Source organism: Narcine bancroftii, chromosome 6, assembly GCF_036971445.1.
Source record: "Narcine bancroftii isolate sNarBan1 chromosome 6, sNarBan1.hap1, whole genome shotgun sequence".
Taxonomy (NCBI): Eukaryota; Metazoa; Chordata; class Chondrichthyes; order Torpediniformes; family Narcinidae; genus Narcine; species Narcine bancroftii.
In genome coordinates, this window is record NC_091474.1 from 61,910,629 (window position 1) to 62,054,807 (window position 144,179).

Genomic DNA, 144,179 nt, shown 5'->3' on the forward strand with positions numbered 1-144,179 from the left:
TGTTTTGAATAGTAGTCAACCAAAAATGAGTTCAAATTTCATGAAAGTTATAAAACTCTTTCAATAATAGTAAACATGATAACCCATCACTTCAATAACATCAAAACAGACTGCTCAAAGAACTCAGCGGGTCAGACTGCATCTGTGGACGTCCAAGGTCTTAGTTGGTATTTTGGGTCAAGACTGCAACAGGACTGGGAGGGAATAGTATATAGAGTGGTGGGATAGAGAATGATAGGTGGAGCCAGAGGGAGGAGATGATGGGCCAACTTAGCCATGGAGGGAGGATTAAAGAAATGGAGAAGAAAATGAGGTGGGTAGATGAGTGTGTGGGAGGAGAGCACAGAAGGTTTGAGCACCTGAACGTGAAAGATTCAATATTCATACCAGTGAGTTAAAAACTACCCAAGTAAAATATGGGATATTATTTTTGCAATTTGTGTTTGGACTGTAATAATGGACAAGGCTGAGGATAAACTGATTTGCGTGGGGGTGGAAAGGTTAGATTGACATACAACCAAGTTGGAAGCTCAACGTGACTTTAATGTCTATCAACCAGTGGCATTCACATCAAGAAGTGATGAAGTTTTTTGAAAGGCTGGTGTTGAAGCATATCATCTCCACTCTGAGCGGCAACATGGATACGTTCCAGTTTGCCTATCGAGGCAACAAGACTATCGCGATTGCCATCTCACTGGCTCTACACAAAACCATGGAATTCCTGGACAGTAAAGATTAATTCATCAGGATGCTCTTTATTGACTACATTTTGGCATTTAAACCATCATTCCCCTTGGAACTGATCAGCAAACCCCAAGACGTGAAACTCAACACTCCATGCTGTGTAATTGGATCCTATATTCCTCACCTCCAGAACACAATCGATGAGAATTGGTAAGAACATCTGCATTAGTACTGGAGTACCAGAGGGCTGCGTTCTTAGCCCCCTCCCACTCTACACCTACATCGCTGTGGCTTGGTACGACAATAACACCATCTATGAATTTGCTGACAATACCATGGTAGTGATTGTATAAAGAAAGGTGATAAGTCAGCATACAGGAGGGAGATTAAAAATTTGGCTGAATGGTGCACCAATAACAACCTTTCACTCAATGTCACCGAAACTAAGGAGCTGATTGAATTGAGGAAGGGAAAGCCAGAGGTGCACAATCCAGGGATCACTGGGGGATCAGAGGTGGAGAGAGTGAGCAAGTTTAATTTCATGGGAGTCACTATCTTGGAGGATCCTTCCTCAACCCAACACACGAAAGGCATCATGAAGAAAACATGTCAGCCCCTCTACTTCCTCAGGAATTTGTGGAGGTTTGGTATAACACTAGAAACTGGCAAACTTACAGAGGTGTGATGGAAAGTGCTAACTGGCTGCATCACAGTCTCATACGGGGACACCAATACCCCTGATCATAAGGCCCTGAAAAAGGTAGTGGATACAGCCCAGGACATCAGAGGTAAAACCTCTCCATCGAGAACATCAACAGGGACCACTGCTATTGGAGAGCAGCAACAGTCATCAAGGATCCACACCACTCAGCACACAGTCTGTTTTTGAGGCTGCCATCAGGAAAGAGGTTTAGGTGCCACAATACTCACCACCAGGTTCAGGAACAGCTGCTATCCCTCCATCGTCAGACTCCTCAACAACAAACTCAATTAGGGACTCATTTAAGAACTGTGCACTTCTTTTGGAATAATTTATAATTTTCCTGACTTGGACTCAAAAGAGCTTTCAACAATATTGTCAGTGAGTATGATCAACACTGACTACAACATATCCAAATCCATACTATACAAATTCTTCTGTTGAGTCCAAATTTATCCCCTACCCTACACTCTCCCCACCCTCCCCCGGCTCCCATGACACATAACATTTAATGCTAAACTAATTTTTTTTAAAACACACGACAATAAAAACATACAACAAAGGAATAAATCATAGATCAGGGAGTTGTAGGTATGTTGTGGCATGGCAGCCCAGGTCCAGGCCGATTTCTTTTCCTGACTTTATCCAGCTGGAATGAGACAGGCCCTATTCTCCACACACCCCCCCCCAAAAAAACCTGATGAGGAAGCAGGGAAGGCAGAGCAGCGAAGCGCAGTAGTGCTCCCTATATCCGTGCTATAAAGTTTAGGTATGGTTGCCAAATCTTTTGGAAAGTGCCATACCTCCCCCCTCAAGTTATACATGATTTTCTCCAAGGGAACACGGCTTTGTATCTCCATGCTCCATTATCCCTAGGCCTGACTCCCATTTCTGCCTTGATTTACAAAGGCTTCGTTTAGGACCTTCTGCTTGGAGGAAGAAATACATTGCTGAAATGAATTTCCATGTGTTCCCCCTTCGAATCATGGTCTCTATGTCACTGCACTATGCCATGGTTAGACCTAATTTGTCCTGTAGAAAAGATTTTATCTGAAGGTAGCAGTGGAATGTCCTATTTGATCAATCATATTTCTGTCTAAGTTCAAATTACATTAGCTGCCCCTGCTTGTAACAGTCCTCTATACACATGATGCTGTTCCAGTGCCAGATATCCAGGATCTTGTTACCTACCATCAAAGGTATTAATCAATTTGGGTGTTTTGAGTTGGGTGTTTTTGGGGACAGCCCCACTTTTATTCCTAAATATTGGTTAATGTTATCCCAAATGTGAATAATTTGTTCCAATATGGGGCTGTCAGTTTTTCCGGATAGCAATTTGGCATCCGATTTATAAATTAAATCCTCTGTCACCTTCTTTCCCACCAAGTACAGACCACGATGGCACCTCCACTCCCTCGAAGAGTGAGGAGATGTGTCTTTACTGGGCTGCCCAATAATACTTTTTGAAGTCCAATATCCGTAAACCACCAAGATTATAATTCCAGGTCAATTTCTCCATAAAGAACCTAGCTACTTTTCTGTCCACTTGATCCTTATTTACTAGCTTTGGCAAATACTTTGCCAATCTATTTGCCAGGGCTTTGGCTATTATCTTATAGTCTGTGTTTAATAATGAAATTGGCCTATAAGAAGATGGCAACAATGGATCTTTGTCTTTTTTTAGGATTGTCGCAATAATTGCCATTGAAAAAGAATCCGGGAGCGTATGGGTCTCCATGGCCTGACCTACCACCTCCATATTAGAGGCATCAGTAAATCTTTAAATTCCTTATAGAACTCTGGTGGAAACCCATCCTCCCCTGGAGACTTGTTAGTTTGTAATGAGCTCAGTGCTTTTTCTATCTCGTCTTCTGTTAATGGACCATCTAGGTCTTCCTGCTCTTCAAATTTGGCAGCTCTATTTTGGACAAGAATTGTCCAATGTTGTCCATCCTCCCCACCAATTCTGATTTATATGAACCTTCATAATATTCTTAGAAAGTATCATTAATTTCCTTTGGTTTATAGGAAACCCTATCTTTTCCAGCTTGCACCATACTGATTGTTCTCGAGGGCTGCTCTGTCCTCAACTGCCATGCAAGGACTTTGTGGGCTCTCTCCCCCTATTCGTGATATTTATGTTTTGATTGCAGTTTGCCCTTTTCCATACCGTACATTTGAAGTGTGTTATATTTCAGCTTCATATTTGTAATAGCCCTGTATTGGTCTTCTGAGCCCAATATTTGGAAGTCCTTTTCCAAATGGGGAATTTTTTGTTCTAATTCATTCACCTCCTTCTTGTATTCTTTCCTTACTGTTCTAGTCTATCCAATTATTTGACCCCTCAAATACGCCTTGATGGTGTCCCATAGGAGGAATTTATCTGGAGTAGAGGTAGAGTTAACTTCACAGAACATATCTATTTGCACTCTTCTAAAACTACAAAATTCTGGTTTCCTTAACTGTAATGGATTAAGATGCCATCTATAAACTGTTTCCTGTTTAGCATTTCAACCATTATTTCCAAGGGTGAATGATCTAAGAGAAGTCTTGCCATCTACCTAGCCTCCATGATTCTACACCTTACATGGACTAAAGCCAAAAAAATTCTAGAGTCGCAGTCATGCTGCCTTGAGGAGAAGGAATAATCCCTCTTCCTTGGATGCTTCCACCTCCATATGTCAATCAAATTCAGCTCCTTTATACCCTCAATGGTTGTTCTTGCCACCTTTGTTTTTGTTATTTTCCTTGTTGACTAAACCAAGACAGAATCGAGACAAAAATTAAAGTCTCCCCCAGCTAAAATGTTCTCCCCTCTGCCAATCTCAGGAAAATATGCTGCATTCATTTTTCATCATCAAAGTTGGGAGCATCCAGGATTCTGAGTATATCTGGCAGTGCACCAATACAAACCTACCTTCTTTATCTGAAGTCACACCCTGCACTCTCACCAGAACACACTTCCCTACCAAGATTGCAACTCCCCTTGCCTTCAAACTGAATGAGGAGGCTATTACCTGGCCCACCCACACTCTAACTTTTGATGCTCTTGTTCAGTCGAGTAGGTTTCCTGGAGGAAGGCTAATACCCTTTTTCTCAACATTTCTATTTAAACCATTAACATTAAAGCTAGCAAACTTAATGCTTTCAGCCATCGCCCCTAGGGTAGTCATTTAGTAGTCCTTCCTCACCTTCATTGCATTTTCCTGTCCCAACCCACTGATCATCCTGGGGCACTTGCCTCTGTCCACCAGGCTCGCGACAAACCCTAGGAGAAAAAAAACGAGGACTCAAAAGTTCAACTAAAGAGAAACAAAAAGACACATCATCAATGAAAACTAATGAAACAACCAGTTAACCTCAAACAGTCCCCCCATCCCTCACCCTCCTTTCCCTCCTTTGGTGACCGTTACCCTTAATTTGTCACCAATCCTCTCAATATAATAGGTCATGCTCCCCGCACTCATACTCCTCCACTCCTCTCCCCACTGAGGATCCCAGATCTCTATTTTCCCCTCATCAATTTGTATATTTACTTTTTTCCCCCTTTCCTCAAATCCAATAATAACATGTAACTGCGCCCAAATACTATTACTATTTACAACAGCTTCTTTGTTTATTCCCCATTTTTGCTATTACCTTTCTTCCCACCCACTCCGGACCAGTAACTCCTCAGTGAATTGTCAAGCTTTTCCCAGCTCAGATAAAAACTCTATATGGCCTCCCCCCCCCCCCCCCCCCCCCACAACCAACCCCGGCATTACTATTTTGAGGCTGGCTGGGTACCACTACACACATTCATAACCTTTTTGCTTTACCAGCCTTTTGACCAGTTCAAACTCTTTCCTTGACTTTAAAAGTATTGGACTAATATCATGGTTAAAAAATTATCTTTACCTCCCCCCATCTCCATCAGACTCTCCCTCATTTTTGCACTGTTTGCAGCAACTGTCTTGGTAATGCAGCAACTTTACCAAGATTGAGCAGGGTCTCTGTCCAGGATTTGGTTTTGGAACGGGGGATCGGTGGGTCCTCTCTACCTATACTTTTTCACCCAGCACATCCCAGCCCAGTATTTCGGCGAACCAGGTCTGGAAAAAATTAACTGGATTTCTCCCTTCAATGTCCTCTTTTAACTCCACTATCTTTATATTGTTTCTATGGCTGAAGTTCTCCAGGATGTTTAACTTGGTCCTGATGTACTCCCTTTCTCTCATCATGACTTCCAATTTCTCCTCTATTCATTTTGTCTTCATTAACACCCACTCTGTCCTCAGCCTCATTCATTCTCCCCATTAGACCAGAGAGGGAATCTTGTACTTTATCTATCTTTTCTCCCAAAGCCTGGGATCTATTGTCCATTTCATTAGATAGCCTATCTTCCATGAAGCCCAATGCATCCATTACATCCTGCAGAGAGGGCTCCGCCCCCCCCCCTCCTGCTTTGTGTCCCAGGTGAGTCTCTTCCAGGCATTTTCCTTGGCTACTGTTGCTACTGCTGTCATCACCCTTCTCGACCTCGTCATTTGAGCTCCAAGCACACTCTGACCTGATGCCATGGTCCTCTGCTCATCAGGTCCCAACTTCACTTTTTAGCCATGCATCCCAGCCCCTTTACCTCATGACCACCACACCTGCCATCTGCAGCTTGAGAGTCGTGCCCAGGACAAACTCTCCCAGCCCAATGATCTTGTTCCTCCGTTTCCTGATCACTGCTCTTGTTGTCCATGGCTTAGGAGTCTCATGTGGTGTGAACTCTCCCAGCCTAGAAATCTCACTCCTCCACTCCACGACCGCTGTTCTTGCTGCCCATGGCCTGGGAGCCACGCACAGCATGAGCATCCTCAGCCTGGTGATCCCGCTCCTCCCCCATGCATCCAGGTGGCTCCGCTGCAGGAGCGGGGCCTCAAGTCACTCTTCCTCTGCAGAATCTCACCAGGCTCCCATCGACCAGAGGATTATTCAAGGCAGCACTGCTTCTTCGGCCATGGCTCTCATGTAGGGTGGGCTGCTCCAGCTGAGAGTTGGCTTCACTAGCAGGCCTTGGGCATTTTCATCGCCATGAGGCATCTTGACTTGCTATTTACCATTTCTGCCTGTAGATTTCATTTTTTTCATTATTATTGTTGATCCTGGTATTTTCCCACACGACTTGTGAGAATTTTGGCTATCTTTAAATTCTTGTTATACTTTATCTTCGCATAGATCTGGGATTTCGCTTCTGCCTACTCTCCCCACATCACGTGACCTTACTTGTGCACTTTTTTTAATTTTTTTAATTCTCTGTATTGCACAGTCAGTTTGCTTATATTTGTATCTGTTTGAAGTTTCTTATTTGTTTCCGAGATTACGCCTGTAACAAATGGAACAAATATTCCTTTCAAATGGGCATGGACAAAGGTCAATTTGATCTGTGACTGTGACATCAGGGCAATGAAGATAAAGCCAAACATCCATGCAAATCCTGTACAGCTCAAAGCCTACAATGGACAGTGCATTGACACGAAAGGTCATGTGGAGTAAAGGTGAAAGTTACAGAGCACCACCTCAGGTTCACAGTAGTCCCAGATGGACATGAATCACTGCTTGGTGACAAAGCATGTGAAAATTTAAGCCTAGTCAAGTGGGTGTACTGCATTAATAGCGCCAATCCACAGAACAACATAGAGGAAATACTGGATCAATTTCCAGACATTCTCAAGGGGTTTGGACTTCTACCATTCACCTATAAGATACAGTTGATGGAGGATGCACAGCCAGTAGGGAATGGCCCAAGGCAGGTTCCAGCACCTTTAAAAGAAAAGCTCAAGCAGGACATCACTAGGGGTCATAAAGAAAGTGGAGGAGCCCATAGAATGGGTGAATTCAATGATGTGTGTCAAGAAGAATGGCGACCTACACATGTGCATGGACCCAAAAGACTTGAATGCCAATATAAAGAGGGATCATTATCAGATTCCAACCAGGGATGAAATTACAAGTGAGAATGATGGTGCAAAGTTTTCACTAAATTGGATGGATCCTAGGGCTTCTGGCAAATAAAACTGCCTGAAGACAGTACAAAATTCTGTACATTTATTACACTGTTTGGCCGATACTCCTGTCTGAGGATTCCTTTTGGAATTTCCTCAGTTCAATAGGACAATGTAGTACATCATAGAAGGAATAAATGGGGTACATGTCTACATGGATGATATGACCCTATGGAGATCCACACAAAAACGACACGAGAGGCTCATCAAGTGATACAACACATCCAGAATTAGGGATTAAAGTTAAACAAAGGAAAATGTCAGTTTGGTGTGAAGGAAATCACCTTTCTGGGAGATAAACTGTCAGGCAGGTTGGAGCCAGATGAGCAAGGTGAAAGATGCCAATCCCACTGACAAAAAAGGCAATTTGAGAGTACTTGGAATGATCAATTTCATTGGTAAATTCATTCCAACCTGTCTTTCAAAACAATATACCTAAAGAAGTTGTTACAGGACAAATGTGAGTTCAAATGGGCAGACATCCATGAGGAAGAATGGGGATGACTGAAGACAATTCTATCTACTGAACCAATGCTTTTGACGTTCTTTGACACATCCAGAAAGACAAAAATATGGAAACTTCAAAAAATGGAATAGGTGCTATATTACTTCAGGCTGTGGGAGAAGATTGGAGGCCAGGAGCATACATATCAAGGACAATAACAACACCTGAATGTTGAAATGGACGGATTGAGAAAGGGTGTCTAGATCTGATCTCTGGTCTTGACAAATTTCAATTAGCTGTATGGTCTACCAACATTTGTGGCAGAGGTTACCACAAGCCATTAATAGCCATAATTGAGAAAAATCTCAGTGAAATGTTGCTGCAAATTCAAAGACTGATGATGAAGCTACAATGTTATGACTTTGAATTGGTGAGCACACCAGGGATAATTGTGTAATTTGATGAGTTATCCAGGACAACAATGCAGAGTGAAACACAATGAAAGTTCCACCGAGACAGTTGTGAATCTCCATATGAATCTGATCACTGAATCTCTTCCCGTATCTGACATGAAATCCTAGCAGATCGCAGCTAAAACAGAAAAGGACACAGTTCTACAGAAGGTCATCAAGAATCTGAATGAAGGATGGCCTAGAGGTAAAATCACTTAACAATCTAAGGGGGAAAACATGATACATTCGTTAAAATGTGGCAGCCATATCTATAAAACATGGGCATGTAGAAGACTAGCTCCCCCTCCCCATGAAATATGGATATTATAAAAACCTGTCTAACTAGGAAAAGGATTGGAGTTAATGAAACGGAACATGCCATAGGCAACATGCATGTCTTTAGCCCTTTTTTTTTAGTTTGTTCTATTTTATTTTTGTTTGTTTTTTTGTTTCTTACAGTTAGTTAGGTTGTTCTTTATTTAGGTTTTCAGTAGGGACTCTGAACCCCACTTATATTTGTATAATGTATAATTGGTATGGTTATGTTTTTGGGGGCAAGGGAGGGGGGAAGCACAGGCTCTATGTTCTATGAATGTTGTAAAAGATTGTATTGATTGTTGAAATTACTTTAAGACTGTAAAAAGTCAAAATAAAATATTCAAAAAAAAAGGATGGCCTAGAGGAGAATGTCAACCACACTACATCAGCGTTGAGCTGAGTGTTGTCAATGGGCTTCTACTCAGACAGAGCAGAATTTCATTCCTCAATCACTGCAATGAGAGATGCTGAAAAGGATGCACATGGGACACCTCAGGATGGAAAAATGCAAGGGGAGGGCCAGCACTGCTGTTTATTGACCAGGGATAAATACTGACATTGACAGAATGGTTTCAAGCTGTGAGAACTATTAGAAACAGCATGCAAAGCAGACAAACCCATGATTATAACTGACTTATCAGCAGAACCATGACAGAAAGTTGGGACTGATCTTTTCCACATGGGTGCAAAGAATTACTTGCTGGTTATTAATAATCTTTTCAATATTTTTATTATTTCATCATATACATGTTACAAGTACATGAGAATAAAATAGAATATTAACAAATCATATAGTAATGCAAATAGTCTTGTAACCTATGCTACATTAAAAGGAAGTAGGAAAAAACACTAAACTGCTGAGCTACTTATCGGGATCAAAGAGATTTAGCTGTTTCCTTTATGGCAAGAGAAGTTAGTGAGGTATTGAGTTTATTGCAAAGTGGTAAATCACCAAGGGAGGATGGTTTTCCACCTAAAGTGTTCAAGAAATTTAAGGTGTTAAAGCAAGCAGTGGAATCCCAGTCTTTACCAGAATCTTTTTCAAATACAATTATACAGTTATACCAAAGAAAGAGAGATCTGTTAAAGCCTTCATCTTATAGATCAATATCATATTGAATGCAGATTATAAAATTATTGCTAAAATTTTAGTGAATTGAGTAGCTAAATATTTACAAAATTTAATTAATATGGAAAAAAGAGGATTTGATTAAAAGTGACAATCTGCCAATAATGTTGCTAGATTGATTAGTTTAATTAATTTAGCTCAGAAAAGGGATGACTTTAACAGTGACAGTAGCTTTAGATGCAGCGAAGGGTTTAAGGTATTGTAAAAGTTTGGTTTTGGACCGACATTTATAAATTGAGTTAAAACTTTATATAAAAATTTGTCTGCAAAAATGTTGACTAATGGACAAATTTCTACCTCTTTTCAATTAACTAGATCAAGTAGATAGGGATGTCCCTCATCACCAGCTCTTAATTTTGGCAATAAAGCCTTTAGCGAAGTTAATGTCAAGATTTTAAGATTAAGGGTATAAAGTTTAATCAAGAAGAATATAAAATAAATTTGTTTGCTGATGATGTTTTTTTTGACAAACCCTATGAATTTGTTGTGTTAATTATATATAAGATTGGAAGAATATGGTGAAGTATCTGTGTATAAGATTAATTGGGACAAAAGTGAAATGTTGTCCTTAGTTAAGGATGACTATACTCAATGTAGAAAGGCCTCTCAATTTAGGTGGCCAGATGCTGGAATTAAATTTTTATGTATTAAGGTTAATAATGATTTGAATAATTTATATAAATTGAATTATTTTCCATTACTTAATAAAATTAAGGAGGATTTGAATAGGTCGAATAATTTACCTTCTAAATGAGTTTAAATTGCTAGAGATTAAAAATCAGAAGCCCATGGGTGTTAATCTAGATTATTACCAGAGCCATAAGAAAATTGGATAGGGTTACTAGAATCTGGGAGATTATGGCCCAAAAATTGGTGCAAAAGAAGTAGGTTTTACTTTGTGTGATATTGGCATCTGTGCTAAGGAGAGGGCTGTTCTGCTAGGCAGTTGGGAGTTGGAGTTACAGTGGATTGAATAATTCCAAAGGTAGTTTGAACTTCAGTAATGATGTAGAGAGGCTGAGAAACATACAATAAAGGTTAATGGTTCAATTATTGTCATGTAATACTACATTTCGAATGTAACATGCATTAAATTATTTAATTCTTGTCTACCGTAAGGCAGAGACAGAGTTTCCACTTTGCCCAGTGCCCCTCACAGAAATCTACAGCACCTGGTGTTCCTAGGCAGTCTCCCCTCCAAGTACTGACCAGGCCTGAGACAGCTTAGCTTCTGAGATCAGACAATCCTGGGCGTATTCAGGCTAGTAGGTACTGTCAATATTAAAGAGAAGAAAAGAACAAGGAAGAAGTGAAGAGAAATATTTGGGATAAGAAACCAACTTGCGTCAGTGAACCCCATATACCAGCAGCAATAGAAATACACCAAAACAATGGTTCCTTAAACAAAAGTGGTTTAATTCTCTTGAGTATAGAACAACAAGATCAACACTTATCAACACTAAGTTATTTACTCAATCCCTCTCCCACCCTAATCTAAGTACATGTGTAATGTGTTTTCAAGGAAGTCCTTTTTACTGGCCAATCTTCCACTGTCCACATTTCCAAGGCCACAGTTTCCAGTAATCTTCAATCCTGTCCACAGAATCAAACAGTCATTACATTCAAGCAAACTTCAATGCTTAGAATGACCAGGCTGGAACGTTGTGGAGGGTTACAGAGAGATGGTTGTTGCTTGTTGGACACCCCAAACAGGAGTGTCTTCCAGAAGAAACTTGTCTTCTTTCTAGGTTCTTCTCACAGAGTTCTTCTCCTCTTCGCCACACCAGAAAGACTAGCTACAGAAAGTACCACAGAGAATACCCTTAGGCTACCATATCAGAATTCTGCCCAGTCTTGAAAAAAAGGAAGTCTTTTCAGCAGACTTCTTCTGTCCAGCCTTTCTCAGAAGACTGCCTTCAGCTAGCTGCCTTCTCTCTCATTCTCTGACACCCCCACCCCCACCATGTTCCAGGCAGTTATTTGTTTAGTTTAAGCTTGCAAATGTTGCAATTTACAGGCTTTACAAAAAACACATGGCCCAAACTCTGCAAATGTTTGTTTCTGGGGGGGTACTTGCACATGTTGCTAAAGCCCAGAACCTTCTGTTTCCACCTGCCCTCCGACTTTGCATGCCATGTGTTTTGTCTGTAAAATGCATGCAACTTAACAGCTAACCCCATTCTAATCCCTTTTGTAAGCATATATTTAATTAACCCATTGCGTCACAGTTTTCAATGTAATATGATATGGGAATGTAGTGTGGCAGGCTGCACCAAAGGAAAACACAGGCACAATACTGTTTGGGGCAACACAGCTTTATTCTACTCACATGAATATCTAGTTGGCTGCTAGCTGTGCTTACGGTGAACCCGGGGGAGAGAGAGAGAGAGAGAAAACACGGTCAGGACCTCGGCTTTATACCATGGGCCCTCTGGGCCCATGTGGTGATTGGATGTCATTAGGCCAGGTGCTTTGTCTCTAGGCCACCTGCTGGCCGAGTGATGTACCGCAGTGTATCATCACATTCACCCCCTTTAAAAAAGTCCTGGTATTGGTCACCAATGGTTTCCATACCCTCTGGGACCTCCTAGGGAGGGTGCATGGTTTGGGCTAGGGGGGACGGTTGTTTGGCCGGGTGTTGAGGGTATACTGGGTGGGTTAGGGGTCCCCGGGGGGGGTGGCATTCGTCCTCCATGGTGTGGCTGGGGAGGTGTGGTGCTTGGAGGGGTGCCAACGGTACATTGATTGGGTTGGGCTGGGGTTCTTCTGGTTCTTCTTCTTCTTCCTCGGCTGGCGCCAGGTCCCTCATGGAGACTGAGTCCTCCCTCCTGTTGGGGATGTCATATGAGTAAGTAGACAGTTCGATCCTCCAATGTAGGATTTTATCATTCCTAACTTACCCCCTGTTCTTGTTGTCAAACATGAAAGCTACAGACTGTTGGTCTGTGAAAGTCATGGGCTGTACGCGAGGGAAACCGGTGCTGGGGGATGTTCCGGGGGGGGGGAAGGGGGAGGGGGAGGGGGAAAGGGGAGGGGAAGGGGGAGGGGGAAGGGGGAGGGGGAGGGGGAGGGGGGAGGGGGAGGAGAGAGGGGAAGGGGAAAGGGGGAGGAGAGAGGGGGAGGGGAAAGGGGGAGGAGAGAGAAGAGGGGGAAGAGGGGAGGGGAGAGAAGGAGGGGGAAGAGGGGAGGGGAGGGGGGAGGAAGGGGGGAGGGGGAAGAGGGGGAGGGGGAGAAGAGTGGGGAGGGGGAAGAGAGGGGAAGAGTGAGGGGGAGGGAAGGGGAGGGGGAACAGGAGCTGGGGGGAGTACATTGGGGGGGCGAACCGGAGCTGAGTGCAGGGGGGACCTGAAGCTGAGAGGGGAACTGGAGCTGGGGGTGTACGGGTGGGGGGGGGGGGGGCAGTGCTGGGAGGGTGTACGGGGGGGCAGTGCTGGGAGGGTGTACAAGGGGGGGCAATGCTGGGAGGGTGTACGTTGGTGGGGGGGCAGTGCTGGGAGGGTGTACGTTGGTGGGGGAACCAGAGCTGGGGGGAGGGAACTGATGCTGGGGGGTATACAGGAGGGGAACCAGAGCTGAGGGTGGCGGGGACCTGGAGCTGGGGGGTGATCCGGGGGGGGGGAACCAGTGCTGGGGGGGTGTACATTGGTGGGGTGAACCGGAGCTGGGGGGTGTACGTTGGGAGGGGGAACCGGTGCTGGGGGGTGTATGTGTGGGGGTTGAACCATCACTGGGTGGATGTACAGAATCAGAATTTATTGGCATGAACATGTCTCATTACATTTATTGTTTTGCTGCACCATTCTTGTGTATTGCAGATGTGAAATCACTAAAATTACATTTCCATAAATATGATATTAAGAGGGGAGTCACGTGATGGAGTAGTGTCCGGTCGGGGAACTCCAGCCCTCTCCAGAAAAGTTAAAAAAAAGATAGAGAAAAAGTAAAGGCACAAACTTAAAAACCAAAACAAAGTGAAAGTAAAAGTGTGAAGAAAATGGCAGCGAAGAAAGATAAACCAAAAACAACGGGAAGAAAAGAAGAAGGAAAGACGTCGGAAGAAGAAGGTGAAGGCCTTACCTGTCCGAAGAGGCCCGCCGCGGAGAGAGAGGCCCGCTCCCACAGGTCAGTGGAAGTCCCGGGCTCGGGACTACAAAAATGGCTCGCAGAGCCGAGTAAAAGTGCGCAACCGCGCATGAAAAAAACACACTGACGGGAGGGGGGAACAGCTGCGGAGTCGATCTCCACAGCTGAGAGAGACACCTGCAGCACAGCAGCAGGTGCAGAACACAGACAATAACGACAACAAGAAAGAAGAGGGTAAAAAGAAAACAAGGAAACAACAGATGGTCAACCCAGAGGAAGAAGAAGAAGAACAGAAAGAAGTGGAAGAAGAAGAGATAGGCAAGACAATGGATGTATCTTTTTTTAAAGAATATATGGAATCAGTGAAAGAATGGCAATTACAAGAATTTGATGAGATAAAAAGAAGAATTAAGAATGCAGAAGAAAGAATTAATAAAATGGAAGTGGCCATATCAGAATTGGCAAAAAGAGTGGAAAATATGGAAAAAAGAGAAATATTTGTAGATATGGAAGTAAAAGACTTAAAAGAGAAATTAGAAGAATCTAATAAAAAAGCTAAAGAAGCACAGGAGCTGTTAGCTCAGAAGATAGATATAATAGAAAACTATGAAGAAGAAACAATATAAAGATAGTGGGCCTTAAGGAAGATGAAGAAGGCAAGAATATGAGAGAATTTATAAAAGATTGGATCCCCAGGGTCCTGGGAAGACCAGAATTACAGGAAGAAATGGAAATCGAGAGGGCACATAGAACTTTAGCCCCGAAACCACAACCGCAGCAAAAACCAAGATCCATTTTAGTAAAATTCTTAAGATATACAACAAGAGAAAATATATTGGAGAAAGCAATGAAGAAAGTAAGAGAGGACAAAAAGCCACTGGAATACAAAGGTCAAAAAAATTTTTTCTATCCAGACATAAGTTTTGAACTCCTGAAGAAGAGGAAGGAGTTCAATACAGCGAAAACGATCTTATGGAAAAAAGGATATAAATTTATGTTAAGGTACCCAGCGGTACTTAAAATAATTATTCCAGGGCAACAAAACAGACTATTCTTGGATCCAGAGGAAGCAAGGAAATTTGCAGAACAACTACAAAACAACCAGAGAGATGAAGACATGTAATAAGAGTAAAAATGACCACGATCTATATGTATGTGTGTAAAGGGGTATATGTGTCTATATATATATAGTGTGCATACATGAATGTATCCGTATTTAGAGGAAAATATATAGAGTATAGACAAGAATTAATAAGGGAGGGAAATGGAATAGAGGGAATAAGGAGGGAATTAAAAGAGTGACCGTTGTTACATATGAAAATTGAAATCTTTTCTGAGGGGGGCTGGGTGGGGAGGAGTTACGGTCACTGCAAAATCAGCTGACGTTTGCGAGTGAATTCGCAAATCCAAATGGAGAGGGGAGATGTGGTTGTCCGACAAGGGATAAAGGACAACTCAGGAGGGGGAGGGGACAATGGGGTTAAAGAAGTTTTAAATAGGAGAATAGGGAAAATGTTTGATGTTTTAGAAATATTGTGTTCAAAACAAGAAAGCAGAAATGGATAAGAAGGAAAGGTAATGATGGAGAAACGGAAAGGGAAGATAAATAAAGTATAAAATGGCTACGCTGAACTACATGACTTTAAATATTAACGGAATACATAACCAAATTAAAAGGAAGAAACTGCTAAATTTACTGAAAAAAGAAAAAATTGATATAGCATTTGTGCAAGAAACACATTTAACTGAATTGGAGCACAAGAAATTAAAGAGAGATTGGGTAGGACACGTAACAGCAGCGTTGTATAATTCAAAAGCAAGAGGAGTAGCTATATTAATTAGTAAAAATGTGCCAATTAAAATAGAAGAGGAAATAATAGATCCAGCAGGGAGATATGTAATGATAAAATGTCAGATATATTCGGAGTTTTGGAATCTACTCAATGTATATTCACCTAACGAAGAAGATCAAAAGTTTTTTGATTTTTTTAAATTTTTTATTTTTCACACCATAAATCACAATAGCCATGATATACACTTTTTCTTTTTCACACATTTACAGTGACTTTTTCTCCCCCCAACCTCCCTCCTCCCAAGCCACCCCCCCACCCCCCCCCCTCTCATCCATTTTAGGTATACAATCTAGGTTGCATTAATTCAGTCAGACAATGTTGTCATTCAACAAAAATACACCAGAAATTCTACAGAGTCCATTCTTTTCTTTCCTTCTCCTTCCATCAACTTAGGTAATGTTTGTCCCCGGTAGGTTTTCGCTATTGTATTTAATGTAAGGCTCCCATACTTGTTCGAATATTTCAATATTATTTCTTAAACTATATGTTATTTTTTCTAATGGAATACATTTATTCATTTCTATATACCATTGTTGTATTTTCAAATTATCTTCCAATTTCCAGGTTGACATAATACATTTTTTTGCTACGGCTAGGGCTATCTTAACAAATCTTTTTTGTGCATCTTCCAAGTCAATTCCAAATTCTTTATTTTTTATGTTACTTAGGAGAAAGATCTCTGGATTCTTTGGTATATTGTTTTCTGTTATTTTATTTAATATCTGATTGAGATCATCCCAAAATTTTTCTACTCTCTCACATGTCCAGATTGCATGAATTGTTGTTCCCCTTTCTTTTTTACATCGAAAACATCTATCAGATACTGTTGGGTCCCATTTATTTGACTTTTGCGGTGTAATGTATAGTCTGTGTAACCAATTATATTGTATCATACGCAGCCTCTTATTTATTGTATTTCTCATCGTTCCAGAACATAATTTCTCCCATGTTTCCTTTTTTATCTTTATATTTAAATCTTGTTCCCATTTTTGTTTAGTTTTACCATTTGTTTCCTCATTCTCCTTTTCTTGCAGTTTAATATACATATTTGTTATAAATCTTTTGATTAACATTGTATCTGTAATCACATATTCAAGGTTACTTCCCTCTGGTAAACTCAAATTGCTTCCTAATTTATCTTTCAAGTAGGATCTCAGTTGGTAATATGCCAGCGCTGTATCTCCAGTTACATCCGGTACCGCACGGATGGCAGTCTCTTCAATCTGAGGCGCCTGCAAGCTCACACCAAGACACAAGAGAAACTTGTCCATGAACTACTCTTTGCAGACGATGCCGCTTTAAAAACTGCCAAAATGTTTGGCCTGGAAGTCAGCCTGAAGAAAACTGAGGTCCTCCATCAGCCAGCTCCCCACCATGATTACCAGCCCCCCCACATCTCCATCGGGCACACAAAACTCAAAACGGTCAACCAGTTTACCTATCTCGGCTGCACCATTTCATCAGATGCAAGGATCGACAATGAGATAAACAACAGACTCGCCAAGGCAAATAGCGCCTTTGGAAGACTACACAAAAGAGTCTGGAAAAACAACCAACTGAAAAACCTCACAAAGATAAGCGTATACAGAGCCGTTGTCATACCCACACTCCTGTTCGGCTCCGAATCATGGGTCCTCTACCGGCACCACCTACGGCTCCTAGAACGCTTCCACCAGCGTTGTCTCCGCTCCATCCTCAACATCCATTGGAGCGCTTACATCCCTAACGTCGAAGTACTCGAGATGGCAGAGGTCGACAGCATCGAGTCCACGCTGCTGAAGATCCAGCTGCGCTGGATGGGTCACGTCTCCAGAATGGAGGACCATCGCCTTCCCAAGATCGTGTTATATGGCGAGCTCTCCACTGGCCACCGTGACAGAGGTGCACCAAAGAAAAGGTACAAGGACTGCCTAAAGAAATCTCTTGGTGCCTGCCACATTGACCACCGCCAGTGGGCTGATAACGCCTCAAACCGTGCATCTTGGCGCCTCACAGTTTGGCGGGCAGCAACCTCCTTTGAAGAAGACCGCAGAGCCCACCTCACTGACAAAAGGCAAAGGAGGAAAAACCCAACACCCAACCCCAACCAACCAATTTTCCCCTGCAACCGCTGCAATCATGTCTGCCTGTCCCGCATCGGACTTGTCAGCCACAAACGAGCCTGCAGCTGACGTGGACTTTTTACCCCCTCCATAAATCTTCGTCCGCGAAGCCAAGCCAAAGAAGATCTCCAGTTATATTGTACTTATCTCTCATTTGTTCAAAGGATAAGAATCTACTTCCTGAAAAACAATTTTCTATTCTTTTAATCCCTTTTTTTTCCCATTTTCTAAAGGAAAGGTTGTCTATTGTAAAAGGGAGTAGCTTATTTTGCATCAATATTAGTTTTGGTAATTGATAATTTGTTTTATTTCTTTCTACATGAATCTTCTTCCATATATTGAGGAGATGGTGTAATACTGGAGAAGTTCTATGTTGTACCAATTTTTTGTCCCATTTATATAATATATGTTCAGGTATCTTTTCCCCTATTTTATCTAATTCTAATCTCGTCCAGTCTGGTTTTCCCCTTGTTTGATAAAAATCTGATAGGTACCTTAATTGTGCGGCTCTATAATAATTTTTGAAGTTTGGCAATTGTAAGCCTCCTTGTTTATACCATTCTGTTAATTTATCTAGTGCTATCCTCGGTTTCCCCCCTCTCCATAAAAATTTCCTTATTATTTTCTTTAACTCTTTGAAGAATTTTTCTGTCAGTTGTATTGGCAATCCCTGAAATAAGTATAGTATCCTTGGAAAAATGTTCATTTTAATACAGTTTATCCTTCCTATCAGTGTTAGTGGTAGCTCTTTCCAATGCTCTAAATCGTCCTGTAATTTTTTCATTAGTGGATTGTAATTGAGTTTATATAATTGGCCTAGATTTTTGTTTATTTGTACACCTAGGTATCTTATTGCCTGCATTTGCCATCTGACTGGGGATTCCTTCTTAAATTTTGAGAAATCCACGTTATTCATAGGCATTGCTTCATTTTTATTTACGTTTATCTTGTATCCCGACACTTCTCCATATTCCTTCAATTTCTTATATAGTTCTTTTATTGATAGTTCTGGTTCTGTTAAGTACACTATCACATCATCCGCAAATAGACTGATTTTATATTCCCTGTCTTTTATTTTTATTCCTTTTATATTATTATCTATTCTTATCGATTCTGCTAGTGGTTCTACAGCTAGCGCAAACAATAATGGTGATAGTGGGCATCCCTGCCGCGTTGACCTGCTTAAATTAAATTGCTTTGATACATGTCCATTTACTGTCACTTTCGCTAACAGTCCCTTATATAATGCTTTAATCCAATTAATATACTTCTCCGGTAAACTGAATTTTTGCAATACTTTCAACAAGTAATTCCATTCTACTCTGTCGAAGGCCTTCTCTGCGTCTAAAGCAACTGCTACTGCAGGTGCTTTATTTCCTTGTACTGCATGAATTAAGTTAATAAATTTACAAATATTGTCTGTTGTGCGTCTTTTTTTGATAAATCCAGTTTGGTCTAAATTTACCATTTTCGGTACCTGTTCTGCTAATCTGTTTGCTAATAGTTTAGCTATTATCTTATAATCTGTGTTTAGCAGAGATATTGGTCTATATGACGCTGGTGAGAGCGGATCTTTCCCTTGTTTTAGTATCACTGTAATTATTGCTGTTTTACATGAATCTGGTAAGTTTTGTGTCTCATCAATCTGGTTGATTACATCCAGGAGGGGCGGTATTAATAGATCTTTAAATGTTTTGTAGAATTCTATTGGGAGTCCATCCTCTCCTGGTGTCTTATTATTTGGTAATTTTTTTATTATCTCTTGTATTTCTACTGTTCCAAATGGTTCTGTTAATTTATTTTGTTCCTCTATTTGTAGTTTTGGTAGTTCAATTTTGGTCAAAAATTCATCTATTTTCCCTTCTTTCCCTTCGTTTTCAGTTCGGTATAATTGTTCATAGAATTCTCTGAAGTTTTCCTTAATTTCTTTTGGATTATATGTAATTTGGTTGTCTTTTTTCCTTGTTGCCAATACCATTTTCTTAGTTTGCTCTGTCTTAAGCTGCCATGCTAAGATTTTGTGTGTTTTTTCACCTAGTTCATAATATTTCTGTTTTGTCTTCATTATATTCTTCTCCATCTTATATGTTTGTAATGTTTCATATTTTGTTTTTTTATCCGCCAATTCTCTTCTTTTGGTTGTATCTTCCTTTATTGCTAATTTTTTTACTATGTTTACTATTTCCCTTTCCAACTGCTCTGTTTCCTGATTATAGTCCTTCTTCATCTTGGTTGCATAACTTATTATTTGTCCTCTAATGAATGCTTTCATTGCGTCCCATAGTATAAACTTATCTTCCACTGATTCCGTATTTACTTCAAAGTACATTTTTAATTGTTTTTCAATAAATTCTCTAAAATCCTGTCTTTTAAGTAGCATGGGGTTTAATCTCCATCTATACATTCTTGGAGGAATGTCCTCTAGCTTTACTGTCAGTATTAAAGGTGAATGGTCCGATAGCATTCTCGCTTTATATTCTGTTTTTCTTACTCTTTCCTGCATACTAGCTGATAACAAAAATAGGTCTATTCTTGAGTATGTTTTATGTCTAGTCGAGTAGTATGAGTATTCCTTTTCTTTTGGGTTTTGTTTCCTCCATATGTCCACAAGTTTCATTTCTTGCATTGATTTAATTATAAATTTGGTTACTTTGTTCTTCCTGTTAATTTTTTTCCCCGTTTTATCCATATTTGGATCCAAATTCAGATTGAAATCCCCTCCTATTAGTATGTTCCCTTGCGTATTAGCTACCTTCAAAAAGATATCTTGCATAAACTTTTGATCTTCTTCGTTAGGTGAATATATATTAAGTAGATTCCAAAGCTCCGAATATATCTGACATTTTATCATAACATATCTCCCTGCTGGATCTATTATTTCCTCTTCTATTTTAAATGGCACATTTTTGCTAATTAATATAGCCACTCCTCTTGCTTTTGAATTATACGATGCTGCTGTTACATGTCCTACCCAATCTCTCTTTAATTTCTTGTGCTCCAATTCAGTTAAGTGTGTTTCTTGGACAAATGCTATATCTATTTTTTCCTTTTTCAGTAAATTTAGTAGTTTCTTCCTTTTAATTTGGTTATGTATTCCATTAATATTTAAAGTCATATAGTTCAGCGTAGCCATTTTATATTTTGTTTATCTTCTCTTTCCGTTTTTCCATCATTACCTTTCCTCCTTTTCCATTTCTGTTTTCTTATTTTCAACTCTTTACCAGACAACATTCCCACAACATCCAACATTTTCCTTATTCTCCTATTTCTATCTTCTTTATCCCCAATCTCCCCTTCCCCTCCTGAGTTGTCCTTTATCCCTTGTCGGACAACCACATCTCCCCTCTCCATTTGGATTTGCGAATCCACTCGCAAGCGTCAACTGATTTTGCAGTGACCGCTCTTTTCCCCCACCCAGCCCCCCCCAGAAAAGATTTCACTTTTCATATGTCACAAAGGTCACTCTTTTAATTCCCTCCTTATTCTCTCTATTCCATTACCTTCCCTTATTAATTCTTGTCTATACTATCTATGTTTTCCTCTAATTACAGATACTTTCACGTATGCCCATTGTCTCTATTCACTCTTATACCTCTTTACCCGCATACATATCAATCGTGGTCATTTTTACCCTCATTACCCATCTTCATCCCTCAGTCTATTTTTGTCTTTACCCACATACATATCAATCGTGATCATATCAAACAGAACAGTCTGTTTTGTTGTCCTGGAATAAATATTTTCAATACCGCAGGATGCTTCAGTGTAAATTTATACCCTTTCTTCCATAAAATCGCCTTTGCTGTATTGAACTCTTTTCTCTTCTTTAGGAGTTCAAAACTTATATCTGGATAAATGAAGATTTTTTGCCCTTTATACTCCAGTGGTTTGTTGCCCTCTCTTACTTTTTCCATTGTCTTCTCCAGTACCTTTTCTCTTGTAGTATATCTTAGGAATTTTACTACAATAGATCTTGGTTTTTGTTGTGGTTGTGGTTTAGAGGCCAATGCTCTATGTGCCCTTTCTATTTCCATTTCTTGCTGTAGTTCTGGACATCCTAGGGTCTTAGGGATCCACTCTTTTATAAACTCCCTCATATTCTTGCCTTCTTCATCTTCCCTAAGGCCCACTATCTTTATGTTATTTCTTCTGTTATAATTTTCCATTATATCTATTTTTTGAGCTAGTAGTTCTTGTGTCTCTTTAGTTTTTTTATTAGATTCTTCCAATTTCTTTTCTACCTCCATTTCTGTTCTTCCATCTTGTCCATTTTTTTCCCCATTTCTGTTAAGGTCATATCTATTTTATTCACTTTCTCTTCTGTGTTGTTTATTCTTCTTCTTAAATCATTGAATTCCTGTGTTTGCCATTCTTTAAATGACTCCATGTATCCTCTAACAAGAGCAAGTATATCCTTTACCTTGCCTTTCCCTTTATCTATTTCACTGTATTCTTCCTCTTCTTCTTCCTCTGGGTTGGCCATCTGTTGTTTCTTTGTTGCCCTTTCCTTCTCTTCTTTCTTGTTTTCATTGTTTTCTGTGGTCTCTTCTTGCTGCAGGTGTTCTGCAGCTGTCGTTGCCGGCTGTGGAGATCGACTCCCCAGCTGGTCCCCCCTCCCGTCAGTGTGTTTTTTTTCATGCGCGGTTGCGCACTTTTACTCGGCTCTGTGAGCCATTGTTGTAGTTCTTTTTCTACCGACCTGAGGTAGTGGGCTCCTCTCTCCACAGCGGGCCTCTTCGGACAGGTAAGGCCTTCACCTTTTTCCTCCGTTGTCTTCTCTTCCTCTCTTCTTACCGTTGATTTTGATTTTTCTTCTTTTGTCTCCATCTTCTTTCCACCTTTATACTCACTTTTCTTTAACTTGTATTTCTGTGCCTTTGTATTTTCTCTTGTTTTTCCCGACTTTTCTGGAGAGGGCTGGAGTTCACCGTCCGGCCACTACTCCATCACGTGACTCCTCCAAGAAGATCAAAAGTTTATGCAAGATATTTTTTTGAAGATAGCAGATACGCAAGGGAACATATTAATAGGAGGGGATTTCAACCTGAATTTGGATTCAAATATGAACAAAACTGGGGAAAAAATTAACAGAAAGAACAAAGTAACCAAATATATAATTAAATCGATGGAAGAAATGCAACTTTTGGATATATGGAGGAAACAACACCCAAATGAAAAGGAATATTCATATTACTCGGCTAGACATAAAACATACTCAAGAATAGACCTATTTTTGTTATCAGCTCGTATGCAAGATAGAGTAAGAAAAACAGAATATAAAGCTAGAATATTATTGGACCATTCACCCTTAATATTGACAAAAAAGTTAGAGGACATCCCTCCAAGAATGTATAGATGGAGATTAAACTCCATGTTACTCAAAAGGCAGGATTTTAGAGAATTAATTGAAAGACAAATTAAAATGTATTTTGAAATAAATACAAAATCAGTGAAAGATAGGTTTATACTATGGGATGCAATGAAAGCGTTCATTAGAGGGCAAATAATAAGTTATGTAACCAAGATGAAGAAGGACTATAATCAGGAAACAGAGCAGTTGGAAAGGGAAATAGTAAATATAGAAAAAGAATTAGCAATGAAGGAAGATACAACTAAAAGAAGAGAATTGGCAGATAAAAAAAATAAAATATGAAACATTACAAACATATAAGGTGGAGAAGAATATAATGAAGACAAAACAGAAATATTATGAACTAGGGGAAAAAACGCACAAAATTCTAGCATGGCAGCTTAAGACAGAACAAGCTAAGAAAATGGTATTGGCATCAAGGAAAAAAGACAAACAAATCACATATAATCCAAAGGAGATCAAGGAAAACTTTAGAGAATTCTATGAACAATTATACCAAACTGAAAACGAAGGGAAAGAAGGGAAAATATATGAATTTCTAACTAAAATTGAACTACCAAAACTACAAATAGAGGAACAAAATAAATTAACAGAACCATTTGGAATAGTAGAAATACAAGAGATAATAAAAAAATTACCAAATAATAAAACACCAGGAGAGGATGGATTCCCAATAGAATTCTATAAAACATTTAAAGATTTATTAATTCCTCCCCTCCTGGAAGTAATCAACCAGATTGATAAAACACAAAGCTTACCAGATTCATGTAAAACAGTAATAATTACAGTAATACTAAAGCAAGGGAAAGATCCACTCGCACCAGCGTCATATAGAACAATATCTTTACTTAACACAGATTATAAGATAATACCCAAACTATTAGCAAACAGATTAGCAGAGTATGTACCGAAAATGGTAAATCTAGACCAAACTGGATTTATTAAAAAAAGATGCACAACAGACAATATTTGTAAATTTATTAACTTAATTCATGCAGTAGAAAGGAGTAAAGCGCCAACAGTAGCAGTTTCTTTAGACGGAGAGAAGGCCTTTGACAGAGTAGAATGGAATTATTTATTCAAAGTATTGCAAAAATTCAGTTTACCAGAGAAGGATATTAATTGGATTAAAGCATTATATAAGGGACCATTGGCGAAAGTGACAATAAATGGATATATATCAAAGTAATTTAACTTAAACAGGTCAACACGGCAGGGATGCCCACTATCACCTTTATTGTTCGTGTTAGCTATAGAACCACTAGCAGAATTGATAAGAACAGAAAATAATATAAAAGGGATAAAAATAAAAGACAAGGAATATAAAATCAGTTTATTTGCGGATGATGTTATAGTATACTTAACAGAACCAGAACTATCAATAAAAGAATTATATAAGAAATAAAGGAATATGGAGAAGTGTCGGGTTACAAGATTAACGTAAATAAAAGTGAAGCAATGCCTATGAATGATGCGGATTTCTCAAAATTTAAGAAGGAATCACTATTCAGATGGCAATGCAAGCAATAAGATACCTAGGTATACAAATAAATAAAAATCTCGGCCAACTATATAAACTCAATTATTATCCACTAATGAAAAAATTACAGGACGATTTAGAGCATTGGAAAGATTTACCACTAACACTAATAGGAAGGATAAACTGTATTAAAATGAACATTTTCCCAAAGATATTATATCTATTTCAGGCATTGCCAATACACCTGACAGAGAAATTCTTCAAGGAGTTAAAGAAAATAATAAGGAAATTTTTATGGAAAGGGGGGAAACCGAGGATAGCACTAGATAAATTAACAGAATGGTATAAACAAGGAGGCTTACAACTGCCAAACTTTAAAAATTATTATAGAGCCGCACAATTAAGATACCTATCAGATTTTTATCAAACAAGGGAAAAGCCAGATTGGACTAGATTAGAATTAGATAAAATAGGGGAAAAGATACCTGAACACATATTATATAAATGGGATGAAAAATTGGTACAACATAGAAGTTCTCCAGTATTACATCATCTCCTCAATATTTGGAAGAAGATTCATGTAGAAAGAAATAAAACAAATTATCAATTACCAAAACTAATATTGACGCAAAACAAGTTACTCCCTTTTACAATAGATAACCTTTCCTTTAGAGAATGGGAAAAAAAGGGATTAAAAGAATAGAAAATTGTTTTTCAGGAAATAGATTCTTATCCTTTGAACAAATGAAAGATATGTACAATATAACTCAAGATACAGCGCTGGCATATTATCAATTGAGATCCTACTTGAAGGATAAATTAGGAAGCAGCTTGAGTTTGCCAGAGGGAGGTAACCTTGAATATGTGATTACAGATACAATGATAATCAAAAGATTTATAACAAATATGTATATTAAACTGCAAGAAAAGGAGAATGAGGAAACAAATGGTAAAACTAAACAAAAATGGGAACAAGATTTAAATATAAAGATAAAAAAGGAAACATGGGAGAAGTTATGTTCTGGAACGATGAGAAATACAATAAATACGAGGTTACGTATGATACAATATAACTGGATACACAGGCTATACATTACACCTCAAAAGTTAAATAAATGGGACCCAACAGTATCGGATAGATATTTTCAATGTAAAAAAGAAATGGGAACAACAATTCATGCAATCTGGACATGTGAGAAAGTAGAAAAATTTTGGGAAGATCTAAACCAAATATTAAATAAAATTACAGAAAACAATATACCAAAGAATCCAGAGATCTTCCTCCTAAGTAACATAAAAAACAAAGAATTTGGAAATGATTTGGATGATGCACAAAAAAGATTTGTTAAGATAGCTCTAGCCGTAGCAAAAAAATGTATTATGTCAACCTGGAAATCGGAAGATAATTTGAAAATACAACAATGGTATGTAGAAATGAATAAATGTATTCCATTAGAAAAAATAACATATAGTTTAAGAAATAATATTGAAATATTTGAACAAATATGAGAGCCTTACATGAAACATAATAGCGAAAACCTACCGGGGACATTCACTACCTAAATTAACGAAAGGAGAAGGAAATGAAAAGAATTGACTCAGTGGAATTTCTTGTTTATTTTTATTGAATGACAACATTGTTTGACTGGTTTAATGTATCCTAGATTTTGTACTTTAAATGGACGGGAGGGGGGAGGTAGGGAGGGTGGGATGGGAGGAGGGAGGGGGGGGAGAAAATGGCACTGTATATATTTGAAAAGGAAAAAGTATGTATCATGGTTAATGTGGTTTATGGTGTGAAAAATAAAAAATTTAAAAATTTAAAAAAAGACAAGGAGAAGAAGAATGAGGATTTATGGTCAGGAACTTGTCACAAAATTTATTGTTTTGCAGCAGCATCGAAGTGCAAATTTTGCTACAAAATGACAATTAAAAATAAATTAATCCAAAAACAAAAAAAAAAATTAAAAAAAAATAATATATTAAAAATAAATTGGTGCAATTGCAGAGGAGCTAGTGGAGTTGTTCAAGTGAACTGGTACGGACTTAAAGGCCAACATGGCCTGTTTCCATGCTGTAAACGGTTATATGGTTATGGTGATCAGTGTAAAATGGCTGTCCACCAGCTAGTGCCTCCACTATGGCCTGGGCCTCTTTCTCCATTGCTGAGTGTATGGTTTCTCAGCCCTGCAGCATTCGAGAAAAGAAAACCACCGAGCATCCCTCCTGGTTGAGGGTGGCTGCTATGGCTACATCTGAGGTGTCAGTCTCCACCTGGAAGGGGAATGTTTCACCTACAGCCCTCATGGTGATGTGTGCCAAATAGTTGTGCAGGCTGTTAAATGCCTGGACTGTCTCACTGGGCAGAGGGAATTCTTTTGCTCTCATCAGTGGATGGGCTCTGTCTGCGTACGTGGTACCCATTGCTCGTTATTAGGCAAATAAGCCTAGTCATCTTTTAAGCAATTTGGGCATTGTGGGGATGGGTAGGTCCATCAGGGCCTGCATGCAAGCTGGATCTGGTCCCACCTCCCTGTTCTGTACTTCGTAACCCAACAAAACCAGCTTCCTAGCCCCAAACACACACTTGTCTTTGTTGTATGTCAGGTTACTTTCTTTAGCTGCCTGCAGGAATCTCTTTAGGTTTGTGTTGTGGTCACTCATCAAGTGCCTGCAGATGGTAATATTGTCCAGGTACGGGAAAACACTCTCCAAGCATTAGTCATCCACCAGTCGGTCCATTTGCCGCTGGAACAGTGATACCTTGTTAGTGACTCCGAACGGGAGTCAGAGAAACTGATAGAGTCGGCCATCAGCTTCAAACGCTGTATAGGGCCTGTCTCTCCTCCTGATGGACACCTGGTGGTTCACAGCCTTGAGGTCAATGGTGGAGAAGACCTTATACTGGGCTATCGTATTCACCATCTTGCTAATCTGGGGGAGAGGGTATACATCCAGCTGTGTGAGCTTATTAATGGTATGGCTGTAGTCGACCACTAAGCGTAGTTTCTCCCCCGTTTTTACTACGACTACCTGGGCTCGCCATGGGCTGTTGCTGGGTTCAATAATGCCCTCCTGCAGCAATCAGCGTGTCTCCATTTTAATAAAAGCTCTGTCTCAGGGGCCATACCTCCTGCTCTTTCTGGCTATGGGTTTACAATGTGGGGTGCGGTGGGTAAATAAGATGAGGGGGACTCGATATTAAGGACCGATAGCGCACAGCACTTTTGGCTCGTAAGAACTAGCGGGGGCTGTGGGCCGTTGTGGATGACCATGAGGCTCTCCAGCTGGCACTGGAAGTCTAATCCCAACAGCACCGGGGCACAGACCAGAAGTTGGAAGTCCTTATACTCCCTCCCTTTTATTTCTAGTGTCACCACACAGTACCCCCTTTTCTTCCACTGATTGGTTGTTGGACGCTAAGAGAATCTGCCTGTTGCTGGGGTATATGGGGAACCCGTGATTTCACTCTATGAAAGTCTCTGTGCTACTGCTATCCAACAGACATTTAAATTTCAACCTGTTCAACCTCACGGAGACCGTAGCCTCTGACAAATTGTATGGACTCGCCTGATTGATCCTGAGGGAAGTCAGCATGCACTCCTTGGTCTCCTCATGGTCTCCATAGTAGTGGCGCTCCTCCTCTGGATCCCAGGTCCAAGATGGCCGCTCCCTCTGGACGCATATGGCGTTCCTTCCTGGCTGACCTAGGGAAGGAGCAGAGCTATTCTGCTGCCCATTTACATGACAATGGGTCTTGGTGGTTGCCTCCGGGCTCCTGCAGACCCAAGCATAATGGCCTAGTTTTCTACATTTCGAGCAGTCTGCATCTCTTGCCGGGCAGTGTGCCTGGGGGTGAGGGTTTTGGCCACAGAACCAACATCTATGGGTCACATCCGACTGAGCCGCCGTTGCTGAAGCCATTGTCATCTCCACATTATCGGCCCGATGTCAGCGAGTCTAGCAGGGTTGGAGTTGGGGGGGGGGGGGCTTGACACTGTGATCAGGGAGGTATTCCTCAAAGTTGTTTCTAGCTGTCTCCATTACCTCTGCCACCCTCACAGCCTCTTCCAGGGATACTGTGCTTTGTTCTAACAGCTGCTGACGGATTTTGTTTGACTGGACCCCCGCCACCAGCGTGTCCCTCGTCGGGTCCTGTGCTATTTCCTGTGCGGTTCTAGTGCAGAAGTTGCATGCCGTGCTTGGGCTCTTACTGAGAGCTTGAAATCCTGGAAGGACTCCCCTGGTTGCTGTCTTCTGGTCAGGAGACGGTGTCTCGCGTATACTTCGCCTCCCCCTTGGAGATAATGGGACTGGAGCATGTCCATAGCCTCCCTGTATGAGGCGCAGTCCTGAACTAACACATATGGGAGGTCTCCCAGCTGGGCCAGTAGCAGCATGAAAAGGTCTTCTATGTGTGCAGTCGGCATCATTACGCAAGCGTAGTTCAAGAAACAATGTGTCCAGCAGCTGAAGTGCGTGCGTGTCCTGGGGGTCTAGTTCCAGGTGTTCTGGCTGTAGCATCGTTGAGAGGTGCTGCCGTTGATTCATTTCTCGGCATCCCGATTGTGCTGGGACTGGGGACTGTTGCCTCCACTGATGGACGTGGGGCTCTCTGGGGACCGGTGTTATCTGGTAGGCGTCCGTTGAGGGTCCGGCATCCTCACTGTCATTCCCGTGTCTAAGCCAGTCTCCACCAGGTTTGGGGGGGCTCGCACATGTCTCAACCATGAAGGATTTGTCCCCCTCCTCGTGCTTGGTTGGGATCGCCCAGGTCGGGGGAAATCTTTGTCCGCTGGCCATTTTATGTAAGTGGAATAAATTGTGGCAGACTACACCAAAGGAAAACACAGGCACAATACTGTTTGGGGCAACACAGCTTTATTCCACTCACATAAATATCTAGTTGGCTGCTAGCTTTGCTTACTGTGATCCCAGGGAGAAATAACACATGGTCAGGACCTTGGCTTTATACCATGGGCCCTCTGGGCCCACCTGTAGGTCAGATGACATCAGGCCGGGTGCCATGTCTCTAGGCCACTTGTTGGCTGAGTGATGTACCGCAGCGTATCATCACATGTAGAATAGGACTGCCCATAAGGTAGAGTTCCCATTAAGATGGAATGTGAAATAGTTCAACTTGAACTCATGTCTGAAAAGAAACCTTAGAAATCTGAGGAGAAAATTAGCTGTGATAGTTGGGGAGTTACATTTAAAAGGCATGTTGGGGAGAGGCAATAGCTGCCATTTTAAGAGCACACGCATGGACTGCAGCAGTTCCACATCGTTTACTGGACCAGAAAGATGTAAAAAGGCCAAAACTTTGCTTGCAAAAAAATGTTACAATCATAGGCATGCAAATCTGCCAAATAATGCAGGTCTAGGAATTGGGATCTATTTTATTTGGGAAAAAATAGACTAAAGAATATAAAGATGGACTGCAAAAGTATGTGAAAAGAAAGATTAGTAAAGACAAATGCAGATCCCTTATAGTCCCAAAAAGGGTGAATTCTAATGGGGAATAAATAGCAGAGTTATTCTGTTGTTACAGAAGGGATTAAAAAAAAGTTACAGAAATATTAGGAATCTTGAGTATTAAATGAAAAGAAAGAACTAAAATAACTATCCATTATTAGTTTTAAAAATAACAGAAATAGCATAGGAAGTTGATTAGTCCCAAGGATCTGATGATTTACAACATGGAATAATGGAAATTGGTGATGCATTGGTTGTCATCTTCCAAACTTCTGGTTTGGAGGGTAGCAAATGTAACCCTAAAAATTAGCAAGAAAATGGGAACGTATGCACTAGCCTATCAGTGGTTAAGAAAATGCTAGAGTCCGTCATAATGGATGTGACAACACTTCGCTTTGGGCCCACCACTCAGAAATCATGGGCTCGCAAAGTGCCACTTCAAGGGTTTCAGCATGTCTTACATTCTAGTGTGCTATTGTAGATGTGTGAACTATTAAACCAAAGCTCTGTCTGTCTCCTTGGTGCTGGAGCAGAGAGGCGGTCTGAGTATTCTAGTCAATTCTATCCTTCTCCCACTTCAAAAAATCGTCTTTATGTTGGATCCAGGTCCTTTGCAAAGTGCAAATTGACAACAGAGTTTAGTAAGTTGTAAGGTTGTGAAAGCTGCTAAATACAATTAATTTGCTGCTGAGGGACACACACTTTTACAATCCACTAAGTTACCCGTTTATACAGTACTGGCCAACAAATGATCACAATTTTTGATTTCACTTTTGTGTAGTGTTATTTTAAGCTTGCAGTTTCTGGTTAGGCTAGTCCAATATCACCTCATCCCCAAATGGATATATGGCTTTGAATGAGATTAATTTCAAGGACAAAGGGTCAGCATCAGTATTTTTGAGAGTAATCTCCCCTCCTGTACAAAATGTAAAATACAGGACATCAGAAATATGGTATGAAAAATGTCAAATTTATTATGATTTGGTGGATTCCAGATTCCAGTGGGGGCTGTACAATATTCACAGAAACAATTATAATAAAACTTCCATACAAGATCTATACTAATTAATCACAGACAAATGAACCAGCTCTTTTAAAAATTGCATTCATAAAGGTGATGTCAGTAAAACCTGTTCAATTTAAGCATTTACATGTGCCTGGTCCAAGTTAGCATATATTCCAGCCATATGTATAGCAAGAGCATGTTTCTGTAATATCTGATAACAATAGTGTGGGTGATTATCTTATTATACAGTGAGATCTCGTCTGATCATGATTGAGGGGTTGAACTGTAAAGATGAACCTCTGCAATTACTGGCACATGGACATCTGAAGCAAAGGATGCAAATTCCTCAGAGCTTTGGTTCCTAGATCCATATTGATCATGTGTGCTATCAACAAAGGTTACAAATAAATCAGACGTGATCATTTTACCTCATACCGGAGAACTAATGCAATCATTTCTTAAATCTCAGTGAAGCATCAGCAAAAACACAACTGTGCCACAGCCCAGTTTGTACCCCTGTCTTTGTCAAAGCAGCTCACTTAGTGAGCACTGCAATCATGAATGGAACAGTTCGGTTTAGCTTCCCGTTATGGTTAAACAAACCATCCAGGATTCACCTTCCTTATCCTGTTACAGCAATCCCTCTTTTAACAATGCACTTATTGACACCTGATTATGCCAAATTTCTCAGACTCCAATAACTTCTGACAGTTACCATTGATAGTTGAAGAACTGGTATCTTGATGAATGTGCAAAACAATAAAATGCTCTCTGGTAAAGATATGAAAACTAAATACTGGGGAAGAGAATAGTCATAATGTCGTAAAGTGGATGGGATGGGTTGATTACTTCTTTCTCCAAGGGAACAGAGGGTGGAGCCTGTAATGTAAACTGGAATTGGTACACCCTATATCTCTGCAAGAAACACAAGTTAAGGCCTGGCAGTGTTGAATTTGAAAGTGAAGCCTACAAGTTATTAAGATTGTTATTGTATCTGACGGATTAGTAAACATGCCACTTTTGTGTAATGAAATGCATTTATATTTGTCAGTAAAGGTTATGTTACATACCCACTGATGCTATTCATTACAGACAATGCACTTTTAATAAATAATGGTGATATCCATAGTACTTTTAAAATTAGTTACACATTTTATTGCTTTTTGGACCAGGGACCTATTGAATATCCATTGCTCTTCAAATTACGAACAAGAGGAACTGAACCAAAATGGGTTGAGCCATTTGATGGGCCACTAGGGGAGACAACAGCTGTTCACATTGAGAGAATTTCATATACAATTCCTTGCAAGATACTGAATGGGTTTTGTACTCTTTAGAAGAATGAGAGGTAATTTTTTGAAACCTATAAAATTCTAAGAGGGCTTGATAGGTAAAATACTGCGAGAATTAATCCCCTCATGGGGCAGTCTTGAGGGCACAGTCTCAGAAATAAGGAGGGATTTCTTTAAAACTGAGATGAGGAAGTATTATTTCCTTCAATGTGGTTTATGGTGTGAAAAATAAAAAAAATTTTAAAAAAAGGTTGCAAATCTTTGGAATTGGCTGACCCAGTAAGCTGTAGAGACTGAAATGTATGTACTGTATTCAGAGTTGAGAGATTATTTAAACAGTGGGGGAATCAAAGGAAAGTTATAGGAAGATAGGATGAAAATGAGGAACTTGAGGAAAAAGCAAACTGCTGGAGGAATTCAGCAGGTCAGACAGCGTCCATAGAGGGAAGTACTGTCAACTTTTCAGGATGAAATCCTGCTTCGGAATTTAGGATGGAAAGATGGGTAATATTAAAGAGGAAGAGGAGGGGAGGTGTCAGTAGGTGGACTGAAGTCAGGTGAAGGGTGGCGGACTGATGGATCTGGAAAGAAAGGTGGAGACACCTGCTGGAGAAAGCGTATCTGTGGAACCATATAAGGGAGGGATGGTGGGCAGATTAGAACTGTGGAACGTTGGATCAATCACAGTCTTATTGAAGGGCAGGCCATCTCAAGAGGCTGAATGGCCCACTTACATTCCCTTACTATGATTCTGTCCAAAATACCATGATTAAGTTGAGAATACAAATGCAGAGGATCTTTCTGCTGGAACCATGGTGAGCAACCAGAGATTTAAAATATCCAGCAAAAGAAGCATGGTTAGTGTACCTCCGCATAGAGACAGGCATTTCTGTCAAAATCCATATATGGCCTCCAACTTCTGGGCAAAGGAGGTGTCCCTCAGGTCCCTTTTAAAACTTTCCCCTCTCATCTTGAATTTATGCCTCCGGCTTTAGAATGCTGTACCTCTGGGAAAAAGGCAGTGACTACCCTATCCATGCACCTCATTTTATAAACCTCTATAAGGTTCCCCCCTCAACCTCTTTCGTTCCATGGAGAAAGGACCCAGTCTATCCAGGCTCCTTTTATTTCAAACCTATGAGTCCCAGTAATGTTCATTGTAGTGCTTTCAGTACCCTTTCCAAGTTAATGATATCATTCCTATTCCTGGGTGACAAAAACTCCAAATAATATCACCCATGTCCTGCATTTTGTAACATGACATCCCTACCCCTGTCCTCAATGCCCAAATATCAGGAAGAATGAGATTTCTTTCTTTCTCTGTGGAATGCGCTGCTGGGAATGGCAGTGAAACAAAATTCTAAGCAGCTTTCCCCAGTAAACTGGATAATTCACAGGGGCAATGGGGGAAAAATAGCAGAATGAAACTAACTAGTCACTTAGGAGAACTGGCACAACACAATTAGATGAATGACCTACTCTTGTAGTTTTCCCCTCCAATTGCAGTCAATGTCTAGTAGTTACCTGTTGAGTGCACTGTAAGATGTTGTGTTCCAGACTAAGTCATCATCACTTTGAAGATTATCAAAGTAAAAGGCTTCCATGACTGCAAGGTATTCTATTCTCCATCTGCAATCATACAGAATCATAAATTTTAAATTTAGATATACAGCACAGTAACAGGCCATTTTGGCCCCAAGTCCAGGAAGTCCAATTACACCCAATTAACGGTGGGAGGTAACTGGAGCCCCCTGCGATAAACTTACACGTACTCGAGGAGAACATACAAACTCCTTACAGACAGCACGGGATTCGAACCCTTGACCCAGTCACTGGTGCTGTAAAGGGGTTGTGCTAACCGCTACGCCAACCGTGCCTGATACAATCACATGTTAAACTCCATCTTGGGGAACCATTTCTAAGCCGCAATAAAGACTTGGGGACAAATCAAAACCCTCCTCAGTCAAGATTCAATAGTTCATGAAGGGAAAAAATGGTGACAAGGGGCTTGTAAGGCAAACCAAGAGCTCCCGAGGTAAAGAGAATAAAAGACAGATAAAAAATCTCCTTAAATAAAAAGAATCCATCAAGAAGAAGAAAAAGATGGGAAAAAAACAAACACCAAAAGAAGGAGGAAAAGACTTACCGCTTGGTGGAAGTGGAGGATGTTCCTGGGCCTACTAGGACATCGACAGCAGTGATAGGAGAGCCCTGGAACTTCCTGAGAGAGGAGGACACGCCTGGGGGGGGGGGGTGGGTTGAGAGAAGAGGGCCCCGAATAGGTTCAATCAAGTGGGAGTCAGGGGAAGGCCATGACCAAGGCAGCAGGAGTGCCGGCGAATGCAGATTGTGTGGTGACGGAGGCCTGCAGATGGTGGGAGTGATCAGGGGGTCTGTGAAACCTGCGACGATGGTGGTAACGATGGCCTCGGAGTGGAAATGGTGGATCAACAGAGAAGGTAAGTACTTACAGGTCAAAGAAGATCTCAGTGAGGGCCAGGAGGAGTCCACAGTTGAGGCAGCAACGAAGAGAAGAGGCGTTGGTCCTGATGGGAGCAATGCGGCCAGAGAGACATGGGGACCCAGTGGAGAGAGGAGAGGTTGGAAAGTGTGGGCAACAACAACCCAACAACTTCTGACAGTGTTGAGGAAGAGGCAAAAGGAGAAGGAGAAGAAGCAGGATTGAGAGACAAGGAAGGCGGGGGGGTGGGGGGGGGAAGGAGACAAAGAGATTGATACCCACCACCAGGGACATTATGGAAGCTATTCTAAAAATGCAAAAACATTAAAAACACTGGTGGTGGACCAGAAAGAAATTGAAGAAAGGTTAGATAATGTAACTGAAAAGGTAACGGTGACAGAAGAGAGACTAGATAGGGTGGAAGAGCAAGATGGATGTGTGAATAAGAGAGAGAAAAAATATGGGAAAAATTGATTATTTAGAAAATTATAGTAGGAGAAATAATATAAAGATAGTGGGGATGAAGGAGGGTGCACAGGGGAGAGACCTGGCAGGATTCTTTAAAAAATTGATCCCGGAGGGACCAAATTGGAGATAATTTGGAAATAGAAAGAGCCCATCAGTCTCCAGCCCCCCCCCCGCCCAAACCCAGATCAAAGACCCCACTCTGTCCTGGTCAAGCTCCTTGGTTACCAGGTTACGGGCAGCGGCAAGGGAAGCAAAGGAGAGGAGGGGGCCAGCTGAATATGAGGAGAAAAAGGTCCTCGTTTCCCTGGATATTAGTGCAGCCAGTAAAAAAAATCCTGAAGCAAAAGGGGATTGAGTTCTCCCTCCTTTACCCTGTAACTTTAAAAATAACAAGGCCAGGAGGAGAGAGAAAATTCTTTGTGGATGCTAGAGAGGCAATGAATTATGTTTAAAAACTTGCCACCCTCACGGTATTAAATGTAAATATTAATGGGAAAGAAATTAAGATGATGGGTTGTATATATTGCAAATGATAAGAACATAGAGGGGAATGTTTTATTGTTGTATTGTTAGAAACATAAATGTCAACATTAAATAAAGAAAGAATATGTGGAGCTCTGAGAAGGGGGGAAGAAACAGAGTAAGAGGTAGATGGGTACAGTAGGCACACCCCATATTAATGGGGAAGTTGGCACCAGATGTGTAGGATTGAGTGCTGGGAAGGGGAAGGGAGGAAGAGGAAAGGGGAAGGGTATCAGGGGGTGTTTCTGATTTGTAGGTTTTAGATTTTTTTAGTTGGTTTAGGTTTTATTTGGAGCATGGCTGTCTGCATCAGAGTCCCATGGATGATAAGATGGACAGAAGTTAAGTATCAGAGGAAAAGAAGGAAGGGGAGGAAATTAATGGAGAGGTCCTGGGGTAACAGATAAGACAATTAAATTTGTAAGTTTTAATGTAAATAGGATATACAGCTCAATAAAGAGAAAAAGAGTCTCAGCACACCTAAAAAAAAACCAGATACCTATAGCTTTACTTCAGGAGACCCACCCCACAAATCAAGATCATGGAATGTTAAAAAGTGGGTGGGTGAGCCAGGTGGTGATGTCCTCTTTCAATTCCAGAGCCAGGGAAGTGACTTTCCTCATGGGGAAAAATGTTCCAGTGGTGGTTCAGGGAGTGGTTGCTAGGAGATTTGTGATGATCAACTGTGAAATATACTCTGATGCATGGACACTTATGAATATATGTGCCCTGAATTTCGATGATGATCAATTCATGCAAGATGTATTTCTAAAGGTAACAGAGGGGGGTGAAAATGTTTTGATTGGAGGGGATTTTAACTTTAGTCTGGATCTGGTCATGGACAAGTCAGCAAGGAAAGTCACAAAGGCTAGAGCAGCTAAATCTACCCTGGCCTTTATGAAAGAGCTAAATTTAATAGACGTCTGGGGAAGGCAGAATCTGAGAGAGAGGGATTACTTCTTTTACTCGCGACCACACGATTCCTACACCAGAATTGATTTATTTTTGGCATTAGCCCAATTGCGGAATAGTTTAGTGGAGAAGTTCAGTTACTGCCAGATAAGCACAGGCCATGGTGTATTGATGACACTTTAACTCGTTGCTGTTGGGAAAACTGGAATTTTGTAATTTCATTAGTGTTCAGATAGATTTGTTCTGTGAGATGAATTGTCCCTCTACTACCAATAGCTCCCTGTTATGAGACACATTAAAGGCTTATTTAAGGGGCCAGATAATTGGATATACTAAATGTATTAAAAAGGACTGTATGAAAGAGATTAACAACTTGGAACAGGAAATAGCCCAATTTGAAAAAGATTGTATCAAAGATTGAGTTTGGAAGAAAAACATAGGATCTTAATGAACAAAAGCTCAAATATTATACATTGCAAACATATAAGATTGAAACATTGATCTTAAGATCTAGACAACAGTTTTATGAGCTGGGGAAAGGACCCCTAAAGTCTTGTCCTGGTAGGTGAGGGTGGAAGAGGTCTCAAGACCAATCAATGTGATCCAAATGGGGGAAGGCAAGATTTCACATAAATCAAAGGTAATTTAAAAAATTTTATGTTGTATAAATCAGAATCAGTGAGGGATTCCATTAAAATAGATGAGTTCTTGCAAAATTTGGATCAGGATGAACAAGAGGGACTGAGTGTTCCCTTCTCGAGAGAGGAGATCGAGAAAGCATTGAGCTCATGACAGACCAACAAAGGTCTCTTAATGCTCCTTCTTATGAGGGTGGTGGATCAGGCGGCAGAGACACAAACTCTCACGGAGTCTTTCTCAACACCAATTATATGGTGATCCTGAAAAAGGATAGGGATCCATGGAATACCTCCTACTATAGGGCCATTTCATTATCGAATGCTGATTACGAAATCATAGCAAAAGCATTGGCCAATAGATTGGCGCAATATTTGCCAAAGTTGACAAATCTAGACCAAGCTAGATTTGTAAAAAGAGACAAGTAGCAGAAAACATATGTAGATTGCTCAATATAATGCATATGGCACAGTCAGGGGTGGACCCAGACTTTGGATGCAGAGAAGGCCTTTGACAGACTGGAATGGGACTTCTGTTCAAAGTACTGGAGAAATTTGGCATGGGATAATCTTTCATAATTGGGTAAAAACACTCTACCATAACATCCAAGCTAAAATTATAACAAATGAGCAGGTGTCTCCAGTGTTACCGCTGGGTAGATCCAGTAGGCAGGCTTGCCCACTGTCCCCAGCATTGTTTATATTAGCTATTGAACCTCTGGCGGAAGCCATCTGATGGGATCCTAAAATAAAGGGGTCCAAAGTGGGCCAGGAGGAGAAAAAATCCATTTATTTGTGGATGATGTGCTAGTATATTTAACTGACTCAGAGGGATCGTTGGCCAGGCTGAGGACCACTCTGGAAAATTATGCAAATCTCTCAGTATAAGATAAATTTGGATAAAAGTGAAATCATGCCCTTGACAAAGGGGGATTACAGATAGTACCAACAAGGGATCCAATATAAATGGTTGCAAGAGGGCATTAAATATTTAGAGATAGAAGTAGATAAGGATTTGAGTAATTTATATAAACTCAATTATCTCCCTTTGCTCCAGAAGATTGAAGAGAATTTGGATAGATGGAAACCCTGTCCATAACTTTGGTGGGGGCAGAGTTAATTGTGTTAAAATGAAGGTGATGTCAAGATTGCAATATCTATTTCAGTCCTTGCCCATCCAATTGCCCCAGGGGTTCTTTAAGGCACTCAACGGCTGTGCCAGGAAGTTCTTGTGGAATAGTAAGCTGACTAGGGTCTCCATGGAAAAATTGACGGGGTTGCAAACTGGGAAATCTGAAATTACCAGAATTTAAAAATTACTAATGGGCAGCCCAGTCAAGGTTTATTGCTTCTCTCTATGAGGGAGGTGGTACCCCTCCTGGGGACAAACTGGACTGTGTACAGAGGAAAAAAGATAGAAGGAGAGTTAATATAGAAGTGGGTCACTAAATTGATATCAAGGGAAACTGATAACCCCATATTAAAACATGTAATTGAAACATGGCAAAAAATAAATCAATGTATCGGGCCAAAGATGGGGTTGCCTCCAAAAATTCCCTTGTCCTAGAACAAATTATGACTCTGGATAATAAAATCTTGGACACCTGGTGCCAAAAGGGGATCAGGTGTATTGAGGATTGTTATGAATAAGTATAATTTGTCGAATGAAACATTCTTCTGCTATCTTCAGTTAAGATCTTTCTTAAGGGATAATTTGGTGCCATCTATTGCCCTACCCATATGTGGTGAAATGGAGGTTCTAACTTGAAGGGGGAATATATGCAAGTTTATTTCTCTGATGTATCTCCGAATCCAACATGAGGACCCAAAGCCAGGCTTGCATAAGGCAGGGAAAAGGTTGGAGACAGACTTGGGCACAACAATCCATTAATGCTTGGACAGTATGACAGCTGTTATTAATGCTAGGTATAGGTTGGTGCAATAAAATTTCTTGCATCAATTGTACCTCACACCACAAAAATTACATAAATGCAAACCAGAAATGTTGTAAATGTGCTTTAGGTGTGGTGTGGAGATTGGAACCTTTATCCATTCAATCTGGCTGTGCACAAAGATGAGGTCCTTCTGGGAGGACCTGGGGGACAATGTGAAAAAAAAATTACAAAGATGGATTTTCCACAGGAGTTTTAAACTGTCCAGATACCAAATTCAGTTTGTGAGGGTCGCCTTGGTAGTAGCCAGGAAGTGCATGGCAGTCAAAGTCTGACTCCCAACTAAATATTACTCGATGGAATACAGAAATGCAGAGTTGTATTCCCCGGAGAAAATCACGTATAATTTGAGGAGGAAATATGACACATTTGTTGGGGTGTGGCAGCCTTATCTGCAGCATATGGGTATACACAGATATAGTTACACCCCTTCCAAATAGGAGAAAGGTAAAAATCCATTCTAATAGTGAAATGACTGAGATAAATGAAGCGGGTTGGGGCGCAGATGACATGCTCTTGTTTTGTATCTTTTTCATTTTACTTTACGTTACTCTGGGTTTATATTTGGTCCCTTTAAGGGTTTGAGACTTTATAATTTTTGGTTCTTTATGTTTAATTTACATCATCTTTTCCTTGTAGTATTAAGGAAGGGAGAGAAGGGAGAGGGGAAAATGGACTCTGAATGTAATGTAAGATATCATTGTTGAGAAGGTTGTACTGCTGTTTTGGATTTGCATGAGTCTTGGAAAATCAAAAATAGTCCTTGAAGCATATGAAGCTGAGGGGGAACCTTACTGAGGTTTGTAAAATCATGAGGGGCATAGATAAGCCTTGGTCTTTTTTTTTCTCCAGGATGGGGAATATAAAATTAGGAGGCATAGATTTGTGGTGGGAGGGGAAGATTTAAAAGCGGCTTGAGGGGTACCTCCTTCACATAGAAAGTGCTTAGTATACAGAATGAACAGCTGTTAGAGGAAAGGGTAGAGAAGCTGGTACAATTGCAGTACCTTGATATTTCCATTCTCCTGAGACATAACATTTTATTTGTGACCCCCCCCCCCCACCTCCCGTTTTCATTCTGTAATCATTATTCCTTTGTGCCAGTCTAACTTTTTGATTATATTTGTGGAATGTGAACTTTGCTAGAATTTTTGCCAACTGCTGTTGAATGTGTGTGAAGCCACCTTGCTCTGCTGCAGTCATTCTGGTGAAGGCAGCAGAATGACTCTCGTTCTGTTGTAGAGGGAGTGCCAGGATTAATGCTTTAGACCCTGTGTCCTGGTTTTCTGGGGCTACCAACAAGACGCAGTACCAAGGAAGGAACGGTGACATATTTTCAAATGAGTATGATGTGCTGCTTGGAAGCAAACCAACAGGTGTTGATGTCCCCTTGCTTCTGCAGCCCTTGTCCATGGAATATGAGTGTTGTGGGTTCAAGAACTGGCTTGGGCAGTGAATCTTGCAGATGATACTCATTGAACTTACTATGCACCATTGGTAGAAGGTTTGAATGTTTTGGTGGTGAATGAGTGGCCTACCTCATTGAACCTCTGTGTGTTTTTAAGAGTTGTACACATCTGGGCAAATAAAGGGTGTTCCATCACACCTCAGCCTTGTAGACATTGAGAAGGTGTAGAAAGTCACAAGGCCACTCACTCACTAGGCTTTCTCTGACCTAATCCTGCATTTATAGCATTTATTTGACTGGTTTAGTTAAGTTTCTAGTCAATGGTGAACCCCACTCACCTGGTGTTAGAGATGTGGTGAAGGTAATGCCCTTTTTCACACTAAATCCTTCTCTGTGATTATCCTTTGTCAGCCTGTCATTCTTCATTATTGTTCCTCCCTTCTTCTTCCGTAAGCATTACATTATTTCTCTTAAAACCTTGTATTAGAATAGACTTGTTTTTCCTTTGAACTAGGGTGTGAGATAATTATTGTCCAAAGAATTCATACATCCCCCATACTAGAGTTTAAGTCAGTGAGTGATGCACAAGACACACAACCTGCCACCCATATATTCAAAGGCAGTGTTTGACGTACTTACCAGACTTTGAATGGGTCTCCTGACACGAAAGAACAGGACAACTAGAGTGGTGGGAAGTAGTTCCCAGATGAATAGGATCACCCTGAATGCCAAGTACTCTTTATCCCCAAGATGAATCGGTAGATCTACCTGTTTGGGAACATGGCAACAATAACCAACATTTCTCCTTAACATGGGAGTCCACCTCAAAAGCAACACATAGGATTATAAACAATTATAAAATTTATACCATCCTGATAGAAATATATCTTTACTAGGTCCAACAATCTGGCCAAATCCATTGTCTAACATCTTTTGCCACTTAGGCATTTCATAGAAATGGATGCTGATCTGCAGAAGGCAGCAACTTCTAGACAAAACCAAGTAATCCCACAACCAATGGATTAAATCAAAGATCCACAATCCTACCACACACTGAAGTGTATGATGGTGGATATTTACATGCTAAGGGGACCAAACAATTCATCACATCCTAACCATTCATGATGGGTCCCAGCAATGGAAGTGAAAGGTTGCCTTTGGTTTGTGGTGGTGGTGCAACCTCTGTACCTCCAGGAGTGTAAGGGGACAGGACAACACCTGGCCAGATGCCAATCAGTTGGCCTGAATGGATCAAGCCCCACCCGGTCAGGTGTCAATAACCCTCCGGAATATAAGCCTGCACTGGCCTCCCGAGGCCTCACACTGAGTTGCTGCAGCCACAGTCAGCCTGGCTCTGTGGAGGTTTTTTTGGATTAAAGCCTGTTGTTCAGTCTTTTCCTTGTGTGTGTCTGATTCTGTCTAACAGCGCACCACAATTTAATCCACAAAATTTTGGGCCTGGTCCCGTTGCTGTACAATGTCCCAGTCAGCTGGACTTTGCCACACCACCTATATCCTTCATGGAAATCTATATCCAGACAAATACCTTTAGTTGCAAAGGCCATTAAGCTCTGCTCAGCATGGAATGTCCTGCAGACATTGAGATTTGAGGACTCGATGGATCCGGTGGCATGGTTCGCCGAGCAGACCATTCTGGTCATCTGGCGGAATGCTTCATCGCCAGTGCTCACGAACAAGCACCAGAACTTGGCCTGGCTGGCAGTAAGAGAAACCCTCCTGGTACTGGTCAGATCCTCAGAGCACATGGCCTGCTGGTTGATCTAGAGCAGTGGTTCACAACCTTTTACTTTCCATCACATCTTTCTTCTTCTTTGGCTTGGGTTCGCGGACGAAGATTTATGGAGGGGTAATGTCCACGTCAGCTGCAGGCTCATTTGTGGCTGACAAGTCCAATGCGGGACAGGCAGACATGGTTGCAGCGGTTGCAAGGGAAAATTGGTTGGTTGGGGTTGGGTGTTGGGTTTTTCCTCCTTTGTCTTTTGTCAGTGAGGTGGGCTCTGCGGTCTTCTTCAAAGGAGGTTGCTGCCTGCCGAACTGTGAGGCACCAAGATGCTCGGTTTGAGGCGATATCAGCCCACTGGCGATGGTCAATGTGGCAGGCACCAAGAGCTTTCTTTAGGCAGTCCTTGTACCTCTTCTTTGGTGCACCTTTGTCTTGGGGGCCAGTGGAGAGCTCGCCATATAACATGATCTTGGGAAGGTGATGGACCTCCATTCTGGAGACGTGACCTACCCAGTGCAGTTTGATCTTCAGCAGCATGGATTCGATGCTGTCGGCCTTTGCCATCTCGAGTACTTCGATGTTGGAGATGAAGTCGCTCCAATGGATGTTGAGGATGGAGCGGAGACAACGCTGGTGGAAGCGTTCTAGGAGCCGTAGGTGATGCCGGTAAAGGACCCATGATTCGGAGCCGAACAGGAGTGTGGGTATGACAACGGCTCTGTATACGCTAATCTTTCTGAGGTTTTTCAGTTGGTTGTTTTTCCAGACTCTTTTGTGTAGTCTTCCAAAGGCGCTATTTGCCTTGGTGAGTCTGTTGTCTATCTCGTTGTTGATCCTTGCATCCGATGAAATGGTGCAGCCGAGATAGGTAAACTGGTTGACCGTTTTGAGTTTTGTGTGCCCGATGGAGATGTGGGGGGGCTGGTAGTCATGGTGGGGAGCTGGCTAATAGAGGACCTCCGTTTTCTTCAGGCTGACTTCCAGGCCAAACATTTTGGCAGTTTCTGCAAAACAGGACGTCAAGCGCTGAAGAGCTGGTTCTGAATGGGCAACTAAAGTGGCATTGTCTGCAAAGAGTAGTTCACGGACAAGTTGCTCTTGTGTCTTGGTGTGAGCACTCCACCTAAAAGCTCCTTTCCACTCACGTACCACTTTAAGTATTCCCTATGCCATAAGTGTTCTGTGATTAATAAGGTATGTGAGTGGAAAGAAAAAGTTTGGGAACCACTGATCTAGAGGGATGAAGGCTCGTTTATACCAACACTTTCCAGACCTTCTCCCTAGGTGAGGCCAGCCCGCATTTAGAATCCGTTACTCTTTTGGAGAATGAATACGTCAGGTTTTTGGAGCAAGTCCCTGCAATAAAAACACTGCAATTCACCTCAGTGATGCCGAAACATGGGATGCAGCATCACATACCATCCAAGGGGCCACTGCTGGATGCTCCCTCCAGATAAATTTTGGCCAAAGAGGAGGTTGAAAGGATGGAGGAAATGGGTATTGTGGAATGGTTCGATAGCTTCTGAGCCTCCTCACTCCACATGGTACTCAAGGCCACAGGCAGATGGACACCTTGCGGTGATTACCGCAGATTGAACGAGGTTACTACACCAGATCGCTACCCAGTACTGCATTTACAGGACTTTGCATCCAACCTGCAGGAAGCCCGCATCTTTTCGGTATTATCAGATCCCAATCCACCAGGATGACATTCCAAAAACAGCTATTATTACACCCTTTGGCCTTTTTGAATTCAGAAGGATGCCTTTTGGGCTCAAGAATGCCATGCAGACATTCCAACATTTAATGGACAGAGTGGGATGTGATCTCAACTTTACCTTCATGTACCTAGATAACATACTTATCGCTAGCCACAGTTATCAGGAATATCTGTCCCACCTGCGCAAGCTTTTCACTCATCTGAATGAGTTTGGGCTGACCATCAACCTGACCAAGTGTCAATTCGGGTTAGCGACCATCGACTTTATGGGCCATAGAATCGACAAACACGGAGCAAAGCCACTACCAGCAAATGTCGAAATGATCTGGGCATTCGCTAAGTCCAGCACAGTTAAAGGGCTCCAGGAGTTTGTTGGAATGGTGAATTTTACCGCCAGTGGCTCACATTATGTGCACTCTCTTTGCCCTGGTGTCAGGCAAGGCAAGGGATGTCACTTCAGATGAAGAATCGTCGACAGCATTGAGAACACCAGGGAGGCACTAATGCTGCATTTCTGGTCCACCCAAGAAAGGATGTCCCAACAGTACGCAGTAGGAGCGGTACTTGAACAGTACATCGATGGGCATTGGAAACCATTGGCTTTCTTTAGCAAGCACCCCTAAGATCACCAGAACTCAGGTACAATGCTTTTGACTGAGAATTGTTGGCACTGTACCTAGCTATCAGACATTTCAGGTACTTTCTAGAAGGCAGGCATTTCATGACTTTTACAGACTACAAGCTACTTGCATTTTCCTTCACTAAAGTATTAGATCCATGGCCAGCTTGTCAACAGGGACATTTATCATACATTTCTGAGTTCACTATGGCCATTGAACACATCTCAAGAAAGGCGAACGTAGTGGTAGATGTGTTGTCTCACCCGGCCATAAAATCCATGCAGACCTTAACCCAGGGGGTAGACCAAGTTGCGCTCATGAAACCACAAGAAATAGTTGAAGAAATTCCATGTTACGGAACAGGAGACTCAAACCTGCAGCTGGATGAAATTCCAGTTGGCCTAGGTGAGCTCAAACTCCTGTGTGACGTATCAACAGGTTGCCCTCTCCCAATCATTCTGGTGGCCTGGAGGTGGCAGGTATTTGACACGGTACACGGGTTAGCAGATCCATTGATCAGAACGCCTGTCTAGATGGTAGTCAACAGATTTGTGTGGCATGACCTTCGAAAACAGGTCAGCAGTTGGAGGTTCACATATTGGAGGTTTGACCACATACACATGGACATTGTAGGCCCCCTGCCACTGTCACATGGTTCCCATTTTCTTCTCATTATAGTGGATCAGGCCACATGGTGGCCAGAGGCAGTTCCACTAGCAAACATGACTACTGACACCTGGATGGCACATTTCAGTCTGCCATGATACATCACGCCTGGCAGAGATTCCCAATTCATGTCAAGCCTGTAGTCAGCAATGGCCACCCTACTTGGAACCAAGTTGCACCACACAGCTGCGTACCACCCACAATCTAACGGACTAGTAGAAAGATTCCACAGGCATTTGAAATCAGCCCTAATGGTGTGTCTGCAGGGACCTAACTGGGATGACGAATTGCCATGGGCACGCTTGGGCATATGAAGGCACCTAAAGACGATATAGGTGCCTCATCAACAGAGCTAGTCTACGATGCACCCCAGATGGTTCCAGGAGAATTTGTATCAGACTCAAGGACTATAAATGAGATTTGCAAGAGTGTGGGGATCTTCTAATGAAAAGCCAGAAGAGACAAGAGCTGACTCAAATAGAAGAATGACTAGATCCTTTACCAACTTAAGCAAAGTCCACGAGAAGCTCGGTTCTTTAACGCCCATACCAACATCTCAACACAGCCAGGCCAGGTCCTACATACTCCAGAACTTGCAGGATTGCAAGTACATTTTTGTGCAGAAAGGAGCATACCGAGCACCATTCCGGCATCTGTATGAGGGTCTCTTTGTGGTACAAAGATTCAATGGGTCAACATACATTTTGGACATTGGAGGTAAAGAGGAAGCTTTTGCAAATGACCACCTCAAATTTGTCCATCTGGATCTGGACAGACTAGTCGTGGTTTATGCACCTCAAGAGAAGAAGGCTGCCCAAACAAAAAAATATACAGACTTTGTGTGTCTGCAGTGGGATTACAGGTTCTGAGGTGGGGGGGGGGGGGGGGGGCAAGGTGGTGTCATGTGGCAACCCACTTAACAGCCAGCGAACCGGCTCCCAAAATGGTGGACATGCTGTGGAAAATGCGGGAAAATTGACCTGCATTCAACAGGTTTTTAATCTAGGCTGATAACATTACTGATGATGTCACTTCCTGTCCATGTAACAGAAGCAGTAATGTATATAAGCCCAGCATACAAGCCTGGAGATGTCAGACTTGCACTAGACTCCACATCAACTTCCCCGCATATACATCAACTTGGCAACGTGTACAGCGATTCCACCACGTGTACACTGATGTCTATAGTAGCTTGGTATAGAATACTTTGCTGCAGGGGAACATTTTGGGTCCTGTGATCATAATGCCATTTATTTCAAGTTAATCATGGAGAAAGTCAAGTCTCAGCCTTGGATTAAGATTCTAAATTGGAGAAAGGCTAATTTTCAGGAAAATGAGAAAGGATCTAGAATGCCTGGATTGGGATAAGTTGTTTACGGGCAAGGTTGTGCGAGGTAAGTGGAGGACATTCAAAGGTGAAATATTGAGGGTACAGAGTTTGTACATTCCTGTAGGATTAAAGGCAAAGTAAACAGGAGCCTTAGTTTTTGAGAGATATTGGGAGATTTTGAGAGATCTGGTTTGGAGGAAGAGAGAGGTGTATAGCAACATGGAGCAAATGAGGTACTTGAGGAGTATAAAAAATGCAAGAAATAAATCAGGAGGCTGAAAGAAGACATGAGCTTGCTTTGGCCGACAATGTGAAGGAAAATCCTAAGGGTTTCTAAAGGTATATCAACATCAAAAGGATAGTAAGGGACAAAATTTGTCGCCTTGAAGATCAGCTTTGTATGAAACTAGAATAGATTGGGCAGATGTTTTTTTTTTAAACATCAGTGTTCACTCAGGAAACTGGCACAGAGTCGTGGGAAGATAGGAAAACAAGCAGTGAGGTCATGGAACTTGTACAGATTAAAGCGGAGGAGGTGCTTGCTGCCTTAAAGCAAATCAAGGTGGATAAATCCCCAAGCCCTTGGAAAATATTCCCTTGGACCTTGAGGGAGGATAGAGTAGAAATTGCAGGGGCTCTGGGAGAAATATTTAAAATGTCCTTAGCCAAAGGTGTGGTGCTGGAAGACTGGAGGGTAGCCCCAGTTGTTCTGTTATTTAACAAAGGAACCCTAGAAATTATAGACGGGTGACCCTGATGTCAGTAGTAGGCAAGTTATTGGAAGGTGTTCTTGGGGATTAGGTATACAAATATTTGGATACCCATGGACTGATTAGGAAAAGTCAACATAGCTTTGTGCTTGGAAGGTCTGTTTAACCAATCTTGTAGTTATTCAAGGAGGTAAGTAGGAAAGCTGATGAAGGAAAGATTGTGGATGTTGTTGTCAACATGGACTTTAGTAAGGCCTTTGACAAGGTCCACCTGGGAGGTTATTCAGGAAGGTACAGATGCTAGGTATTCATGGTGAAGTAGTGAACTGGATTCGACAATGGCCAGACAGGAGAAGCCAGAGAGAGGTGGTGGATGATTACTTCTCAGACTGGAGACCTGTGGCTAGTGGTGTGCCTCAGGGATCGGTGCTGGGACCATTGTTGTTTGTCATCTATATCAATGATCTGGATGATAATGTGGTAAGTTGGATCAGCAAATTCACAGATGACACAAAAATTGGAGGTGTTGTAGATAACGATGGGAACTTTCAAAGCTTGCAGAGTGATCTGGACCAGATGGTAAAATGGGCTGAAAAATGGCAGATGGAATTTAAAGGAAGGATATATAGATTTGTGATTTATTGTCAGAGTACATACATGACATCATACAATTCAGATTTATTTTCCTGTGGGTAAGACAGAATTATCATTTATTGGTTGTGCCAAAAAAACTACATAATTGATAGGCTCTATCAATGACTCCAAAACCCTAGAGTGAGGAATGATTGGCTTTATAATACTTTAGACATGTAACTGGCCAAATTCCAAGTACTTGACTAAGGACGGGGAGAGGGAGGTCGACCTTTATTCCAGGGTCACAAGGGGAGGAGTTACCAGGGAGCGAGTCACCAGTGGGGAACGGGTCAGCTACCCATCAGCAGTTACATATTGTTATCACCACAAATAATGTATACATGTAAAAAAAATAAGAACTAAAAAGATAACAAACAAACAAATCAACTGTGCAATACAGAGAGAATTTAAAAAATCAATAAAGTGCAGAAGTTAAGTCTTAAATGAGTCCCTGATTGAGTTTGTTGTTGAAGTGTCTTATGGTGGAGGGGTAGTAGCTGTTCCTGAACCTGGTGGTGTGAGTCTTGTGGCACCTATACCTCTTTCCTAATGGCAGCAGCGAGAACAGAGTGTGTGCTGAGTGGAGTGGATCCTTGATGATTGCTGCTGCTCTCCAACGGCAGCGTTCCCCATAGATGTTCTCAATAGTGGGGTGGGTTTTGCCTGTGACGTCCTGGGCTGTGTCCACTACATTTTTCAGGGGCAGCACAGGCTTGTGGGCTGAAATTGCCTGTTATGGTGCTGTCTGGCTAAATAAATTCAGGGGAACCTCTTCACACAGAAGTGGAATTTAATGCAGCAAGTGTGAAGTGATGCATTTTGGAAGGACAAAGTAAGAAAGGACATACAGATTTGAGATTTATTCTCAGAGTACATACATGACATCATACAATTCAGATTCATTTTCCTGTGGGTAAGACAGAATTATCACTTATTGGTTGTGCCAAAAAAACTAGCTGCCAGCTGAAGTGGTGAATGCAGACTCAATGTTAACATTTTTTAAATTATTGTAAGTACTTTATTAATAAGAATTTGGACAGGTATAAGGATGGGAGGGGTAAGGAGGGCTATGGTTGGGGTGCAGGTCAGTGGGACTAGGCAGAATGGACTGGAAGGGCCTGTTTCTGTGCTGCGTTGTTCTATGGTTCTATCATGGCTACAAAATGTACAGCAAGGATATACCCAGACTACTCTGACACCTTCCAACCTATGACCAACATCATCCAGATTGGCACAGGATTTCTGCCATGCCAAAGTAACGTACTACCCTGCCTAGGGCTTACTTTGTTGTGCTATGAACTGATGATTTTGAAAAATCATCCAACCCCCAACATTCAGGTAACTTCCCCCCCCTACAGACTACAACAGTCAATTAGGCAACTCACAAACACACTCCCAAAGGCAATGAGGGATATAAATACTAATTTTCCTCATCAAGCCCAGCAAAATTCTAAGAACATAAACAATATTTCTGTCTGGCCCCACTGAACTGAATAGGATTCTGATTTTATGGTCAGAGGAACGAAGCAGGATTTTAAGCAGTTACTCTTTTCTAAGCTCACAGGTTCACCTCAATGACTGTCCAGCACCCAGCTCTGAGCACTACCTTTCAGAAGAGTGTAGAGGAGAGACATGTAAATGACGCGCAGAGCAAGTTACTGCAATTGTTTTTAGACAGAGTGCAGTAACAGGCCATTTCAGTCCACGAGCCCATGCTGCTCAATTAACCTACAACCCCGGTATGTTTTGAATGGTGGGAGGAAACCGGAGCCCCCAGGGAAAACCCACACAGACACGGAGAGTACGTACAAACTCCTTACAGACAGCGCGGGATTCAAACTCCGGCCTCGATCGTTGGCACTGTAACGGCGTTGCACTAACCGTTACGCTAATCCATGCAGAGACAGTAGAGAAAATAGTGATATATGGGGGGGGGGAGCGGGAGTTAACTTTCAATAAATGTGCTCCAAATAATGATGGTTGTTCTTAGAGAGTGAGGGAGCCATTCTTCCGGTCCCGGAGAAATCAGACCGGGAAATTGACAAGGACCAGAGAACAGAAGAGATATTCTCATATTGAATTGTTACTGGCTGAAGCACTATTGGTTGCAAGCTCAATGGTAATTTTCAATAGCTGGTTTTATGTTTATCTGAAGGAAAGGAGTTGCAGGGCCGTGAGGGAATAAATAATTGCAAGCTTATTCAAAGATCTGTGTATTCAGCCCACTCCTGTTCACGCTACTGACCCACGACTACATCGCCAGACCCATTTGCCATAGTGTCATCAGGTTTGTAGATGACACCACAGCAGTTGACCTCATCTGCAATGATGATGAGTCGCACTGTTGAGAAAAGGTGAAAATCTCATGACTAATCACTTAAATAGCAACCTATTGTGGACACACAACATCTCCTCACTTGTCAGGAAGGCTTCCTAAAAAGACTGAAGCAGGCAAGGCTACCAGCCACCATTATGTCAACCTTCTATTGAACCCTATAGAGAACATCCTGGCTGGCTGCATCAGTGTGGTATGGTTGCTGCAGAGAAATGGATCGTCGGTCAATCCATAGGACCATAGGAGTGGCAGAGAGGATCACTGGAACCTCCCTTCCTCCCATTGAAGTGATCTACTGAGATCCTTGTCTGAGGACGCGCAAAATCATTGAAGACCCCTTCCACCTCGCACACAGCATCTTTCAGCTACTCCCATCAGGAAAGAGATACAGGAGTATCAGAGCCAATCAAAAGTTCCTTTTCCACTGGGATCTCAGTTCATTGGCTGTGCAGTATCCCGGGATAGGAAGCCCTTTGTGCTGTTTCTACTGGGCCACCCTTAGCTGGGACACTAATTGCTTTTCCACTGAACACAACACATCCCCAGGGATCAGAGTGTTCTACCTTCAATTGGAAACAGGTGACTTTCTGGTGTCCCTTTTTCACTGGTTTTATCAGCACGCTGGCATCAGCAAATGCTGGGAATATGAGTAGGGGTAGAGGCGGTTAATCCCCAGCGTGAAATGATGTCATTTGATGCCGGCGATCAGAGAGTGTTCCTTTTCCACTGAACTCTGACCCAGTTAATTCCTGGAACAGGGTGCCAGTGGAAAAGGGGCTTAAGAAACAGCTTTTTCCCATGGTCAGTGAGAATGCTGAACGATCAAAGGAACTGCTCACACTAACCATCCAAGAATCTCATATTTATGAAACTATTTATTTGTATATGCATTGTCTGTCTGTACGTGTGTAATGCACCAAGGACCGAAGAGCATTGTTTCTGGTTGTACTTGTGCAATCAGATAACAATAAACTTGACTTGGGTTGACTTGACAGATACAAGTATAATGGTGACATGAGGATTTCTTTGCCCTATGTACTTCTGGGAAACTATCTAGAAAAAAAAGCAAGACTAACCTGCCCCAGAGGTGCACTAACCTGATCGGACACATTGTACCAGACATAATCAAGCATCTTTACGTGGTTATAGGAGGTGAGTGTGATACCAACTAGGTTGTAGCAGGCCCTTGAGGTGTACAGTAATATAATTACCAATCCTACCACGACAACCTGACACAATGACGTTCCCTGAAAATACAAACATAAGGAGACTCTTAATAACCATTAGATTTTGTTCAAATATACAAAGAGCTATGATGATATCAAATAACTTTAAGGAAGATGCATTAATGTTTCCTCTTGCAAAATATTCTGTACAAGGTAATAAGTTCGCATAATTTCAGATCATTTCAGTAAAGGATTATTTCACAATTGTTTCACTAGCACTTTTGTGTATTGCACTATTGGTACTCAAGGACACTTTAACTTGACTGGATAGCATGCAAAACAAAGTTTTTCATGATCTTCACATGAGAAAATGTTATTTCAGTAAAGGATATAGGGAGAGCAAGATCTTGATTTTACCCCCTAAAGCTGGACCTACAACCCAGAATCAAGGTCTTGCTAGTGCTAGTGAAACAATGGTGATGGGGAGGGGAGCACAGGCTGACAGGTAAGAGATCATAGGTGGGTACAGGTGGGAGGGTGGAAGAGTAAAAACAGAAGTGATGCAGAGGGTAGTTCTCTGATAGGAGAGGGAAAGGAAGGGGTGGAGAGCTGGAGGAAGGGAGAAAGATGGTTAAGGAAAGAGGGAGACTCAGGGAGGGAGGTTTTATGGAAATTTCAGGTTAGTTAACGCTATCTGATTGGAGAGTCCCCAGATGGAAGATTAGATGTGGTTTCACCTGCAGTGCATAAGCCCAAGGATAGACATATCATTGGAATGGTGTGTGGCCACTGGGAGATTCTTGCTATTGTAGCGGACAAAGCAAAGGTGCTCGATGAAACGATTTCTCAGTCTGTGTCCAGACTCACCGATGTACAGGAGGCCATACTGAGAGCACCAGTTGCAGTAAATGATCCCTACAGATTCACGTGAAGGGCTCTCTGGGGTCCTGAATGGTGGTGAGGGGGGCTTATGGGCACAAGTAGACCATCTCCTGGAGTCACAGGGGTAGGTACCAAGGGGGTGATTGGTGGGAAGGGATGAGTGAATGAGGAAGTCCTGGAATTAAGAGTGGCATGTCAAAGTGGTAGCAATACAGTAGTTATGGGGGACTTTAACATGAAGGTGGACTGGGATAATCAGACGGGGGCAGGAGCACAAGAGACTGAGTTTATTGAATGTCTACGAGATACTTTCTTGGAGCAGCTAGTGGAGGAACCTACCAGGGGGAAGTCGATTCTAGACTTGGTGCTGTGCAGTGACGCAGAGTTAATAAGTGACCTCGGTGTAGGGGAGCCATTAGGGAATAGTGACCATGGTATGGTTACTTTTGAGCTGCAATTAGAAAGGGAAAAAGAAAGGAAGTCGGAAGCATCTGTACTGCAGTTAAATAAAGGGGATTATGCAGCTATGAGGGAGGAGCTAGCCAAAATAAAATGGAAAGATACACTAGCTGGGAGGACAACTGGGGAAAAATGGCAGGTATTTTTGGACATTTTTCACAGGTTTCAGGACAAATTTATTCCAAAGTGGAGGTAAGGCTCTAGGAAATGCAAATGGCAGCCGTGGCTAACTAATGAAATCAAATGTAATATCAAATCCAAAGGGAGTAAGTATAGGATAGCGAAGCGAAGTGGGAAGTTAGAGGATTGGGAAACCTTCAAAGAGCATCAGAGGGTAACTAAGAAAGTCATAAGAGAGGGGAAAATGAAGTACGAGAGGAAATTAGCAAATAATATAATGGAGGTTAGAAAAAGCTTTTTTAAATATGTGAAGAGGAAGAAATTAGTTCGGTCTAAAATTGGTCCATTAAGAATGGAAAAGGGTGAAATTATTACCGGAAACAAGGAGATGGCTGAGGAATTTAACAAATACTTTGCAACTGTCTTCACCAAGGAGGATATAGGTTATGGTCAGTTAGGGGGTAGTGGTCATGCGGTATCAAGAGACTTGGGAACTTTCCTGGGGAAGTAGGGGATCTAATGGATATCCGGATCCAGAAACAGGAGGTTGTGAGTAAATTGTTGGGACTGAGGGCTGATAAATCCCCAGGGCCTGATGGGCTGCATCCCAGGGTGCTTAAAGAAGTTGCTATGGAAATTGTGGAAGTACTGGTCGACATTTTCCAAAGTTCCATAGATTCGGGGGAGGTCCCTGAGGATTGGAGAGTGGCTGATGTGGTGCTGATTTTTAAGAAGGGAGGGAGGGAGAAAACGGGAAATTATAGACCGGTCAGCCTGACGTCGGTGGTGGGGAAGATATTGGAGTCTATCATAAAAGGAGTAATAGCAGAACACTTAGGCAGAAATAATAGTATAAGGGCTAGTCAGCATGGATTCCTTAAGGGAAAGTCATGCTTGTCTAACCTTCTGGAATTTTTCGAGGATGTGACAAAGAGGGTGAACTTGGGAGAACCAGTGGATGTGGTGTATTTGGACTTCCAGAAGGCCTTTGATAAGGTACCGCACGGGAGACTAGTGGGCAAGATCAGGGAGCATGGTATTGGAGGTAAGGTGCTGACATGGATAGGAAATTGGTTAAGAAATAGGAAACAAAGGGTTTGGGTAAGCGGGTCTTTTTCAGGATGGCAGGATGTGACGAGTGGAGTGCTGCAGGGATCGGTATTGGGTCCTCAATTGTTTGTAATTTATGTAAATGATTTGGATGAGGGGATTATTAATAACTTGAGCAAATTTGCAGATGACACGAAACTGGGTGGCGGTGTGGGGTGTGAGGAGGATGTCAGGAAAATGCAGAGGGACTTGGACAGGTTGGGGGAGTGGGCTGCTGAATGGAAGATGACGTTCAATGTAAGCAAATGTGAGGTTATCCATTTTGGGGGCAATAATAGGAAAGCTGAGTATTATTTAAATGGAGACAAGCTAGGGAGTGGGGAGGAGCAAATGGATCTGGGAGTACTTGTTCACCGGTCACTGAAGACTAGCATGCAGGTTCAGAAAGCTGTGAAGAAGGCAAATGGCATGTTGGCTTTCATAAAGAGGGGATTGGAGTGTAGGAACAGAGACGCCCTTCTGCAGTTGTACAGGGCCCTGGTGAGACCCCACCTGGAGTACTGTGTCCAGTTCTGGTCTCCAATTTTGAGGAAGGACATACTAGCTATAGAGGGTGTGCAGCGCAGATTTACAAGGTTAGTTCCAGGGATGGCGGGGTTGACATATGCTGAAAGGCTAGAAAAACTCCAATGGAGTTTAGAAGGATGAGGGGGGACATGATTGAGGTATACAAAATCATCAGGGGGATAGACAGGGTGAAGTCGGATTACTTGTTCCCAATGATGGGGGAGATGAGGACTAGAGGGCATAGTTTAAGAATACAGGGTAGGCCCTTTAGGACGGAGATGAGAAAACATTTTTTTACCCAGAGAAGTGTGAATCTGTGGAATGCTCTGCCACAGAGGGTGGTAGAGGCAAATTCGTTGATTATGTTCAAAAGAGAGTTAGATAAGACTCTAGTGGGCAAAGGAGTTAAGGGTTATGGGGATAAGGCTGGAAAGGGGTACTGATGGTAGTGATCAGCCATGATCTGTAAAATGGCGGTGCTGGCTCGATGGGCCGAAGGGCCTACTCCAGCTCCTATTGTCTATTGTCTATTGTCTATTGGAGTGAATGGTCCCTGCGGAAAGCAGGGAGGGGAGGGGAAGACATGTCTGGTGATGGGATACCACAGGAATTGCAAACGATGCCATGTGGCTGATGTTAACCAATTCCTCTGACTCTGTGCATGCCCTCCCAACATATCAGCTGTTACCATCATCACCCCTTGATTATTTCCGCTAAGTCACCATGGCTCAGAATAATTGTTTCCACGGGTAATTCATTGCTAAATTAATAAATATGCTAAGAAAATTCCATGTAGAGCCTTTAAAGAAAAATTAGGTTACCTCTATCCTTGAATTAATTTGGACATACACACCTTAGATTCCAAGTATTTGTTGGACAGTGACATTTTAACGATCTTGTACAGGCTCACTGAAAGAGTGACTGCGCAGAGCACAAAGAGCGTGTCGTTGACGGCATGAACAAACACAATGGTCCTGGTGTCAGTGTGTGTGATCTTCACAAGCAAGGCACAGGACAAGTTCACCACAAAGAACAGGAGACTGGCCAGCAGGAAGACCAGTTGAAGTGGGAGCCTAGAAGAGAGAAGAAACCAATTCAACCAGCATTCAGTATCGATTCACCCAGCCTCAGCCCCTCTTCGTCCATCGTATTGTTACCTCCCACACTGTCAATATTCTCAGCTGGATACTTTGTAATTAAATGTTCATAACTTAGGCTCAGCACAAAATATGCTGTCTGCATCCCAATCTACTCAAGCCCCATTAGCCCTTTCAACATGTGGCTCCACAAAGCTTTCAGTTCAATGTTTTCCTCCTCACGTTAGAGTGTGGAAACTGGCCACTTAGCTCTCCAAATCTTTGCCAAATATTGAACATTCACTTGTACTGCTGGGGGGTCCCGACCTGAAACATTATCTATTTCTCCTTCTGCTGATTCTGCCTGAGCTGCTGAGTTATTTTTCATACTTCCAGCATCTTTGGTTTTCAGATACCCATTTAGGCTAACCCTACACTAATCTTATCCATCTCACCAACTCCCTTGCACTCTCTGGGTGGAAATTTACAGCAACCAATTATCTACCAACCTGCATGACTTTATGATGAGGAAGTAACTGGGAGCATCTGAGCAGACCAGAGAGTGTTTGACTATGCCTCCTGATTGATGGAGTCACAGACTCATTGAAGTAGAGCAGGGCCACCAGATGGAAGATATCCGGGACATCTACAACATGATTTGGGGAATGGCTCTGTCCACAGGAGGAGGAAAGTCCTGGAGATGAGTCTCCCTATGGCAGACAGCAGGGAGACCCCTCTGCGATTTCCAGATTCAGACGCAAATCCTCTTCACTGCAACTTCTCTGAGGTTTCCTGGAAGACCGTCCTCTTCCCAGAGACGCAAGATGCAGATGCAGGTCTGCGAATAAAACTCTTCACTGCTGAATTTTACGATTTCCAAATGGTGTGAATAAGCCCAAGTTAACATCACTGATCCCTTTTTGGGGGCTCTCTGATTTCTAACTCAAAGTGGTAACCCGTAAATTCGCTCCACCAATGGCACAAAGTATATACCAACTACTCTGCAATGATGCAGAGCTGATTCGCAGGGTCCTACTGCCTGGTTGAGATGCTAACAGCTCTGTACAAGCCTTGAACAGCTGTTAGAGGAGTCAATGAAGTTGTTTCTTAATATCCTGTAACCACGGAGGTCTGTGCCCACGTTGGCGGCACTTATGCTGGGCAGCAGACCATGAAGGATTGCCAACTTCGACCATGGTAGTAGACCAGCAAGAATGATCCACACAGGCTGTTGGTGAGTTGCAGTCGAAGGACTCACATGAGGGAAATGGCATTTGGTGACTTTCGGTCAAGGATTCACACCCCAGCCTGCTAGAGACTGGCTCATGGGAACCAGGTATTGAAACTGGGATGTGAGAGGGTGCCGAGGGCAAGAAGGGCTCCCGAAGGGCCTTGGACGCTGAAGGCTTCCTGATCGTATCAGTGGTTTGGATCTGGAGCTCAGGTTGCTGATAGATTGAATAGGAGTCTGTGCAGCCTGCAGAAACACTGGAGGCAAATCTACGGACACTCAGTGTCTCTGAAGAGACTCTATTTTGGTTCTCTTTCTTTACTGTTGTGGGTACCAGGCAGCTCTCATGGTAACTCTTTGTTTGCCTTTACACCAGGAAAATGTTGATGTATATTGTGTATATTATATTTTTTTGTATTATTACATGCCAATAAAGGAACCTTGAATACTTCCCAAATCCATGCCCTCTACTACCATGGGACCAAGTGCACGGTTACACCTCCATTTGCAGGCCTCTCTTCAAACTACACATGCCTTGAATTGGAAATACATCACTATTCCTTCATTGTCACTTCATCAAAATGTCAGAATTGTTTTATCTGTAATCACATGGACTGCAGCAGGTCTGAATGGGCCACAAGAAAGTCATCAAAGCACAGAGATGTTGGAAGAACTCAGCTGGTCTCGCAGCATCCATAGGAAGTAAAGATACATTACTGTCATTTCAGGCCTGAGCCTTTCCTCAAGGAATGAGCAAAAAAAGACAGGCATCTGTGTTGAAGGCCAGGGGATAAAGGGGAAGAATGCAAGAGGGAGGAGTATAAAACAACAGACAAAAGGTGTTAATTAGATATAAGAGAAAAGGTGAGAATTGATCGTAGCTCTGTGTATGGAGAAAATGAGTGACAGAGCTGGGGGAAAGGAGTCATAAGCCACTTTCAAGTGGCCAGAATACCCGAATGTAAAGCCGCCTAAAATACCCGAATGCGGCTGTCAGGAGGCCACCTGAAAGTGGAGAACCTGTCCATAAGGAGCACTTACTCAACCCATCTCGGGGAAGTATAATCTCCGCTTCCAAACGCTCCCCCTAGGCACCTGAAAGCAGCAAGGCAAAGAGACTAGCAGCTTTCAGGGACCTAGCAGGGGGCGGACTGATGACAGTCAGTCAGTGACCCAACACCCCATTGCCTAACAGCCCCCTGGCGCAGAACGTCAGGGCTGGGGCAGCCAGCGCAGGACTACAGGGCTGCTCCAGCCCCGTAGTCCCACACCGGGAGGCTATCGGCAGTGGGGAGGGGGGCTGTCGGCAGCGGGGAGGGGGGCTGTCAGGCAGCTGTCCCTGCCCTGACTCAAGAGCCGGTGTTTGCTCCGCGGCACCTCTCCCTGCTGCAGACCTTCAGCACTGCCACCTGAATGTCCCTCCCAGACAACCGCAGCCAGCTCCGGAGCTGCATCTCCCGCAATTCCACCTGAAAGCGGCTATAGAGGGTGATGGAAGGGGGTAGTTTCTCATGGAAACTGGAGAAGTCGATGTTAATGGAGGGTGCCCAGATAGAATTTAAATTTATTTTAATTTTTTTTAAATTTAAATTTAGACATACAGTACGGTAACAGGACATTTCGGCCCAATTAACCTACACATCAGGTTAGTTTCAAACAATGGGAGGAAAGCAGTGCCCCCGGGGGAAACCCAAGCAGACACACGGAGAATGTACAAACTCCTTACAGACAGTGCAGGCTTCGAACCCGGGTCCCGAGTCGCTACGCCAACCATGGCACCCTATGAGGTGTTGTTCCTCTAATTTGCAGGTGGTCTCAGTCTGGCAGCACATGAGACCGTGGACAGACATGTCAGCATGGGAATGAGTAGGCGTTCCGTGCTATTGTGGCAGACAGAGCCAAGGTGCTCAATTAAATGATTTCCCAGTCTGCATCCAGTCTCTCCATTGTTAAAGAAACCACAACAAGGAGCACCAGATGCAGTAGATGGCTTCTGTAGATTCAGAAGTGAAATGTTGCTTCTCTTAAAAAGACTGTTTAGGGCCCTGAAAGGTGGTGAGGGAGGAGATGTGGCTGCAAGTGGAGCTAGGGGGGCAATTGGTGGGGAGAGAGTGTGGATGAGGGAGTTGCAGAGGGAGCGATCCCTATGGAAGGTGGAGAAGTGAAGATGGAGAATACGTGTCTGGTAGTGGGATCACGTAGTACGTGGCAGATGTGGCGGAAGGTGAGGACAAAGGGAATGCTGCCCTTGTGTGTGGGGAGGAGGGGGCCAGGCCAGATGTGTGGGTAATGGAGGATATGTAAGTGAGAGCCAAGTTGATGGTGATAGAGGGGAAGCCATGATGTTTGAAGAAGGACGATCTGGCATAGAACACCTGGCAGCAGATGAAGGAATTGAGATTGGCCATCCATGGTAAAGATAAGTGGTAAAGTTCAGGGAACTGGAAGCTTTTTTTAATATTTAAAATTTTCTCCATACATGTAGTAGTCAAAGATTAATATAAAATACAAATTGTAAAAAGAAACCAAACTAGAAACTACATACATGACAGTTTATATTCTTCAGCCCCCCCCCGAACCCCCACCATCAAAATATTTAATATAAAAGATACAAAATAGTTATGTAAAAAAATGAACTTTCAGGATTGCACACAAGCTTAAACAGAGTTCTTTAATACAACTCAAAGGAGATTTTCACAGGTGCCGAGGCACAGGAAGCATAAGGTTAAAAATTTAAATCCAATGTTTGAGTAAACGGGCAGGAACTGGAAGTTGTTTAAGTGATGGAGGGTGTGTGAAAATCATGGCTGGGAACTGTTGCTGTGCCGTGTTATATAATGCAATACAGCAGGGACTATGACTACAAAGTATTTTATAGCTCAGTACAGAATGTGACTGCCTAGTTTACCAATGCTACATAAACTGATAATAATAAATGATTGTTCACATCATGACAATAGACTAGATGGTGATTGTTCTAAATGTGTCTGTTGCATAACTGTGCCTAGTGGCTGAAAATTAGATAAAATTGTAAACAATAACATAATAAATTGTTGATGGCACCATGAAATGGTAGGGGACAGTAAGTTTATTGTAAGTTGACTATAATTTCTTTACAATGTTAATATAATGGGTGGCATGGTGGGTGTAGTGGTTAGTGTGATGCCTTTACAGCGCCAGCGATTGGGACTAGAGTTCAAATCCCACGCTGTCTGTAAGGAGTTTGTAAGTTCTCCCAGTGTCTTTTTCCCCAGAGGCTCTGGTTTCCTCCCACTGTTCGAAACATACCGGGGGTTGTAGATCAACAGGGTGTAATTGGGTGGCATGGGCTTGTGGATCAAAATGACCAGTTTCCATGCTGTTTGTCTAAAATTTAAAAATTTACATTTAAAATTTTGAATTTAATGTGCTGCCTTCACTATGTGATAGTTATATAGTGCAGAGTTTCACTGCCACAATGTTTAATTATTTTACAGATTGCTACAATATTTCAGCAATTGTAACACACTAAATCATAAAGATATTTAGTAAGTCTATGTTCTCTGACCATCATATGGTCGTGAAGACTTGACTATGTCACGATAACAGTAATATTGTGGCTGTATTTGGGCCTGAGCAGTGCTGTATCTCTAAATTTAAAAAAGCAATTAAAATTGTACACAGTATTGTACAATGTAGATCATGGCTATTATCTGGCGGTATTAAAGTGCATATATAAAGAGCTTTACCTGTATTTTTTAAGCTCTGGGCAATACTTGGATTTTGCTTTAAAAATCACCTGGAATGTAAAAAAGAGAAATCTGTTTATTTAAAGTCATTCACTGTCCACAACCTCATGGATAGCAATGTATCTGACAGATACACGTATCACAGATACCCACATGTCCAAGATCCTGGATCTTAGGCTTCCTCATTGGAAGACCACAGTCAGTACACATCAGTAACAACGTCTACTCTTTCCTGCAATCAACACATGCGCATCTCAAGGATGTGTGCTTAGCCCTCTGTTTTACTCGCTCTACGCCCATGACTGTGTGTCTAGACACAATTCGAATGCCACCTACAAATTTGCCGATGACCCCATGGTTGTCATCAAAATCATAGATGGCAATGAGGAAGTGTACAGGAGGAGAGAGATAGATCAGCTATTTCAGTGGTGTCACAACAACATTAGAAAAACTGTCCAGGCCTTTCAGGATTCGAAATGCATCTATAAGATCCCCCTCATCCTTCTACTCCAACGAGAACAGTCCAAGAGCCAACAATCATTCCTCATATGCTAACCCTTTCATACCTGGTATAATTCTAGTAAATCTTCTCTGAACCCTCTCCAACTCCAGCATTTTTTTTGTCTCCAGTCTCGCATCAAGTTTATTGTCATCAGATTGTACAACACGACAAAACAGCATTTCCCAGTCTTCAGTGCAAAACACGCAGACACACAACCAGACGTAACACACATAGATAAACAATAAATATGCAGGACAAGTATTTCATCTATACAATATATAAATATTGATTTGTACATACAAAAGTCTCAGATGGTTGGTGTGAGCAGTTCCTTTTCTCAAATAAGGTGCCCAAAATTGTACACAATACTCCAATTGAGGTCTTACCAGGGCTTTATAGAGTCTCAATGTTATATCTCTGCACATATGCTATTCCTCTAGAAATGAATGCCAACATTGCATTTGCCTTCTTCACCACCGACTCAACCTGGAGGTTAACCTTCAGGGTAGCTTGAATGAGGACTCCCAAGTCCATTTGCACCTCAGAATTTTCTCCCTATCCAAATAATAGTCTGCCTGTTTATTTCTTCTCGCAAAGTGCACGACTGTACTCTCTCCAACAATGTATTTCATCTGTCACCTCTGCCTATTCTCCTAATCTATCCAACTCTCTCTGAAGCTATTCAGTATCCTCAGCACCACCTCCCCTACCACCTATTTTGGTTTCATCTGCAAATTTAGCCACAAAGCCACCTATTCCAAAATTTATATACAACCTAAAAAGAAACGGTCCCCACACAGACCCCTGCAGAACACCACTGGTAACTGGTAGCCAACCAGAATAAGATCCCTTGAGAGAGCTACCTGAAAGAGTTCTGTGACATAAAGATGCAAGTTCAAATCCGACCCTGGGAATTTGAGTTCAAATCCGAAAGTTTGTGAAAGCTAATCTCAATTACAGTGACCACAAGATTTGGATAAAATGCCTTCTGGGTCAAGGAAGGGAGTTTGCCATCCTTGGCTAGTCTGGCATACCAATGGCGCTGTCCAGGTTCAAACAGGGATAGACAATAAACACTGACATTGCTATCAACATCCACATGCTGTGAGGATGAAGAAAAATAAACAACTTTTAAGGGGAGAATAAAAAAACTTGCATTTAAATTATGCTGTTCACAATGACAACAACCTATCTTCAGGTAATTTGTAGTCAATTTAGAATATGTGGAGATTCAATCACAGGAACTGTGATTGGGCAGCATGGTTGACATTGCAGTTAGCACTGTACAGCAACAGTGACTGGGATTTGAATCCCATGCTGTCTGTAAAGATTTTGTACGTTCTCCTGGTGTCTGTGAGGGTTTTGCCTGGGGACTCCAGATTCCACCCACTTTTCAAAACGTAGGTTTAGGTTAATTGGGTGTAAATTGGGCGGAACAGACTCATGGGCCGAAAGGGCCTGTTACGTGGCTGTATGTCTAAATTCATAATTTAAAATTTAATTTGTACTTAGAAATGGAAGACAATCAACAATGAACCAGCAAAACTCTTTTAGCCCAATGATTGACGACATGGTCATGCAGCAATACACTATTGACTTTACCATCATCTAATTAAGCTCAGTAATTGTTTTATAGCTGGCATGTGTCCTTTGGATTTATTGAGGTAGCATGTTTAGATAATCCTCCTGTCAATCAAGTTTAATGACAACATTACTTGTGATTGCATATGCTTAATTAATGCTATCCTCTCAATGCATTTTTCTGGAAAATTGCCTACTTTTAGGGTGACATGGTCACAGTGTCAGCAATTGGAACCGGGGTTCGAATCCCGCACTGTCTGTAAGGAGTTTGTATGTTCTCAGTGTCTGTGTTTGTTTTCCCCAGGGACTCCGGTTTCCTCCCACAATTCAAAATGTACCAGAGGTGTAGGTCAATCAGGTATAATTGGGCTGCATAGGCTCCTAGGTCAAAAGGGCCTGTATGCCTAAATTTAAATTTACTGGGAGAAATTGCATTTTTCCTGAGTAAATAGAGGTATCGAAAATTATGAAGGGTATCAATAGGGTAAATGGAAGCAAGATTTTTCCACTGAAGTTGGGTGAGAGAAGAACCAGAGGAGGTGGGTTCAACTTGAACCAGATGGGCCGAAGGACCTGTTTCTGTGCTCTAATTTCTATGGTAAATTGTTGTAAAATTGACAGCAAAACATGATCCCTCCTCACTAATGTTATCTACACAAACACTGAGGTATAAATTGGGAATATTCTATTGTTGGTGTTGCCCACAGTCAATTAAAAGGTAAAGGTTCCATTATTGTCATGTAATACTACATTTAGAATGTAGCGTACATGAAATTCTTTAACTTTTGTCTACCATAAGGCAGACAGAGAGTCACCACTTTGTCTGTAAAATGTTATATTTTCCATATAAAATATAATGGCTGATGTATCCATGAAGGGGAACTCATTGCTTTGCATGGGACAAAAGCTATAAATCTTCTATACTAGCACTTTCATCATTTGTTCATTTGTAACATCAGTATCTAAGTTTCATCATATTCAAATTGCGCTGCTAAGGATCAGTCGCATTGGTATAACAGAGTGGAAATGTGTTTGTATGGCCTGCTTTCCAACAAACTCCATGAATCACGAAAGTCTGCAGATGTTGTGATTGTAGTAAAAACACACCGGAATGCTGAAGGATCTCAGCTGGTCTTTTCAGCGAGCATGAAAACCAAAGATATATTTCTGACATTTAGAGCATGAGCCCTTCTTCAAGGAATAAGCAGAATGAGGAAATCTCAGGAAGTCTCCGAATTCAGAGAGTGCTTGCTGAGGGAGGAATCCAGATCAACAAAAAGTGTTAATTAGATATGATGAGGGGAGAGGTAAAAATTTATCATGTTTGTGCGAAAGGAGACAAGGAAGAGAGAGAGAGAGAGAGAGAGAGAGAGAGAGAGAGAGAGAAGCTGGGGGAAGGCACAGGGTAAGGGTTACTTTTGGAGCCATTTTTAAACAACGGAACAACATGAGCCACCCTCCAATCCTCCAGCCCCACACCCGGACATTTTAAATATTTCCGTGAGATCCCCTGCAATTTCTACACTAGCCTCCCTCAAGATCCAAGGGAATATCTTGTCAGGCCATGGGGATTTATGACAGCAAGCACTTCCTTCACCTTAATCTGTATAGGTTCCATGACCTGAAAGCCTTGTTTTCCTAAATTCCCACAACTCTATGCCCTTTTCCTGAGTGAATACTGATGAAAAAAAACTCTCCCATCTCTTTTGGCTTCATACAAAGCCAACCACTCTGATCTTCAAGGGGACCAATTTTGTCCTTTACTATCCTTTTACTTTTAATATACCTGTAGAACCCCTGAGGATTTTACTTCACATTGTCTGTCAAAGCAACCTTACGTCTTCTTTTAGCCTTCCTGACTTCTTTCTTGAAGTTTTTCTTACATTTTTATACTCCTCAAGCACCCCATTTGCTCCATGTTGCCTGAACCTGTTATACACCTCTCTCTTCTTTCGAACCAGATCCCCAATATTCTTAAAAAACCAAGGTTTCTAACCTTGCCTTTAATCCTGACAGAAACATACAAACTCTATACTCCCAAAATTTCACCTATGAAGGTCCTCCACTTATCTTTCACATCCTTGCCCAAAAACAATTTATCCCAATCTTTTCCTCAAAATTGTCCTTTCTCCAATTTAGAACTTCAACCCAAGGCCCAGACCTATCCTTCTCCATAATTAACTTGAAACCAATGGGATTATGATCACTGGACCTAAAATGTTCCCCTACGCATACTTCTGTCACCTGTCCTGTCTCATTCCCTAACAGGAGATCCAGTATTGCACTCTCTCTACTTAGTACCTCTATATATTGATTTAGAAAACTTTCCTGAACACATTTAATAAACTCCAAACCATCCAGCCCTTTTGCAGTATGGGAATCCCAGTCAATATGTGGAAAATTAAAATCTACTGTTTCCTGCAGCTGTCTGCTATCTCTCTACAGATTTTCTCCTCCAATTTTCATTGATTATTGGGCGGTCTATAATGCAACCCCATGAGTGTGGTCATACCTTTCCTGATACTCAGCTCCACACATATAGTCTCAGAAGACGAGCCCCATGGTTTGTCATGCCCGAGCCCGGCTGTGATATTTTCCCTGAGGAGCAATGCCATTCCTCCCCATTTCATTCCCCCCCCCCCTCCATTCCATTGCTTCTAAAGCAATGGAAGCTCAGAACATTGAGCTGGCCCTCCTGCAACCAAATTTCTCTAATGACCACAATGTCATAATTCGACATGCCAATCCACGTTCTAAGTTCGTCTGCCTTTCCTACAATACTCCTTGCATTGAAATAGATGCAACTGAGAAAATTTCCTTTATGTACAGCCTACTGACTTTTAATGGTGCATGCAATTTTCACATCTTTTTCTTCCTCCACTCTTTATCTGCTCTAGCACTCTGGTTGCCATCCCCCCTGCAAATCTAGTTTAAACCCACTAGTCCTCTTCCAGTTCAGATGCAAACCGTCCCATCAGAACAGGTCCCACCTTCCCTGGAAGCGAACCCAATGATCCAGAAAACTGAAGCCCTCCCTCCTGCACCATGTCTTTAGCCGCAGGTTAAGCTGCATTATCCTCCTACTTCTAACCTCACCCGCACGTGGCTGGGTAGCAATCCTGAGATCACAACCTTGGAGATCCTATCCTTCACTTACGGGGTGCCTCTGAGAGAGCAGCACTCCTGATCAACCACACTTTCAGTGACATCCTAGAGCAATGCATCAGTCAGGAGAGCTGCTGCCCCACAGCTCCAGTTAGCCAAGTTCTAACCCGACCTCCAGTGCTATCAGAGAATAACTTGGAGAACTGAGGGATTAATTGCCTAAACATTCATGCCAATTTTGCTAAATGCCTGATCTAGTACAACTCCCTGAACAGCATGTTTAATGCTATTGACTACAGGTGGATTTTACTCTCTAAACACTTCTTTGAGAGAAAAACAAAGACTTGTGGAGATATTGAACGGATGTTCATTAGACAGATGACCTCAGTTCAAATGAATGGCCTTATTTATCTGTAATGATTTTGTTAGTGTGTACTTTCCTGGTTATATTTTACACAGGAAGTTATCAATGATTCAACTTAATGGGCTACTGTTATAGAAAATTTAATAAAATTTAAAGAGAATTGGATTAGTATTTTAAAAGGAAGATTATAAAAAGACAGAAGAAAACCAAGAGACAGTAAAAGGCTCCAGATGAAGAATTAACTTTAATTGTATGTTTAATGCTGCTATAATTCTATTCGTCTCCAGAATGGAGGACCATCGCCTTCCCAAGATCGTATTATATGGCGAGCTCTCCACTGGCCACCGTGACAGAGGTGCACCAAAGAAAAGGTACAAGGACTGCCTAAAGAAATCTCTTGGTGCCTGCCACATTGACCACCGCCAGTGGGCTGATAACGCCTCAAACCGTGCATCTTGGCGCCTCACAGTTTGGCGGGCAGCAGCCTCCTTTGAAGAAGACCGCAGAGCCCACCTCACTGACAAAAGGCAAAGGAGGAAAAACCCAACACCCAACCCCAACCAACCAATTTTCCCTTGCAACCGCTGCAATCGTGTCTGCCTGTCCCGCATCGGACTGGTCAGCCACAAACGAGCCTGCAGCTGACGTGGACTTTTTACCCCCTCCATAAATCTTCGTCCGCGAAGCCAAGCCAAAGAAAAGAAAGAAATTCTATTTGCATCAATTATAAGTTCCATTGGACTTTCATTGGTTGCTTCTATACTGAAACCAAGGTTTTTCTGAAGGTGCACGTTTGGTGACTCTCTATCTTGACCTTAAAGTAATTATAGTTCCACATCACCAAACTGAACACAAAATCCGGGCGAAAACTCCACCGCAGGTTTGCTACAGAGTTAAAGTATTCCATTTTCCACAAGGCGATAAAACTAGAAACTCTAAACGTCAAAACAAAAATCCATAGCATCTCCTCACGGAAGACCGAGAAGAAGATTGGCCAGTGGAGTAGCAGGTGGCAGTGTAGAGCTGCTTCCTCACTGCGCCAGTGTCCCGGAACTCAATCCTGACCTCTGGCACTGCCTGGGTGGAGTTCCCTCAGGTGTTCTGGTTTCCTCGCACATATGAAACGTGTGGGCCAGTTGGTTAATTGGCCTATTTTACATTGCCCCTTTTGTAAATGAGTGGTAATTGAAGAAATTAAAATGGAATAGTGGAATTGTGGAGGATGAGCAATAAATTTGCTTACTCGCGATGTAGTGGCCAGGTCCAATGTACTCACCCTAACTTCAATGCTCAAGAACAGCCCCTGGTGTGTCCCATTATATAGACACATCAGGCCCACCAGTCCATGCCAGAGCTCATCATCTTTCGCCTGATAAATTGCGGCAAGCAAAGGCAGAATTTAAAGCAATGGAAGAATTGAGAATCATCCGACGCTCAAACAGCATCTTTGCATATGGTACCCAAGAAGACAGGCGGATGGAGACCCTGCGGCGACTACCATAGGCTTAATGATGTCACTACACTTGACAGATACCCAATTCCACACATACAGGATTTCATCCCACCCCCCCTACGCCATTATACCCCGACGACGAAACTGGGTTTCAGCTTGAAGAAACCAAATTCAAGGCTGATGTGTCCAGAAAGGAGGCAAATGAAACCCAACTGCATTAACTGTCCTGGCGGCGGTGGGAGTTGTTGTTGCTGTTGAAATGTCCTCCTTTTCCATAATCATTCAAATTTGTTGAATCTTAACTTTGGGGTCACCAATTTGTAGCAGCTACTATGGTAGATGCTACTAAATAAAGGCAACACACACAAAGGTAGTCAACTCAAGACTGGTTTATTACAGGCATACACAGACCTTTTATCCCCTGTCTGTTAATGAGCTCATTGGTGATCAGCAGGTTAAAGCTATGAGCCATTAGCGCCACTTGCTGTACTTTGGCTCCCAGCACTGCTAGCCCGCGATGTGTCTAGGTAAGTCTGTGAACTAACGGTGGCAGTTCGCAATACCGCATTGTGCGCCCGCTACATCAGTATAAATAAAATTGGTACTGAGGCCAGCTCAGACCTGGTGGGAGAAAGGGGTTGTTTAATATGACTATAATATGGGAGACACCCCATCCCAACTTTGTCTTTCGACCAGCTGATTATCTGGCCTTTGCTGTACACTGGTCATTGGTGGCCATATTTCCAACAAAAGGGACTGCACTTCAGGACAACCTCACTGGCTTAGGTTTGAGATATTGATAGGTGCTGTGCAAATACAAGTCCTTCATTGTGTTTGGGCTTTTTTGAAATCATGGGTCATGGATGCCAAATTCTCAGCCCATTTCTTTAATAGACTCTTTTCCTGGAGGTACTGCAACAAAACGTTGAAACAGGTCTTTCAGTCCGACTTGCCCAGGCCGACCAACATGGCCGGCCCACTCATCCCTCCTGCCTGTTTTTAGCCCGTGCAATCCAGAAGGCAAAATGGAGTACGCACAGACAGCTGTGTGACACCGGTGGCACGAGACCAATGTGACAATGGATCAAGACTATAACAGATCACTAGACAACCTCGTGGGTTGAAGACAACAACATTTCCCTTACAGACAAACCGAACATTTTCTCTGTACATTTTGATGTGAAGAACAGGCTGACACTGAAGAAAGCAACATGTCCCCCGATTTATAGGTCTCCTGTATAATCGCAGCCAAGGTAAGGAGAACCTTATCCAAGGTGAATCTACACAAGAGAGCAGGACCAGACAATATACCAGGTTGGCTACTGAAAGACGACTGTTACGAGCCCAGAGGACCCATAAACCCAGCAGCATTAGATATTCACCAAGACAAATGGTTACTTAAACAAAAGTTGCTTTTAATTATCTTTAAACATGAAAACAGAATCAAACTTTAACTTATCTATTATTAACTTAACCCCCTTCTAATTCTAAGCGCATGTGTGTGTAATGTTTACTGGTTGCAGGCAATTCTTATACTGTGCACAGAATTTAACATGTATAAAGTTCATCAGGCTTTGGTGCTTGGGAGGGTTTTTGTTGGTATGTAATATGTGTGTAAGTTCAGGAAAGTTCTTTGGTTCACAGTTCACTCTCACTTCTCATTCCTCCAAGTTCACTGGTTGCAGGCAATTCTTATACTGTGCACAGAATTTAACATGTATAAAGTTCACCGGGCTTTGGTGCTCGAAAGGTAAATGGTTACCACTCAGGAAGGTTCCTGTTGGTTTTCAGAGAGAGATATATGTTGTTCCAGGACATCCACATTGAGGTACTTCCATCAGTCACCTCAATGTCTTGATACAAAACTTGTCCCATCAGGGTTCTCCAGATGATAACCTCTTTCTTTCAGGTCACCACAGAGTTCCTTTCTTTTTCTCTTATTTCAAGTGAAGCATTAGACAGCCAGTCCTCTCCTCTTGCATGAACCACAAGGGCTGTGACTAGGCCATCTTCCATACTGGGGCTTCTTGCAAGCTTTTCCTGTTTCAGTTCCAGCTGCTCTTGCTGGCTGAAACACAGTCAGAGTGATCTCTGCTTTTCTCTCTCTCACACACACACTCCATAACTGAGAGAAAGCCTGTTTAACTCTCTCTGCTTGTAAAACCACATGACCCTCTTACAACAGCAGACTCTCCTTTCAGACAGCAGCGGCTCCAGCCTGCTCTTTCATCTGTTGCCTTTGGTAAACAATAATTAGTGAAGTCTTTTGAGCACTCTTCAAAGCTCTTGCAGAAAGGTGTGAGAAGCCACTATGCCTAGCATAGCTCCAGTATTTCAAATAAGATCTGTTTTAAAGTGTTTGTATGTAACCTACTCTAATCTATGTAACTTATGTAACCTTTCCCAATTTTATCTCCCAGAAACATATATATATATCTATATATAATCTATATATAGATATATATAGATTACGACAACGGCTCTGTATACGCTTATCTTTGTGAGGTTTTTCAGTTGGTTGTTTTTCCAGACTCTTTTGTGTAGTCTTCCAAAGGCGCTATTTGCCTTGGCGAGTCTGTTGTCTATCTCATTGTCGATCCTTGCATCTGATGAAATGGTGCAGCCGAGATAGGTAAACTGGTTGACCGTTTTGAGTTTTGTGTGCCCGATGGAGATGTGGGGGGGCTGGTAGTCATGGTGGGGAGCTGGCTGATGGAGGACCTCAGTTTTCTTCAGGCTGACTTCCAGGCCAAACATTTTGGCAGTTTCCGCAAAGCAGGACGTCAAGCGCTGAAGAGCTGGCTCTGAATGGGCAACTAAAGCGGCATCATCTGCAAAGAGTAGTTCACGGACAAGTTTCTCTTGTGTCTTGGTGTGAGCTTGCAGGCGCCTCAGATTGAAGAGACTGCCATCCGTGCGGTACCGGATGTAAACAGCGTCTTCATTGTTGGGGTCTTTCATGGCTTGGTTCAGCATCATGCTGAAGAAGATTGAAAAGAGGGTTGGTGCGAGAACACAGCCTTGCTTCACGCCATTGTTAATGGAGAAGGGTTCAGAGAGCTCATTGCTGTATCTGACCCGACCTTGTTGGTTTTCGTGCAGTTGGATAATCATGTTGAGGAACTTTGGGGGACATCCGATGCGCTCTAGTATTTGCCAAAGCCCTTTCCTGCTCACGGTGTCGAAGGCTTTGGTGAGGTCTTTGGCTTGGCTTCGCGGACGAAGATTTATGGAGGGGGTAAAAAGTCCACGTCAGCTGCAGGCTCGTTTGTGGCTGACCAGTCCGATGCGGGACAGGCAGACACGATTGCAGCGGTTGCAAGGGAAAATTGGTTGGTTGGGGTTGGGTGTTGGGTTTTTCCTCCTTTGCCTTTTGTCAGTGAGGTGGGCTCTGCGGTCTTCTTCAAAGGAGGCTGCTGCCCGCCAAACTGTGAGGCGCCAAGATGCACGGTTTGAGGCGTTATCAGCCCACTGGCGGTGGTCAATGTGGCAGGCACCAAGAGATTTCTTTAGGCAGTCCTTGTACCTTTTCTTTGGTGCACCTCTGTCACGGTGGCCAGTGGAGAGCTCGCCATATAAAACGATCTTGGGAAGGCGATGGTCCTCCATTCTGGAGACGTGACCCATCCAGCGCAGCTGGATCTTCAGCAGCGTGGACTCGATGCTGTCGACCTCTGCCATCTCGAGTACCTCGACGTTAGGGGTGTGAGCGCTCCAATGGATGTTGAGGATGGAGCGGAGACAACGCTGGTGGAAGCGTTCTAGGAGCCGTAGGTGGTGCCGGTAGAGGACCCATGATTCGGAGCCGAACAGGAGTGTGGGTATGACAACGGCTCTGTATACGCTTATCTTTGTGAGGTTTTTCAGTTGGTTGTTTTTCCAGACTCTTTTGTGTAGTCTTCCAAAGGCGCTATTTGCCTTGGCGAGTCTGTTGTCTATCTCATTGTCGATCCTTGCATCTGATGAAATGGTGCAGCCGAGATAGGTAAACTGGTTGACCGTTTTGAGTTTTGTGTGCCCGATGGAGATGTGGGGGGGCTGGTAATCATGGTGGGGAGCTGGCTGATGGAGGACCTCAGTTTTCTTCAGGCTGACTTCCAGGCCAAACATTTTGGCAGTTTCCGCAAAGCAGGACGTCAAGCGCTGAAGAGCTGGCTCTGAATGGGCAACTAAAGCGGCATCATCTGCAAAGAGTAGTTCACGGACAAGTTTCTCTTGTGTCTTGGTGTGAGCTTGCAGGCGCCTCAGATTGAAGAGACTGCCATCCGTGCGGTACCGGATGTAAACAGCGTCTTCATTGTTGGGGTCTTTCATGGCTTGGTTCAGCATCATGCTGAAGAAGATTGAAAAGAGGGTTGGTGCGAGAACACAGCCTTGCTTCACGCCATTGTTAATGGAGAAGGGTTCAGAGAGCTCATTGCTGTATCTGACCCGACCTTGTTGGTTTTCGTGCAGTTGGATAATCATGTTGAGGAACTTTGGGGGACATCCGATGCGCTCTAGTATTTGCCAAAGCCCTTTCCTGCTCACGGTGTCGAAGGCTTTGGTGAGGTCAACAAAGGTGATGTAGAGTCCTTTGTTTTGTTCTCTACACTTTTCTTGGAGCTGTCTGAGGGCAAAGACCATGTCAGTGGTTCCTCTGTTAGCGCGAAAGCCGCACTGTGATTCTGGGAGAATATTCTCAGCGACACTAGGTATTATTCTATTTAGTAGAATCCTAGCGAAGATTTTGCCTGCAATGGAGAGCAACGTGATTCCCCTGTAGTTTGAGCAGTCTGATTTCTCGCCTTTGTTTTTGTACAGGGTGATGATGGTGGCATCACGAAGATCCTGAGGCAGTTTACCTTGGTCCCAACAAAGCTTGAAAAACTCATGCAGTTTGGCATGCAGAGTTTTGCCGCCAGCCTTCCAGACTTCTGGGGGGATTCCATCCATACCTGCTGCTTTGCCACTTTTCAGTTGTTCGATTGCCTTATATGTCTCCTGTTCGGCTCCGAATCATGGGTCCTCTACCGGCACCACCTGCGGCTCCTGGAGCGCTTCCACCAGCGTTGTCTCCGCTCCATCCTCAACATCCATTGGAGCGCTCACACCCCTAACGTCGAGGTACTCGAGATGGCAGAGGTCGACAGCATCGAGTCCACGCTGCTGAAGATCCAGCTGCGCTGGATGGGTCACGTCTCCAGAATGGAGGACCATCGCCTTCCCAAGATCGTATTATATGGCGAGCTCTCCACTGGCCACCGTGACAGAGGTGCACCAAAGAAAAGGTACAAGGACTGCCTAAAGAAATCTCTTGGTGCCTGCCACATTGACCACCGCCAGTGGGCTGATAACGCCTCAAACCGTGCATCTTGGCACCTCACAGTTTGGCGGGCAGCAGCCTCCTTTGAAGAAGACCGCAGAGCCCACCTCACTGACAAAAGGCAAAGGAGGAAAAACCCAACACCCAACCCCAACCAACCAATTTTCCCTTGCAACCGCTGCAATCGTGTCTGCCTGTCCCGCATCGGACTGGTCAGCCACAAACGAGCCTGCAGCTGACGTGGACTTTTTACCCCCTCCATAAATCTTCGTCCGCGAAGCCAAGCCAAAGAAGAAAGATATATAGATTATATATATGTAATCTATATATAGATATATATATCTATATATCTATAGATATATATACTCTGTAACACTACACAGACAAACTGATGGAGGTCCTTACAGACATCTTCAATGCTGATCCCACCATTATGAAATGCTTTGAACATCTGGTGATGGAACGCATCAAGGCGCATATTCCAGAGACACTGGACCCACTTCAATTTGCCTATGGATAAAACCATTCCACTGATAATGCCTTGTTCCTCCACTCCACCCTGACCCACCTGGAGAACAACACCTCATACTCTAGGCTGCTGTTCATTAACCAACTCAGCATATAATATGATCATACCCCAGAGACTGTTGGAGAAATTGTCCACCCTTCTCTGTAACTGGACTTCCTAATGGAAATATCACAGTTTGTACAGGTCAACAGCAGAACATCAAGCACCGTCACGCTGAGCACTGGCACACCTCAGGGCTGTGTGCTCAGCCCGCTCCTGTTCACGCTGCTGACCCATGACTGTATCACCAGATACAGCTCCAAGAGTGTCATCAAATTTGCAAATGACACATCAGTCGTTGGCCTCATCAACAACAACAATGGGTCAGACTACAGAGAAGAGGTGGAAAATTTCGTGATATGGTGCAAGAATGTCAACCCGAGTTTCAAATGGATAAGACAAAGGAGAGGATTGTGGACTTCATCAAAACCAGGGATGACCATCCTCCACTACACATTAATAGCTCAGTAGTGGAGGTACCAGAGAGCACCAAGTTCTTCAGAGTCCGCTTAAGAAGTGACCCATCGTGGACATATATTTCCCCACTTGTCAGGAAGGTGCAACAGCAACTGCATTTCCTGAGAAGACTGAAGGCTACTGGCCTCCATCATGTCCACCCTCTGTAAGAGCTCTGGCTGCATTGTAGATGTGGTACAGAACCATAAGAGCGGCAGAGCATTACTTGGGTCTCCCTCTGCTCCCCCCCTCCCCCCCACCCCACCCCCCATTGATGTGTTCTACTGGGATTGTTGTCTGAAGAGAGTGCACAAAATCAGTGAGGACCCCTTCCACATCATCTTTCAGCTGCTCCAGTCGGCGAATAGATATGAGTATCAGAACCAGCACCATCAGGCTGAGGAACAGCTTCTTCCCATGGGCAGTGAGAAGGCTGAACAACCCAAGGAACTGCTCACATTAACCACCCGAGACTCTCATTTGTATAAAACAATATTTATTTGTATAGATAAAATACTTGTCCTGCATATGCATTGTTTGTCTGTATGTGTTACCACAAAACGTTGTTTCGTCGGGCTGTACTTGTTTACAATTAAGGAATAAATACCAAGATATTGGGATATGGTGGTACCCTGTGGTGTGATGCTGCATGGATTCAGGAAGGGCAGGTGATATTTAGCTCACTTACTGGAGTTCTTTTATGATATAATCAGTGCAGTGGGCAGAGAGGAGCATGTAGTTATGGTGGAGCAGGTTCGATGGGGCAGATGGCGGACTCCTGCTTCTATTTCTTATGTAAATCAGTTGGCATCTTTAAATCTGGACCTCTTGACACACAATATTCATTGCAGTTACTTGAGGTGCCATTCTTATCTGTCAGCCTTCTGTATGCCATAGAGCAGGGGTGTCAAACTCAAATTCACAGAGGGCCAAAATTAAAAACTTGGACTAAGTCGAGGGCTGAACTAAATATTTATTGAAAATTTTCAACAACATCTGCATGTTTTCTCTTCTTTCAACATATGTAATGTTAAACTTTTTCTTATTAAAATAAATGTTTAATAATAGTTTTGGATAAACTCTTTCCAGAAGCATTAACAAATGAGAAATAAAATATTCAATAAATAATATTTCTCTATAGAGGATTTGTCAAATGTTGCTAGTGTGCTGTCGAATAGTAAAATCTGAGGGCTATTGAGAATGTGGGAGAATAACATGATTCCTGAAACAATCAAATGGGTGACTGATTGTGGGCATGAACTCTAGCAGGGTTATTTGCCATGCCCTTTTTCCATTGGTACAGATATCCTTTGATTTACACACTTTTCAAGTTTTATGCCTAATGAGCTTGTATCCAGGTGCAGGACCATTTTTAACCAGGAATATATTTATCACTGTGTGAGAGATGGGAAAATTGATCTAAAATTATGAACATGGAAGAAACTAAAGTTCATCAGTAAATGGCTGTAACCAGTACAAACAGGATAAGCTTGGGGGTTAGGATGCAGGAAAGCAGAGTCAGCACGATTAACATAAGAATCTTCTAGTCTTTGTGACAAGACCATAAGACTAAGATAAGGAGTGGTAAGGAACAATAGAATGTAGGAAGTTGAGGTAGTCTGGATCAGATAAGGGTCTCCTAGCCCTAGACAGAAGTACCAAGTCCTACATATCTAATTAGCTAACCATACACAGATTTATACATATGAAATTAGCCAACCCTAGATAGAATGAGTCAACTCTGCATATCAAGAGACTGTAGCCCCGAGAATCAGGAAGGTGTGAATAAGGACAATAACATGAAGGGACACCGACAGGATACCCCTGGTCCTCCAAGTGTACTGAAACTGCACGTAGGCAGGAAGGATTACCTATGCCCAACCCATCCAGGGGGCAGAAGAATGTAAGGGGGGAGGGCACTCTGATACTGAAATTGACTGTATAAAAGTTGGGTGAGCCCCAGTGTGTGTGTGTATTCCCAGGGTAAGGGGAAGCACCCAACTTTGCATTGTTGTAGTAATAAATGTTCTTTGTTCTCAATTTTTGTCTCGAGCAATTTCTTTAAAGGTACTTTAATTTCTAACAACTGTGACATGAAACTATTGGAAGATCGTTTTATCCTGAGATTAAAGTTCATAATACTTACTCAGGCCTGTGTGTGGGAGGGCGGGGTTTGCAGGCGATCAAGTTGGACAATGACAGTGCGGGGGCATCGGCTCTCGCTGCAGGGCGGCATCTCGGCGGATCAGCGGCCCCGTCACCGTGAGTCGCGGATCGGCCTGCGGCAGGGAGGGGGAGTGGGCAACGGTCCTGGCGAGGTCAGGCCCGAGGCCTCCGGTTCCGGGCGCTGGGAAGCGGCCTTGGCTTCCCCTGACACCGGCCAAGCCCCAAAACCAGAGTCCACGGTGAGACCCTGCAAAGTAAACAGAGGAGGTGGGGGCGATTAGCAGGCTGACGCCAATGCATTCTGGGATTTGTTGTATTACTGTGCATGCGCTATACTGGCGCGGCGGCCAGCAGGCCACCTCTAATACATTTTTGAAATGATCTTGTGGGCCAAATATAATTATATCGCGGGCCAACCAGAGTTTGACATGTGTGCCATAGAGTGTTAAAAATGAAAGTGAAAGGAAGTAGGATAGCCATGTTCCTTAATAACTTCTGATAGGGCCAAGCTTTGTTTTGTTTCACATGTGTGGTATCGTGACGTACCCTCTGGCCACTTGATGGAGAAGCACAGCACCAAGCCCAAGGTTGACATCGAGAGCAGCGTGGTAAAACCCTAGCGTGCCCAGCAGTCAAAGTACACTTCTCATTAGGCTCCTCGTCCTGAATGCTGGTTGAACTAAGCTCCCTGTCAGAGGTCACACATCCTGCTCTGTAGTCCCACACAGTCTCGGCAAGGTTCTCTTGCTCTATATTTATTTCATTCAAGTTTATTGTCACACGTATCAAATATGCGATGATAGAGGTTGTCTTGTGAGCAGACCGGTGGACATTTCATACATAGGACAACAAGACACAATACAACAGTGCAGTGTTACAGAATGTGATTAGCTGCATGGAGGAAAGGCAACATAATTACTATTTTGGGGCTCATTCAGGATATCAGTGGGAAATAAGCAGTCCTTGAATCTGGTGATGCACCATCTCACACTTGTGAATCTTCTTTCTGACAGGAGGTGGTGAATAGAGTGTGGCCGTGGTAGGATGAATCTTGAAAAATGTTGGCTAATTTTCCAAGGCAGTGGGAGTTCAAGAGGAGTCGATGGATGGGAGTGAGGTGTGTTATGATCTGAGCCATGTTTACAACCCTCTGCTTTTAGGGCTCTAAACAGCAAAACACCAACCCAAAATCACTGCCGTTTCTAAAGCATTGTAAACAGCATTATACCATCTACCATCAAAAGGACCAAACATGGCAAGGTTAGTGTAGCGGTTACCGTGATGCTATTACACTACCAGCAACTTGTGTACGAATCCGGAACTGCCTGTAATGAGTTTGCATCTTCTCCCTGTGGGTTTTCCCTTGGGGCTCCCACCATCCAAAATTATTCGGGGTTGTAGGTTAATTGGGTGTAATTGGACAGCATGGGCCTTAAAGACCAGAATTGGCTTCTACCATGATGTAAATAAAGTTCAAATTTTAAAAAGTAACATTTTAAAACTGCAATTGTAAATGATACTGGTTAAAGTAGAATTCCCCCAAAAAAATTTCTGAAAACCTCCTGCAAGTACTTAATGGATGGCATTCATCACAGAGTCTTGTGATGTGTTAGCGAACAATAACTTGGAATTGTTACCCCAGTGAGTTGTAGAGGCTAGATCAGTGTTATGGCCAGAGGGGACACAGTGCAGAAACACCATGACTGCACCAACCACCAAATACTGTGTATACACAAATCCTACACCCTTATCCATTTTATTCTGATCACGTTTCCAACAGATCCTGTCCCACTCATACAGAATCAGAATTTATTGTCATGAACAAGTCACAAAATTTTTTGTTCTGCGGCAGCAGGGAAGAGGGAAAATATTCATATAAACCACCTTACAGAAATAAATAAAAATAGTGCATGAAAAGTCAAAGTGAGGCAGTGTCTTTGATGGCGGAGGGGAAGAAGTTGTCCTTATGCTGCTGAGTGCTCGTCTTTTGGCTCCTGTACCTTTTTCCTGTTAGTAGCAGAGTGAAGAGGGCATAGCCTGGGTGGTGGGGATCCTTGAGGATAGAGGCTTCTTTCATTGAGGTTTAGACTCGCAAGGGAGTAGTAGTTATGTCATATGCCCTAGACCGGCGGAGTGGTCCTCTTCTAGGGGGCCATTTTCTGTGACCGAGCACTGAGTTTCGGGAGGGATGCACTTGGAGCTGTGAGAGAAGGGTGACACCCGCCGAGCCAGCCAGATCAGCTGAATCAACCCTAGCTATCAATGGGGTGATAGATGTCGCAGCCAGATTGCCCTCACACCCAGAGGCTGCTTTCTTCAGACACCACCTCTTGTAGATGTCCTCGATGGAGTGAAGTCTGGTGCCTGTGATGTCACAGGCCAAGTTAACAACCCTCTGGAGTTTATTCTTGTCCTGAGAGTTGGTGCGTCCATACCAGGCAGTGATGCAACCAGCCAGAATGCTCTCCGTGGTACACTTATAGATGTTTTTGGGGGGGTCTCCAGGTGGCGCTCATGGAGTGAACACGTTTTGGTTTTTGCTCCATAAAATATACTATTTTTAACCTGTATCCACCTTTGAACTAACTTCACAGAAGTCAGAAAGATCTTTATTATTTCTCTAATTATACTTGAGTCTGAAAATTTTGAAGAAATGACTGAAGGAAAAGCTACACGAGCTAAAACCCGGGCAGAAGAAGGTAACGGCCGAGAGAAGAAACAACCAGACATTAAACTAAGTGAGATGACCTTCACTGACTTTTTAAAATTCTTTCGTGATGAATTCAAAGATGTTTGTCGCAAAAAAGACCTAGCTGAACTTCGTACAGCTTTAATTGCCTCAGAAGCTGAAACCAAAAAACAACATACCTTAATTGCAGCTCTTCAAACTGAAGTTCAACAAAAAGAGATTAGACTGACTGAGGTCAAACAGAAACTTTCCAAAGCAATTAAACAACTAGAAGCGCTCCAGCTGAAAAGCATTGATTCAGAGAACCGTTCCAGAAGACAAAATATTCGTTTGGTTGGAATTCCTGAAGGCATTGAGAAAGGAGATCTCCTGACGTTTTTTGCCGAGCTTTTAAAAGAAACATACCCATCCGAATTCCCTGCTGATCCACCGCTACTTGATAGAGTACATCGTATCTGGAACCGAAATGCTGAAGCTTCCAAACCCAGAGTGGTGATGGTCCGTATGCATTACGTGAGTACAAAGGATAGATTGATTCGTACAGCCAGAAGACTTGGAAATGTGACTGTTCGTGGCTTTAGTCTAAGAGCCTATGAAGATTTTAGTCCGGAGGTAGTACGCGCTCGAAGACTGTTTAAAGATCTGATGTCTGAATGTTTTGAGAAGAAACTGAAACCTGCGCTCCTGTATCCTGCGAGGCTCAGGATTTCTCCGGAGAACCAAGCACGTCAAATATTCGACTCCGTGTCTGCAGCACGGAACTACCTGTCAGCTAATTTCCCGTCTAGCGCGACCTCTCAGCCCGAGTGACCGATAAAAAATGCGGTAGATATCGGTCTTTTTCAGGTTAATAGTCAGATTCTGATTTCTGACCATTCGAAAAGTAATAGATCATTATAGCTCTAATTATCCTGTTCATCTTTAACACATTTTTATATATTTTCTTTCTCCTCTGTGAGAAATTTTTTTTAAAATATATAAGTGTATGTTTAATTTTATATTAATCTATACTAATAATATGATTATATTCTTTACTATTTTATTTCTGAATTACTGAAAATGGGGATTTTTTATTTTTTGTTTATTAAAACTTTTCATATTTTTTTTTACATTCGCCATTTTCTCTTTGTCTTTCTTCATAAACTAATTTTAAAATGATTTAACTCTTTATGACTTTGTTTTATCAGTAGGTACTACACAATTACGATTTTTCTTTTATTTCTTTTAAAATATTTTTCTTTCAATATTTAGTATTTGATTTTAGCTTGAGTTATCCTTTTTATAAGTTTAAGTGGTGGATCTTATCTTAATATTAGGAGCTGCCGTCTGAAGACATGGGGGTAGGTTTAGTATTATCTCTTCTTTTTTCTCTGATCACTCTCTGGTCAGATGGGGGGCTTTGTGGGTGGGGGGTGGGTTTTGTTTTTCCTTCAGGGGTTTTTATGTTTCATTTTCTTTTGTTTTTTCTTGATTTTTCTTTTAGAACTATAGATATGGCTGACACGTCGTCATTTCCGGTCTTTCCTTATATCTTAATTCTTCTTCCGGGCTCATGGGTCCCTACTTTGGTTAACCCTTTATATACTGGAGGGTTGACCTAAGTAATGGATCAAAACATTAATTTTGTCTCTTGGAATGCTAATGGTCTAAACAACATGTTTAAAAGGAGGAAGGTCTTTAAAGTATTCCAGAGACTGAAAGCACAGATTATTTTTTTACAGGAGACTCATGTGAGGAAGGAGGATAATCTGCGTTTTTTTAAATCTTGGAAAGGCCCACAATTTCATGCCAACTCATGCTCTAAGACTCGAGGTGTATCTATTTTTATTGATCCCTCTATTACATTTGTTCAACATGACATCACTGTAGACCCTAACGGCAGATTTTTATTGGTTACTGGGTTATTATTCAATATTAAGGTTGTCATGGTTAATGTTTATGCCCCGAATGTAGATCACCCTGAGTTTTTTAGATCTTTGTTTACTATTTTACCCAATCTAAATGAATATCATTTAATAATGGGTGGGGATTCTAACTGTTGTCTGAATCCCCTGCTAGATAGGTCGAAACCTTCACAGCTCCTACCGAATAAATCGGCTACATATATTAACTCTTTCCTTACTAACTCTGGAGCTGTTGATATTTGGAGATTTCTTCACCCGACAGATAAAGAGTTTTCCTTTTTTTCTCATGTATACCATTCATACTCGAGAATTGATCACTTTTTTATTGATTCACGTTTTATTCCACTTGTAACTGCTTGTAAGTATGACATTATAGCCATTTCGGATCACTCTCCATTACAACTCTCTCTTAAATTCAAAGACTCTGTTTCTACTATTAAGCACTGGCGTTTTAATGTTACATTATTGCAAGATTTAGACTTTGTTAAATTTATGAAAGAACAAATTAACTTTTTCTTTTCAACAAATTACACTACGGAAATTTCTTATGGAATATTGTGGGATACATTCAAGGCTTATATTCGTGGTCAAATTATTTCTTACTCAGTACCTTTGAAGAAATGCATCAAAAACAAGATTCATCTATTGGTTGAGAAGATTAAAGACATTGATAAGAAATATGTGACTGATCCTACTGAAGAACTTTACAAACAAAGAATTGAACTGCAGATGGAATATAATTTGTTACTTACATCTTCGATTGAAAACCAGCTAATTAGATCTAAATCTGATTTTTATGTGCATAGTGAGAAATCGGGTAAACTGTTGGCTAATCATCTGAAGAATATTTCAGCTAGACGCCAAATTGTGGAGATTCGCAAACAGAATGGAGAACTGACTGTTAACCAGGAAGAGATAAATCAATCTTTCCAAAATTTTTATACATCCTTATATAGTATAGAATCCCCTCAAGACCTTAGTAATATTTTTAATTTTTTAGAACATTTGAAATTCCCAAAAGTATTACCTCAAGATAACTTAGAATTAAGTAAACCCATTACAGATTCGGAGATCAATAATACTATTTTTTCACTGAACTCGGGGAAAGCACCAGGTCCCAATGGATATTCTGTGGAATTTTATAAAGCTTTTTCTTCTACTCTCTCTCCCTGGCTGATTAAGATGTTTGATGAATCTATCACATTGGGTAAACTACCACAATCATTTTAGAGCTACGATTTCTCTAATCTTGAAAAAAAATAAAGACCCGACCGAATGTTCTTCTTATAGACCTATTTCTTTGTTGAATGTTGATTCTAAGATCTTCTCTAAAATTCTAGCGACAAGGCTAGAGAAGATATTACCATATATTATCTCTGAAGACCAGACTGGATTCATTAAAAATCGTTATTCCTCCTTTAATATTAGAAGATTGATGAATATTATTTACACTCCTTCACATAAGTCTTCAGAATGTGTTATTTCACTAGATGCTGAGAAGGCCTTCGATAGAGTAGAATGGCCTTATTTATTTACAGTTCTTGAAAAATTTAATTTTAGTCCGATATTTATATCTTGGATTAAACTTCTTTATAATTCCCCAGTTGCCTCGGTTTTTACTAATACCCAAAGATCGCCATATTTTCGATTATTTCAGGGCACCAGGCAAGGGTGCCCCCTTAGCCCTTTATTATTTAACTTAGCTTTAGAACCTTTGGCAATTGCTATCAGAGAAGCACCCAATATTACTGGTATTATTCGTTGCAGGGATATTCATAAAGTATCACTTTATGCAGATGATTTATTGTTATATATTTCCAATCCTGAAAATTCTATTCCTGCAGTTTTATCTTTATTAGCCCAATTTAGTAATTTTTCGGGATATAAACTGAATTTAAATAAAAGTGAATTATTCCCTTTTAATGGATGGGTCCCTATTTATGATAGTTTACCTTTTAAAATAGCTAGAGACCATTTTATATATTTAGGGATTAAGATTACTGAAAAACATAAAGATTTGTTTAGGACTAATTTTTTCCCACTATTGGACCTGATCGGCAGTTTACTTACCAATTGGTCACCATTATCCCTATCCATGATAGGCCGAATTAATGCTATTAAGATGATGATCTTACCTAAATTTTTATATATATTCCAAGCTATACCTATTTTTGTTCCTAAATCTTTTTTTGATAAGGTGGATTCTAAATTGTCCTCGTATATCTGGCAAAACAAGAATCCTAGATTGGGGAAAAAATATTTACAGAAATCTAAACTAGAGGGAGGGTTGGCATAACCCAACTTTAGAATTGATGACTGGGCAATTAATATTAGTTACTTAAGGTATTGGTTGAATTATTCAGAATTATCTCTAAATCCCCATTGGGTAAATTTAGAAATTAAACCGATACAAAATTTTTCAATTAGCTCTATTTTGGGAGCTGCTCTCCCTTTTACTCTTACTAAATTATATAAACAAATTGATAATCCAATGGCTAAACATACACTACGTATATGGTTTCAATTCCGGAGATTTTTTGGCCCTAGTCATTTTATCTTGGAAACTCCTATTGTACTAAATTTCCTTTTTCATCCCTCTCTAATTGATCAAGCTTATTTACTCTGGAAAGTTAAAGGTAAAACATGCTTTTCGGATTTATTCTTGGATAACTCTTTCATGTCATTTGAACAATTATCCATGAAATATGATTTACCTCGATCTCATTTCTTTCGATATTTGCAGATTAGGAGTTTCTTAGTTTCGACTTTACCCTCTTTTCCCAATCGGGAGACTACGACTGTTTTAGAGGATATACTATATTCAAAATTCCCTCCAAAAGGTGTGATATCTAAATTATATAATATAATTACAAAAATAAATTCTGGGACTTTTGAAAAGTTTAAAAATGGTTGGGAAAGAGAACTCAACCTTCATATTTCTAATGAAAATTGGAATAAAATTCTGCGACTGGTAAACTCTTCTTCTCTATGTGCAAAACATTCACTAATACAGTTTAAAGTTGTTCATAGAGCTCATATGTCTAAAGATAAACTCCATCGCTTTTATTCTCATATCGATCCTATATGTGATAAATGTCAATTGGAAATAGCTTCCCTTACACATATGTTTTGGTCCTGTCCCTCTTTACAGAATTATTGGAAGGAAATTTTTTCCATTATATCTACTGTTTTGAATATTGATTTACAACCACATCCCATTACTGCAATTTTTGGATTACCTATGATAGATTTGACTTATTTATCTCTTCCTGCGGATCGCATGATTGCTTTTCTTACACTAATGGCTAGAAGATCTATACTATTAAATTGGAAAGAGGTAAATCCTCCCACTGTTTTCCAATGGTTTACTCAAACTATACTATGTTTAAATTTAGAGAAAATTAGAAACTCTGTCTATGAATCCCCTTCTAAGTTTGAGTTAACCTGGCGACCATTTATTCAATATTTTCATTTGTGGTGAGTTGATCTGGCTCTGTTTTCTTTCTATGATTATGTATGATAATTGGGCTGTAAGATGAGATCGGAGTGATCGGCGTGGTTTAGCTATATCTGTAGGTTTTTTTTTAAAGTTTTTTTTTAAAGTTTTTTTAAAATTCAGATTTGTTTTTTCTTCTTTTTTGGGGTTTTTTTTTCTCTTTTTTCATATATTGTTATTAATTATATCTTTTTTTTTTAGAGATAGTTCACACCCTAAACTGATCAAAAATTTTTTTTTTATGATATATTTTTATTCTGTAATATTATTGTTTAATATCTCTGTATTAATTCATTACTTACTATGTATTTTTTTTATATCTCTTTGAACTGTATGTGTTTATAAATTATAATAATAATAAAAAGATTGAAAAAGAAAAGAAAGATGTTTTTGAGAGTCTTCGGTGACATCTCCTCAAACACCTCGCAAAGTGTAGCTGCTGGCAAGCCTTCTTCGTGCTGGTGTCGACATGGACACAACAAAAAAGGCAATTTTCAGTGACTATTTAACCAGTCGATTTACACATTTATGGATGTGGAAGGAAACTGGAGCAGCAGGAGGTAATCCACAAGGTCACCGGGAGAAGATGCAAACTCCACTCTGACAGTACCAGAGGTCAGGACTGAAGTCAGAACTCTGGAGACGAGAGGAGCAGCCCTTCCAGCTGCACCACCCTGGCTGTGCCACTGTGAAGAGTATGCAGATAAATGTTTTGAAAGGTGAGGGAATGAGGGCTATGTGGAACTGGCACAGAAGAAGAGATCTGGGGCAAACCAGCCAGGATCATGGGAAATGGAGGGTCAGATCCGAGGAACCGTCACTGACTTCCATTTTCCTGAGTCCAAGTGTTTTCAGGGAAATGCTGCTGTTTTTCTAAAAAAAAAGTGACAATCAAGTCTTCAGAAGATTTTAAGAAAATAACAAAGTTTGATCAGCGAAGCATACTTCAAAAGGAGAAAGTGAGGAGTTAGGGAGACATCGACAGAGCTCAGTAACTGAAGGAACAACCGCCATTGGCGGTGCTATGAAAATCCAGGAAAACCACAAGCACACAAGGGTTTAAGGGGTGAAGGAAACAGTAGTGAAGATAAACATACCACCCAGGACAAACAGATCAGGCAAATGTTCAGGGAGGGATAGCCTCAGAAATGTTCAAATTCAGGAAGTCAACACATCTGCCACGGAATAATGAAAATTTAAAAAAAAAACAGAACTGAAGTCAGTGAAAAATAAAGAACTGATATGTTGTACTGAAGCTTTCCCTTTTCTGATTTATTTCTGCAACCTCCTCCTGCTCAACAACGCACAAGAACCTGTCTCTCCCAGCTCTGGATTCTTGCCCACTGCCAATGCCTCCCCATCCCTCTGTTAACCCCTTCATAGATTTGAGCAGCAGCAGAAGCCTGTGCTTATGTGAAAAGTCCCCCTGGATCTGCCCATCGTTTAACAGTAAACTCTGTACGAACCCTTGATATTCTGAAGAGAAGTTGATTTTAAAAAAATTCTCCTCAACCTTTCCTGCTGTGAGAGAAACAATTCCAGGTTCTCCACACAATTAAATCTCATTCTAGGAAATCTACACTTCTCTCCCCTCCCCCCACCAAACACAAAGTCCTTCCCAAAATCCAGAAACAATCGCAATAGTGAACCAGAGTTTTAGAGAGGCTTAGAAAAAGTGTCCTTGTGTTTCTATTCTATGTCCTGTGTGTTTTGCAAAAGGGCAAACCTCAACCATCATCTTTGAAGGGGTGTGCAAGAGAAAATTCCTCAGCCTTTTTGACAACATTAATGCCTTTGAGTGTGGGCCCATCTAGCCGGCAGCTGATCAGCGAGTGCAGGTTGTGTCGATGGAGCATCATCTCTACACCTTGTCTTTGTAATTCTGTACTTCTCCTCTCAGTAATCATTTCTACTGACAACTCATTTCAAAGGGGGATTCTTTGAGCACAGAATTCTTCATACTTTCAAACCTTTTCTTGGTGTAAAGAAACTCTTAAAATCCTTTCCCTCTTGTCTCTTAATTTCACATTGAGGAACTGATCACTATAGATTTATAATTTTATTACAATCGCTAACCAAAACATTCACCACACCAAATTTCCTTTTTAACATAATGCTCAGACAAACCCCTTTGGAGTAAGGAAGTGAGAAAGTATATCACCTTAACGTTCTTTTATTTTCTGTCTGTCCCGATGAGCCAATCGATATGGGGAAAACAAAACCACCGTCTCCAATCCCAATTCCCCATGGTCATTAACTCTACCTTTTCTCCCAGTTGACTCCACCCTTCCTCAGCACCAATGCTGCAGAGTCCAGGCAATGATTTTGCAGGCAGTGGTAAAGGCGGCACTGATGCAGCAATGGTAGCGCCACCAGTAGTGTGCACCTGGGAGGGCAGAGAGCAGAGACACAGCGCTGCTCCAAAGGGTTCAACCGCCTGGTCCTAATGCCAGTAGCTCCAAAAAGGTGTTAAACGGCCTGATAGAGGAGCCAGTGGAGTTTTTAAACTAAATGCTTCAAACACAGGCCTGTGCCCAAGATGGAGGCGCCTGTACTTTGCAGTGACCACGGGGGATTGCAGACTCCAAGGAGCAGCGGACTGATGTAGTGCATCAGAAATGGAGAGAACACCCCCCAAGCCCAAGCTCCCCTCTGTTGAGAAGGAGAAGCAGAGAAGACAACCCTACAGGGAAGGTGACCACAGCAGTGGACCAATGAGAAACTAAGTAGCTGAGGCATCCACACAGGCTGCGGGCGTCTTGTTGTCAGGGGACACACACAGCCCATGGGCAGCTGGAGACTGGCTCATGGAAACCGGGTATTGGAACGGAGATTAAAGAGGGTGCTGAGGATAAGAAGGACTCCCGAAGGACCTCGGGCACTGAAGGCTTCCTGATCAAACAGAAGTCTGTGTGGCTGCAGAGGCTGCAGGAGTGCTTGAGGGGAATCATGGACACTCAGTGACTCTGAAGGGACTCTCTTTTGCTTCTCTTTCTCTCGTACTGTAAGGATGCTGGGTGACATTAATGGCGACTCAGCCTCGACAGGCAGAAGGCAAATTTATGTAATATTATATGTTCTATACTATTACATGGCAATAAAGTAATCTTGAAATGTTCTCTCCATTTCTGCTGCACTGCATCAGTCTGCTGCTCGTTGGAGTCTGCAATCCACCGTGGCAACCCTCCAAACTTGAGCTCAAGTGGTTTGCATTCATCTTCACCCTATGCCCTGTTACTCATTATCCCTGTGCTTGCTGATCTCCACACATCTCTAATTTTAAACTAGACCACAATAACACTTCCTCCCATTTCAATGTAGTCTTCACCTGGCCAACATTCCTCTGACACCTCCGTCCAACTCAAATTATGCCTCTGGCGCATCCCTTCTTCCATGGCTTTAATAGCTGATGTCCTAACACCTGGTATCACCTTTCTAAACCTCTGCCTCCAGTGGTGAAGAAGGTGAATGCAATGTTGGCTTTCATATCTAGAGGGACAGTATACAAGGGCAGGGATGTAATGTTGAGATTCTACAAAGCACTGATGAGACCTCACTCGGAATGCGTGTACAGTTTTGGGTGCTTTATTTGAAAAAAGACGTGCTGGTGTTGGAGAGAGTTCAGAGAAGATTTACTGGAATTATACCAGGAATGAAGGAATAATTGTCGGCTCTTGGACTACTTGTTGGAGTACTGTAGTGGCACACCACCGGCCTACTGCAGGGGGAAACCTCTGTACCTGTAGGAGTGTAAGGGGACAGGACAACACCAGGCCGGCTGTCAATCAGTCGGCCTGAATGGATCAAGCCCCACCCAGTCGGGTGTCAATCACCCTCCGGGATATAAGCCTGCGCCGGCCTCCCAAGGCTTCACTCAGAGTTGCTGCAGCCTCAGCCAGCCTGGCTCTGTGGAAGTCTTTGTGGAAGCCTGTTGTACAGTCTTTATCTTTATGTGTGTCTGATTCTGGCTAACAGTGCACTACAGGTACAGAAGAATGAGGGGGGACCTCATAAAGGCATTTCAAATGCTGAAAGGTTTGGATGTGGCAAGGATGTTTCCCAAGGTAGGGGAGTGTAGGACAAGAGGGCACAACTTCAGGACAAATTTAAAACAGGTGCGGAAAAATGTCTTTAGTCAGAGGGTTGTGAGTCTGTGGAACGTTGCCACAGGCAGCTGTGGAAGCGATATCTTTGGGTGTATTTAAGGCAGAGATTGAGAGGTATTTGATTAGTCAGGGTATCAAGGGTTACAGGGTGAAGCGGAGGAGTGGGGCTGAGTGGCTGGATGAATCAGCTCATGATAAAATGGCAGAGCCAATGGGCTTGATTCTGCTCCTGTACCGGCACCACCTACGGCTCCTAGAACGCTTCCACCAGCGTTGTCTCCGCTCCATCCTCAACATCCATTGGAGCGCTTACATCCCTAACGTCGAAGTACTCGAGATGGCAGAGGCCGACAGCATCGAGTCCACGCTGCTGAAGATCCAGCTGCGCTGGATGGGTCACGTCTCCAGAATGGAGGACCATCGCCTTCCCAAGATCGTGTTATATGGCGAGCTCTCCACTGGCCACCGTGACAGAGGTGCACCAAAGAAAAGGTACAAGGACTGCCTAAAGAAATCTCTTGGTGCCTGCCACATTGACCACCGCCAGTGGGCTGATAACGCCTCAAACCGTGCATCTTGGCGCCTCACAGTTTGGCGGGCAGCAACCTCCTTTGAAGAAGACCACAGAGCCCACCTCACTGACAAAAGGCAAAGGAGGAAAAACCCAACACCCAACCCCAACCAACCAATTTTCCCCTGCAACCGCTGAAATCGTGTCTGCCTGTCCCGCATCGGACTTGTCAGCCACAAACGAGCCTGCAGCTGACGTGGACTTTTTACCCCCTCCATAAATCTTCGTCCGCAAAGCCAAGCCAAAGATATATCTAGTGATCATTTCTCATTCTTTCTTCTGGACTGTCCATTAAAGCTGGAAACACCCAGCAGGTCAGGCAGCATGTGGAAAGCTAAACCCAGTTATCATTAGTGCTCAGAAGTCTGACAAATCTCAGATTTGAGCTGTTTCTCTTTCCACAGAAGGTGCCTCACTACTGAGTGTTTCCAGCATTATTTCATTCTAGTTCAGATTTCCAGCAGCTTCAGGATTTGTCCCCTTTCATTTGATATCCATAAATGACCAAATATTTATTACCTTATTCCAATAACTTCTCCTTGCTGTGATACCAGTATATATTTTACATTTCTTCATCTTTGGAGATCCAAGTGTGGCTGGAAGATGCAAATTATATTGAACATTGGTCAATCATCATTGAACATCCTCTCATCTGACCTTGTGGTAAAAGAGAGATCAGTGATGAAGCATAGGCAGATGACTGGAACATGGCATTACCAAGAGAAACTCCTGTGGTCATGTCCTGGAACTGGGAACATCTCAAGATATAAGAGCAGGAGTAGGCCAATCGGTCCATCGTGTCTGCTCTGCCATTTAATCATGAGTGGATCCTTATCATTCAGTCCCACTCCGCAGCCTTCTCCCCGTAACACTTGATGCCCTGACTAATGAAATACCTGTCAATTTCTGTCTTAAATACAACCAATGACCTCGCTTCCACTGCCGTCTGTGGCAACAAATTCCACAGACTCGTGACCCTCCGACTAAAGAAATGTCTCCGCATTTCGGTTTTAAATTGATGCCCTTTAATCCTGAAGTTCCCTCTTGTCCTAGACTCCCTACCATGGGAAACAACCTGGCCATGACAACTCTGCCCCGGCCTTTCAGCATTAAAAATGTCTCTCTGAAGTCCCCCCATCATCCTTCTGTACTCCAACGAGAACAGTCCAAGAGCCAACAATCATTCCTCATATGCTAACCCTTTCATTCCTGGTATCATTCGAGTAAATCTTCTCTGAACCCTCTCCAATGCTTTCTCAAATAAGGTGCCCAAAACTGTACACAGTACTCCAAGTGATTTTTTTTCTCCAAAGACATCTTCTTTGTGTGAAATTATTAATGTCAATTTACACTGTGAGACCCCAAGATAGTTTCTTAAATTTCAAAAAGCTGCAAGTCGGTGATGAGTCATCCTGTGTCAGTATCTCTCCTCCTGACAGCCCATCTACAAAGTACTAAGTAATCTGATGGAGAATTGCCTGAGTTAGTACAGCCTCAACCACACTCAAGGAGATTGACACTGTCCAGGACAAAGCAACCATCTATCTTATTGGCACACCATCCTAAACATTCACTCCCTCCACGTGCTGTTACAGTAGAGATACACTGCATGAGTTTTTCAAGCTCTGCTGGGACCAAGGAAAGCTGCCTCAGGACCTTTGTGATGCCATCATCATCATCCTGTACAAAAACAAAGGCGAGAAATCAGACTGCTCAAACTACAGGGGAATCATGCTGCTCTCCATTGCAGGCAAAATCTTCGCTAGGATTCTCCTAAATAGAATAATACCTAGTATCGCTGAGAATGTTCTCCCAGAATCACAGTGCGGCTTTTGCGCAAACAGAGGAACTACTGACATGGTCTTTGCCCTCAGACAGCTCCAAAAAAAGTGCAGAGAACAAAACAAAGGACTCTACATCTCCTTTGTTGACCTCACCAAAGCCTTCGATACCGTGAGCAGGAAAGGGCTTTGGCAAATACTAGAGCGCCTCGGATGCCCCCCAAAGTTCCTCAGCATGGTTATCCAACTGCACGAAAACCAACAAGGTCAGGTCAGATACAGCAATGAGCTCTCTGAACCCTTCTCCATTAACAATGGCGTGAAGCAAGGCTATGTTCTCGCACCAAACCTCATTTCAATCTTCTTCAGCATGATGCTGAACCAAGCCATGAAAGACCTCAACAATGAAGACGCTGTTTACATCCGGTACCGCACGGATGGCAGTCTCTTCAATCTGAGGCGCCTGCAAGCTCACACCAAGACACAAGAGCAACTTGTCCGTGACCTACTCTTTGCAGACGATGCCGCTTTAGTTGCCCATTCAGAGCCAGCTCTTCAGCGCTTGACGTCCTGTTTTGCTGAAACTGCCAAAATGTTTGGCCTGGAAGTCAGCCTGAAGAAAACTGAGGTCCTCCATCAGCCAGCTCCCCACCATGACTACCAGCCCCCCCACATCTCCATCAAGCACACAAATCTCAAAACGGTCAACCAGTTTACCTATCTCGGCTGCACCATTTCATCGGATGCAAGGATCGACAACAAGATAGACAACAGACTCATCAAGGCAAATAGCGCCTTTGGAAGACTACACAAAAGAGTCTGGAAAAACAACCAACTGAAAAACCTCACAAAGATTAGCGTATACAGAGCCGTTGTCATACCCACACTCCTGTTTGGCTCCGAATCATGGGTCCTCTACCGGCATCACCTACGGCTCCTAGAACGCTTCCACCAGCGTTGTCTCCGCTCCATCCTCAACATTCATTGGAGCGACTTCATCCCTAACATCGAAGTACTCGAGATGGCAAAGGCCAACAGCATCGAATCCACGCTGCTGAAGATCAAACTGCGCTGGGTAGGTCACGTCTCCGGAATGGAGGACCATCACCTTCCCAAGATCATTATATGGCGAGCTCTCCACTGGCCACCGTGACAGAGGTGCACCAAAGAAGAGGTACAAGGACTGCCTAAAGAAATCTCTTGGTGCCTGCCACATTGACCACCGCCAGTGGGCTGATATCGCCTCAAACCGTGCATCTTGGCGCCTCACAGTTCGGCGGGCAGCAACCTCCTTTGAAGAAGACCGCAGAGCCCACCTCACTGACAAAAGACAAAGGAGGAAAAACCCAACACCCAACCCCAACCAACCAATTTTCCCCTGCAACCGCTGCAACCGTGTCTGCCTGTCCCGCATCGGACTTGTCAGCCACAAACAAGCCTGCAGCTGACGTGGACATTTACCCCTCCATAAATCTTCGTCCGCGAAGCCAAGCCAAAGAAAAGAAGACACTGCAGATTTACAGACGCAGCTTACTCTAGCAGCACTGCGCAACCTGCACCACCACTGTGGAATGCACCAACAATCTGCATGTTCCCCTCAGCCTGCACCCCATCCTGACTCCCCACCAACTGCACCAGTTGAAGAAAGTCACTCGCTACCATGATCTCAAGGGCTACCAAAGACGAGCAATAAATGCTGGCCTTGCCATCAAAATGCCTTTGCGGCACCAATGATAAGGTCCGGACAGGGGTTCGAATCCTGCACTATCTGTAAGGAACTTGTATGTTCTCCCTGTGTCTGCGTGGGTTTTCTCTGGATGCTCTGGTTTCCTCCCACCGTTCAAAATGTAATGGGGGTGTAAATTGGGCGGCACGGACTCGTGGGCTGAAATGGTCTGAGTGTCTAAATTTAAAATTAAAAAGTAAAGGCTGCTGTGCAATTGTGTTATTGCATTCTCACCAATATTTACACGCTGTTACCTTTCAACTTTTTTAATTCAGCACTGTGAACAAGGTTATTTAATACTGCAGATGATTTATTAGGTTGCATGCAATATCTTTAAACCACTTGAAAATGCATTTATCCCCTAAAGGCTTCAGTTCTGCACACCTCATCTCTTAATAACCACTTGGAGATATCTCTGGCTTCTCACTGGCTAGACACCCTCCTCTCTTCATCATTATATTTAAATTGCATCCAATGAGGAATGTGCTAATGCCAAGTGGAGACCAGTGTTTAAGACTGTCCTCAATACATGGCCACATGTAATTCACTGATCATGGTGAATTAGAAGCAGCCAAGAAACAGTATGGACTGAGGCAAGGACAACTTTCTCAGTTCTGGATCAGAACATAGGCAAAGTGTGAAGCCTGGAATTTTAATTAATGATTGATTAAAAATCCAAACCTTGGAAAAATGGTCTGGCAGAATGGACTCAACTCCTTTCCAAACCATTACTTGATTACTGCCCCCAATCCCCATCCCAATAAGCTCTGGGCAAATAATCAGGTGAACGACACAGGAGATGGAAATGTAAAAACTACAAAAGCTGGGCATCTGAAAAAAAAAACAGAAAATGCTGAAAACACTCAACAGAGCTGGAAACATCCGTGGGAAATGAAACAGTTACACGTTTCAGGTCGAAGATACCCAATATGTAAGCAGTTTATCTTTTCCACAGATGCTGCTAAACCAGCTGAGCGTCTGCAGCCTATGTGGTGAAATGCATCGCGTTGAGTGTGGCTCAATGAGTACATTCTCACCTCAACCAAAGAGTAGCGAGTTCAAGCCCCACTGGAAGTATCCTCCCCTAGTGCACTGACGGTGGGCTTCCCTACAATATTAAAGAGACCCTCACCTCCCTCTCAAGTAATGATCTTGCAGAAGAAAATAAAGGAAAACGTTATGATGTATCGAAATATTAATGCTCATGGGATCTTGCACTCAATATCACCAAAATTAAGGAGCTGATTGTTGACTTCTGGAAGGGAATCCCGGATCGAACTCAATAATGGCATCGTGAAGAAAACATGTCAGCACCTCTACTTCCTCAGGAGTTTGAAAAGTAGGACAGAAACCCTGACAAATTTCTACAGATGTGTGATAAAAAATGTGCAGACTGGCTAAATCCATGGTCTAGAATGGGGACACCAACACCCCTGAACATAAACCCCTGCAAATCAGCTGGACACAGCCAAGGATATCACAGGCAAAACCCTCTCCACCATCAAGAACATCTATGGGGACTGCTGCCATCAGAGAGTATCAGCAATCATCAAGGATCCACATCACACAGCACACACTCTGTTCTCGCTGCTGCCATCAGATAGGAGGTATAGGTGCCACAAGACAGGTTCAGGACAGCTACTACCCCTCCACCTTCAGACTCCTCAACAACAAACTCAATCAGGGACTCACTTAAGGACTCTTACTTGTGCACTTTATTGTTTCATTTATTCTCTCTGAATTGCACAGTTAATTTGTTTACATTCATTATCTGTTTACAGTTCCTTATTTGTTTACATGTATATGTTGTACAGTTTATTTTGCACTAACAATAAGTGGTAATTCTGTTGCATCTGCAAGAAGAAGAATCTCAGGGTTGCATGTGATGTCATGTATGTACTCTGACAAGAAATCTGACAATCTGATCTTGGTTTCAGGGGTTCATTATAAAGGTACAGATTCTAAGTGCTGTTTCTTTATTTGGCTGTAAAGTGTTTGGGATGTTGCAACACTTAATTTTGTCTCATTATTGTGCCCTTATTCACCTTGGCCATCATAATCTCATCTCTCTGACTGCCTTCCCCTGTACCCAACTGCACAATGGCTTTCACTTAAATATTCACTAATCTTCCCACAGAGATTCATGGTGCCAAGAGAGAGTTCCTAAAATGCATGAGGGGAAAGGAAATACGAATGAAAACAGCTAATTTTATCTCTCCCAGTCTGACTTGTAAGAATGCAGAACGACAACTCAGATTCTTTTGTCAGCAAGAATCCAGGGTTTGCCGAAGACTCAAGAGACTGCAGAGAGTTGTAAACAGACCATCACGTTGGCCTCATCCAACCAGATGGCATTAATATGGACTTCTCTGGGTTTCATGAACCCCCCCCCCCACTTCCTCCCCCAGTTCTGTCTCTCCCTTCCCTTTCTCCTTTTGCACAGACAGAATCAATTCCCACCTCTCCCCTTATCATATCCAACTAACCCCTGGATTCCTCTCCCAGACAGCACTGTCTGTATTCTGAGATTCCTGCTTTTTTGCTCATTCCTTAAAGGGCTCAGGTCCGAAACTTCGCAATAAATCTTCGTCTCCTAAGGACGATGAAAGACCGGCTGAGTCCTCCAGCATTTCAGTGTGTTTTTACGTCATACTGACCAACCGCCCTGTCAACTCCGTCTACACCTCCTGCTATCACAGAGAAGTTGCTGATGCACTGAAGGAACCATCCCATCCTAGTCGTACTCACTTCCCCCTTCTGTCAGAGAGAAGAAACATGAGCTAGAAAACGTGAACCTCCAGGTTCGAGAATGGTTTCTTTCCTGCTGTTATCAGACACTTGAATGGACCTCTCATTGACACGATTAGTGTAGCAATTAGCACAGCACTTTCACAGCGCCAGCAACCTGGGTTTGAATCCGGCCCTGTCCAAAAGGAGTTTATACATTCTCCCCGTGTCTGTGTGGGTTTCCTCCACCATTCAAAGACATATGGAGTTATTAGGTTAATTAGTCACATTAGTGTATTTGGTTGGCACAGACTTGATGGTCAAAAGGGACTGTTATCCTACAGGTGTCTAAATTATTATTTGAAATTAGAGGATGTTTTTAACTGGAGGATGTTCTACCCTGCACTGTTTGACTTGTTGCATCACCTCTCCCACACTATTATTTATAATTGCACTGCCTTTTCGATAAGCCGCTTTCAGGTGACCAGAATGCCCCAATGTAAAGCCACCTAAAGTACCCGAATGCGGCTGTTGGGAGGCCACCTGAGAGTGGAGAGCCCTGACCCGAGGAGTACTTACCCAGTCCTCCTCGGGTCGGTGTATTCTCTGCTTCCGAGTTCTTCCCCTAGGCACCTGAAAGCGGGCGGGACTACGGCCACAGTCGACAGGAGCCGGCGTTTGATCCGCGGTGCCTCTTGCCGCTGCGGACCTTTCAGGTGCCAGAACAGCGCCTTTAGCACTGCCACCTTCGCCCACACCTGCAGCCGGCTCCGGAGCCACATTCTCCCAGCTATTCCACCTGAAAGCGGCTTTTGAGTTGACTTGCCTGCTACACACCCCGTGGCAATAAATTTAATTCAATTCGAGCAAACTGGTACTCACCTGGGTGAAGTACAGCTTCATCAGGCTTAATGTAAAGAACTGAAGACAAACTGGGAAGCAGTAAAGGAGCCAGAAAGGGAAGGGGCCGAGGGAGTTGGCTTGTGCAAAGTGCTCGAAATAAAACGAGAAAAGGATGGTCCTCAGGGCAGCCCAGAGCAAGCAGAGGAAGAGGACCACCGTTTGGTAACTCAGCCTCTTGTGCCTGTAGTGTAGGATCAGCAACAGCTGAGCGTAGACGAAGACGAAGAGCAGGGAGTAAAAGGCAATGTTAGCGATGGTCAGCCCCAGGTTCGCAAAGGAGGACAGCGTGGGGAAGAGCAGCGCCTCGCCCTCCTCCTCCTCCATCCCCATCCATTCACTTGAAGCACACAGCGGCGACACTGGGGCAAAGTGCACCGACTTCCTGCTCCCGCAGCTGGAGGCGAGGCAGAGTAAACACATGACCATAAGCAAAAGGATTCATGTCTGCATTTGACTGCAAACCCTGTCTTCAATGAAGGCTGAGCCTTCGTGGTGAGAGTGTCAGAAATAAAACTTCTCACACATGAGTCTCTTTAAAACTGATGACACGACAAGCTTTATTTACAAGTCTGCAGAGTTGGACTCAACTGGCTTCTCACCAGTTAAGCCCCGATACATACAGTGCATTGATTTTTATACCCTATTTGTTTGCCCTTCCCCTTCTTATTAATACTGTTTTAATTGGTTAGTATTGCAAAAGCATTCTAAGTATAACTGCATTTTTAATTATCACGTTCGTTAGTACGCTGCGAACTCTACATACACTAAATTCTGTTTCTCACCCTTCTTATCAATCTTTTGTCTCCTGTATGTCTCTCACTATGACCATGAAAAGATATGTTTAAAAAAACATATCCAGCTGAACCTTTTGTCCTTGGCTGCTAGTAAGCTCCCTGTCCGTTCTGGCTTCCCTTTTTATGATTAATCATCACATTTTAACTTAAGCCATTTTAACCTAAATTCTCTATATATAACAATCCACCCCTTTCTCTCTTTAAAATGTGTGTATTATATATATATGAATGGGGATTTTAACTCGGGGAAGAGAAACGTTTCATGATAAATTAATCTCGTGCTGAAGTAAAATTCTAACGGGGTCTCCCAGTCCCCCTGGTTGCATAGCCTGTTGGACCATGGAAATCACCAGGCTGCGTAGACAGGGAATAATACAGGGCAAAATAAGTAGGAGGAATAAAATACCTCCGATGACCCACAATAAGGTACGCCACCAGGTTCCTCCAAACCATTTGTCCATCCAATTTAATTTTGCAAAAGGATGCCAGGTTTGAACAGGTACATGGGACAAAGTACGAATATTATCAGCGATTTTTCGAATGGCTTGGCCATTATCATCAATTTGTAAGCAGCAGTTAGTCAAATTAAGATTTCCACATACACCTCCTTCCGTGGCTAGGAGATAGTCTAGGGCCAGACGGTTCTGATATATAGCAGAGCGCATTTGACCTTGCTGGGATGCAAGTAATTGCAGGGCTAGAGATGTTTGATTTGTAACAATTTCAAGGACTGCTTGCAAGCGAATAATGCGATTTAACATATAAATAGGAGTACTATAACCCCAGGATCCATCTTGAGCCCATATAGCGGGACCGTAATATTGAATTATGCGTTCTGGAGGCCAATCATCTCCCCATTGTCCCAAATGTACCATGCTAGAGCGGGGCTGACGGTGTAATGTATCAAAAACCTTCACTCCTAATTTATGACCGTGATCGTGGGGTAGGAGGAAAAATTCTGGGCGGATTATTCCTAGGAAACAAGTTCCACTCCACTGTAAGGGGAGACGAGTATAAGTTTTATTACCACATACCCAGAATAATCCATTTGGGGATACTCCATACCCCCTTTCCCAAACTCTTTTAAGAACAGGGTTTGACTGGTATGGTCCTGTGATGGTGGAACTGGTACAATTCCAAAACTGAATACTGCTATTAGACAGGGGTAGGCAATTAGTTTTAAAAACAGTGGATAAGAACCAAGTCAGGGGTTTAGGAAACCAAGTGAAAATACCAGGCGAAATGCGAATCCATACAGCCTTGCAGGGACTTTTTCCTACTGGGTATTTGCCGGTTCGTGAGAGACAATAAAAACCAGAGGGGACGTTAGAGAGAGACCAAGTTTCTCTTGATCTCGTTCGTTTAGTTGTCCATATTCGGGAAATCATGGTCAATGAATTGAGGGACTCCCCCCACCAAGGCCATTGCTCTGACATCCGTGGACCCCCGCAGACCCAACAATTGGTTACATTAAAAGTTCCTGCAATTTTAGTTGCAAGATCTACAAAAAGGTTATCTCCCCCAACTGCATGACCGAAACTTTCATGGTTATTTGGATGGACTCGAACTAAGTCCGGCTGTCTTAAAGGGGCAGGCACTTTCGAGTGTGGAGTGGAACTTTTCATTGGAATAGTACGCTGGTGTATGCAAAACCAGAGTCCATCAGGGCATGGTGGGCCTGAGTCACCCTTCCAACCGTTAAGAGGGAAAGGAGTGGTATTAGGAATTTGTATATAATGACCCATATTATTTCCTTCTTTTTCCACACAAGGGGTATATGGATGTTGGGTGGTATTTTCTGCCCAGCATTTCTCAGGAACTGAGGTATGGGAAATAAAATTACCCTCCTTTCTTCCCCAAATGTGGTCCTGAAACAGGACCACTGTGTCTCTGCATTTCTTACATTTCACACCTGATAAAGACATAGGCAAACTAAGAAAAATCAAAGAACATAACAATAACATTGTGAATCAAGTCTTTCTGCGAAATCGCAAGGTAAGAGGTTTTTCTCCAGGAACACAAGTCCAATCTGAGTTCGTATCAGGGTCCTGAGGCGCCTCTACAGGTCCCTTAAATCTGGATGCGTGCGTCCACCCCTTCTCTCTTGTTCGTGCTGCAGCCTCTGTAGTTAAGAGAACTTGGTATGGACCTTCCCACTGGGGCTGGAGTTTTTCAGTTTTCCAGGTCTTGATGAGAATCCAATCTCCTGGTTCCACTTTGTGTAAAGAAAAGTCTAGAGGCGGTGTTTGTGCCAATAGTCCTCTCTTTCGTAAATCTGTAAGAGAGCGTGACAGTGCCTGTAAATAGTTCCTAACAAATATATCCCCTTCCCCCCAAGGTGGGACACCCCTCAACTGTACTCCAGAAGGGAAGCCCAAACATCATTTCATAAGGGGACAATCCTACATCTTTTCGTGGGGCAGTACGAATTCTCAATAAAGCCAGGGGCAGACACTTTATCCAAGGCATTTTAGTTTCCACCATTAATTTTGTCAATTGCATTTTTAGGGTTCCATTCATACGTTCAACCCTCCCTGAGCTTTGTGGATGCCAAGGGGTATGCAATTTCCAAGAGACCTGTAATGCATTACAAATCAATTGCTGGATTTTTGAAGAAAAATGTGGACCCCTGTCTGAGTCTATAGAATCCATTATACCATATCTGGGGATTATCTGCTCTAGGAGGAGGCGAGCTACTGTAGAGGCTGTAGCATTTACTGTTGGGAAGGCTTCCACCCATCGGGTAAAGTGATCTATTATCACCAACAGATACTTCCATCTTTGGACTTGAGGTAACTCTGTGAAGTCGATCTGGATACGTTGAAAAGGGCGTATGGCTAATGGTTGACCTCCCATGGTCCCTGTCCTCATTACCTTCTTATTAATTTTTGTGCATAGGTGACAATTCTGCACCTCCTGTTGGGCCAAGGTGTAGATTCCCTTACACACATATTCTCGAAGCACTGTGTCACATAAGGCTTGGGTGCCCCAGTGGCTCTGATGATGCAGGTGTTTTAAAATATTGCGAGTTATTTCCTTATTTAGAACCATTCTTCCATCTGGTGTCTTCCATGTTCCATCAGGCAGCTGGCTTGCGCCCAGCTGAGCCATGTCCTTTTCTTCCTTAGCAGTGAAAATGGGAGCCTTCTTTATGCCTTGTCTTATTGGGATTAAGGTCAGCAAACGGACTTCTTGTTGCATGGCTGCCTTTTTGGCTTCTTCATCAGCCAGTCTGTTTCCAATTGCTGTCGGGGTATCTCCCCTCTGATGGCTTGGTATGTAGACCACTGCTATTTCTTGGGGTAATGTCAAGGCTTCTAAAGTCAGAGTAATCATCTGTTCGTGTGCCAATTCCTTTCCTCTTGATGTAATTAGACCACGCTCCTTCCAGATCTTACCAAAGGTATGCACTACCCCGTATGCGTATTTGGAATCAGTGTAAATCGTTCCAATTTTCTTTGCCAGTATTCTGAGGGCTCTCTGCAAGGCATATAGTTCACAGGACTGTGCTGACCAGCTTCCGGGTAGTCTCGTGGATTCTACTACTTTCCAAGTATTTCCTTCTATTATAGCATACCCACTTCTTCTCATTCCGTCAACACATCTGGCGGAGCCGTCAATGTAGAATTCATATCCTTCTCCCAGCGGAGTATCGCAAAGGTCTTCTCGGGTCTTGGTCTGAAGATCTGTCAACTCGACACAGTCGTGCTCCACCTCTCTCTCTGTTTCACTGCCGTATAAAAACTGAGCTGGGTTGCAGCTATTAATCTTTGCAAACTGTAGATCTTCTCCGACCATTAAAATGGTTTCATACTTTAATATGCGAGAATCAGTCAGCCATCGATGGGCAGTTTGTGTTAATAAAACACTCACAGAATGGGAGGTGTACGCAGTCATCTTTCCTCCAAAAGTAAGTTTACGTGCTTCCTCTACCAACAGAGCAGCAGCCGCTACTCCCTGGATACACGTTGGCCATCCGCGAAACACTGGGTCCATCATTTTGGAAAGGAAAGCCACTGGGTGTCGCTGACCGCCTTTTTCCTGTGTTAAAACTCCCACAGTTGTTCCTTGGTTATGAGTGACAAATAGCTGGAAGGGCTGTTTTAAAGAGGGCAGAGTGAGTACTGGGGCTCGTGTCAGGCGATGCTTCAAGTCCTCAAACCATCCCTCCTCCTCCTGGGTCCATTTCAATGGATATTCATTTTCATTTGTCAGCTTTTCATACATAAACTTCACCAAAGCTGAGTAGTCCTCTATCCATAACCTACAGTAACCTAAGAGTCCCAGGAATTGTCTTATTTCCTTCTTATTACGGGGTAACGGCATTCTAGTGATTCCCGCAATCCGTTCAGGGGTAATCCGTTTCTGTCCTTTACTTATCTGGTGTCCCAGATATACCACAGTTCTCTCAACGAACTGTAACTTGTTCCTGGACACCCGTAGACCCTTTTTCCCCAGATAATTCAAGAGTCTAATTGTATCTCCCCTCATTTCTTGTTCTTTGGGTCCTGATAATAGTAAATCGTCCACATACTGCATTAGTTGGGAATCATCAGATTGTGGATAGTCCGCCAGGATTTGTTCTAGCATTTGTCCAAACAGGTTCGGAGATTCAGTGAACCCTTGGGGCAATACAGTCCACCGAAGCTGTCTCCGTCTACCTGTCCATGGATTTTCCCATTCAAACGCAAACATATCTCTACTTTCCTCTTCTAACGACACGTCCAGAAGGCATCCTTCAAGTCGATAACACTAAACCACTCATGGTCTGGGGGAATCCGACTCATAATAGTATAGGGATTAGGCACCACTGGGTGGCGGGTCTGAACAATAGCATTCAAACTTCTTAGATCCTGAACTAGGCGATAGGATCCATCTGACTTTTTCACTGGGAGTATAGGGGTGTTATAAGGTGACATGCATTCTTCTAATAGTCCGTCTCGTATTAGAGTCTCAATTACCGGCTGTAGCCCTTTTCTCCCTTCCAAAGAAATAGGATACTGACGTTTTCTTACCGGCTGATGACCTGGTATTAATGTGACATGTAAAGGTGGGATGTCCAGACCTCCTCGATTTCCCTCCTTATACCAGACTCTCTCGTCAATCTGCCGTTCATCCTCTTCCTTTAAAGCACAGAGGTGGACTCGCACTTCTCCGTCCACAGGGAGAGCACCAAACCTAGGAGAGCTGTAAGTCCCTTCCTAGGAGGTTAAATCCAGCCGACGGTAACAACAAGAGGTCTTGTACCCCTTCTCTTTCTTCCAGTTTCACTGTTACTTGGGGAATTATTGATACCATTCTGGGAGCTCCTTCTATCCCAGAAATTTTCAAATTACTTTTTACAGGCTCAGTTCCGATTGGCACAGTTATTACACTACTTCGTTCCGCTCCTGTGTCCACCATAAACACCACCTCTTCTCCCTTGGGACCAATTTTTAGTTTTACCAGGGGTTCCCTCTTATACTTGGTCCCTAACATTTGGAACCCCTGACCCCCCTAATCTTCTTCCATAAGTTCGAGGGCACGCAATTCCCTCTTGTATCGGGGGCATTCCCTCTTAAAGTGTCCTTCCTCATTGCAGTAATAGCACTTAACGAACCTCCGGGGTCTTCCCTCTCTTGGATATCTTGGATTGTTTAGAGGAAGGTTTTGTTTTCTTTCCCCTCTGCATTCGGCATTCATCTGTCGGATAGTCTGTACCATAACCTTTGTCGCCCTCTTTTGATCTTCTTCTTCTCTCTGCACATATACTTTTTGCGCCTTTTTTAACAGGTTGCTTAGGGGTTTTTCGCTCCAGTCCTCCTCCTTTTCTAGTTTCTTTCTAATGTCCTGCCATGATTTGGAAACAAATTCAATTCGAATAAGCTGTTCACCCATTGGTGTACTAGGGTCCACGCCAGCATACTGTTGGACATTCTTTCTCACCCTCTCCAAAAAATCAGTAGGGGACTCGTCTTTCCCCTGGTGGTTCCCAAATGCCTTGGTAAAATTGTGACCCTTTGGCACAGCCTCCCGTATCCCTTTAATTGTCCACTCTCTATATTGTCTCATACTTTCCAATCCCTCGGGTGTTCGTTTGTCCCACCTGGGTTCTTTTAAGGGATATTTTTGTTCATGGGGTCTGGGGTCCCCAGGTTGTTCATATTCCCACATGAGGAGGGCAGCCCGTCGAATCATCTGCCTCTCCTGGGGTGAGAATAATGTTCCCATTATTGCCTGCATCTCTTCCCACGTATATGTGTTTGGTCCCAGGAATTGGTCGAGCTGTTCAGCCAGTCCTATAGGATCTTCCAATAACTTTTTCATTTCTTTCTTAAATCCCCGCACCTCTGTACTAGTTAGGGGAACATTCACATATCCCGTTCCCCCTCCCGGTCCTCCCATAGGAACTTCCCTCAGGGGATTTAGGCTTATTGAAAACTTTGATGGTCCTGGACCAGTCTGGGATCTTGTCCAGGGTCGGTTTACCGGTGGAAGTTTAGGGTCCGACTCCCTTAATTCATCCTTTTTTTCCCGGCCCCTTTCGGGGCAATCAGATTCATCACCTTTCCCCTCCGGTAATGAGCTTTCCTCGGGCGCAGTAGGCACCGGGGGAATATAAGGAGGGGGAAGGTTGTCCAGAGGTTCCCACTTCTTTTCTCCCGCTACCCTCAATTTAAAACATTTTGTTAAGGATCCTGGCCAGGGAACCCAACAAAATGCATATGCTGACTCTTCTTGATTCACCTTTGGTCTCGAATTTACATATATGTTTAATGCTTGTCTAACCCAATCCTCATCAGATCCAAATTTCGGCCACCAGACCGAGGAACCTTTAATAGGTTGTTTCGACCAAAGGAGACAATTGGATCATCTTTTTCTTGTTTTTGTCTCGATATCTTTTACTATCCCAATTTTCAAACATTCTCCCCAAAGGGCTGTCAAGGGGAACTCCCAGGAATTGTCCTGAATTTTCAGACGAGCCCTTAGATTTTGATCCTCCCATTTTCCCACCTAGATCTGTTTATCGTTGCTGAGGACCCTCTCGTTCTGGACCCTACTCCCTTCTTCTCAGACGCCTCGTCGGAGGTACTGTCCCTCCTTCGGTTACCGCTGAGGTTTCCCTGGGGTTGACCCCTCTCTTCTCGGCACTTCGTCGGAGGTGCTGTCCCTCCTTCGGTTACCGCCGAGGTTTCCCTGGGGTCTATCCTAGAGTCCCACGACAGGGTCCTCACGCCACGACAAAAGCTCTATACCTGATCTATTACGTTAGGTTTTTTTTTATCCAAACAGGTGTATCCCGTTACACCTGTTACCCAATCCCCACACCACAATCGTAAGTCGTCACTTACTGGTGTCTTCCCGGGGATTGAACCGTCACCCTTCTCCTCTCCGTCTTGTCGTGTCACCTTGTCCGGATACCACTCGCTCAAGCCGCCCGAAGCGACGAGCAAGGGACTAGGAGCCGCTGAACTCAGCGGGGTGCACCACCTCCGATGTCCCTCTTCTCGCCTCCCCTCACGGCCGGAGTGTAGATCCCGGACGAGCCCCCATTTATCAGAAATAAAACTTCTCACACATGAGTCTCTTTAAAACTGATGACACGACAAGCTTTATTTACAAGTCTGCAGAGTTGGACTCAACTGGCTTCTCACCAGTTAAGCCCCGATACATACAGTGCATTGATTTTTATACCCTATTTGTTTGCCCTTCCCCTTCTTATTAATACTGTTTTAATTGGTTAGTATTGCAAAAGCATTCTAAGTATAACTGCATTTTTAATTATCACGTTCGTTACGTACGCTGCGAACTCTACATACACTAAATTCTGTTTCTCACCCTTCTTATCAATCTTTTGTCTCCTGCATGTCTCTCACTATGACCATGAAAAGATATGTTTAAAAAAACATATCCAGCTGAACCTTTTGTCCTTGGCTGCTAGTAAGCTCCCTGTCCGTTCTGGCTTCCCTTTTTATGATTAATCATCACATTTTAACTTAAGCCATTTTAACCTAAATTCTCTATATATAACAAGAGCGCTCGCTCGCCGCACCTTCAGCAGAAGCACAGCGGGCAAATGGACGGCCGTCAAGGACCGTGCGCTTCCTTTCGACCTCTGTTGGGTTAAAGGAGCCACCCCCAACACAAACAGGTTCCCGGAGGAGCTCTGCGGACAAACGGCTTCAGTCGAGCTCGAACCTTTCAATGGGACTTTGAAGGCTTCTTCCTCTCAATTAATTTTGCTCCCACTGCTGCGACTTTGCCCGCCGAGTCCATAAGACATAGGACTAAAGTAGGCTATTTAACCCATCGAGCTTGCAGCACTCTTCAATCATGAGCTGATCCATTCTCCACTTTGTCCCACTGCCCATAACCTTTGGTGCCCTTACTAATCAAGAACCCATCAATATCTGGCCTTCACAATCTGTGGAATGGTTTCTTCCAGAGGCGAATTGAATGGGTCCATTATCTCTGGGAGGTACAGCTATCTGTGGATCCTCTGTGCATACCCAGCTTTGCCTTCTGGCTTGCACGGGAGAGTTCAGCCCTGGCTGATCTTAGTGCCATCTTGCAGCATCACGAGCTCTGAGAAGGGCCCAGACCTCTACATCCAACCATGGTTTCTGGTTAGCCCTGGTTGTGAAGCATATTATCTAGGTGGCATCTTTTTCTTCCCAACTTTATTTAAAAGAGTTTAGACAACTTACAATCAAACATAAGAGAGAAAAAAAACATTTTTTGTGTGTGTGTATACATATATATATATATATATATATATGTATATATATAAACAAAAACCTCACCCACCCTCCCAGCCAGCCGCCTTAAGGGGAGCCAAATATAAAGATAATACAGTGATTATAAAGAATATTTCAAAGTATTTCTAAATTCATATACTCCAAATAAGAGCACATTTTAACAAAAAATATTATCATGCAAATTACATGTAATTGTTTCCATAATAATACAATTTCTCAACTCATTATGCCAACATGTTATATTAACCTCCACATTATCCTTCCAAGTACTAGCTACACATTTTCTTGCTACAGATAACACTAGACGTACAAATGCAATTTGAAATTTATCCAACCCTAGTCCTTTCAAAGAAACCATATATCCCAACAAAAAGATTGATGGGTCTAACGGTAATTTAATCTTAAATAAGTTTTCCAAAACCAATCTAATTCCTTCCCAAAATGGTTGTACTTTAAAACAATACCAAGCAGCATGTAAAAAAGTTCAAGTACATAATCCACATTTAAAACAAGAATCCGAATTACTAAATCCATATTTTTTCAATTTCTCTGGAGTCAAATATAACTGATGTAAAAAATTATAATTAACCATTCCATAAGGTACATTCGTCACTTTAGTTACACTATCAGAACACGTAACCTCCCAAATATCATCCAGAAAAATATGGGTTAAATCACTTTCCCATTTAAGCCTAGATTTCTCCCATTCTGGTTTATCCATACTTTTTTTTTCTTTGGCTTGGCTTCGCGGATGAAAATTTATGGAGGGGTAAAGTCCACGTCAGCTGCAGGCTCAATGTGGCTGACAAGTCCGATGCGGGACAGGCAGACATGGTTGCAGCAGTTGCAAGGGAAAATTGGTTGGTTGGGGTTGGGTGTTGGGTTTTTCCTCCTTTGTCTTTTGACAGTGAGGTGGGCTCTGCGGTCTTCTTCAAAGGAGGTTGCTGCCCGCCAAACTATGAGGCGCCAAGATGCACGGTTTGAGGCGATATCAGCCCACTGGTGGTGGTCAATGTGGCAGGCACCAAGAGCTTTCTTTAGGCAGTCCTTGTACCTCTTCTTTGGTGCACCTCTGTCTCGGTGGCCAGTGGAGAGCTCGCCATATAACACGATCTTGGGAAGGCGATGGTCCTCCATTCTGGAGACGTGACCTACCCAGCGCAGTTTGATCTTCAGCAGCGTGGATTCGATGCTGTCGGCCTCTGCCATCTCGAGTACTTCGATGTTGGAGATGAGGTCGTTCCAATGAATGTTGAGAATGGAGCGGAGACAACGCTGGTGGAAGCGTTCTAGTAGCCGTAGGTGATGCCGGTAAAGTACCCATGTTTCGGAGCCGAACAGGAGTGTGGGTATGACAACGGCTCTGTATACGCTAATCTTTGTGAGGTTTTTCAGTTGGTTGTTTTTCCAGACTCTTTTGTGTAGTCTTCCAAAGGCGCTATTTGCCTTGGCGAGTCTGTTGTCTATCTCGTTGTCGATCCTTGCATCCGATGAAATGGTGCAGCCGAGATAAGTAAACTGGTTGACCGTTTTGAGTTTTGTGTGCCTGATGGAGATGTGGGGGGGCTGGTAGTCATGGTGGGGAGCTGGCTGATGGAGGACCTCAGTTTTCTTCAGGCTGACTTCCAGGCCAAACATTTTGGCAGTTTCCGCAAAACAGGACGTCAAGCGCTGAAGAGCTGGCTCTGAATGGGCAACTAAAGCGGCATCGTCTGCAAAGAGTAGTTCACGGACAAGTTGCTCTTGTGTCTTGGTGTGAGCTTGCAGGTGCCTCAGATTAAAGAGACTGCCATCCGTGTGGTACCGGATGTAAACAGCGTCTTCATTGTTGAGGTCTTTCATGGCTTGTTTCAGCATCATGCTGAAGAAGATTGAAAAGAGTGTTGGTGCGAGAACGCAGCCTTGCTTCACGCCATTGTTAATGGAGAAGGGTTCAGAGAGCTCATTGCTGTATCTGACCCGACCTTGTTGGTTTTCGTGCAGTTGGATAACCATGTTGAGGAACTTTGGGGGGCATCCGAGGTGCTCTAGTATTTGCCAAAGCCCTTTCCTACTCACGGTGTCGAAGGCTTTGGTGAGGTCAACAAAGGTGATGTAGAGTCCTTTGTTTTGTTCTCTGCACTTTTCTTGGAGCTGTCTGAGGGCAAAGACCATGTCAGTAGTTCCTCTGTTTGTGCGAAAGCCGCACTGTGATTCTGGGAGAATATTCTCGGCGACACTAGGTATTATTCTATTTAGGAGAATCCTAGTGTAGATTTTGCCTGCAATGGAGAGCAGCGTGATTCCCCTGTAGTTTGAGCAGTCTGATTTCTCGCCTTTGTTTTTGTACAGGGTGATGATGATGGCATCACGAAGGTCCTGAGGCAGTTTACCTTGGTCCCAACAAAGCTTGAAAAACTCATGCAGTTTGACATGCAGAGATTTGCCGCCAGCCTTCCAGACCTCTGGGGGGATTCCATCCATACCTGCTGCTTTGCCACTTTTCAGTTGTTCAATTGCCTTATATGTCTCATCCTGGATGGGTGAGGACCTCATCCAGCTCTAGCCTTAGGGGCTGTTGAGGGAGCTGGAGCAGGGCGGAATCTTGGACTGAGTGGATGGCACTGAAAAGAGATTGGAAGTGTTCTGACCATCGGTTGAGGATGGAGATCTTGTCGCTGAGGAGGACTTTGCCGTCTGAGCTGCGCAGCGGGCTTTGGACTCGTCCCCTGAAACCCTCTGGAATCAGCTGAAGACTGCCATACTGCAATCCACTGAAGAGGTACTGGGCTTCTCCTCCAGGAAAAACAAGGACTGGTTCAACGAAAACAACCAGGAAATCCAGGAGCTGCTGGCAAAGAAGTGAGCTGCCCACCAGGCTCACCTTGCAAAGCCGTCCTGGACAGAGAAGAAATGAGCCTTCCATCGCGCATGCAGCCATCTTCAGCGCAAACTCCGGGAGATCCAAAATGAGTGGTGGTCTAGCCTCGCCAAACGAACCCAGCTTAGCGCTGACATTGGCGACTTCAGGGGTTTTTATGAGACACTAAAGGTGATGTAAGGCCCCTCACCCCAAGTCCAAAGCTCGCTGCGCAGCTCAGACGGCAAAGTTTATCCATACTACCCTGTAATAATTGGCACATATCTGAAATATAACCTTTCTTATGTACAGAAGAAATCAAAGACTCAAACTTCGTCAACATGGGTAAATTCATCTCTTTACCATAATTATCTTTTTATCAAAGCTCTGAGTTGATAATACACAGAGAATTTATAGATATATCAAATTTCTCCCTCATTTGAATAAAAGAAAGAAATTGGCCTTTTCCAAAACAGTCCTGAATTATCTTTATGCCCTGAGAATTCCATCTCTTTAAATGATTATTAAACATTGAAAAAGGAATAAGATGGTTATGATATAATGGGGTTTGAATTGGTAATTTACCCTTTGATCCTAAAACCCTATTTATTTTAAACCATATCCTTAACAAATGTTTTAATACCTGCATATTACATTCCCGCAGTAATTCCACATTCCATTTAAATATAAACTGATGTATCTCAACTTCAGATATACAAGCCACTTCCACCTTTGCCCAACTCGGAGGTTGGTCCACATCCATCAATCTGCTAATGAATTTCAACTGAGCTGCATCATAATAATTTTGAAAGTAAGGTAACTGCAATCCACCTGAAGCATATTGCTATGTAAGTTTATGTAAAGCTACTCAGGCTAATTTTCCTTTCCATAAAAACTGCTGCACTGCCCTATTCAGGTCCTGAAAAAAAACCCTTGAAAGTAAACATGGTATAAACTAAAACAAATATTGAATTTGAGGAAAAATATTCATTTTAACACAATTTACTTATCCAATTAATGTTAATGGCAAATCTTTTCATTTAATGATATCCATTTTAAACCTTTTTAATAAAGAGACATAATTCAATTTATATAAAGACTGGTAGTATGCACTTACTATCACACCCAAATATTTAATTTTATCTGATCACTTCAATTTTATAATACTTTTATATTCTGAATAATCTCCATCCCCAACTGACAATATTTCACTCTTAACCCAATTTACTTTATATCCAGATAGCTCTCCAAATTTTAACAAACAATCTTGTAAATATTTCAAAGACTGTTCCAGTTCTGTCAAATATACCAGAACATCATCCGCAAATAAATTAATCTTATATTCATCCTCCCAAATTTTCATTCCTTTAATCTTATCATTCTGTCTATTGTCTGAGCTAATGGTTCAATAGCCAATGCAAATAAGGCTGGTGACAATGGACAACTTTGTCGAGTCAAATGCGTTAAATTAAATGATAAGGAAATTTGACCATTTGTCACCACCCTAGCAGTTGGATTTGTATATAAGGCCTTAACCCAGCCTATAAAATAAGGGCCAAAATTAAACTTCTCTAATACTTTAAACAAAAAGTTCCACTCGACCCTATCAAAGGCTTTTCCCGCATCCAGCGCAACCATCATTGGATGGTTGGGTTGCTGTCTAAATGCATTGACTAATGTTATCAATCTAAGAATATTATCTGACATGTTTCTATATTTAATAAAATCTGTTTGATCTATATGTATTAACTGAGGTAAATATTTGGCAAGTCTATTCGTTAACACCTTCGCTATAATTTTATAATCTACATTTAATAAAGAAATAGGTCTATACGAAGATACTTTCAATGGGTCCCTATCTTTCTTAGGAATCACAGTGATTATAGCACTTGAACAAGATTCCAGTAACAACTGCTCCTCTGTTACTTGCTGCAACACTTCTCCAAATATAGAGGATAAATCTTCATAAAATACTTTATAAAATTGAACAGAAAATCCATCATCTCCTGGCGACTTTCCATTTGGCATCTCTTGTATAGCCTCTTTAATCTCAAAATCTGTAAATGGAGCATCCAATTCTTTAACTTCATCCTCCCCTAAAACAGGTAAATTTAAATTAGATAAATAGGATTTGATAGAACCAGTGTCCTGCTTTCCCTCAGAAGTATACAAGTTTTGATATAATGAATAAAAGTGATCATTAATTTCCTGAGGTTTATAGGTAACTATTGAATTCTTTTTCACAGCATTAATAATTTATGATGTCTGTTCTGTTTTTAATTGCCATGCTAATACATTATGAGCTCGCTCACCCAGTTCATAATAATGTTGCTTTGATCAATAAAGTAGATGCTCATACTGATAAGTTTGTAAAGTTCCAGGTCATCCACAACTGAAGTACTTCCATCAGTCACCTCAATGTCTTGATGACGAAACTTGTCCCATCAGGGTTCTCCAGATGATAACCTCTTTCTTTCAGGTCACTACAGAGTTCCTTTCTGTTTCGCTTATTCCAAGTGAATTATTCCAGTCCTCTCCTTTTTTTTTTTTTAAATTTTTTATTTTTCACACCATAAATCACAATAGCCATGATATACACTTTTTCTTTTCCACACATTTACAGTGACTTTTTCTCCCTCCCCCCTCCCTCCTCCCAAGCCACCCCCTCCACCCCCCCCCCTCATCCATTTTAGGTATACAATCTAGGTTGCATTAATTCAGTTAGACAATGTTGTCATTCAACAAAAATACACCAGAAATTCTACTGAGTCCATTCTTTTCTTTTCTTCTCCTTCCATCAACTTAGGTAATGTTTGTTCCCGGTAGGTTTTCGCTATTGTATTTAATGTAAAGCTCCCATACTTGTTCGTATATTTCAATATTATTTCTTAAACTATATGTTTTTTTTCTAATGGAATACATTTATTCATTTCTATATACCATTGTTGTATTTTCAAATTATCTTCCAATTTCCAGGTTGACATAATACATTTTTTTGCTACGGCTAGGGCTATCTTGACAAATCTTTTTTGTGCATCTTCCAAGTCAATTCCAAATTCTTTATTTTTTATGTTACTTAGGAGAAAGATCTCTGGATTCTTTGGTATATTGTTTTCTGTTATTTTATTTAATATCTGATTGAGATCATCCCAAAATTTTTCTACTCTCTCACATGTCCAGATTGCATGAATTGTTGTTCCCCTTTCTTTTTTACATCGAAAACATCTATCAGATACTGTTGGGTCCCATTTATTTAACTTTTGCGGTGTAATGTATAGTCTGTGTAACCAATTATATTGTATCATACGCAGCCTCGTATTTATTGTATTTCTCATCGTTCCAGAGCATAACTTCTCCCATGTTTCCTTTTTTATCTTTATATTTAAATCTTGTTCCCATTTTTGTTTAGTTTTACCATTTGTTTCCTCATTTTCCTTTTCTTGCAGTTTAATATACATATTTTTTATAAATCTTTTGATTAACATTGTATCTGTAATCACATATTCAAGGTTACTTCCCTCTGGTAAACTCAAGTTGCTTCCTAATTTATCTTTCAAGTAGGATCTCAGTTGGTAATATGCCAGCGCTGTATCTCCAGTTATATTGTACTTATCTCTCATTTGTTCAAAGGATAAGAATCTACTTCCTGAAAAACAATTTTCTATTCTTTTAATCCCTTTTTTTTCCCATTTTCTAAAGGCAAGGTTGTCTATTGTAAAAGGGAGTAGCTTATTTTGCGTCAATATTAGTTTTGGTATTTGGTAATTTATTTTATTTCTTTCTACATGAATCTTCTTCCATATATTGAGGAGATGGTGTAATACTGGAGAAGTTCTATGTTGTACCAATTTTTCGTCCCATTTATATAATATGTGTTCAGGTATCTTTTCCCCTATTTTATCTAATTCTAGTCTCGTCCAGTCTGGTTTTTCCCTTGTTTGATAAAAATCTGATAGGTACCTTAATTGTGCGGCTCTATAATAATTTTTGAAGTTTGGCAATTGTAAGCCTCCTTGTTTATACCATTCTGTTAATTTATCTAGTGCTATCCTCGGTTTCCCCCCTCTCCATAAAAATCTCCTTATTATTTTCTTTAACTCTTTGAAGAATTTCTCTGTCAGTTGTATTGGCAATGCCTGAAATAAGTATAGTATCCTTGGAAAAATGTTCATTTTAATACAGTTTATCCTTCCTATCAGTGTTAGTGGTAGCTCTTTCCAATGCTCTAAATCGTCCTGTAATTTTTTCATTAGTGGATTGTAATTGAGTTTATATAATTGGCCTAGATTTTTGTTTATTTGCACACCTAGGTATCTTATTGCCTGCGTTTGCCATCTGAATGGGGATTCCTCCTTAAATTTTGAGAAATCCGCGTTATTCATAGGCATTGCTTCACTTTTATTTACGTTTATCTTGTATCCCGACACTTCTCCATATTCCTTCAATTTCTTATATAGTTCTTTTATTGATAGTTCTGGTTCTGTTAAGTACACTATCACATCATCCGCAAACAGACTGATTTTATATTCCCTGTCTTTTATTTTTATTCCTTTTATATTATTATCTCTTCTTATCGATTCTGCTAGTGGTTCTATAGCTAGCGCAAACAATAATGGTGATAGTGGGCATCCCTGCCGCGTTGACCTGCTTAAGTTAAATTGCTTTGATACATGTCCATTTACTGTCACTTTCGCTAACGGTCCCTTATATAATGCTTTAATCCAATTAATATACTTCTCCGGTAAACTGAATTTTTGCAATACTTTGAACAAGTAATTCCATTCTACTCTGTCGAAGGCCTTCTCTGCGTCTAAAGCAACTGCTACTGCCGGTGCTTTATTTCCTTCTACTGCATGAATTAAGTTAATAAATTTACAAATATTGTCTGTTGTGCGTCTTTTTTTGATAAATCCAGTTTGGTCTAAATTTACCATTTTCGGTACCTGTTCTGCTAATCTGTTCGCTAATAGTTTAGCTATTATCTTATAATCTGTGTTTAGCAGAGATATTGGTCTATATGACGCTGGTGAGAGTGGATCTTTCCCTTGTTTTAGTATCACTGTAATTATTGCTGTTTTACATGAATCTGGTAAGTTTTGTGTCTCATCAATCTGGTTGATTACATCCAGGAGGGGCGGTATTATTAGGTCTTTAAATGTTTTGTAGAATTCTATTGGGAGTCCATCCTCTCCTGGTGTCTTATTATTTGGTAAATTTTTTATTATCTCTTGTATTTCTACTGTTCCAAATGGTTCTGTTAATTTATTTTGTTCCTCTATTTGTAGTTTTGGTAGTTCAATTTTAGTCAAAAATTCATCTATTTTCCCTTCTTTCCCTTCGTTTTCGGTTCGGTATAATTGTTCATAGAATTCTCTGAAGTTTTCCTTAATTTCTTTTGGATTATATGTAATTTGTTTGTCTTTTTTCCTTGTTGCCAATACCATTTTCTTAGTTTGCTCTGTCTTAAGCTGCCATGCTAGGATTTTGTGTGTTTTTTCCCCTAGTTCATAATATTTCTGTTTTGTCTTCATTATATTCTTCTCCACCTTATATGTTTGTAATGTTTCATATTTTATTTTTTTATCCGCCAATTCTCTTCTTTTGGTTGTATCTTCCTTTATTGCTAATTTTTTTTCTATGTTTATTATTTCCCTTTCCAACTGCTCTGTTTCCTGATTATAGTCCTTCTTCATCTTGGTTGCATAACTTATTATTTGCCCTCTAATGAATGCTTTCATTGCGTCCCATGGTATAAACTTATCTTCCACTGATTCCGTATTTACTTCAAAGTACATTTTTAATTGTTTTTCAATAAATTCTCTAAAATCCTGTCTTTTAAGTAGCATGGGGTTTAATCTCCATCTATACATTCTTGGAGGGATGTCCTCTAGCTCTATTGCCAATAACAGGGGTGAGTCGTCCGATAATAGTCTAGCTTTATATTCCGTTTTCCTAACTCTCCCTTGAATGTGGGCTGATAACAGGAATAGGTCTATCCTTGAGTATGTTTTATGTCTAGTCGAGTAGTATGAGTATTCCTTTTCTTTTGGGTTTTGTTTCCTCCATATGTCCACAAGTTTCATTTCTTGCATTGATTTAATTATAAATTTGGTTACTTTGTTCTTCCTGTTAATTATTTTCCCCGTTTTATCCATATTTTGATCCAAATTCAGATTGAAATCCCCTCCTATTAGTATGTTCCCTTGCGTATTAGCTACCTTCAAAAAGATATCTTGCATAAACTTTTGATCTTCTTCGTTAGGTGAATATATATTAAGTAGATTCCAAAGCTCTGAATATATCTGACATTTTATCATAACATATCTCCCTGCTGGATCTATTATTTCCTCTTCTATTTTAAATGGCACATTTTTGCTAATTAATATAGCCACTCCTCTTGCTTTTGAATTATACGATGCTGCTGTTACATGTCCTACCCAATCTCTCTTTAATTTCTTGTGCTCCAATTCAGTTAAGTGTGTTTCTTGGACAAATGCTATATCTATTTTTTCCTTTTTCAGTAAATTTAGTAGTTTCTTCCTTTTAATTTGGTTATGTATTCCATTAATATTTAGAGTCATATAATTCAGCGTAGCCATTTTATATTTTGTTTATCTTCTCTTTCCGTTTTTCCATCATTACCTTTCCTCCTTTTCCATTTCTGTTTTCTTATTTTCAACTCTTTACCAGACAACATTCCTACAACATCCAACATTTTCCTTATTCTCCTATTTCTATCTTCTTTATCCCCAATCTCCCCTTCCCCTCCTGAGTTGCCCTTTATCCCTTGTCGGACAACCACATCTCCCCTCTCCATTTGGATTTGCGAATCCACTCGCAAGCGTCAACTGATTTTGCAGTGACCGCTCTTTTCCCCCACCCAGCCTCCCCCAGAAAAGATTTCGCTTTTTATATGTCACAAAGGTCACTCTTTTAATTCCCTCCTTATTCTCTCTATTCCATTACCTTCCCTTATTAATTCTTGTCTATACTCTCTATGTTTTCCTCTAATTACAGATACTTTCACATATGCCCATTGTCTCTATTCACTCTTATACCTCTTTACCCGCATACATATCAATCGTGGTCATTTTTACCCTCCTTACCCGTCTTCATCCCTCAGTCTATTTTTGTCTTTACCCACATACATATCAATCGTGATGATTTTTGGTCTCATTACCCGTCTTCATCCCTCAGTCTATTTTTGTAATTGTTCTGCAAATTTTCGTGCTTCTTCTGGATCCGAGAATAGTCTGTTTTGTTGTCCTGGAATAAATATTTTCAATACCGCAGGATGCTTCAGTGTAAATTTATATCCTTTCTTCCATAAAATCGCTTTTGCTGCATTGAACTCTTTTCTCTTCTTTAGGAGTTCAAAGCTTATATCTGGATAAATGAAGATTTTTTGCCCTTTATACTCCAGTGGTTTGTTGCCCTCTCTTACTTTTTCCATTGTCTTCTCCAGTACCTTTTCTCTTGTAGTATATCTTAGGAATTTTACTACAATAGATCTTGGTTTTTGTTGTGGTTGTGGTTTAGGGGCCAATGCTCTATGTGCCCTTTCTATTTCCATTTCTTGCTGTAGTTCTGGACATCCTAGGGCCTTAGGGATCCATTCTTTTATAAACTCCCTCATATTCTTGCCTTCTACATCTTCCTTAAGGCCCACTATCTTTATGTTATTTCTTCTGTTATAATTTTCCATTATATCTATTTTTTGGGCTAGTAATTCTTGTGTCTCTTTAGTTTTTTTATTAGATTCCTCCAATTTCTTTTTTAAGTCTTCTACCTCCATTTCTGCTGCTATTGCCCGTTCTTCCATCTTGTCCATTTTTTTCCCCATTTCTGTTAAGGTCATATCCATTTTATTTATTTTCTTTTCTGTGTTGTTTATTCTTCTTCTTAAATCATTGAATTCCTGTGTTTGCCATTCTTTAAATGACTCCATGTATCCTCTAACAAGAGCAAGTATATCCTTTACCTTGCCTTTCCCTTTATCTATTTCACTGTATTCTTCCTCTTCTTCTTCCTCTGGGTTGACCATCTGTTGTTTCTTTGTTTTCCTTTCCTTCTCTTCTTTCTTGTTTCTATTGTCTTCTGTGGTCTCTTCTTGCTGCAGGTGTTCTGCAGCTGTCGTTGCCGGCTGTGGAGATCGACTCCCCAGCTGGTCCCCCCTCCCGTCGGTGTGTTTTTTTTCATGCGCATCGCGCATGCGCGAGGAGTCGCGCATGCGCGGTTGCGCACTTTTACTCGGCTCTGTGAGCCATTGTTGTAGTTCTCTTTCTACCGACCTGAGGTAGTGGGGTCTTCTCTCCACAGCGGGCCTCTTCGGACAGGTAAGGCCTTCACCTTTTTCCTCCGTTGTCTTCTCTTCCTCTCTTCTTTCCGTTGATTTTGATTTTTCTCCTTTTGTCTCCATCTTCTTTCCACCTTTATACTCACTTTTCTTTAACTTGTATTTCTGTGCCTTTGTATTTTCTCTTGTTTTTCCCGACTTTTCTGGAGAGGGCTGGAGTTCACCGTCCGGCCACTACTCCATCACGTGACTCCTCCATTCCAGTCCTCTCCTCTTGTATGAACCACAAGAGCTGACATCTTCGACACTGAAGCTTCTGTTTCAATTCAATTCCAGTAACTTCTGCTGCTTGACACTGCTCTCTCTCTCTCTCTCTCTCTCTCTCTCTCTCTCACACACACACACACACACACCTCTCTCTCTCTCTCTCTCTCTCTCTCTCTCTCACACACACACACACACACACACACACACACACACACACACACACACACACACACACACACACACACACACACACACACACACACACACACACACACACACACACACACCATTCTGAGACTGAGATAGCCTGTTTGACTCTTTCTGTTTGCAAAACCACATGACCTTCTCAAGCAAACAATAGGAGCCAGTCTTCTCGTTCATCTGTTGCTTTTAGGTAAACAAGAACCCATCAGTGACCTCTCTGAGCATTCTTCAAAACTCCTGCAAAAAGGTGTGAGAAGCCACTATGTCTCTTCTGTTGCTTTAAAGACAATAGTCCATTTATTCCACAACATCAGTCCAATTAACACCTACTTGTAAAGTCTCCAGAAGCATTCTTCAAAGTTTCTGTAAAGTAACTGTGAACATAAAATCTCCAGTATTTCAAATAAGATCTGTTTTAAAGTGTTTGTATGTAACCTACTCTAACCTTTCCCAATTTATCTCCCAAAAATATTTCTATATGCTCTGTAAAACAGCACTATGAGGCATGCCATGAGGCTGCAAGCCTCCATTACAGATCTTCATATACTGTGGCCCCCTGCTGGCAGCCAAGTCTAATCAAACAGTAACCATGCAAATATGATCACTATCATTACATCTCCCTTTCTTAATACATAAATAACTTACTTTTAACAATCATATTTTCTTTGAATAACTCTGACATTTTAACTTTAACACCAAGAACTTACATTTTCATTATTATCAACATTATTAACTTTTTAAAAACTTGTTTTGTGTGTTCATATTTACATACACTAAAACGTGAAGAGCAAATCAGATAGCACTACCTCATTTGATAACAGGAGTCTTTAAATTTGCTCAATGAGTCTCTTAGAAGGATTCACGTGCCTTGACGATCTCCTGATTGATTGTCCTTGAATATGAGTTGTTGCCTCAGATGATGTCTTCTCAGCTGTGTATTCAGGCTGTTCAACAGTATCCATCTTTCCATCTACTGTGGCTGGTCCCATTTGAAGATCTCGACGATTTCTTCACAGAACAGCACCTTCATCTCTTTGAATGGTGTATGATCTTGGTTGAATTTCACTAAGGACAGTTCCTTCCTGAGTCCATAAGCTTATTTTGTCTTTTAGCCTTAGTTGGTCACCAATGTAGAGTTCCGGTGGGTTTTTTGTTCCTCTGACAAAGTAATACTTTTGCTTTTCTTTCTATTGTTCTTTGAACTCCCTCACTTACTCCCCCTCTTTTGTTTTTAGGAGGTTCTCCTGAATGGGTAGGTTTGATCTTAGCCTATGTCCCATATGGAGTTGTGCTGGTGACATACCATAGTCGAGCAGCGTTGTGCAGTATACTAGCATGCTCTGGTAGAAGTCTGTTCCACTGTCTTTTGCCTTGTTCATCGATCTTTTCACTGTCTGTACTGATTTTTCCACTAGACCATTGGACTGTGGAAAATGAGAATTTGACATGGTTGTGTCTGTGAAGACCTCACTTGCCATGCCATATCTAGAGCATATGGCCTTCATGCCTGTTATTACAGCATCTGCAGAGGTGATGTTCAGTTTACACACCACTGGATACAGAGAGTAATAGTCTGTGACTATAAGATAGTCCTTCCCTTGACATTCGAATAGGTCAGCGCCTACCTTCTAGTAAGGTCTGCATGGTGCTGGGTGTGGCTTTACTGGTTCTGCAGGATTGCTTGCTTGATATTTCTGGCATATTGTACAGTTTGACACTTCATTTGTTATATCATTGTTGATTCTTGGCCAGTACATCACCTCTCGTGCTCTTTTATTATACTTTTCAGTTCCAAGATGTCCTCCATGGATCCTTTTTAGCATCTCTTTTCTCAGACTCTTTGGGATAAGGATTTATCCAGTTTCTTTAGTTCCCTCCATGACTTTTCATGGTCATGATTCCACTCCCATTCAATGTTCTTTTCTGTTCGTCTTCTCAATGGAACCATCTTTTCTGAGAGGTGGGATATGAATTTACCCATATAGTTGATCATTCCATTAAACCTCTGTACGTCCTTTTTGCATTGTGGCCTTGGCATGTTCCCAATGGCGGACACCTTTCTGAGATCTGGTCTGATGCCCTCACTGCCAATAATATCTCCTACAAATGCTAGTTCTGTCACCCCAAGCTGGCATTTCTCTCTATTCACATTTGCTTTCCTTGTTGCTTCCAGAACTTTCCTTAGTCTCTCATCATGCTCCATTCTCATGGTTCCCCATACTATAATGTCATCCATTGAGCTATCAGCTCTGTCCAGGTGCTCATAGACCATATGGATAGTTTTGTGATATATTTCAGGAGCTGAGGCAATTCTAAATGGTCACCTGAGGAATCTGTATCTGCCAAATGGACTATTGAATGTGCACAGTTTGCTTCATCCAAATTTATCTGCCAAAATCCTGATGATGCATCTAACTTGCTTTTTTTTAAACTTTATTTTTGTCATTCAAAAAACAATTAGTACATAACATATACAACAATTAACCCTAAACATGAACATTAGTTTTTATATATAGAGAAAAAAAAGAAAAGAACCCCCCCCCTTCAGCCAACTCTCCTAAGGAGAGCCATAAAGAAAAAAAAAAGAAAAAATATTTAAAAAAATTAAGCATACATATTAAGATCTAATCAATTTAAATTGAAATGTAAATATTCTAAATATAACAACCACTTATTAATAAAAAAACTATAATTATCATGCAAAACATATGTAATTTTTTCCATTATTAAACAATATTTCATCTCATTATACCATCTATTAATATCAATCATATTTGTATCTTTCCACGTACTAGCAATACATTTTTTCGCTACAGAGAAAGCTAAATATACAAAAGCAAGTTGAAACTTATCTAATCCCAAACTTTTCAAAGGTTGCAAACTACCCAATAAAAACACTGTCCGATCTAAAGGTATTTTAATCTTATACAGGTATTCTAAAAACAATTGAATTTTCTTCCATAAATGATTGTATATGTATACATGATCAAACAGCATGAAAAAAAGTTCCAACAAAATTACCACATCTAAAACACAAATCTGATTCATGAAAACCATACTTTCTTAATTTTTCAGGTGTTAAGTATAATTGATGTAAAAAATTATAGTTAATCATTGCATAATGTGCATTTATCAATCTAGTTACACTATCATAACAAATATCTAACCAATCATCCTTGGAAAAAATAAAACCAATGTCCGCTTCCCATTTATGTTTAGACCTATCCCAACCCTTTATATCCATACCATCCTGTAATATTTGATACATAAATGAAATATAACCCTTCTCTGGTACTTTCATAAGAAAAATCTCAAATTTAGTCATTTCAGGTAAAATCTTATCTCTACCAAGCATATGTTTTACCAAAGATTGAATTTGGTAATAGAGAAACAATGAATTCTTATCAACACCAAAATTGTCCCTCATCTGATTAAAAGATAAAAATTTACCCTCTTTAAAACAATCTCCCAAATTCTTCACACCTTTAAATCTCCAATGTAATAAACTTCAATTATGTATTGAAAAAGAAATGTTGATTATTATACAACAGAATCAAAGCCGATAATTCAGCCCTAGAGCCTATCATTTTATTTTTCTTAATCCATAACTTCATTAAATGTTTTAGTATAGGCACATTATATTGCTGTAATAAATTAATATTCCATCTAAACAAAAATTGATGTATTTCAAATTCAGAAATATTTGCCATCTCAATTTTGGCCCAACTAGGAGGCCATTCCAAATCCATCAAGGAACTAATAAATTTAAGTTGGGCTGCTTCATAATAATTTTGAAAATGTGGTAAACGTAATCCCCCTAACTCATATTTCCAAGTTAATTTATTCAAAGCTACTCTCGACAATTTACCTCTCCATAAAAATTCCCTAACCATTTTATTCAAATCTCAAAAAAAAATATTATCAAGTAAATAAGGAATAGATTGAAACAAATATTGCATACATGGAAAAATATTAATCTTAATTGTATTTATCCTACCCAATAAATTATAAGTAAATCTTTCCATTTAATCAAATCAGTTTTAATTTTTTTTATTATCAGAACATAATTTAATTTATATAAAGATTGATAATCAACATTCAGAATTATACCCAAATATTTAATTCAATCAGTCCATTTCAAATTAATAATATTCGTATAAACTAAATAATCTCCTTCACTTACCGGTAATATTTCACTTTTTTCTCAATTAACTTTATATCCAGAAAGACATCCATATTGTATTAAACACTCCTTCAAGTGCAAAAGTGACTGAGCTGGGTTTATTAAAGACACCAATACATCATCAGCAAATAAATTAATTTTATACTCATCTAAAACCTTCACACCTTGTATCTGTGTAATTTGTCTTATCAGCTGCGCTAAAGGTTCAATCACTAACGCAAACAAAGCTGGTGATGAAGAACAACCTTGACGAGTTGATCGAGTCAATTTAAAAGGTTCCAAAATTAAGCCATTTGTCAATACACTAGCTACCAGTTTACTATATAAAGCCTTAATCAAACCAATAAAAAAAGGACCAAACTTAAATTTCTCCAGAACTTTAAACAAAAAAATTCCACTCAACTCTTTCAAATGCTTTTTCTGCATCTAAAGATATCACCATCATGTGGTGTGAAGAGTGTCGAAATCTATTAATCAAGCTAATCACGCGCAAAATATTATCTGAAGTATATCTATTCTTTTTACAACCTGTTTGATCCATATGAATCAACTTAGGTAAAAATTTAGCCATCTATTCGCTAATATTTTAGCTATTATTTTATAATCTACATTTAACAATGACATTGGTCTATATGAAGATACTTTCAAAGGATCTCTATCTTTCTTTGGAATTACTGTAATTAAAGCACTAGAACAAGACTCAGGTAATTCATAATGTTCTCCAACTTGACGTAATACATCCCCAAGCACTGTAGAGAAATCATCATAAAAGATTTTATAAAATTCAGCTGAAAATCCATCATCACCAGGCAATTTACCGTTCGGCATTTCCATCATAGTCATTTTAATTTCTGAATCAGTAAATGGTTCCTCTAACTCCTGCATATCTGCATCCTCTAATATCGGTAAATTCGGCTGTGATAGAAAAAGATCAATCGATCCAATTTCTTGTTTTTCTTCAGATGTATATAACTTTTTATAAAATGAACAAAATTCATCATTAATCTCACGAGGTTTATAAGCAATAAGAGAATTCCGTCTAACAGCATTAATAGTTCTCGAAATCTGTTCTTTCTTTAATTGGTATGCCAATACCTTATGTGCTTTCTCTCCCCATTCATAATACCGTTGTTTAGTCCTATTAATCACACATTCAAATTGATAAGATTGCAAAGTATTATATTCCAGTTTCAACCTAGATAATTCTATTTTCTGATCTTCAGTAGCATCTTTCTGAAATTCCTTTTCTAACTCACCAATCTGTTTCTCTAATTCAAGACTCTGATTTAATCGATTCTTTTTCATTTTAGAAGTATAACTAATTATTTGTCCTCTCAAATAAGCTTTCATAGCATCCCATAATACAAACTTACTTTGAACAGATTTAGAATTTTCTTTCAAAAAAAATTAATTTATTTTTTCAAAAAATCAATAAATTCCGTATTTTTTAACAACATAGTATTAAACCTCCAACGATAGGGCACTTGAATTTTCTCAGAAGTTGCATATGTAAAATATAACAAAGAATGGTCTGAAATCACCCTACTTTTATATTCCGCTTGTTGTATCTTCCCTTGTGCAGATGCTAAAAAAAAAGTTCAATCCTTGAAAACGATTCATGTCTAAATGAATAAAAGGAGAAATCTTTCTCTGTTGGAATCTTTGGCTTGGCTTCGCGGACGATGATTTATGGAGGGGGTAAATGTCCACGTCAGCTGCAGGCTCGTTTGTGGCTGACAAGTCCGATGCGGGACAGGCAGACACGGTTGCAGCGGTTGCAGGGGAAAATTGGTTGGTTGGGGTTGGGTGTTGGGTTTTTCCTCCTTTGTCTTTTGTCAGTGAGGTGGGCTCTGTGGTCTTCTTCAAAGGAGGTTGCTGTCCGCCGAACTGCGAGGCGCCAAGATGTACGGTTTGAGGTGATATCAGCCCACTGGCGGTGGTCAATGTGGCAGGCACCAAGAGATTTCTTTAGGCAGTCCTTGTACCTCTTCTTTGGTGCACCTCTGTCATGGTGGCCAGTGGAGAGCTCGCCATATAACACAATCTTGGGAAGGCGATGGTCCTCCATTCTGGAGACATGACCCACCCAGCGCAGCTGGATCTTCAGCAGCGTGGACTCGATGCTGTCGGCCTCTGCCATCTCGAGTACTTCGATGTTAGGGATGAAAGCGCTCCAATGAATGTTGAGGATGGAGCGGAGACAACGCTGGTGGAAGCGTTCTAGGAGCCGTAAGTGATGCCGGTAGAGGACCCATGATTCGGAGCCGAACAGGAGTGTGGGTATGACAACGGCTCTGTATATGCTTATCTTTGTGAGGTTTTTTAGTTGGTTGTTTTTCCAGACACTTTTGTGTAGTCTTCCAAAGGCGCTATTTGCCTTGGCGAGTCTGTTGTCTATTTCGTTGTCGATTCTTGCATCTGATGAAATGGTGCAGGCGAGATAGGTAAACTGGTTGACCGTTTTGAGTTTTGTGTGCCTGATGGAGATGTGGGGGGGGCTGGTAGTCATGGTGGGGAGCTGGCTGATGGAGGACCTCCGTTTTCTTCAGGTTGACTTCCAGGCCAAACATTTTGGCAGTTTCCGCAAAACAGGACGTCAAGCGCTGAAGAGCTGGCTCTGAATGGGCATCTAAAGCAGCATCGTCTGCAAAGAGTAGTTCACGGACAAGTTTCTCTTGTGTCTTGGTGTGAGCTTGCAGGCGCCTCAGATTGAAGAGACTGCCATCCATGCGGTACCGGATGTAAACAGCGTCTTCATTGTTGAGGTCTTTCATGGCTTGGTTCAGCATCATGCTGAAGAAGATTGAAAAGAGGGTTGGTGCGAGAACACAGCCCTGCTTCACGCCATTGTTAATGGAGAAGGGTTCAGAGAGCTCATTGCTGTATCTGACCCGACCTTGTTGGTTTTCGTGCAGTTGGATAACCATTTTGAGGAACTTTGGGGGGCATCCGAGGCGCTCTAGTATTTGCCAAAGCCCTTTCCTGCTCACGGTGTCGAAGGCTTTGGTGAGGTCAACAAAGGTGATGTAAAGTCCTTTGTTTTGTTCTCTGCACTTTTCTTGGAGCTGTCTGAGGGCAAAGACCATGTCAGTAGTTCCTCTGTTTGCGCGAAAGCCGCACTGTGATTCTGGGAGAATATTCTCGGCGACACTAGGTATTATTCTATTTAGGAGAATCCTAGCGAAGATTTTGCCTGCAATGGAGAGCAGCGTGATTCCCCTATAGTTTGAGCAGTGTGATTTCTCGCCTTTGTTTTTGTACAGGGTGATGATGATGGCATCACGAAGGTCCTGAGGCAGCTTTCCTTGGTCCCAACAAAGCTTGAAAAACTCATGCAGTTTGACATGCAGAGATTTGCCGCCAGCCTTCCAGACCTCTGGGGGGATTCCATCCATACCTGCTGCTTTGCCACTTTTCAGTTGTTCAATTGCCTTATATGTCTCATCCTGGATGGGTGAGGACCTCATCCAGCTCTAGCCTTAGGGGCTGTTGAGGGAGCTGGAGCAGGGCGGAATCTTGGACTGAGCGGATGGCACTGAAAAGAGATTGGAAGTGTTCTGACCATCGGTTGAGGATGGAGATCTTGTCGCTGAGGAGGACTTTGCCGTCTGAGCTGCGCAGCGGGCTTTGGACTTGGGGTGAGGGGCTGTACACAGCCTTTAGAGCCTCGTAGAAACCCCTGAAGTCGCCAATGTCCGCGCTGAGCTGGGTTTGTTTGGCGAGGCTAGTCCACCACTCATTTTGGATCTCCCGGAGTTTGCGCTGAAGATGGCTGCATGCGCGACGGAAGGCTTGTTTCTTATCTGGACAGGACGGCTTTGTAAGGTGAGCCTGGTGGGCAGCTCGCTTCTTTGCCAGCAGCTCCTGGATTTCCTGGCTGTTATCGTCGAACCAGTCCTTGTTTTTCCTGGAGGAGAAGCCCAGTACCTCTTCAGTGGATTGCTGTATAATAGTCTTCAGCTGATCCCAGAGGGTTTCAGGGGACGAGTCCGTGAGGCGGATTGCATCGTCGAGCTTAGCTTGGAGGTTTGCCTGGAAGTTTCCTCTCACTTCGTCTGACTGCAGGTTTCCAACATTGAACCTCTTTCTGGGGGCTTTACTGTTCCTGGGCTTTGGCTTGAAGTGAAGGTTGAGCTTACAACGAACCAGTCGGTGGTCAGTGTGGCATTCCGCGCTGGGCATGACCCTGGTGTGGAGCACATCTTGTTTGTCACTTTCTCGCACCAGGATGTAGTCCAGGAGGTGCCAGTGTTTGGATCGGGGATGCATCCAGGTAGTCTTAAGGCTGTCCCTCTGCTGAAAAAGGGTGTTTGTAATGACAAGCCGCTGTTCTGCGCAGAGCTCCAACAGGAGGCGCCCATTGTCGTTGCACTTGCCGACACCATGCTTGCCCAGGATTCCTGGCCAGGTTTCTGAGTCTTTGCCGACACGAGCGTTGAAGTCGCCAAGGATGACAACCTTGTCGGCTGTAGGGGTGCGTTGAATGAGGTTGCGCAGGTCAGTGTAGAACTTGTCCTTTTCTGCTGGTTCCACCTGGAGGGTTGGTGCATAGACACTGATGAGGGTGATGTTTTGAAGGGGAGTCGCATGGACATGATCCGGTCTGAGTGGCCTGTCGGGAGGTTTTCGAGTTTGGAGGCAATGGAGTTCTTGACCATGAAGCCTACACCAGATAGGCGTCGTTCATCCAAAGGCTTGCCAGACCAGTAGAGTGTGTCGCCCGCGCCGCGTTCTTGGAGGCTGCCTACATCTGCTAGGCGGACTTCACTGAGAGCGGCTATGTCGATGTCAAGTCTGAGGAGTTCATGTGCAATGAGGGCAGACCGACGTTCAGGTCGGTGGTTGTCAGCCTTGTCTAGCATGGTTCTGATGTTCCAGCATGCTAGCTTGAGTTTGTGAGCATCTTTTGAGGGGGAGGACGTGGAGGGGGAGGACGTGGAGGGGGAGGACGTGGACCTAGGTCCTCGGGCCTGCGCAAAGGAGCTTTTAGGTGGAGTGCAGTGTGCGCAGTACTGGCCCCACCCTCCGGGCAGAGGGTAGGCGGCAGCGGCCCCGATCCGGGCAAGAGCAAAGGGGAGGCGGCGGCCCCGGCCTCGGTCGAGTGAGGCAGGCAGAGGCCCCGGTCCGGGCAGAGAGTTGGAGGCAGCGGCCCCAGTCCGTGCACAGGGAGAGCAGCGGCGGCCTCGGCCCCGGTCCGGGCAGTATGGACCGACCTAGGAGGGGAGGCAGACCCCTCCAGCCCGGGTAAGAAACCTGCATAGGAGAAGGCCACTCCGATATAAAACCTACGACCCAAGGACCTCGCTGCCACGTCCCAGCTTGCTTGGCCACGGCACACGAACCATGGGTGTAAAGGGTGGGGCCAGTACTGCGCGCACTGCACTCCACCTAAAAGCTCCTCAGTCGGATTAAGACATCTCCAAATATCTACTAAATTAAGATCTTTCATCAAAGCTTGAACCTGAACTGCCATCTTAGATTTCTTAACTTTCTTCAGAGATTTATCCAATAAAGGTTCCAAAACACAATTAAAATCACCACCAACTAAAATGTTATAATTAGCCTGACCCAAATATAAAAATGCATCTGAAATAAATATTTCATCATCTGCATTTGGGGCATAAATATTAAGTAAAATCCAAGATTCACTAAAAATCTTACAATTCAATTTAAGAATACATCCTGCCTTTTCCTCCATTGATTGTAATTCAAAAGATAAATTTTAATGTATCAAAATTGCTACGCCTTTAGCCCTAGAATTAAATGAAGAAGAATATACATGCCCAACCCAATCCCTCTTTAATTTCATACTTTCCTTCAGATTCAAATGTGTTTTTTGTAAAAAAGCAACATCAATTTTCATTTTCTTAATATACACCAAGACTCGCTTACGCTTGATCGGACTGTTTAAACCCCGAACATTAAAAGTAGCAAATCTCAACTTCGACATATCTACTATTGTTACTAAATACTAATAATATCTTTATATGAAAACTCAAATCAAATCCAGTAGGAGAAAAAAAATCACAAATTAAAAGCTAACTAAAATGAAAATTTAAAAAAAACTCCCCCCCCCCAAAAAAAACTACCAAAAGGTAGTAATCCCTAAACAAAATTGGGTGTGGGTCACCCATCAGTGGCTGATAACTAGTAAAGAACTTAGATCAAATCTCTCCCTCCCAGCCAAACAATATCATAATAACAAAAAAAGTAGAATAAGAATAAGAAAATTCTTCTATTCATCCAAGAGATTCCAGTCTCGGAGATCCCATTTCAGAAAAAGTTGGACTCTTTCCATTCCCGTTTTTCCAATTTCTGCCATTTCTTCTGTTTCCAAAACAAGCAGATTTTTCTTTAGGAGACAATGGTGGACTATGTCTTTGTCCTCTTATGTCTGGCAATGAATCAGCAAAAATCATTGCTTCACGATCATTCTCAAAAAACCGAAATTGATGATCTCCATTAAACACCTTCAACACTGCCGGGTAGCGAAAAGTAGACTTATAACCTTTATGCCACAAAGCTTCTTTAACTTTGTTAAATCGACGTCGGCATTGAATGACCTCTTGACTCTAGCCAGGATAAAAAAAAACTCTACTATTCTGAATCAATAACGGAGTTTGTCATTGTCTCGCATTTTGCACTGCTAGTCGAAGTATTGCTTCTCTGTCCAGATAATTCAAACATCGAATTATTATCGGTCTCGGTGGTTGACCAGGTAAAGGTGTTCTTCTTAAAGCTCTATGAGCTCTTTCCAATACCAAGCCTCCAGAAAAAAATTCTTGCCCTAATACTTATGGGATCCAGTCTTTAAAAAAACAAAGAGGATCTTGTCCTTCTATACCTTGTGGCAAACCAACGATTTTCACATTATTCCTTCTATTTTGATTCTCCAAGTAGTCTATTTTCCTCTCTAACTCCTTCTCACGTTCTCCCAATTCTATCACTGATTTTTCAACCTTCAACACTTTTTCTGTGTTAGAAACCACTTGCTGTTTACATTCCAAAAAAGCAGACTGAAATTTTAAAAAATCTTCACAAGATGCTTCCACACGTGCTTTAACGGTATTCAATTCTGAACTTATACTAGCATTCATTTGAACCATCTCATTCATTAAAGGTTGAATGACAAAATTTAACTGCATGCACTGTAAATCAGAAAAGCTCAGCCCTGCTTTTTCTAATGTAGTGGCAGAACCAGGTAACTGCAGCTCCTGCTGCAACTCAACGAAAGGCATTTTAGGGGTTTTACTGCGGGTCTGGACTCCCAGCGACGGCACCCCGACTTCCTCAGGGGGTCGCCGCTGGTCTCCCCCAGCAGCTCGTTGTTTTTGCACAAAATCACGGAGGAAATCGAGGTTGAAATGCTTCCTGATGCATTTCAAACAATGGAGTCGTCTTCCTGCGTGCTCCCTCCGTCAAAATCGAAGGGCTTCCAGATTCGGGATCCACTTCTTGGGAACACACACCTTCCTCCAGAGAATGGGTAATTCCAGCGCCATCCTTCACTTGGTGAGTAGTAGACATTTTTTTTCAGCTCCCACAGGCAGTCTTTGTGGTTTAGACACTAAAGAAATTAAACCTAAAGCTGTATCAAGTCGTCTAGGCCCCAAATCTTCAGCACTTCAAAAATGTAACTTCTTCTGCACTTGAGGTTGAATCTTTTTACCATTAATGACCATAGTAGTTCCTCAATACTTTAAACTAAAATTTAAAAAGTTTAAACTTGAAAACAAAGGGTTAAAAAAGGGTACTTAAAAGTCTGGCCAGAGAGGTTGAGATTACACGTCTAGACTCTACGCCATCTTGCCATGCCCCCACATCTAACTTGCTGAAAAACTTTGCATTTGCAAACTGTGACATGATTTCTTCACACGTTGGAAGTTTAAAGTGTTCTCTCTTTATTGCTCTGTTTAGATCTCTTGGATCCAAGCAAATTCTAAGCTTTCCATTCTTTTTGTCCACAACAAGTGAGCTCACCCGCTCTGTTGGCTCATCTATCTTCTGAATCACGTTCAGGCTTTCCATCCTGTCCAACTCTGCCTTTATTTTCTTGTGAAGCACAAATGGAACTTTTCTGCATGGATGTATTATCGGTGGCACATGTTTGTCCACTCTGATCGAGTGTTCTCCCAGAAGGCTGACTAGGTCATTGTAATCTTTCATGAGTTAATCATAGACTGTCTCTCCTTCACTTTCCACCGAGGACTCTTTTTACCAGGTTCCATTTCTCACAGGCTGTTAAACCTAGTATGGACTATACATCCTTTGTACCATGATGAATGCTAGCATGTGCTCTTTGTCCTTATGTTTCACTTTGACCATGCAATGATATATGAAACATGGTGTCAGAAGTAGGATGAAGGAAATCCCAAAGAGAACGGGCAGGTGGAAAGGGAGAATGCCACCATCTGGAAGGCCATCCTCCTAGCCCTGTGTCCTAAAGCACTCCACTCCATCAGATCACTCCTATGTACCGCCACCAATCCTACTTCACATGAAGGAATGTTTTCTTTCCCCAGGAAGTCTGCGACAGGGACCATGCTGCCGGCCTGGATGACGTCCCCAGGGCCAATTCTACTCCAGAAACATTTGAAGAGCCATAAGTCCAACCCATTGGTCAAAAGGGTTCACCTCCTCCACGCCAACCCTCATTACACCTGCGTGGCATACCCTAATGGGAACAAGGACACAGTCTCTGTTAGAGACTTGGCACCCTCAGGGGTTCCAGAGACCTTTACCGATCACCCCGCACCCCCTCACTTATCATCACCCACGATTCACCAGAGCCATGGCATCCTACGCCAGGCCCAATGGATGGCATGCCAGACTCGTCACCATGCATCCACCAGCCCAACACTGACGACTGCATACAGGCGCCCCAAAGTGTCCAGGACCCCACCGCTGTGACGCAGCCACAGCTGGTACTACAACCGTCACAGCGGCAGAACAGACCACCAGAAGAATTAATTTATGATAACATCGGATGCATTAAAACAAGGGGTGAATGTGATAAACCACTGTATGTATATTTAACTGTCTGGGCACATCCATTGGCTGACTGTACCTGTGGCCCCACCCACAGACTCACCAGTTCAGGACAGTCGACCAGCTTGGACGTGACTCCAGTCTATTGTGAATAAAGCGTGTCAGTTTTACATAACTTTCGGTCTTTTGGAGTTATTGATGGTGCATCACTTATGAGTATGGATGAACAGAGGGACCTTGGGGTCCAAATCCATGCATCCCTCAAGGTCACCGCGCAGGTTGATAGGATAGTTAAGAAGGCCTATGGGATGTTGGGCTTCATTAATAGAGGTATTGAGGTCATGTTGCAAATGTACAAATCTCTGGTATGACCACACTTTTGTGGTAGTATTGTGTTCAGTTCTGGTCACGTCATTATAGAAAGGATGTGGAAGATGTAGAGAGGGTGCAGAGGAAAATTTCCAGGATGTTGTCTGGACTGGAAAATAACTCTTATGAGTCAAGGTTAGCAGAGCTGGGACTTTTCTTTGTTGAGTGTGGAAGAATCAGAAGAGATTTAATAGAGGTCTTCAAGATTATGAAGGGAAATAGATAGAGTGGACAACCAGACCCTGTTTCCCAGGGCAGGAATAGCAATACCAAACAACATCTGTACAAAGTGAAAGGAGAGAGGTTTAGGGGATACATCAGGGGTATGTTTTTTACACAGAGAGTTGTGGGTGTCTGGAATGCCTTGCCAAAGATGGTGGTGGAGGCTGGAACATTAAGGGCCTTTAAGAGACTCTTAGATAGGCACATGGATGAAAGGAAAATAGAGGGTTATGGGGTAGGGAGGAATTTCTTTTTAAAAGAAATATATGGGTCAACACAACATCAAGGGCCAAAGGGCTTGCACCAGTGCAGTAGTGTTCTATGTTCTCCTTCTCTGTCTCTCATCTTCCTCCTCTCTCTCCCTTTTCTCTCTCTCTCTCTGTCTGCCTGTCTCTCACTCTCTTTCTTTCTCTCTCTCTTTCTCCCTTTCTTGTCACTCTCCCTTTCTCGTGAACTGCTGAATTGTAGGAGAAAAAGTTCAGCAACATCCTTTGGTGAAGAAACTAGGTGTAGTCTGCATGTAACTGAGTTCCCTCTCTAATCTTTTACATTCCGTATAAGAACTTAATCGATTCCCGAAAGCCACAAGATTCGAGAGGCTGAGAAAGGTGCTCTAGAAATGTTGATCTTCCTTTACCAACTTGATTCTTAACTCAGCAACTTCTCCTGTGGCAAAGGAAACAGTTTCGTCTCACCCTAATACTCATCCAACATGCTGCAGTCACCAGGACATATGCCCATCCAGAACCTCACAAACAACCATGAAATCCCGCAAATTCTTGGGTGATGTCATCCCCAAGCACCCAAAGAGTGGAGGCAAACTAATCAAAGAAAAAGAGACAGTGAGCATTTGCTGGAAGGAAGACTTTGTACAACTCCCCAGCTTGGACTCTTGTCCTTGTTGCAAGTGACTGATGGGAATCCTGGCCCATGACTATTCAAAATGGAAGCAAGACATCAGGATGACAGTGAGAAGTTCTAGCTTTTTCATCAGGTGCCTAATGTAAATGTCAGAAGTGAACTATCTTACAAACTACCATCAAGGACTTCCTATCCCATCTGTGGCAGAGTCTGCGAGTCCCACATTTGCCTCTTATGTCCCTAGCCCTCCCAAAAACTGGAGTGGCCTCATGTCATCCCAGCCCCTTTCATTCCATGACTGTGGTGGTGCCAAGTTGAATTCCTTATAGTTTATAAATAGAGTTTGCAGGAGCTCTGAAATGTGTATCCTACTCCATTAACTAGTGCCCCCACCAAATTCTCTTCCTTAACATTTCTACTTCTCTATCCCATATCAAAAGATCTAAAACTTTACCTCTTTTGTTATTTGGCCTAATCTTTGATTATGTAGTTTGATGTAAATGTTTTTGATTGGAGCGTGTGCTGGGTGGTGTGGATCCTTGCTGATCACTGCTGCTCTTCTATTTTTGAATATTTTATTTAAATCAATATATATATAATGATAACAAACAATAACAAATCACAATATTACAATGTTAACAAATATATGTCGAAAATATCTAAAAAAGAAGAAAAAAAGCTAAAAAAGTTTTAGTAGTGTTCTTAATTGAAAATAACAAAATAATGTATTATGAAGAATATCATATTTAATTTTTATTTGATCAAAAGACATCAATCTATTCAGCTGGTAGCTCGTTCCATATTCCCATCACTCTGTGTGAAGAAGCTCCTCCAAATATTTCCTTTAAACTTTTCCCCTTTCACCGGCACAGTTGGTGTAGCGGTTAGCGCCACGTTGTTACAGCACCAATGATCAGGATCGGGGTTTGAATCCCACGCTGTCCGTAAGGAGTTTGTATGTTCGCCCCGTGTTTGTGTGGGTTTTCCCTGGGGTTTCTGGTTTCACCATTTGAAATGTATTGAGGGTTCAGAATTCTTCTTTTTTCTTTCTTCTTTGGCTTGGCTTCGCGGACGAAGATTTATGGAGGGGGTAAAAAGTCCACGTCAGCTGCAGGCTCGTTTGTGGCTGACAAGTCCGATGCGGGACAGGCAGACACGATTGCAGCGGTTGCAAGGGAAAATTGGTTGGTTGGGGTTGGGTGTTGGGTTTTTCCTCCTTTGCCTTTTGTCAGTGAGGTGGGCTCTGCGGTCTTCTTCAAAGGAGGTTGCTGCCCGCCAAACTGTGAGGCGCCAAGATGCACGGTTTGAGGCGTTATCAGCCCACTGGCGGTGGTCAATGTGGCAGGCACCAAGAGATTTCTTTAGGCAGTCCTTGTACCTTTTCTTTGGTGCACCTCTGTCACGGTGGCCAGTGGAGAGCTCGCCATATAATACGATCTTGGGAAGGCGATGGTCCTCCATTCTGGAGACGTGACCCATCCAGCGCAGCTGGATCTTCAGCAGCGTGGACTCGATGCTGTCGACCTCTGCCATCTCGAGTACTTCGACGTTAGGGGTGTAAGCGCTCCAATGGATGTTGAGGATGGAGCGGAGACAACGCTGGTGGAAGCGTTCTAGGAGCCGTAGGTGGTGCCGGTAGAGGACCCATGATTCGGAGCCGAACAGGAGTGTGGGTATGACAACGGCTCTGTATACGCTTATCTTTGTGAGGTTTTTCAGTTGGTTGTTTTTCCAGACTCTTTTGTGTAGTCTTCCAAAGGCGCTATTTGCCTTGGCGAGTCTGTTGTCTATCTCATTGTCGATCCTTGCATCTGATGAAATGGTGCAGCCGAGATAGGTAAACTGGTTGACCGTTTTGAGTTTTGTGTGCCCGATGAAGATGTGGGGGGGCTGGTAGTCATGGTGGGGAGCTGGCTGATGGAGGACCTCAGTTTTCTTCAGGCATGACATCACACACAACCCTGAGATTTTGTTTTGTTGTGGGTCAATTTGGCCTGGGCTCGTGGGCTAAAAGTGCCAATTACTGTACTATATATCTAAATTTACATTTCAATTTAAAATTTAAATTAAAAAATTTAACCCATGTCCTCCAATACAGTACTTGTCTCACCCAACCTCAGTGGAAAAAGCCTGCTTGAATTTACCCTGTCTCTACCCATCATAATTTTCGATAACTCTTTCAAACCTCTCCTCACTTTCCTGTGAGCAAAGCACTACCCAGTGTTTGACCTTTCCTTAAATGTGTGTAAATGCCAGGCTCAAAAACCAGTGAATTTTTAAATTTATACATGCAGCACGGTAACCGGCCATTTCGGCCCATGAGTCTATGCCACCCAATTTATAACCCCTGAATCATTTTGAACGGTGGGAGGAAACCAGAGCCCCCAGAGAAAACCCACGCAGACATGGGGAGAACGTACAAATTCCTGAAGGGAATTTCACCTTTGGGATAGCCCGAGCAAGGGTACTGGTTGGGTTGGGCAAGTGGGACCCTGTGGTGATTACCCCCACCCCCCGCCCCCCATCGAGTGTGGTCAGTACTAGATTGTACCAGAGACTTTGGGCCTGAAAGAGATAGAGGAGATAGGGGCTTCCTTTTTTTCAGGAGGATTCTTTTGCCCCACAACAGCCCATTGTGGCCCGTGTAGAAGAAGGACGACACATGCCGTTTGACGGTGGATAATTGGCAGCTGAACAACCATGCCCATGCTGCCCCCGCCCCCAGACGTGGTGACGCTTTTCGAGGTGACACAACGGGTTGGGAGGGAAGGCATTGGTATACAGTTGTGGACCTGGCCCATACCTTCTTCTCCATTCTCCTGAGTCCAGAGTCACAGGAACTGACACCTTTCTGTGGGAGTATCACCAGCACACCTTCTGTCACCATGGACATGATCCGGTCAGAGTGGCCTGTCGGGAGGTTTTCGAGTTTGGAGGCAATGGAGTTCTTGACCATGAAGCCAACACCAGATAGGCGTCATTCAGCCTGAGGCTTGCCAGACCAGTAGAGTGTGTAGCCCGTGCCGTGGGGCACACTGCACTCCACCTAAAAGCTCCTTTGCGCAGGCCCGAGGACAGGTCCACGTCCTCCCCCTCAAAAGATGCACACAAACTTACTAACTCAATTAAACCTTTTAAGTTGTATTGTGATACCAGACAGGGTTGTCCTTTAAGGCCATTATTATTTAATTTGGCTTTAGAACCTCTAGCTGTGGCTTTTCAGCAGTTGGCTGATATCTCAGGCATTAAAAGAGCAGGAAATGTTCATAAGGCATCTCTCTATATAAATGATCTTTTGTTGTATCTATCGAATCCTGACTGATCAATTCCCTCTATTTTATCTCTTCACTAATTTGGGAAATTTTCAGGATATATCATATATTTTGGCATAAAAGTCGAATCGTGAAACCCTAAAAAATCTCTCAAAAAAGGGTGGTCAACTTATACACCAGATATACTTCTGAGACCTTAAAATCAGCTCAAAAACCACTCCATGCTGAACGGCATATGTCAACCCTTGAAAAACAGATTTTCATTGAAATTTTTATTGAAAACAACACATTTAGAACCCTTCAAAATCACTCTTGCTATTATCATCTGAGGAAACAGTCATCATACAGTTTGTATCTGGTGAGGCGGTTTCAGCTTTGTCTTCAGGATCCCACAAAAAATCACCTTCCGTGCCATCAATTGCACAAGAGATATTGTACTTTTTAAATGATTTTATCAGTCTCTTCCTTAACTTTGTCCCATGTCTTGAGCACGAAATTACACAGCATATTAAGTGATGCAGCACACATTGCCCTGTCTTTGTGAATGATTTTTCTGCCCTCGACATCCATGTATTCCATTCCTCACACACATATGGTCTTTGAATGGCTTATTCAAGCAGACATTGAGAAATTGAAATATAGATGTCAAACTACCCAGGATAACCGCCATGCAAGCATTATGTAGTGCTAATCTACTTTTAGTGTTCTCAGTTAAGTGGCTACAAAACATATGCCAGACCAACAAACTCCATTCTTTGTGTAAACCCCCTGGCCGCCTGCTCCACACATTGTCTATCCATAGTTTTACCCCATTTTCATCTGTCCATCCTTTTTCTTGAAAATGTACAAAAATACCTGCAGGGAATTTTATTTTAGTTTTAATTTTGAAGATTACCTTGGGTCTTAACTTTGTCCAGTCGGCCAAGCACAATAACACCACGTTAAACCTGTTCCTTTTATGGCCTGTACTTCTGGTTTGCATAGTTTTAACACCTTTCCATTCCACAGTTCTATTGCCTATCCTATCGAAATTCATGGGGGTTTCATCCATGTTTCCAATATTTACCAATGCAAACTGGTGTTTCTGCCAATCACGTATAAGAAACAGGTGAAAATTTACAACTTTATGATCAAGATCTTTTGGTAGTTTCTGAGCAATTTTTGTTTTTTGTCACAATACTAGATTTTTCCTGTTCATTAAATGGTTGCACCAGCTGACTGTAGCCTCAAAACCATCACAGAGGTGCAAATGTTCTTTTTTTTCTTTCAGGTGACTATGTAGCAATCTTGCCTCTGTTCACATACCCATTCTGCAACGTGATTTTCCAACTCTGGCCAACGAATCTTTCCTCTTCTCATTGAGCATTGCTTTTTTGGTATTTTTCTTCATGTTTCTTCTTTCTTCATCCAATTTCTTACTAACATCAAATTTTCTTGCAGCTGCACCATTGTTTGTTTTCTTGGCCATTTCTATCACTTTTACTTTCAAACTCACTTCATACTTTTGTCATTTTGATGCAGCCTCCACCCAATGCCCAGCAGATCAATCATCATAACTTGTTTGAATGGACAAACACCCAACATCTCAGGATTTGGAATTTTTGGGGTTAGACTTATATGCCTGATATAAGATAAAACCCTTATAATGAGGCTGAAAAAGGTGGTGGGGGGGGGGGGGCATTGACTTATCTGCTGGTTGACTTATATATCGAAATACATGGTAAATTGAATTTGTGGAAGAGTGAGCTTTTCGTTTTGAGTTCTTCCTGCTCTTTAGATTCCTCTCTTCCTTTTAAAATACCCAAAAATCAGTTCAATTATCTGGGTATCACTTGTTTAAAGAAAATTTTCTTACCTTAATGAGTCAAAAAGCCCCTGACACAGTGGTCCCCTCTTTCGATAAAATTGGATGTCAATATTGTCAAGATGAATATTCTTCTTAAATTTTTATATATTTTTCAGACTTTACCTGTTTTTGTTCCAAAATCCTTTTTTGATTCTTTGAATTCTACCATATCTTCTTTTATATGGAAAAATAAGCACCACAGTTTTTAAAAGTTTTCCTTCAAAATACTAAAAAGAACAGGGACTTGAGATGACCCAATTTCAGGTTTTATTATTGGGCAGACAATATTAGAAAAATTATTTTTTGGATTAATCACAAGGAAAATTTAGAACCTTCAAGATGGATTAATTTAGAAATTTCATCCACCAAAAAGTGTTCTCTTCTTTCGATACTTGGAGCACCTTTCCCTTTTATGGCCTCCAAACTAACTGATCATTCTGACATACATTGAGAATCTAGTTTCAATTTAGGAAACATTTTGGGTCCCATAGATTCTTATTAATTAGTCCTTTTTTTACTGTCAATTCAAGATATTGGTTTCCAAAACTAGTCAAATTTAGGTATCCAATCCTTTTTAGATATTTTTACTGAGTGAAATCTTGCTTCTTTTGAACAATTATCCACCAAATTTACCATACCAAGACATCACTTCCATTATTTATAGGTTAGGAGCTTTTTAAATTCTTTAATTTTGAAGCTCCCTGAAGACCTGGAACCTAATATGATAGGCATGATTTATAATTTTCAAACTAATTACCAAGGGGGTGATATCAGGATTTTATGAATTACTTCTAAATGCTAGGGATAGTTCCCTGGCCAGAATTTTTAAAATATGGAAACAAGAGTTTCAACAGCTATTTTCTGAAACTACCATTTTTGCAGTATTCGTCCAACCAATTGGTGGGACACACCGGGTGCAAGTTGAAATGGTATCCAGGAACAACAGTGCCCTCAGCTGACGGTCCAGCAAAGGTGGGTGCTCCCTGGAGGATGATTGCTTACGAAGGCATCAGGCCTAGCCCTGGCTCTCCATGGGGTGGTACAGCTGCTGCTATGTAGTACCATGCATCTCCTCAATGACCTGTGGGAGCACCCAGCCTCCAATAACCAGCTTGGCACTGAGACAGAGAGGTTCTGGATGGGGTTCTTTCCCCAGTATGACACTGCCTGATTGTCCCAAGAGATAATACATAAGCCACCGTGATGGAGATGTTGGGCCAATGAGACAGCTATGGCTCTTTGAGACACAGAGGATGCACTAACTTGAGAGGCGGCCAAAATGCCAGCTTTTCACCTAGTGGCCTTGAAAAATCAAATGTCCAAGGGTGGTACCTGGACTCCAGTTGGCAAAAAGTGCCACACTTACATCCCAGACAAATCAGGAAATATCACATATGAGACCACATATGAGAGTCAGTATACAAAATTAAACAAACCAGGGGTAAAACACAATATTTTTTAAAATATTTTTTTTTATTTTTCACACTATGAACCATACTCACCAAAATACACACAAACATTTCCCTCTTGAATATACACAGTGTCATTTTCTCCCCTTTTTCCCCCCTCCCTTCCCTCCCTCCTTCACCCCCCCCCCTCCCCACCCACTCAACGTTCAACATATATGATACATCACACAATGAAAATAAACAAGAAATTTGTGTCTTCTACTTTTACATACTGGGTCAGTTCATTTCGTCTTCTCCTGTCATTTTAGGCGGTGAAGGTCCACGGTAGGACCTCTCTATTATGTTCCATGTACGGTTCCCAAATTTGTTCGAATACTGTGATGTTATTTCTTAAATTATATGTAATTTTTTTCCAATGGAATAGATTTATTCATTTCTATGTACCATTGCTGTATTCTCAGGCTATCTTCTAATTTCCAGGTTGACATAATACATTTTTTTGCTACAGCTAAGGCTATCATAATAAATCTTTTTTGTGCTCCATCCAAATCAAGTCCAAGTTCTTTACTTCTTATATTACTTAGAAAAAAGATCTCTGGATTTTTTGGTATGTTGCTTTTTGTGATTTTATTTAATACCTGGTTTAGATCTTCCCAAAACTTTTCCACTTTCTCACATGCCCAAATTGCATGTACTGTTGTTCCCGTGTCCTTCTTACAGCGAAAACATCTGTCTGATACTGTTGGGTCCCATTTATTTAAATTTTGGGGCATGGTGTATAGCCTGTGTAACCAATTATATGGTATCCTGCATAACCTCGTGTTTATTGTATTTCTCATAGTTCTGGAGCATAGCTTTTCCCATGTTTCATTCTTTATCTTTATGTTTAGATCTTGTTCCCATTTTTGTTTGGGTTTACAGCTTGTTTCCTCATTCTCTTTCTCTTGCAGCTTGATGTACATGTTTGTTATAAATCTTTTAATTATCATTGTGTCTGTAATCACATATTCAAAATTGCTTCCTTCTGGTAACCTCAGCCTGCTTCCCAATTTGTCCTTCAAGTAGGTTTTCAGTTGGTGGTATGCAAACATTGTACCACGAGTTATACCATATTTGTCCTTCATTTGTTCAAAAGATAATAATTTATTTCCCGAAAAACAATTTTCTATTCTTTTGATCCCTTTTCTCTCCCATTCTCTAAGGGAAAGGTTATTGTGAAAGGGATTAGTTGATTTTGCGTCAATATTAGTTTTGGTAGTTGATCATTTGTTTTATTCCTTTCTACGTGAATCTTCTTCCAAATGTTGAGCAGATGGTGCAGTACTGGTGAATTCCTATGTTGCACAAGCTTTTCATCCCACTTATATAGTATATGTTTGGGTACCTTTTCCCCTATTTTATCTAGCACTAATCTGGTCCAATCTGGTTTTTCCCTTGTTTGATAAAAATCTGATAGGTATCTTAATTGTGCTGCTCTATAATAATTCTTAAAGTTTGGTAGCTGTAAGCCCCCTTGTTTGTACCATTCTGTTAATTTATCTAGCGCTATCCTCGGTTTCCCACCTTTCCATAAGAATTTCCTTATTATTTTCTTTAGCTCCTTGAAGAATTTCTCTGTGAGGTGAACTGGTAATGATTGAAATAGGTATTGTGTCCTTGGGAAGATATTCATTTTAATACAATTTACCCTTCCTATCAGTGTTAGTGGTAAGTCTTTCCAATGTTCTAAGTCGTCTTGTAATTTCTTCATTAATGGCTGATAATTTAGTTTGTATAGATGGCCTAGATTATTATCTAGTTGTATACCTAGGTATCAAATTACTTGTGTTTGCCATCTAAATGGTGATTCTTTCTTAAACTTTGTGAAATCCGCATTATTCATTGGCATCACTTCATTTTTATTTGCGTTGATCTTGTACCCCGATACTTCTCCATATTCCTTCAATTTCTTATGTAATTCTTTCATTGATATTTCTGGTTCTGTTAAGTATACTATGACATCATCTGCAAATAGACTGATTTTATATTCCTTCTCTTTTATTTTTATCCCTCTTATTTTATTTTCTATTCTTATCAGTTCTGCCAGTGGTTCTATAGCTAACGCGAACAGTGAGGGAGATAGTGGTCATCCCTGCCTAGTTGATCTGCTTAATTTAAATTGATTTGATATATATCCATTTACTGTCACCTTCACCAATGGTCCCTTATATAATGCTTTAATCCAATTAATATATTTCTCTGGTAGGTTGAACCTCTGTAGTACTTTGAATAAATAATTCCATTCTACTCTGTCAAAGGCTTTCTCTGCATCTAAGGCAACCGCAACTTGTTTCCTTGTACTGCATGGATTAAGTTAATGAACTTACAGATATTGTCCATTGTTCGTCTTTTCTTAATAAATCCAGTTTGATCTAGTTTTACTATTTTTGGTACATCAGCCAATCTGTTTGCTAATAGTTTAGCTATTATCTTATAATTTGTGTTAAGTAGAGATATTGGTCTATATGATGCTGGTGTTAGTGGATCTTTCCCCGTCTTTGGTATTACTGTAATTATTGCTGTTTTGCATGAATCTGGCATGTTTTGTGTTTCTTCAATCTGGTTCATTACTTCCAGGAGAGGAGGAGTTAATAAGTCTTTAAATGTTTTATAAAGTTCTATTCGGAGTCCATCCTCTCCTGGCATTTTATTGTTTGGTAGTTTTTTTAAATATATCCTGTATTTCCTCTATTTCAAATGGTTTTATTAATTTATTTTGCTCCTCTTCTTGCAATTTCTGTAATTCAATTTTAGCTAAAAACTCATCTATTTTGTCTTCTTTCCCTTCATTCTCAGTTCGATATAGTTGCTCATAGAATTCCTTGAAGTTTTCATTGATCTCCGCTGGATTATATGTAATTTGTTTGTCCTTTTTCCTTGATGCCAATACTGTTCTTTTAGTTTGTTCTGTCTTAAGCTGCCAAGCTAGTATTTTGTGCATTTTTTCTCCTAGCTCATATTTCTGTTTTGTCTTCATTATGTTCTTCTCTACCTTATACATTTGTAGTGTTTCGTATTTTAGTTTTTTGTCCACCAATTCTCTTCTTTTTGTTGTCTTCCCTTATTGCTAATTCTTTTTCTGTACTTGCTATTTCCCTTTCCAGCTGTTCTATTTCCCGATTGTAGACCTTCTTCATCTTAGTTACATAACTTATTATCTGCCCTCTGATGAATGCTTTCATTGCATCCCATAGTATAAACTTATCTTTCACTGATTCCATATTTATTTCAAAGTACATTTTAATTTGTCGCTCAATGAATTCTCTAAAATCCTGTCTTTAATCTCCATCTATACATTCTCGGTGGGATGTCCTCCAGCTCTATTGCTAATAACGGGTGAGTGATCCGATAACAATCTAGTTTTATATTCTGTTTTCCTAACTCTCCCTTGGATGTGGGCTGATAACAGGAATAGGTCTATCCTTGAGTATGTTTTATGTCTACCCGAATAATATGAGTATTCCTTCTCCTTTGGGTGTTGTCTCCTCCATATATCCAAAAGTTGCATTTCCTGCATCGATTTAACCATACATTTGGTTACTTTGTTCTTTCTGCTAGTCTTTTTCCAGTTTTATCCATCTTTGAGTCCAAATTAAGGTTAAAGTCCCCTCCTATCAGTATATTCCCCTGCGTATCTCCAAAAAGATATCTTGCATAAATTTTTGATCTTCTTCATTAGGTGCATATACATTGAGCAAATTCCAAAATTTTGAATATATCTGACACTTTATCATTACATACCTCCCTGCTGGATCTATTATTTCTTCCTCTCTTTTGATTGGTACATTTTTATTGATTAATATAGCTCCTCCTCTGGATTTTTAATTATATGATGCTGCTGTTACGTGCCCTACCCAATCTCTCCTTAATTTCTTGTGTTCCACTTCAATCAGATGTGTTTCTTGCATTGATGCTATATCAATTTTTTCTTTCTTCAGTAAATTTAACAGCCTCTTCCTTTTGATTTGGTTATGTATTCCATTAATATTTATAGTCATATAGTTCAACATGGCCATTTCATACTTTGTTTACCTCTCATTTCCGCTTCCTCATCATCACCTTTCCTCCTTATCCATTTCTGTTTTTTTTTGAACACACGGTAAGGCAACACTTCTAAAACATAAAATATTTCCACTATTCCCACATCTAAAATTCCCTTAACCCCAAATGTCTCCCCCTCTCTGAGTTGCCCCTTATCCCTTACCAGGCAACTACATCTCCCCTCTCCATTTGGATTGCGAACCCGCTCGCAAGTGTCAACTGATTTCGCAGTGACTGTTATTCTCCCGCACCCAGCCCCCTCCAGAAGTCTTTTATCTTCACATATAACAAAGCTCACCCTCTTAATTCCCCCCTTACTTCCTTTCTTCCCTTCCTTCCCCTTCTTAGTTCTTACTTATACATTATTTTCTTCTTTATATTAAGTTTGTCGTCATTCTTGTTCTTGTTATTTCTCTTCATCTCTGTCTGTTTTGCAGGCGTTCTGCAAATTCTCGTGCTTTCTCCGGATCCGAGAACAGTCTGCTTTGCTGCCCTGGGATGACTATTTTAGGCACCGCTGGATATCTTAACATAAATTTATAGCCTTTCTTCCATAGGATCGATTTTGCTGCGTTAAACTCCTTCCTCTTCTTCAGGAGCTCAAAACTTATGTCTGTGTAGAAAAAAATTTTTTGACCTTTGTATTCCAGTGGCTTTTTGTCTTCTCTCATTTTTTTCATTGCCTTCTCCAATATATTTTCTCTTGTCATATATCTCAGGAATTTTACTAGAATGGATCTTGGTTTTTGTTGTGGCTGTGGGTAGGGGCTAATGTTCTGTGTGCCCTTTCTATTTCTATTCCTTCCTGTAATTCTGGCACCCCTAGGACCCTGGGGATCCATTCTTTTATAAATTCTTTCATATCTTTGCCTTCTTCATCTTCCTTAAGGCCCACTATCTTTATATTGTTTCTCCTATTATAGTTTTCTGTTATATCCATCTTCTGAGCTAACAACTCCTGTGTTTCTTTAACTTTTTTTAATCAGATTCTTCCAGTTTCCTTTTTAAGTAATCCACTTCCATTTCTATGCCTGTTCTCATTTTTCCACCTTGTCTACTCTTTTCCCTATTTCTATCATGACCATCTCTAACCTACTCACTTTTTCTTCTGTATCTTTTATTCTTCTTTTTATTTCACTAAATTCTTGTGTCAGCCATTCTTTTAATGCTTCCATATATTCTTGAAATGTTTTTTTATCCATGTACTGTCCATTCCCTTCATCTTCCATTTCTCTGTGCAGAGCTTGATGTTCTCCCTCCTCTTCCCCTGAGTCCAGGTCCTGTGTCCTCTACCTCTCTTCCTTGTATCTATGTCTCTTCTGACTTTCTTGTTGGGCTGTTTATCTCAATTTGCTGGGTATTTTTTTAATTAATGGTGTCTTGATGTTGGTCCTCTTCCTCTGGGCTGGTCATCTGCTGAGTCTCTGATTTCCTTTTTTCATTCTCCTCCCTCCCATTCCCGTTATTTTCTATATCTTCCCGCTGGGAGCCCTGCTGTCGGGTCTTACTCAGCTGTTCAAGCTGTGGATTTCCCATCCACAGCTGGTCCCCCCTCCCGTTGGTGTTGTCTTTGTCGTGCGCATCGCGCACC

General features: G+C 41.9%; 1 pseudogene; it reads right to left on the reverse strand.

The window, feature by feature from the left end:
* Positions 1–31,394: 31,394 nt before the first annotated feature.
* Positions 31,395–96,640, reverse strand: LOC138737302 (G protein-coupled receptor 137Ba-like; annotated as a pseudogene).
* Between the last annotated feature and the right edge of the window lie 47,539 nt (positions 96,641–144,179).